The sequence below is a fragment of the Mya arenaria genome, chromosome 6, assembly GCF_026914265.1.
Source record: "Mya arenaria isolate MELC-2E11 chromosome 6, ASM2691426v1".
Taxonomy (NCBI): Eukaryota; Metazoa; Mollusca; class Bivalvia; order Myida; family Myidae; genus Mya; species Mya arenaria.
This window is the reverse complement of record NC_069127.1, coordinates 38,296,198-38,440,376: the sequence shown is the minus strand read 5'-3', so window position 1 is coordinate 38,440,376 and position 144,179 is coordinate 38,296,198. Positions and strand designations below refer to the sequence as shown.

At 34.1% G+C, this 144,179-nt stretch overlaps 2 protein-coding genes across 4 annotated transcripts; both read right to left on the bottom strand.

Moving 5' to 3' along the window:
- Positions 1–31,837: 31,837 nt before the first annotated feature.
- On the bottom strand, positions 31,838–36,102 carry LOC128239028 (receptor-type tyrosine-protein phosphatase C-like). The gene is made up of 6 exons (XM_052955455.1): positions 35,983–36,102; positions 35,590–35,712; positions 35,012–35,142; positions 34,763–34,907; positions 34,431–34,503; positions 31,838–34,299 (listed from the first exon to the last, which is right to left on the bottom strand). The coding sequence occupies exons 1-6, from the start codon at positions 36,034–36,036 to the stop codon at positions 34,256–34,258; spliced, it is 570 nt and encodes a 189-aa protein (XP_052811415.1). The 5' UTR covers positions 36,037–36,102; the 3' UTR covers positions 31,838–34,255.
- An 81-nt stretch (positions 36,103–36,183) lies between these two features.
- Positions 36,184–121,202, bottom strand: LOC128239033 (fibronectin-like). Of its 3 annotated transcripts, XM_052955459.1 has the most exons (37): positions 120,918–121,202; positions 115,135–115,294; positions 110,633–110,797; positions 101,326–101,493; positions 100,904–101,068; positions 100,472–100,636; positions 98,905–99,069; positions 98,473–98,637; positions 98,041–98,205; positions 97,609–97,773; positions 97,177–97,341; positions 88,583–88,747; positions 88,124–88,288; positions 87,660–87,824; positions 84,306–84,470; positions 74,965–75,123; positions 74,187–74,339; positions 72,821–72,958; positions 71,335–71,628; positions 70,832–71,122; positions 70,356–70,550; positions 67,556–67,648; positions 67,211–67,395; positions 66,682–66,883; positions 65,245–65,403; positions 48,791–48,928; positions 47,988–48,154; positions 47,669–47,770; positions 47,090–47,165; positions 45,779–45,958; positions 44,672–44,776; positions 43,173–43,290; positions 42,199–42,275; positions 41,290–41,404; positions 40,729–40,771; positions 40,292–40,343; positions 36,301–38,336 (listed from the first exon to the last, which is right to left on the bottom strand). In XM_052955459.1, exons 1-37 carry the CDS (start codon positions 120,951–120,953, stop codon positions 38,269–38,271), a joined length of 5,454 nt encoding a protein of 1,817 aa, XP_052811419.1. In that variant the 5' UTR covers positions 120,954–121,202; the 3' UTR covers positions 36,301–38,268. The 3 variants fall into 3 exon arrangements, 1 of the variants encoding a protein (XP_052811419.1); XR_008261807.1 differs by lacking the exon at positions 36,301–38,336 and adding an exon at positions 36,184–36,274 and having other exon boundaries at positions 40,292–40,771; XR_008261808.1 differs by lacking the exon at positions 36,301–38,336 and adding an exon at positions 36,230–36,274 and having other exon boundaries at positions 40,729–41,404.
- Positions 121,203–144,179: the final 22,977 nt, after the last annotated feature.

Genomic DNA, 144,179 nt, shown 5'->3' with positions numbered 1-144,179 from the left:
ATAAACTTAGTATCCTCGGTTGTAAACGATTGTATGCAAAACATTTACAATATCCATCTGCCGGCCAGTCCAGACTTCATGGGTAATTGAATAATACGTAGCACTTTATTAAAAATGAGTCCCAGAACATACAACTATGAGAAATGGGTCTTACTTGAAACCATCTATATAAAATATAATTACACGCAAAATAAAGATGTTTAAATTTTACATTCACAAGCGTTTATAACGTAACGGTCCAGAAGAAGATATTACCTTCTATTACATTTTCGTAGACATTTAACCTAGTTATATCTTCAGGTGAAACCTAAAAGAAAGATTAGTGATTCATGATATTTTTTTAAGTTTAAAGTGGTTGTCAAATATATGAATAATAAAGGTAAAACTACTTTAGAACGGGACCAAAACGTTTTCTCGATGGATCACAAGTACAGCCATCATCTATGAACTCTTATACATGTATGCTACTTTAACAATGGCACATTTGACCGCATGTATGTCCAACGAGGGCATATGAATGGTGTCCTATAATACTGGGTATTCGGTGGTCGGCGTGATTCCTCGACTGATTAAGTATTTGGTTTATGTACATGCAAGGAAACATTTTATCAAATTGTCTCGTTTATTTCAACCACTAAACAGACCCATATTTCATTGAAAACTAAAAACTCTTCCAATCACCGAGTCAGTATTACTCTGGACCCGAACACCGTGTTTTCTGTTTCTGAAACAATGAGATAAAGAAAAAAACACTTACATCATGTAATTTCGATATAAATCGAACACCAATGATTACACAATAAAGAAGAAATGGGGATGTGTCTTACTTGTTTTTTAATGGCATGAAGTCTGTGGAACTGTCCCTGTAATAAAAAAAACGTATATAAAATGCGTTATATATGCTATGTATTGGTAAAACATAACCATACAATATTAAAATCTGCCGTAAATGATGCGTTTGTATTTATCAATGATTTTAGTTAGTTTGAAGATACATCATACAGTGTACCACAAAGCAGTGTATTGACATTGTACGTGTCAATATTATTGCACTGTAGCCAATCAATCCTCATTGTCTTACTTTTGATATTTTCCCTTTTTTCTTCGAATACAGAATACAATGAATACACCAACTCCGGCAACCGCGAGCACAGCAACAATAATTCCAACTATCATACCGGTCCGACCCATCTTCGTGCTTGCCTCTATCACTAAGCATGATAATGATACCACTGAATTAGTTGATGAACAGTTTCACTCAATACTGGCATTGACAGATAGTGTCAAACAGATCGAATTAAGATTGTCTTCGATATCATCTTATGGACTTTCAAAACAGTCAATAGTTGCGGTTATTAAGTCAATAACGTTATTTATTCGCAGTATAAAGCTCCTCCTTTCTTGTCACCGTTCAAATATTGTAGTTAATGAATTGACGAAAACACAGAAACACTTTCCAATATGGGACAGGTATTTAAGCTAAAGCAATGGAGGTGAATCCCTGCAATAGATCCAGTTGTCAAGGGGGATGAGTTATATCATTTGCTTTGCTGAAGAATTGCATATTGTAATGGTATCCTTGACAAGTAAACAAAGTTTTCAATGAAACATCTTAAAAGCTTTGTTTGTTAATAGTGGCTGAGTGCACATCATTTATAGGAATGACCAAGCACCACAAGGAAAACACCTTTTTATGTAATAGTGCAACAAATTTCAAAGCCACCACTTAGCATAACATATTCTCCATAAGAAATAATGAATAATAACTACCAACAAATCATTTCCTATTCTCAGTTCTTTGAAAAAAGATGTTGTGTACATGAAACGTTTGAAAAATATAATTTTCCCAAAGCACCGTTTTGTCAGATTTCTTTCCTCCCTCAGTCGCATTAAGGACTTTTGTTAATTAGAAATCCATTATCAATGACCATAACCGTTGACCTACTGAACTCCATATTAATAAGATAATATTCTAGTCAAGAACAACTTAAGGATGGAGGTTCATAGTCAACCCGTTTAAGGTTATAATGCTGACAAAGTTGTTTAAACACCATTGGTTTTGACATCGACGTTTGATTTACTGACACTGATGAAATCATGAATCATATTCTACCTCTAAACGTTCATGGATTACTGGTAAAAGATACTCAAGTAATGATAACAATGTGTTTAAAGAACTTCCTGAGTTCAATGCTTAAACATAATTAATCTGCTTGTGGGCTCTGTGCAGGATTTGTATCATAATAGTTCCACACTTGCATGTGGTGCCTGAGCTGCAACTCCCAAGTAGTTACATATTGCAAAGTCTGTTACGCAGGTACTACAACACAATTTAGTTGATTAGAAAGTTGATGTTTGCTTAAAAGGTCTTTGGTTGTTAGAAAACTAGGGAAGTATTATATTGCCAAGGTAATGATTTGGAACGAAGACAATGTGCAGTTGCAAAAGAAGTTTTTGGTTGCTAAAATGTCCATACCTGCTAATTCTTGCGATGGTTCATAAGGAAGCAAACTTGGAAAAACGCAAGCACGGACGGACATACATACGCCGAACCGCCATTGTGGTGTCTATGTTGAACTCAAAGCATGCATTTTATGCTTAAACTCATAAAATACCATACAATGATGGGACATTGTGCGTATTCCTTTTCTAGTACATGCTTTATCAATAGAAAACTTAACGAAAATAGTCAGCCATGGTAATACAGTAATACACATATGAGGATCCAATTAATTAAAATGAAATGCTGTTACCCATTGTTTTGATTGTATTTTATTACTATTGGTATAAAACTGAAATTGTTTACAAAGCTTAAATAAATCCATGATAACATTTTTCTTCTTTGTGCACATAAAACTGAATTTGTTGTTCAATAACTAAAATGAAATACATATACATGTTCAGACATATTAGCACAAAATTTGATAACAGCATATTTTAGAAGCGTAGAACATATAAGTTATCTAAAATAAGGCATTCACATCTAATTATACATGATAAAATTATACACCAGACGTGCCCATTTTTGTCCTAGACCCTTAAATGGTTTTAATTCAACATCCTCTTATACAGACAATGTGTTAAATACCCAGTTTAAAAATTGTACCACATACATGACCTTGATCACTAATGATATCTAAACATTTTTACCTGGTATTTTGAAAATCCCTTATATAATGATATAGTAATGGACCGGTCAACATGTTTTATACCAATTGCTGACATTTGTCCTCTCAGTTGGACTTTAATATCCTTTGTCTTGACTTACAGATACGGTTCTTGTACTCGACACACTTTCTTCTCACGGTAACCACCTGAGCCCACCTAATTTAAAATCCCCTAATGCATGGCAGAGTTAACGCCCGGACAGTTTAGACTGAATATTGAACATTGACTTTTAAATGTGATATTGACCTTTGACCTATAGACACGATTCTTTGCGCTGTCTTCTCAAGGTTTAACCGTGTACAAATTTACTTTTTTTTCGAATACATGGTCAAGGTACTGCCCGAACAAGCTATATTCTGACGGACGTTCACACTCACTCAACTGAGCCGCCCTTTTGGTGTCTATGTCAAGCTCATCGCAAGCAGGCTCGACAAGAACATGTGTTTGATAATGAAGTTAACGATTGCTAAGGAGGTCCATGGTTGCTGAGAGAAATGATTGTAGCTAAGGCAATACGTTGTTGCTAATGAAGACTTACGTCGCTTTCGAACAATAGTTGCTAACACAATTAGTGTTTGCTTATGAGATCGTTGATTGCTTAGGAATGTGGTATGTGCTAGGGAAGTAAGGTTACATGTACAAAGTTTGTAAAGGACAACTTTACTAGATAATAAACTGACTGCCTCAGTTCCAGGTTTTAGCAGGTTTAGAAAAGACACCAGGGACAAGATTGATACAATTATACATACCAAACATCTTACTTATAGGCCTTGTTATTCTTGAAAATATAAATTTAAACGAGTTCCAAAATAATGCAATGCAATATCAGTGACTATCCGGGCGAGGCCAATCTTAATAGTGAACCATGTCTCATACCAACGATCTTACTCGTAGGCCTTGTCCTTTGGGAGAATACTATTTTCCTTTTGGTTGCTATGCTAATGGAAAATATTGATGTGGACACTTTCGAAAGAGTATCACCTAACGATAATGCCTTTTAAATTTGGTGAGATTTGACTATGTGCTATTGGAAGAAGATGTCATTTGAAGCAATTGTTGACCGATGGACGACTGTCGATGGACGCCGAATTTACAAACTTCCGCTATAGCTCACCATTCAAAGGAGTGAAGAAAAACGATGCAGCTACAGAATGACTAACACTAATAACTGACTTAACTTGACATTGACAATGGCTCATAATCTTAATAGGCCAACATTTTAAAAAAATCAATTAATTAAGACTGCTTTTGAGTTTGAGTTATCAAAGTGTTTATGTCGATTAGATGTCATGCTCTGTTCATTGGTTCATGCTAAAATTAAAATTACCAGAAAAAATAAGCTCAGTTTGTCAGTAATACGATGTGTGATGTCATCACAAAACATATGTTTAGCAACTTACTAGGTGAACAAATATTGTATCCAGACTTGTAGTAGCTACTGGCACACTTGCAAGTACCGTTTGTGCAGCCAGAAAAGCCTGTTGTACATTGGTTGTAAACATTTTGGTAGGCAGTGCATTCTTTGCCCAGATCCACCTCTGGAATCACATTGACAAAAGGCATGTCAAAAAGCATGACGTTTGAGGGAAAGTATGAACTCTCTCAGTCTTATTAATACAGTTCATATTTATATGTGTATGAATAAAACGTCTTGTTCTATGTATAGTTATTGACTGTTTATTGTAGTTATATTTCATATCATCCTGCTGAAGATTGGTTGATACCTTATTCCGAAGTACATACACTAGACATATTTACTTCGTACATTTTCTTAATATAGACTGGCTGTAGTGCCCATTACACAGTCTTAGTATGTGTCACTAAAGCCCAAACTTACTTTGTAAACATATATCAGCTGCAGATCGGTAGAATCCATCGCTACACTGGCAAGTGTTACTGATGCAGGCAGCACTGCCAGCTGTACACTGATTCGTGATATTTGAGTATAGAGAGCATCATTGTCCCAGGTTTACCTCTGAAATGTATGCTAAATAGAGAATACTAGGTTAGTGCCGTGGATGGAGGAAGTTTATCTGGCAAGGCGGAGGAATTTATCGGGTGAGCCGAAGGCGAACCCGATAAAATCCGCAGCCGAGCCAGATAAACTTTCTCCACCCACGGCACTAACCTAGTATTCTATTTATCCTGTTACTTTGTTTAATTAAACACTATAAAACCTTAAAATTAATAAGAATCTTTAAAAGTAAGGGGGACAACTGTTTTTCGCTGTTGACGTCATCACACTCGGTATCCATGTTTAAATCGCCCCCAAAATAGTTCGTAAAACTGATCAGCTTTTTAGTACGTTTATATTCAAAGTCATTGCATTTTAATACGTCAATATCAATTCAAAACATAAAAATACTTTTAAATGTGCATAAGCATGGATCAGTCTCTGAACATTATCTGATGATGTAACAATTATTCCGCAAGTCAGAGTACAGTACACAGGTCAAAATTCAAGATCACGAGTGTTTACAAACAATCGCAACATATTAAATGGATTTAAATGACGTTGATAGTGTTGAATGATCATAACTGCACCGGCAAAGAGATCATTCATTTCTGTTGTGTGATTTTGTCATTCACCACAGAAATGGAATAAACTATCGACGAGTATCGTTGAATGCTGTTTCACAGTTTCCAGCATTTGCGGGTGGGGTAAGATTTTCACATCTCATGAAGATTTCAGGTCGATTGTTTTGCCAGTGTCATTATTTTGCATAATGATGGGACTTTATGGGCGAGTGATTGCTGAGGTCGGCTGTTAGTGGTCCATTGATAAGATACTGAAACGACAGTTCTGCTTTTCTTCTGACATTGCAGAATATATAAAAGAAGTTCGTTTTCGCGGTCACATGACCACCTGACTGTAGATAAACATCACGTGGTCTACTATCCTAATAAACTAAAGTTTACACGGCACCTTGTTATTGGACCGATTTGTATGCAGGTGACAGGATAATATTTTATACCCCCCACCCCCTTTATACTAACAAGTTGTACTTGTAGTTGTAGTATTGTCGGCTGAACAATGGTTGGTGACTTCAGAATACATATGATATAGCATGTTTGTCTCAAATTTATATCTGTATAGGAAATAACAGTAGATAATGCAGTCAAATATTATATGTATATTAACCAATAGGTAATACTTATATGAATTAATTTAAAGTGATTGATCAGTACTAATATTTAAATGATAACATACATAATTTTTAAAATATATATATGTGAACTCATACAATATTCAAAATGGGAATTTAGATAAAATATCGGTTCTAAAGTGCAGAATTGAAGGCTAACTTCAGACTTTTGTAATAAAAAGTGCCTTTAAATAAATATGAATGACACTTTAAAAACAATTTTTACCCCAAATAAAAAGTACTGAAATATGCTTGTTATATGCTTGTTAAAGTAACTTTCCAATCACCATTTAGTAAAGTTTATATATCTTGTTTCATTGGAAATTGCTCTTTTCCTCATTTAAGGTCATTTTATTTGAAACTACGACTCTTCAAATTATTCGACAGACATCAATGTTGCGACGTATTTCATTTGTTTTGTGTTTCAGCTGCATAAGTATATATTCTCACCAACTCTTCGTTTACCGCAATAACATTTCTTCGTCAAGTGCGACTTGTGAAAACTTTTATCTTTAAATTTTGAAAACACCCTGTTCATTTAAGTTTATTTTGTTTCAAATCTAAATTTTACAACAAATCGTCTGATATTAAGAAAATTATTTCTTACCGACTTTGTTTTTGAGTAACACCAATTAGTCTAACCTCTGTTTCGTATTCATTACTAATTGAAGTAAACGTTTAACATGACGTTAATCGAAATATTGTTAAATAAATGGTCAGATTAGTAACTTAAGAGAGTATAGTTTGTAGCTGTGATAAATTTTAAGTTAAAGCTATTGTTTATTTCATTAAATAAATATTTCAACATTCTTTATTTCTGTTGACGTCCGAATAGTATACATGATCAATCAGAATTGCACTTATAAATGAACACATTGAATAGTTTTTATAATCTATTTTTGTTTAGGGCTGTTATAGCTCACACACACGCGCACACGCGCACACGCGTGTTTATATTAAATTTAGTAATACAAGGTGAAGTATTAATAAGGAACAATAAACAGAACGATTAAATGGCATATCCCATAAAATTACAATTTTAAGTTTTAAACAATGTCTTTGTTTGTGTACCGTACTGGTATGTGTTTTATGCATTAAAACTTTCTGTGGAAATGAATAAAGTGAGGTTTTGTTCAAATGGTAATAGAGTAATACTATGTCATGTGTTTCCCTTTCGGATAGAAAACTTTATTGAAATCTCATAATTGTGTTTAAATTAAGTGTATAATAAAAACAATAGAAAGTATAACGTCACAGCACGTGACTCATCTGGAATAGGATGGAGTTTTCTAGCACGGCTAGATTCACCGGAAATCCCTATCCGGTGTACTAGAATATTTCTTCCCTGGCCAACGCAGTTTTAAATTACAACTTAACAAGCTACTAAATAGGCGCAGTTTTAGTTTACACTTAAAAAAAGTGAAAAACTCAACAATATTTATCCTTTTAAAAAATAGCCAGTTAACTTTTTGTACTTTAAGTTTGTTGAATTAAGGGAAACAATTTTAAATGCTCTTTAATTGTAAAAAAGTGATGTAAAGTATTAAAAGAAACTTACCTCATTAATACATGTATGATGATCATTGACAGTTTGTTTTTAGAAATAACTCAAAAATGGAAAGAACAAAAGAAAAAAAAGGAAAACATCAACCAAGTTACACACAAATCAGCGTGCATGATGGTTGATATGAAAGTGAGAATGTTAAATATATTATTTAACACATACAAACTTGAAAATTGCGGAAAGAAATAGAATGAGACTTGAAAATAGAAGCAATATTGCCGTTTATAAAGGAACCAAATACAAATAGATTGGAGATACATCATTTGTGAGAAAACAACAACAAAAAAAAACAAAACAAAAAAACATGTAAAAGTCGGAAATATAAAGACATATACAGCTCGTCTTGGTTTTGGTGACAGTTCATGAATAAATTGTTAATTTAACAAGAAGTGATTTATTTTCAGTTTGCAGTAGAGAAATAAACTTAGCCATACTAGGATGTTCTGAATAGTATCTGAGTATACAATTTCTACGAACATCAGCATACACTGGACATTTTAAGACTAAATGGTACTCGTGTTACAGATCGTTTAAATTACAAAATGTACACTTTCTTTCATTTCTTACAATGTTATTATGTCTCCCAACTTCAATAATTAATCTATGGGACGATAGTCTTAATGTTGTCTAGTTTATAAATATAGCTGGAGACTTCGAATGTGTCTTTAAGGTCTTTGTATACAAAATAATGAGCTACAACTTTTCATACCCATTCTCTAGTCCGAAATATAAATATCTCGTAGCCCATTTCTAATCAAAGGTACAAAGGCAGTCATATTTACTGATTCTGGATAAAGCCACACGTCATGAAATCCCGAATGTTGTAAAGCATCTTGAGGCCCAATTTCTCACAACATGGTATGCATCTATCTCTCTTAATTCTCTACCGATAGTTGTCCTTAAAGTACAATGATCAGTTTTGCTAGTGAATACTTTTATAAATATTTAATGATCAGAGTATATCGTTCGATATAAAGCGGAAATCGACCGATTAAAATTAGATGGTCATAAAACATAGTGCCCCCAGCGCCCTGTTGTCAGGAATATTTGGACAATTAAACCAATTATGCATGGATTGAAATGCCAGCTGATTTGACACCTTACATTTGCTATATAAGAATAGTTGTCAGGATGCATTAAAAGATGCATTAAAAGATGTTGCTGTTGTTGTTGGTGGTAGTGTTGTTGTTGTTTGTGGTGCTGTTGGTGGTGGATGCCAATGAGTCAGTGTAAAGATTATGGTTACTGTTGATTCAAAGTTTAAGGATAGTAAATACATTTCTGATCGCGTTAAAATGATATCTTTTCAGATAAACATGTATCCTACTGACAGCAGGGAATAAGTACAAATGACGTAAATTTTTATGAGCAATTATAAAGATTATAAATTATAAAGATGTATTAGAACTAGCTGCTTGGGCCACTGAAACCAGGCAGATACTAATTTCTTTTCTGAATTACGTGTTTCCAAATGAACCCAAAACCATGCGTAAAATATCGTGATACGTAGAAACGAAAATTTAGGTCAGGCGTATCTTTCGAAACCAGACGTAAAGTTGGATTTAATTGAAATTTTAATATATTTCGGTTCCCGACTAGGCATAATATGAAAAAAACTGACAAGTGTCGTTATTTATCATTGATGATCATGTGGGTTTGTATGTATGGGCTTTATATTCTTATTTTAATACTTTAGATGACCAATGTTGTGTCTGTGACAAAGATGGGGATCCTGTTAACAAACAAGTCGCTATATATGATGTGAAAGTTTGAAAGCTTAAGAACATGAATGGCAGTCCCTGCTCAATCACATGGTTAGTCGCTGAATATATGATATATTCCTTATAATACTGCAATGGATGGCTTGCAACACATTATATTTCTTATATATATAAAACTATTGTCTTTTTGCTCAGTACCACAGGTAATCAATAATTCATAACAGTGAAATAAAAAATCTGAAAAGCTAAATGACCTGCAGGACAGAAACCAAGGATCAAGCTGGAAATCATCCCATGAGCATAACCATTAACTAAATGGATTCAATGTTTGTCGAAAAAGTGAAATATAAACATTCACCTGGTAACTGTAACAACATTATCATGTTTTTACTAGTAACAGGTCTTAATTTCAAGAATCATGACAGATGTATACCGACATTCGCACATATAACAGACATATGGACATAATACACAGGAAATTCAATAAACCTGTGAAATATTTATACAGAAAAGTATTTATTCAATCAAATTCATTGTTTTGTACCATTTTACATCGTTTTGTTGGATGCTGTATGTATCAGAAGACCTTTTATGGATAATATATGAGAACCGTCGGTACCATTGTATAAGCTAGCTAGTTTTTGTTTTTTTTTACGCCTGTTTTTTACGCCTAGAATGTTTGCACGTCTGGATTTATTTTGACGCTTGATTTCATGGATCAACGCCTGGTTTAAGAACCAGCTTACTTGCATAATTCGCCGCATTACATAGGGATTCCGCCTAGTTTTTTTTTATCCCAAACCAACTGTTTTTTAGTAAAAGATCAGCTGGTTTCCTGCTCTGATAACACCTGGTTTACGCCTGCTTTACGCTTTGTCTTAACCAGGTGTTTTTCGTGCAGGAATAGTCAACTTTTGCAGAAATATATGTTAATTAAAAATCACTTCATCTTAAAAACCACACTTTTATCGAAGATTGGCCAAACCTGGTAAGCCGAAACTGACGGACCAACATGTGCAAAGCCCTTTTAGCATTTTCTTGGAAGGGGTTCATAATACATTGAATAAAGCTTATTATTATAGAATATACATACTAGGACCAGGAACTTCGAATAAAACAGGAACAGTTTCGTTTTCGAAGTTAACGAAACATAAATCAATGTATATTATTTGATCTTTTTACATGATGAAAATATCCTTCATTCATCTTAAAAGGGAGACAACTTTAAACAGAAATATCTCAAAGTACCTTACGAACATTAAGGTGTGAAAAGTGTCAGAGTGATATACATTTTCCTGTAAGTTTATATTTCTTATCGAGTAAAACTAATCCTCTTTTATTATTAATTGAAACTTTCATATAAAAATAAATTATTTTATTCGAAATACGGATGCTATGTTCTCTAATGTTAAACTGTTAGAATTGACAAATTTATATCAATATGCATTTTGTTTTTGTTAGATATACATTAAATTTGATTATTGATCAATAAAATACATAGCTTTCATTTGGTTCTGAAATGGAATATTTTACGTCATAAGATAACACTTTAATTTAACTCTTTCAAGATCGATTTTATAGTGCTCTTTCTAAAACGTAAAGAAACTACAGCAACAAAAAAATAAACTTCTCAAAGATGAATACAACCATGGAACTGTAATGATGCAAATGTGGAAAAAATGTCCCCATCGTTAGAATCAAACCCACAGCTGCCAGAACACAGCAGGGTGCTCTTACCGACTGAGTTAAAAAGACATCTGGTCTTAAGCAGTAATCTTACTCATATACACAAACTTCACTCCTTTTCACCTCGTTTTTTAGGCTAATTCATGAATATATTCTCCTTCTGATACCAGTAAGTTAAATCTGCGAAAAAGGTACGCCCACCGCGGGGCTCGAACCAACGACCGCCGGAACATTAGCAGAGCGCTTACAATAACGTCTGAGCTAAGCAGACGGCTGGATTGTACCCACAAACACTACATTGTAGTTAATTTTTATCGTCACTAATTAAATGACATAAGGCAGTCTGATTATGTACAGGAAGTACATTATATAGCTGCGTTGCAATAATTAATAGTGATTATCTATTAAAAATAATTTTAAATCAATGTTGCACCCTTAACTTCAAAAAGAAGAATAAATATACCTACCCATGTAAAATAATATACATTCATCATAGCTCTAAATAGTTTACAAGGACTGTGAGCTGTCAGTATTGCAATATTTATTGTTTTAGTTTAGACCACACCATTACCAAAATTGGTATTACAAAATGTTTATTTTCACTGACAAGACGAATAATTTACACAAACTATTGTAATGTCAATATTCAAGATGGTAGCCAAAACAAGGAAGTGCATAACTGGATTGAAGTGTTTTGCAAGCTACCTGGTCATAGAGATAAGTTTCATCACGCTTCGATAATCTTGTCACGGTATTTTGGAGTAGTCGTTCATAAGTTAAAGGCTACTAAACACTATTACTCGACACTCTTTGGATTTGAACTAGTATTAATAAACCTTTTGAAACTTATAATTAATTTTGAGTACGAGTGATAAATATTCGATTAAAAAGTCAATTTTAAACAAACATTTAATGAGAAGTAAAAATATTTATAGACAAATGCATATATACATTTTATTCAGTATACCTGTGCATTTGCATGCAAAATACACATTTATCTAGCACTATACCCTGATGATTAGAAGTATCTTCCATGGCCGAAAGTGTAAGATAGGTTCATCCTAACCCGAGCGTAGGGTGTTCTGCGGAAACAAGGTTTACCGAATTTCCGTAGAACACCCTGCGCGGAGGTTGGGATGAATCTATTTTACACAAACGGCTATGGTAGATACTTCTCCTCCCTCCTCAGAAAAACAAAATAAAGTAAAACTGTTTTTTTTTCGTTGGAACTCTTTTGTGCGTTAAGTGAAAATAAATGCGTAGATATATGTGATAGTTCGTGGTTGTCATGGATATGTGTGAAGTAACTCAGATTATGTTATGTTTGACAATCGTTTTTGAAATAGTTCTGAGTAGGGTGCAGCATTATTTCGAGAAAACTTTTTGATGGTGCCTTTTGAAGCGAGAAATAAATCATTAGGATTCTAAATATTGCCACAAGACAAGGTCTCGATGATGCTATAGACGACGGTCTTCAACAAGGGAGGTAATGGTGTGATGACAATAAAAAAGGAGTTCCATACGGGTACTTGTTTTATCTTTGCCCGTAGGCAAGATAAGAATTTCTAGCATGGTCAAATTTTTGGATCTACTTATCTGAGGTGGGAGAAAAAAAAACCTACTCGTACATGTATTATTTATGCACCCATACTTATAAAGGTGTCTACTCATTCGCATATTTCTAGCGTCAAACGCTTGAGTGATCAAATTGGGGGGGGGGGGGTTGTAACTATACCATGCTATAATCCTTTTGAATATTTATAACAAAAAATATCGAATCACGTAAATTGGTGTATTATAGACTTACGTTTTTTAAAATGTTGAGATAATTGGCTTGTTTATATCCCCTTCCCATTCGATGCCTTGGCGCGCCGAATTTCCACCATCTTGGCGGTATTCCGGATACCGTGGCATATAAAATACGCATATGGTTATTAAGTTACAATGTCTTTTCTACAAAATGTAATAAAATCTGGCACCATTTCAGTATTATACTAGTCAATGGGAATTAAAGGTCAACTATATTAGTCATCGATATGCCGGGAAACATTCAAACACGCATTGCATGAATCTTAACATTCCAGGGGCATCTTGTCACGGACCACTTACATTTTACGAACGTAATTGAAAAACGCTTGAAATAAGAAAACAAAAACTAGAAAAGTATTTAAAATGATCCGTTGCACAGTATAAAGATGGGGAATTAGTACTGCAAATGTTTCATATTCTGTTCTGTAAAGACATAACATATATACCTCATATTTATACGAGAATGACAAAAACACTTTTTATTCCTGTTTATGTAATTTAAAACATAAGTGAAGTATATACAAGAAAAGGGAAATACTTTGATGTTATAAAAAGCTGCTAGACTGTCACGCATTTTTTTTCCGTATTGCAATATTTTATTAAAGTACTCAGAGTCTTCACATTTCACAACTATTAATACATGCAGCAAGATGGTAAAGTAAAACATTAAAGGGACTAGACACCAGATAGTTCAAAAAACGGCAAATACGGTATTTCGTAAAAACAGGCCTTGAATTGTCAATACAAGATAGTACGTATGAAGCCGATAATATATGATTTTACAGGATTAGGATACTATTTTAATTTGTCGCAGCTGTCTTAACTCAGTTTAACCATTTAAAAATAGCGCATAATGGTTTCCTAGCTTATAGTGTGTTTAATATGTGAAAGTCAGTAAAGTTACACGAAGATATACCGTCGCTATATTCAATTTTACTGGAATTTACGTAGTTGACAGACCCAGTTAATTTCAAATTGAAAAAGTTCGCGAACAATACGAAAGATGCACGTGTCGTAAGCGATGTGACCCGATATAGATGTATTAAATAGACATAAAATTTATTGAACATCTTTAAATAGATCCTCATGCAGTTAGGTAGTGGATATAAGTTTAATTTCATGATCTCATCGAAGCTATCGTAAATAGGGAACTATTCCATTAAACATTTAAACTATTTCAAAAAGATCTATACATCTTTGGTAAATGGTGATTATTCTATCATGACATGAACGCTTTAGAATTGTCAAAATTGCCAGATATATCATAGTCATGAAGTAGGATTGAAAACCTGTATCCGGGATAGTCCACAGCATTATATCGCGCAGCTAAGCGCAAATCAAAAATGACTGAAAATAATGCATTACTAGGGCTGCATTCGATTCTTGTTCATTCATGCGTTAAAAGTTCACTCTATAAACTCTATATATTATATTAAGTTATTCATTCAGCTATAACGTAAACCTTCTGTTCGAGAAGCTTTAAAGTAAAAAATAATAGGAGTGGCCACAGCTTGAGGACGCAACTTTGGAATTCATTTTAAAGCTGTGTAACAATATTTAACAATTATTATACATTTTAAATAATGTTAACTCAATGTTGCACCATTAACCTCAAAAAGAAGAATAAATATACCTACCAATGTTACACAATGTGCAGTCCTCATAGCTTTAAATAGCCAACAAGTTCTGAGAGCTGTCAGTATTGCAATTGTTATGTTTGTATTTTCGACCACATCACAATTGGTATTTAGAAATGTTTATATACACTGAAAAAGACGAATTATTAACAAAAACATTGTCATCTCAATATTCAAGATGGTAGTCGAAACTAGGAAGTTTTAAATGTCATTTCTTCAAGTGCGTAACTGGATTGACAGTTTGTTTACTTTCGCAAGCTACTTGATCATACAGAACATTTTTATCACGTTTCGATGAAATTGTTACGATAATCTGGAGTTGTCGTTCATAAGTTAACGGCTTACTCGACACTCTTTGCATTTGGACTTGTATCAAGTAACATTTTGAAATTAGTAATTAACTCTTATGACAGTTCGAATATAATAATCAAATTTAAGCACCGGGAAATAACTGTAGCAGCAGTGAAAATATACATTTTTTTAGTATACATATGCATGTGCATGCAATATTAACAATAAAATAAATGATAAACAATCCGTATATGCTAAAAAGTCAATAAAGAATAATGTCTGAATTCTTACTTGTTTGCAGCGTTTTAAAATATGCGCATCATTTTGTAACATTATTATTACATCATTACACTGTAAAATATTTTAAATTACATTACTTTCAACGAATTGCAGTTGTTACTGTTTCGAGAGCTCATAATTATAATCTGTAACGCATAAGGTTTTATCATTTATAGACTTATTTAGTGTCACCTTTTTAATAAAGAAGAAATATTTGTCAAACATTATGCATCCGGACCGCTGATTTGGGGCACTCTTGAAAGGTGGTTTCAGAAGAAATGCATTTATAATCGATGGTTGAACAGGGAGTTTAGGAAAGTGAAATGCTATTCTATTGTAAATCAAGTTTTATCTAAACATGCTCCTATTAAGCAAAAAGAGTAACACATGATTTTCAACCTAACTGGTTTACTGATGAAATAAAAAAAATGATATATGAAAGAGACGAGTACCATAGAAATGGTGAACACGACAAATATAAGATATTAAGAAATAAAATTACAGCCTTAATTAAAAAAAGTAAGAAGGCATTTTAATCAAGCGTTGAAGGTTAGAAAGGATCCAAGCTTTATCTGGAAGAATTTAAAGGATATTTGTCATTTGAAAAAATAGCAAGATAATTTTACCGGAGCAATTACAAATTGGTGATTCTGGAGGACTCAGTATTGTTAATAAACTTAACATTCACTTTACCAATATATCAAATATAATAGAAAAAAAACGCCCTTTAAACCCGAACGTTTTAGTAAACTGAAATATTACCTAAACGTTAAATTAGGGCACAAAACGTTCGAATTGAATTATATATCACCACTTGAGGTAAAACAGATCATTAATAAACTTGATATAAGTAAATCAACTGGGATAGATGAGATTGGCCCAAGAGTAATTAAACATTGTGGTGACTTCATCACTACATGCATTGCGTCTATTATAATAACAATATCATGAACGGAATATTTCCTGACTCATTGAAAACTGCACGTGTATTACCATTGTTTAAATTAGGATGTAAAGATGATCCAAGTAATTATCGTCCAATTTCGATATTGCCAACATTATCAAAAATATTTGAAAAGCACATTGCAAACCAAGTTCAAGATTACTTCCATTCTACAAACAGTATACACACTAAACAGTCTGGATTTATAACCTTAAATGGCGTCCGCAAATAGAAATTGTTTGCAAAACAATCAACTGTATAATCTCATTTTGGAAACGTCTATTGTTCTACCTCAATGATGAGATGAAACGTTTGTTTTACAATGCATATATCCTTCCAATTTTAGATTATTGTTGTCATATTTGGGGCAAAGGAAACTCAAGTTACTTAAATCCTTGCAAAATAGGGCTGCAAAAATCATTCTTAAAATTCTTTAACGATCATCTTCAAACGGATTGTTACATGAACTTCAGTGGCTAACGTTTACAGACAGGTGTTAATATCACTGTGCAACACTTGTCTATAATACCCTTAATGGAAAGGCTCCGAGGTATACGTCTGAATTGCTAATCTTTGCAAATAATGAACACTATTCTCTAAGATCAACTTCAAAACAAGATTTAGTTTTGATACAAACACCGCGAACTAACTATTGTATAGCTTCCTTTTCGTACTACAGTATGAAGGTTTGGAATACTATTCCGGATGAAATACGAAATGCAAAAAAGTTAAACACATTTAAGCATAATTATAAAGTGAACCTCTTGAAATGTGCATATCATTAGTTTCAAAAAGGTATATCATCTTTTCATTATCTTAAAGATTGAAAAAAAACTGTTGTTTTATAAATTGTTGTGTTTTATTGAGTGTCTGTCGGCGTGTACATGATGTGTATTGAAAAAATTGTTATGTTAATTAAACATGATTTGTATAGAATAATTATATTCAAAACATCAAAAGTTCTTGATAAGAATGTATAAGTGCGATGCAGATGTTTTATGATTTACCAAATGCATTTTGTTTTTGTTTGTTTGTTTTTCTTCATAGAAGGCCACATTGTAAATATGATGTTGTTATGGTTGAACCTGTAATTATGTCATAATGTGTTTATACCTTCTCTAAATAAAGATATTTTTATTATTATTATTATTATTATTATTATTATTATTATTATTATTATTATTATTATTATTATTATTTTTATTATTATTATTATTAACGCAAAAACTTTGCCTTTTGAACTGAGGACACTTTTTGAAACTATGTTGACCATGACCTTTAAGCTTTCTCTCTTGTTGCGCCATCAACTAATCAAAGACAACCTACAATTAATGATGCATGGTCATCATAAATAGTCAAACTGTTTTCACGTCCTTGAGGAACAAAGTTTTGTAAGATTAATGACCATGACCTTTACCCACTGACCTCGAATGTACAGGGTTATCTACTGGCCAAAGGCAATTGACCACTGAAATTTCATAGTTCTAGGTCAAACCGTTTTGAGAAATTGTGCGGACAAAGTCTGACAAACTGTTGACCTTGACATTGACATTTAAATTAATAAAATATACACAATACAGCTCATTTACTGGTCAAGTACAACCTATCACTTAATTTTCATCTATGTATGTCAAACCATTCTTGAGTGATTGTACTTACAAGGAATGGTCCTTCCACAGACAGACCATCCGACCGACTGACCTACATATTTGCAAACATATTGCTGTTAAGCGTCCTTTATTCAATTCTTTTCCTGGGCAAATTCGAGTTTAGTTTGTGATCACTTCGCCGGACAAGTGGGATTTTGCCTTACTCTTCACTCACAATTACAACCATGCTCTCGTGCACGTCGTTCCAGCGAGAGTGACTTAGCATAAGTCAATATAACGTTGTTCACAATCACTGAACTAAATCACGCATGCACACAAACCATTCTATAATTATCATATGTCGTTTCATATAGCAGACTGTAATGGAATGGAATTACGCCGCTCACGTTTGTCATGGATTTCACCACGTGTGCTTTTGCTTCAAATGTTTGGATTTAGCAAAATATATTAATGAATATTGATGTTGATTAACGATGTAACGCTATTAAAAAACAGTCATATGATATTTCGCATATCGTCTTCTGTAAATGGAAATGACCGATTTATCAGACCATTGTCCAATAACATTTTTTTTTTTTGTTCAAGATGTTCCAGTCGACGATAGTTATGTACAACAAAAGAAACTTTTTTGAAATAATGAAAAAAGGAAATTAGAACATTCTACATGGTAATTTTGATATATTTATGGAAATTTATAATACACGTTATCTAGAAATTATTGATTGAAATGTGATTGATCTCTATAATACAATTTGTCAAGCTCTCGACGATGGACTTGAATTAAAAGTTGTCATTTTCGATATAAGTAAAGCGTTTGAAAACGTTTGGCATCGTGGTTTATTGTACAAATTTGAACAAGTTGGACTGTGTGGTCGTCTATTGTCTTGGTTTTTGTTTCCAACTACTTAAAAATAGGTCACAGTGAGTTGTTATTCCAGGTGCTACTTCTTCATTATTTGAAATCAAAGCGTGAGTTCCACAGGGATCAATTCTAGGTCCTTTTTTGGTCCTAGTTTACATTAATGATATTGTTAATTAAGTTGATTCGAATATAAACATTTTTGTGGATAATACGAATCTATTTGTTGGTTCCGACTCCCCTCAGTCTACAACGTTAAAACTTCAGACTGATATTACAAAAATATCTCTCTGGCCGACCAATGGGTTGTTAAGTTCGATCCATCAAAATCTGAATCATGGCGAACAGTTATTTCAATTACTGTAAGTGGTCGGACGGGCGGACACACAACGGACGCAGTACTATTAATACGACTTGAGTGGCTATTCAAGCCAACTTATAAATGTAAGATTAATTGATAGGTCTTCAACATTGACCAATCCCATACACGTGTCGTCGGGTGTATGGGGCCAGCTGCAAATATTGTATTTTCTCTATTCCTAATAAAAGTTAAAAAAGATAGTAACTGTTATTACATAAGTTAAGTGAAATCAGATAAAGGCCCTATACCGTATATGTTTGTGAGTTTATGTTCTTCGAATTTAATCAAATGAAGTTAAAATATGATAATATTCAGCAAGAAAACCATCCCAATAATGTTTCTGTCAGATATTAAGCTTCTTTTTCTTATTATTCGACCAACGACTTCGTCCAAAGCGCGCATATTGTCTTGTTTATCATAGGTTGCCTCGCAAAATTGAGAAGTCAAAGATCAACATGTACTTTGTCATACTTTGGTCTGTGATCACTTTGTACTAACTTATTTTGGCGATGTTTCACGGCCAGGAAATACTGGAAATTTGGAATATAATTGCTCAATTTATATCTGCATATCAAAGGATTATTGATCTTATAAAGTACAAGTTAAAATTACGGATATGTTAAAAGAATGAACATGCAAATATTACCATGACCTTTGGATGACCTTTGGATTTTGCATGTTTTTGAACATAGTGCACTACTTTCTCAATAGTGGCATTACTTAATAGTAAAATTATGCCCACTTTTGATTGGTTTGTTGTTTCTAGTGATTCTGTTATTATTTATAGTAGTCCGGCAGCAGAAGTCGAGAACCCAGCTTGGCAGGATATACATTCGTTTGCCTATACTGGTAGCTTAAACCTTCTAAAATGTTCGGCACACCAATTCGTAAAACCGGAGAAATAAATGAATTACCATAATATAATTTCACTTTTTAGTAGGTTTCTCGTTTGAAAAGGGCAGTCGTGGATGTGTGTGTCTCACGTTAATAACATTGGTAATTGAGCTATTTACATAGATTACTACAACCGCCCAATCATCGGCTGAATGTTTATGTTTTATTTCGTTGCATTTATTGTATTACAGATTCAGCCATGTGTATCAAATTTTGTAGAGTTAACATTTGTCATTCTGTGAAAGACATAATGCCGAATTAAAGATTACGGTGCGGATAGGACCAATTGCAGTTCGTAGTTTCACGAAGTACATTTGTAAGATGGTAGTTTTAATTTGAAATTAAAATAACTCTGCCTTGAACATGCCTTAATCCACCTTAGTCTCTGGGATTTGGCTAAAGCAGAGCATATTAAAACTAATTCTGGACACTTCGGACTATGGATATTGAGAACCATATTTAAAAAAAACACAAAAAAACAACGAAAAATGTTCATTCTTACGAGGTGCAAAAGTTTAGATCACTATCTATTTAAGTCCTAAGTTCCAACCATATTCTTCAAAAGGTATTTGAGTCAGTGCCAGGACAAAGCTTACATTATAAAAAAAACATGAATAATGGGTGAATACTCTGTAAAATGTGCCCCAGAGTTATACTTTTCGTAGGGTGCCCAACTTCACATCACTATCAATACATGTTCACAGTTTCAATCAAATACTATCAAGTAGTTTTTTTAGTTATGTTCCGGACAAAATTTGGTTGAAGAATAAGCATAATAAAAAGAAGAATGTCCAATACATTGTGTCTCATTTTCAGACCAAGGGCAGGCATAACTAGACTTTAATTAAAATTATGAAGGTCTGCAACCATCCACTTTAAAAAAGCGAGAGTCTGATATGCGAAAGCAAAGTTCAAGCACACAAATGCATGATCTATCTAAATGACATCATCAAATTGTAAAACGCTCGATGTGATCGTATGCAGTGTAGATATGGTAGATAACATTGTGAATTTTATGCTGACAAATATCATATAAATAGGGTAAACTGAGGCATAGAAATAAAGATATCACGTTAATATTGACAAATGTGAAAGATATTTAGTACGATTACGCAGCAGAATTTGGAAATTAACATGTTTGGATTTGGCAACGAATATCCTCCTTACAATTTATGCTAATTATTGGAAATATACATACATTCCTTTTTTTCAAGGTCTCAGAATATATTATATTCATGTATCCGTTACTATCATTATTTAAGACCAGACTTATTGCGGTATCATTTAAAAGGATTGAATGAACACCATTGCATAAAAAGATTCCAAAATCTGTATTTATACAAAGTGCAATGATAAATATAAAAACACAAAACCTGTATACAATAAAATGAAAATAAAATGCAGTAGGAACTGACTATACATCCTGTTAAATGTGTAGACTTCAAAATGATTTTTTGGTTTGAGTATTGGTTTTCATACCTGTTTTCCTTAATGAGCTTAATCTTTTTAAAGGCACCTTCGATTGATTTAACATTCTTTGTAGCGAACGCCCAAAACAATACCTTTACACATATGATTACAAATTACATTGAAATGTTTCGAAGTAACAATTTTACTCTAAATATACCATAAACGTTTGATATAAATCGCATGGCTATTATTCCATATAATTCCTTTTTTATAATTAATAACAATACATAAGTTCACGTGAAACACTTTTCGTACTCCTGCATTTTTCAATAAACATGCCCTTCACAAGATTATATAAAATTAATAACAACAATAAGAATATAGGTTTTCTTTCATCGATGACATAGCCATGCACTGCAGTTGTCTCATCTACTGCGCATTTCATAGGATTACTTGCCCCAGCCCGTACGTTCAAATCAATCAAATACTCTGATTCCGTATTGACCCATGTTTGAAAACAATCAATGGTTTTATTCACTAGTGGCTTACGTACGGATTCAATTTTCTCTTTTAGCCCTGTTTAGAAATTATATTGAATTTTCAGAATTGTAATACAAAATGAGTCATTTTCATTTGGAATACCAATGCAATACCAAGAGAAAATGCCCGTTTCATGTTATACGAGTAATGCAAACTGTTTTTTCTAAATGTTACAAACTACATAAATAGACAAGTGTTCATGCACAAAAATCAACGACGTAATAGCCGTGGAACACACATTTATAATAGTATTATATATTTTCACACATTCAGTTTATAGTTGATAAGCCTTATATAAATAGGCATAACTGTGCTGTAAATCCTCCGATTATGGATAAATCCAGCAGATTTGCGTACATCAGTCATTCACTTTTAGAGTTTGGTAAACACTTTCAATTTCTTCTGAAACAAATGTGTACAGCATATGAATAGGTTTTTGTTATTATTATACTTTAAAGTTAAAATATACATATCGTAATAATTAACAGCTTAAGTGGGGGAAAATGTACAAAATAAAACAACTTTATATATAACAAATATACTCGTGTTACCTGAACTTCGAAGTAGTTCGTAGTCACAACTACCAAGATGTCTGACGCAGTCATGTGTTAGGATAAACAACTCCTGAAATGAATGATCAATTGCATAATATTGATAATACATTGCGGAATGTTTTTACAATGGCCGTAGCATCATAATACAAGTAATATTTTGTAGTTGAATTCGTATTCGACGTCTTGTAGTGCTATGTTTCAACTATTGGTTGTGCGTTTGGGATTGGTACCAGTCAGTTTAAACATGATTATTTGGAATAGTACTTGTACTGGTATTTTGCATCGTTTTATTAAAATGGGACAACTCCTGCATACGGTTCAGGAAGACAGAATAAACGTTTGCTACATTAATATGAGTTTCTTTTTTTGAAAACAACATACTTACCTAAATACGGTAATCGCTTTGGATTTGTAGTAAAAAAACTAGATCAATTTTGCGTGTATATGTTACTTTATGAGTGTACTTGGGGCTATTTACCATTTTACTTTTCGTGTTTGTTGTATGGGTTTTTTCCTCTTGCACCTGCTTATATTTATGTCATGTGTAAGAGGATGAACGTCATCATTTAGTTTTGTATGTTCTTATTACATATACTTCAGACTAATCTGTGAGGGCAAAAGGTCTTTGCGGGTCTTAACAATATTCACTAACATTTCATACACGTCAACTTTCTCTGTCAAAGAGCCATTTGTAAGCTGTTGCAAACACATATCCAAAACAACAAATGGAACGGCTGATCCGAGTCCTTCGCTATAAAATAAAGATGCATTTGTTGTTCAATATAAAACTTATCGAATATCTTATGGTTGATTATCTTCAGTATAAGAACCTTTAATGATAACGACGAACACATAAAATGAACATTCTATTAAAGTTTCACCTAGAGTGTATGAGAATACGTCCTGCATTTACGTTCGATCTCACAGATTTAACAAGGTCAACGAATCCATCTGAACTGAACGTGGAGACTGGCGCGCATTGAATGTGGTTAATATTCCTGGTCGTTTTCCTCTGAAAGTAACAATAAGTTAACTTCTTTAGAAAATCCATATTTTATCGTTATTTGATGTAGCGATGGTTACACTGCTGATAAACGTATTTTTTTAAATTCACATGTCGATGCTGTTCACGTACCACACACATAACTGCTGATAAATCATCGTTTTGAATCTCGTTTTTTGGTGTAAATACTAAATATGTCTATAGATAGAATGACAGATCAGAGGATGCTTTAGTATATATAAATGACAACTTAATAAACAGAAGACAAAATATCATGCTACTTTACTTACGTTTGAGATGCTCATTTTCATATGAGTATAAGCTGAGTGTGTGTTTAGATATGTGACTTCCACATCTACATGTCTGTAGTTCTTTGGCTCGTTAAAAATAATTGGCCAATACCGTAATTCTTTCTGAAATAATGAACAATACATTCATTCAACATTTATTGATGTGTTTCGGTTGGTTGTGTTCTTCATGTAATCGACACAATACTGTTCAGGAAAGGGATCATTGGGAGGAACATTACAGCCAAATCACTATTGTAAATCTAAATGACAACGCATTATGAAAATGGCCGTTTAGTTGTAATCTATTGCAGAACCCCCATTCAGTTATACATAAAAATCCAAAAGAATCTGAACGCATCATTGTGGACATTTTTTTCTATATTTGTCAAACAACAATTGACATTGTTGGTAATAACTTTCGAGTTTTACTCCCAGCAAAAATAACAATAGTGTCAACTTCCTCAGCAAAAACCATTGTCCAAAATTGGTTGACGTTTTCGGGCTTTGGATCAAAGCAAAGCTTATAATCCTGTTCAGACGTATAGCCCTGAAAAATAACTTGTTTCATTTACCTTTGAAGTCAAATGTAACTTTTAAATATAATGAGCTAAATTCGGAAACCGTTCAGTGTATGGTTAATGCTTATTGAAATGCACTTACAGAGATGTTCACTGTAGTGTACTTTTGACCAGGAGTTTTAAGCATACCTTTGTTTCCTGTTTTATAAGATAAGGAAAATTAATCAGCATGATATAAAATATCAAAATATGAATTTGAGAGCCCTGATGCGGTGTAGCATACGCCCGCAACATAAGGAATCAACGCGAGGGAATCAGATTTTACTCATACATTATATATGATACATATTTACATTGACATTAAATTATGTTAAGAATGTACACTTCTATAAACTGATTAAGCTTTTTCAAGTTCTCAACAACCGGATACAATTATATCATAGAAATGATCAAATCCAGCCGGAGTACCACAGCTAGCTCTCAAAAACAGCCATCTGACAAAGGTCGGCTTAGCAATGTTTAAAACTATTTCTGAATTAAGTTTTACAATGAAAGGGTTATAGTTATAAAATACTATTTAACGATAAAAATGTCTAAATGCTGTTGAACATCCTTCGATGTATAAGAAAGAAGCGAATCGAGATATTTGCCAAAGGTATTTTATGTATAAGATAGCATCGGCTTGTAGACTATGGCTATATAAATAATGTTCACCTCAGACGAAATTGTTGTGAAAACAATATTTTGACGTCTAAAAACAAAATTAAAGCAAAGGTCAAACAGTGATATTCGCATTTGCCATCTGACTGGTTACTTGTACCAGTTAAACATTTTAGTTATATATGGTGAAAATAGACGATTCCCGACCGCCATTCAGTCTACCCGCCATTTCAGATCTAATTAACCAGGTACGTTATTTGATTTGACTCTGAAAATAAATGAATATATTAATATTTTTTCTGTAAATAAACATTATGAGTCATAGGTAAAAGCAATTTGAAGATAAATGCATAAGTAATTCGGATGTGTTAAAAATTGTATACAAATGGTGTTACCTGATGTTACATTTTCGTAGACGTTTAAACGAATGCCATCTTCATTCGATACCTGAAAAAATAACTGGTGATTAGATGTTGTTTATTTTATTTTTAAATCGTTTAAGAATTGAAGAACAGTTTGTAAAGCAATACTTTGAAATACCTACACATTTATCGTTGAACATGGCAATACGTAAACTTTAAAACTAAAAAGAATTGATAGATGTATAAGAATATCGTGAAGAGTCATCAAAAAGTGATTATGAACGTTAATGTCGTTGCTTAATGCTAGAAAGTATGATATATATGTCTTATGAGGACATTGTGTCAATGTTTTGTTTCCTATGCTATGATAAACAACATGCTTTGACTGATACACTTCAATTTGAATGATGTGATCTTTGACCAATTAAGCATATTTTTTTCCAGGCAGATACCACCAAATTGTCTCTTAATTTAAAAATGAATGAACAATTTTCTTTATTCCCATCTATATGAATATTAATATAGTTTCTTTAATCACCGAGTCAGTATTATTCTCGATCCCAATACTGTGTTCTCTGTTCCTGAAACAAACAAGAAATAACGCAACTGTGATAGGAACTGCACAACTAAAAGTAACAAAACATGGAATATTTCCAACTGTTTTCTTTTGGCAGAAGGGCTGAAGATTTACCCATGCAATTAAATACGAGTGTGCGTACCGTGTACTGTTGGTTGAATCGACACATAATCAATTGAATCACCGCCATGCTTAATTTATAGATACACTTCGCAAAATTTGTTCAAATGTTAGGCTTTATTTCCAAAGCACATTGCAATCAAACTAGAGCTATCACAACATATGATAAGAACCCCGAATGATAGAATATTTGAACCGAGGGACCATTTTAAGACATGTGATAAGCCAACCAGGACAATTTTAAAATATGGGTCAGATAGTATTGTGATAAGTCAACCGGAATAATTATTCAAATATTGGTCATTGAATGTTATGTTGCTCTTAGATTATGCACATCTGCTTTGAGATACTTCATGTTGTATTAAATGTTCTTCAGCACTTTAAGGATCGAATATTTATTTGCAATACTTAAAAAAGATGCAAAAATATCATGTGATCAAGCAAATTTTGAATTGCTTGAAGCGGTCGGGGAAGGACCAGTAAAAGATGCCATTAGATGTTTGACTCGTTCAATAGTGGACTCGTCCTTCGTCAAACTCGGGCAATTATAGAAACATAACTGACATAACTTGAGTTTGATCAATTAAGCGCGTACCATTAGTATTGCAAGAATACAAATAAATTGCATATCTTTATCTGTTTGTAATTTATCAAGAAAAAAACGAATGGGAGGACGGACAGACGGACAGGACAGGGCTTATCCGTATTAATAGTCAGTGCATTAATGTTTTTAAGATTTTTTCAATATAAACAAAATACTTAGTTCAGTTCAGAATTTATAAAAAATGGAACTCATAAAGTAAGTAACATTTGAATTCAGAGAAGTTTTTCAAACAATAAGTTTATCACAAACTTAAGATCATTTTATTGGAACAACGGACATTTTAACACTATGGCAACAGAACCATTGACAACACTAAGGCTACCTCATTACTCTTATTATACTTCGGAGAATACAAAAGCACAGAACCTAAATAACAGTGGCAACTTACATAAGTGGAACCTTGCTCGTGTGTCTTCGGCAAAGGAAGATCACTACGATGACAACCACTACCAAGGCTGCAAACACCCTTACCACTATACCAACTATCAAGCCGATATTCACAGGAGCTGAAACAGACAAGGGGCTCAAAAGAGGCATATGACTAAACAAACTCGACTCCGAATGTTACCAAACATTTATCAATATTATAACCCATCATCAACGTAATTAAAACAAACCACCATCGACCATATCCTTGTTGGCTTTAGTTCATGTCCCGTTACACGCTTATTATCAGTTATTTTCTCAAATGCATACTTCATAACAATTTGCAATACGATTCACAATAATTTACACTATCCAAAATTGTAACTGTTATACACTTCATTACACGTAGTTTTAACCAACCATTCAACGTTTTAAAGCAGCGTGTAACAACGACCGAAACGAGACCTTTACATTTCGTGTATACAATTTTCATCTAATTTAGCTAGCATTTTCACTTGTACTAGCTTGATTATCCTAAATGTTGTTTGCATTCTATATATTGAATTGTCTGTTTTTATAATACTGTTTAAACCAAACATCGTTCTTTATTCCAATGGACTATCATATACTGAAAACCTGACATTCCTAATACTGATTAATAATACTGAAATTAGCGTTGATTTAGCAACACAACTACAGCCGTTTAATCAAACATATCTTGACTTTGTTTATGTGCATTTCTACAGGATAAGCACACCAAACATTAATTTGACGGACATATCCTACAATGGCCATCAATAAGGACAATACAATAACACCGGTGCCCAGACAACAGACTGCATATGCAAATATATTATCTCTTGTATTTCTTAAAACCACTAACCTGCCTTTGTGATGAAAGGCACATTATTTTTGCTGGGTGTTCTGGTACAGACGGAGGCAACTAATCTGCATGATAATACATGTTAATATAAATAGTTGATTGACCTTGACAGCACAAAACTGATGTCTATGTATGTTATGATGACGATGAAGATGACTTACGATTTACAAATCAATAATAAATCTTATAATTGGCTAATTCATAGGAATATGTGTATCACAATCCATTTGGATCCCTTTTGTAGTTATGGCCAACGTAGAAGTTTTGAAAACAAGAAAGTTAATGTTATCAATTAAAGCTATAACAAAACTCATTATAGCCTATATCTTTGAAAAACAGACCATCTATCAACCTTTTGAAGCACAATGTATCAAATAATACAATAAAATTTACAGAGACAAGCTGTTGAGCCCCCCCCCCCGCAAAAAAGCAAAACAAAATAGAAAAAATAAAATAAAAAAATAAGTGAATAAAAAATAAAATAAAAAATAAACATACAATGATTCTGTATAAAGGCCACAAAGACAGTGCACAACAACACACAACAAACAAAACAATACAGACATAACGCCAATGTATATACTGAAAACCATTAACTTGATAATGCAAAACTGATATTTGTGTTGATATAATTGAACGACGATGGTCGCTGATTGACAAAATAATGATTAATGTTATTAGTGACACATGCATCGACCTACATATATTCCGTCTCTGGGGTCCATTACAGTATGTGCCATCCGGGACGTCATCACAATTCTCTGTGCCCCCTGTGCACTAGACATTTGTGTACGTGCTTCGACACCTTCTCTATGGAAGTTTGAACTTTTGAATGCATATATGTTTACATACTTTTAAATATGAGATAAAGATTTCGGCTGTTTTATAATAATTGCAGAATGACAGACACCAATTTGAATGAGTACGGGCAGTTTATATAAAGTGGCACTTCTTATTAAACTGTCTCACTTTTGAGATAAACTTTAAAACGACATAGTTTAATTTAATGATATTCAAAGACAGAACGCAAGTATGCGCAAATAAACAAAGAAGAGTTAGGGATTTACTGGGCAGTAAAACATTTTTTTACGTACTTGTATGTCAGACATTTTACTCTAGTGACAGATTACCAGCCGCTCAGTTCGATTTTTAACCCTTGTAAAATATACCGGTTACCGCCGCGGCACGTGCTCAACGATATGCGTTGTACTTGTCAGGATATCATTACCATGTCGAGTACAAGAATACTAGGCGACATACGAACGTATATGGCTTGTCTAGATATATATGATGTTATGACTTCATATTTGAAAGGGGAGAACTGTTGTGTATTTAACTTTAGCCATTTCCGATACCTCTTGCTGATAAGCACAACGGTTATTATAACTAAAATGATCACACAGAAGTCCTTAAAAGATCACAGTCTGCTATGATTAATTTGTATATAAACATAATATACTTCTGAAGTCATAGAGGTAAGTTATATGTTTCAGTGTAAGATCACAATCTCTCTGTTTCTCTAGGTATGGTTTTCTTTGCACCGTATATCCCATATCGGGTCAACTTCTAGCACCTTAACTTATACTTAACTTATACTTTTGTTCTAATTCATAAAAGGAAAACGTTGACGAGGTTATTAATTTCAGGGAATTACATAGTAAACGTTTTGGGTAAATTTTTAACAGGTTTGAATAATGAGAGGCTTTCAGAATGGGCAGAATGATATCATTTAGAGATTGAATCCCAGGCTGGATTTTGGGCAAACATTGGAACCATTGATAATATTTTTGCATTATATTGGTTGATCAATAAGTCAAAACAAAAAGCTATATAACTGTATATACTTTTCCAAAACCTTTGATCATATTGTAAGAGAAAAAAACAAGTGTGAGGTTGATAATAAAGCTGTTTAGGCGTACGGCAAGGTGAATAAATCTCGCCGTATCTATTTACAATGAATATCAATGATTTAGAAGAGGTTTTACATTTACAAGGCGCTAAAGCCATTAACAAAACAAAAAGGTTTACTCTTCCGAAAAGGTGGCAGAATTCCAGTTTATTTACGTTTTAGTATGATAGCATTTGTTCAAATAGCCAGCAATTTTACACAGCGTATGTTTTACAACAGTTGTATGCAAGCAACAACATTTACAACACTTGCTGGACAAGCAAGAAAAGCAATATTCCGTTTGAAAATATATTTAAAAAAATTACAAATATTACAACCGGTCATAATTTAAAGCTCTTCGATAAACAAATTTAACCCTTTTTATTCATAACCTTGAAAGATGACTCTTCAAGGGCAATATTTTACAGTTCTTTAATTAATTCTTTTTCCAGTCTTATTTGAACTGCATTGATATTCCAAAATATAGAATTGCACCGCGTAAATTAAGAATGAGCGCAGAAAGATTGAACGCAGAAGTGGGTAGATGAAATAGAACTCCTTTTAAAACAAGATTGTGTCATATATGTAATGTACTTGAAGACGAGTTTCATTTTATTTTTAAATGCCAGATGTATGTTGAGATGAGAAAAAATTACATACATTATCGCCAACAACCCTCTATATTGACAGCTATAGAGCGTTTACAGTCAGAAAATAAACGTATACTACATAACGTATCCATCTTTGTGTACCGAGCTTTAAAATTAAGAAAAAAATGATCAACTGTTTAACTAATTATTGTTTTCTTACCGATCATATTTACATAATGCACATTTCATATTGAACATTTCATATTGTACAGTTTCACTGAATTGCATATTTAAATGTACTTAATTAGATTATAATCTGATATTGCTTGTGAATGAACTATCAATAATATATTTATTCTCACATTTGTGTTAATACCATTACGTACATATTCATACATAAGACATCTTATAGAAATATAGTTAAAACCATATTTATTTAATTTTAATGTCAACTGCTCAAATGCTTGACTATTGTTCAGAATTTCACGCATTTTATAACCAATCGCCATGCAATCAATTTATCAAAGATGAAGGGTCATCTTTGGCTTAAATCATTGTGAATATTGTGTGCACTGATTAATACGAAATAAACATTGTTCTGTTCTGTTCTACATTTATGTCAGTCATAATCATAATGTTTTAATGTCTTTTTTCAATCATTATTTATATTTGGATAAATCTAAAGCGAGAAATCTACATAAAAACACAGTTTAAACCTTAATCACAACGAAAACTTAATGCTAAAATCTACGGAAGGAAGGTTCCTCAAATAGTATCGTTTTGTTTCCGCTGTCTTCTCCTCCATCCTCTCTTTTCCCGTCGTGGCCAGCTGGCCGGTATAAAATAGCACGATAACGTTTTACTCCCGTCTGATAATAAACTTAAAGTATTGAAGCATTGAATGTTCGTGGCTTTATTTCAACCCCAATCCGCCTATTGAATTTCAAATCAAGGGCAACTTCTGTCGATGCACCCTTCATCAAAAAACCCGATTGCAACTTATAAATATTTGGCTTACATACTTTCACCCAGGATATAATTATTGTAGTGGTGGGCTCATATTCTTTGCGGGGCTCATATTCTTTACGGGGCTCATATTCCCGCAAAGCATCCATTCGTATAAATTTTTTCGTCTTACAGCTTTAATTGACTCTCGTAAGAATGGCACGGTGATCAAAACTCTTAGAAGTCCTGAAAATCGGCGAAAAAATACATTGCCATCACGATATTTTGACAGTTTTTTTTGCAAACGGTAGTATCACAAATGATTTACGTAAAGCGTCATCTCACCATAAGAATTATGATTTATGTGACTATGAGACTATGATTAATAATTTGATTTTCATAAAAATAGAAAAGTGAGGTTTGTCAGGAAATGTGTCGGACTCGATTATGTAATAATGTGGAGGCATGTATACCATATACCACAGATACGACATAGCAGCAGATTATAGTGTAAGTATTCAAACATTTGTAAATAGAAAAAAAAGATGTTGTTATCAGCATTTATTTGTTGAATGAAAGATAACATAATTGAATTGATGTAAAATATACAGTAACAGACAAACAAACGGCGCCTTTTCAGAGTGACTCATCAGGCATGCGGATTTAAAGTATTCAACACCGCAAAATTCATCAACTTGGTACAATAAACTCTTAGTTCAATGTATGCCACGAATTCAATAATACATGTTGCATCATGTTGGTACATATACTTGCAAAAGTGGAAATACTCTTTATATTCATACCGGCATCATGCGATAGCAAACTATTTGCGCGTGTGTGAGTACCAGTTCCGTTTGTCGTGTTCTTGGTGTTATCAATAGAAGGACATGTCTCTTATGTAAACATATTTACTGATATACATTTTGTTCGTTTCAAATGATAGATTTATGATCACCAATCGTTTTGCCGTCCTTCGGATGTGAAGAAAACTTGAGGTAATTAATAAAATTTATAGAAGCATTATGTATAAACTGTATACAGCATATTCATAAGCTAACTATTTGATATTGTGTAATAATGAAGGTCATTAAACATTATTTCTTTGTCTATGTTATTCTTGTAACCACTTTTTAACTCAACGAATTATTAATGTCCAGATGGATAGGCCCCAAGACAAAAGAATTCGTTCATTCATTTTGGAATTAAAACTACATGTATGCATTTCACTCAGTTATTTGTTGTATGTGATATAGCTTGAATACGTTTTGGGCTTGTTTTATCAATCAGTATTAGACCTTCTTTCCTAAATACATGAATTAAAATATATATGAGAAATGGGTATTTTTAACATCACTAGCTAGCTATTTTTTTATTTTGTTTTAGTATTGACTGCATATGCATGGTGTTAATGATGTTTCATATTTTTGAAAAACACAGTAACTTTCACCATACATCATATAGTATCATTTTGTCGAAGGTATATCGAACATAATGTCACCAATGGCTCTACCTGCACAATCGAAAGGCTCATAACATCATTAGTGTGCCGTTTATAGAATTGCTTCCGTTTTGGCGAATAATGTCCTTACAAACCTTTCAATATACTCTTCGTTAATGTATGAACAAATCACACATGTTGGCATAACTACTGGCCTAGGTGTATTCCCTTAAACAATGACCAATATGAATCATTTCTTAGAAAAAGAAACAAATAAACAAATGAAGTTTGAATGCGGGTGTTAACGCAGTACTGTCAAGAGGTATGTGCCTTATTTCATATCCTTATGTAGTACGTATTACAATATATAATAATTAAAACAGTTTTTATAACCCATTTAGATGGTTAAACAAATAAACCAGATAAAGGCGAAATGTTTTGTGCACCATTAGAACTCATACGCAAAATAACACGAGTGTCACAGAGACAGCGCGATTGACTAGTGGTTTATGCATGGATCACTGTAAAATTAGATTGATTGCAAACCCTTAACCAGGATATTTAATTAAATAAGTAAAGGGACAATTTCCTAAAAACATATGCAAGACAGAGTTATATAACTTTATTAACTAGGAAGTTTGAATTGTTGGCAAATTTACACTATTTTCTTTCAAACATGACATAACACTTCACTGCCCTCATTCTTATATCATCGAAGTAATTCATATTTTGCTTTGTTCTTTGGCCGAGGGTTGTTTGATTGGTTCGAATCCGTACCAATCAAACTGGTAATTCCTCGTATTAGCTCATGGGTCAGGAGCGATTTTGTACCCAGTTTTTATGTTATTTGGCCGAGGGTTGTTCAATTGGTTCGAACCCGTACCAATCAAATTGGTAATTACCCGTATTAGCTTATGTGTCAGGTGCGAAATTGTACCCACTAGATATATTCAACAATAACAATGCACTGATTAGATATTATGACCCGTAGGTATTTCACAATGGCTCTGCCTGTTCGTTCACAAATAGTGGTATTGATTGCACATTTCTGATACAGTCCTAGCCGATACAGAAACAGTGTTTCCATTATCATGTAGTTAATTAATAAAATTAAATGTAAAATATGTAGAACACATGCAATACATATTAATATAGGATAAGTGGTATCATTTGTTCATATCACCGGGAAATGCCCATAACATATATTTATACAAATTATTGTTAAACAACGAAAACGGAAATTTGTACATGTATCAGTATGAAACTTACGTAACAATGCTTACATTTCTTGATTACATTAAGCCAAAATCGTTTCACCAGGAAACGTATGCATCGATAAAACGTTAGTTTTTTTTTTTTTTGCAAATTCACGTATCCGAATAACTACTTTATATTATAAGTATGATTACAGCAGATATATAATGTGATATAATATATCACAACACTATTAATTCAAATATAAGCATTACTGTCCTATAAACATTTGGATACGATGGATCAGGTAAAGAATAAATTCAACAGCAGGCCTAGCTTCACACATCAGTCATCGACTTGCAGCGTTTGATAAACACTTTCAATTTGTGCTGAAATAAAGGTTAATCATTGCTTAGGTTTAAGTTAGTTTCAAATCTCTTTTTACTATTTTTTTATGAACAGCTATCATAAACAATTTGAACACAATGCATAAATGGACGAAAAAATAAAACAAACTTACTCGTGTTTTTGAGCGGTTCGTAGTCACTACTTCCGATACCTTGCACGCAGTCATGGGTAAAAATAAACAATTCCTGGAACAAACATTCATTGCACGTCCATAAAAAGACATTCATACCGTATTGTTATTTACGATTTACTATTATAATCGTACAAGAAAGGCAACAAAACACCTCCAATGGAACAAATGGGACAATATAAGTAGAAAAGCGCTTACCCATGCATTGTCGAAAGCACATTCATGGGAACAATATCTAGGTATTCATTGAAAAATTCTACATCTTGCATCTAGTAACAGAATACAGTTTTATTGTATTATTTCAATAAACTAACCAGTGGAGGCATAAGGTCTTTGCGGGTCTTCACCATATTCACCAACATTTTATAGACGTCTACTTTCTCTGCAAAGGGCCCACTAGAAAGTTGCTGTATACATGTATCCAATACCACGAACGGAACGGTAGATGCCAGGCCTTCGCTAAAATGTTACATGGTGTTTTACTTCTTAGCTATAATATCTAATGTAAGAAAACTAAATTACATTATGAACAACTATGAATTACATTTTGATAAATATTTCACCTTGAGTGCAAAAGGATACGCCCAGTCTTAACGTTTGATCTTACACACTTTACAAAATCAACGAATCCATCGGGACTGAACGTTGAGACTGGTGCACATTGGAAGTGGTTAATAGTCCTTGACGTTCCTCTCTGAAAGTAAAAAGTATGTTAACTTCTCTAAAACTTCACATAGATGAATCAATTGTTATACTGGTGGAAAATGTATACATTAAATTAAACCTGACCAAGGTGTACAATCAAGGAGGTGTTGTCATTCCGGGAATGACACAATGTATCTGCTCAGGGATCATTGTGTTGAACATGTTTTAAAGTGGAGATATTATACAGATATGCCTTTTTTAAAAACGACTTATCAGTGTCTTTATGATGTACAAATGACAGACAACGCTGACGCTTTTAGGAAAGCAGGGAATATATTGTAGAGTTAAAATTAAGCAATTTAATATATTGATTATGGATTTTATTTTATTTACAATATACACTACTTCTTATCGAACGTAGTTTGTCTATCCAGAGTCAATTGTATATGTTTAACTCAATGAACAGACGATAAAGCACCCATGCTACTTTACTTACGTTGCATATGTTCATTTTCATATGAGTATAAGCATCGTATGTATTCAGGTATTTTACTTCCAACTCTACATGTCCGTAGTTCGTTCGTTCATTGAAATCAGATGGCCAATACCTCGATTCTTTCTAAAACAATGAAAAATTATTTTCAACGTTTACTTAATCCTTTCGTTTGACATGAACCTGATATGGATCACTAGGAATCAGTGTATTGAACATAAACTTAGGTATTATTGAAACAGTTCTTGTCAGAATCAATACGTACACCAATGCAATCACACTCGCAGGTACCAGCTTAAGGGTACTCCAAGAACTACTTGCAAGAACTCCATTAAGGCAGACAATGGATACTTTATTTCGTATTTACCAAACGCCAACTGACATTGTCGGTCATACCTTCTGAGCTTCAGCAAACATAACAATGCTGTTAACTTCCTCCTCAAAAATCATTGTCCAAAATTGGTTGACTTTATCGATCGTTGGGGCAAAGCAAAGCTTATAATCCTTTTCAGACCAACAGCCCTGAAAATAAATTGTTTCGTTGATGTTCGTATTAAATCATCATATTTAAATAAACAGATACAGTTGAAAACCGTTCATTGTATGTTTATTTAGTAATGAAATGCACTTACAGGAATGTTCACGGTATTGTTATTTTGGCCAGCAGCTTTTAGCTCTCCCTGGTTTCCTGTTCCAATTAAAAAGAATTTCTTGTATCTTGTGCAATATTAAAAAAATGAATATGAGATCCCCATATGATGAAGCCTACGCCCCCGAAAAAGTAATCAGTTAACGTGAATCATATTATATCTACTAACATTGAAATCAAATTGAGTAAAGAATGCACATATATATATATATATATATATATATATAAGTTAGGCCACTCGTGGGCAATATGGTATCCCCATTTACATATGAAAGAAGCTTGGTAAAACATTCGATACCAATTGATCTCATGTCAGAGAACGTGCACAGTCAATTTGGTCCTATTTGGACAATTTTGTGAACCATAACTAATGAATGAGAAAACAAATCCAACAGGTCATGATACTCGTTGGGTTATGTTATGTTATACTTAATATAAATCATAAGAAGCTAGGGTGTGGTCAAGTTTGAAAGCTGAAACAATACTTACATCAAAAACTGACCATTAAAGAGCAAACAATGTGAATATACATGTTTAGTTACTTCAGTAATCCGGTTATTAACCGATCACGCGCATTCCAATTTACTTATAAGCATTGTGACTTAGGATGGTAAGGATTAAAAAAAGTGTACGGGTTAGAGAGTGGATAAGATCGATTTGATCAAATGTTGACATTTAACATTCATTCCACGTTAACTCAGTAACTTTTGAAAATCGGCTGTCCCATGCATATAATTTGACAATGAATAATGTTAAGGTGGGTCTGGGGGCACTTTTGTGTTGAACAATATCAATATTTTCTCAAACCAATTAGTTTTTTTGTATACAAACTGTCATATTGCTGTGGCTATATCAGATATTAGCTGTATTTGGTCATTTTGGGGTGTCACAAATGATAAACACCACATTGTATATGCGATAATATGCATACTGAAGTTAATTAAACATTTATTTTTCATTTTATCATAAGAAGGAAGGTTTGACTTATTGTTTTCAAGGATAAAATGCTGCTGTGTTTGGTATTTTTTGTTCCAAAAGTACGAATAAGATACGTTCCTTAGATTTACGGCCAAATTTATTTGGTTATAAATGGCAGCTTAATGTTTTAAAAGTGTTCAATCAAACAAAGAACATATATAGATAAACTTAATGAAAAGTACCCTACAGGTAAAATGGATAAAAAGTAAATTTAAGGGTTTGTTTCAATCACGACTGGGTTTGCACAAAAAAATCCATCAAATACGTTCCCAGTCGAACCTCCATATCTGAAGCAAAATGGTCATAATACGTCCTAATCCTATATATAATTACAGGCAGTCATGTGCTTTAAAAATAACCAAAATGCATATCTGTCCAATTAAAATTGACTAAGTAATTAAGCATTGAATTTAATGTGCATCAGATACGTTCGAATAAGATACGTTCTAGAAATAATTTAATTGATTAACACCCTGAAATAAATCGAGCTAAACGGCGTAGATGCAAATCATCAATATTTTAACATCCACCGGAACCATGATGTAGACGTTTTTGTTTATTACATTTCAAGTTTGAATGCCGCGAACGTTTGAAACGTCAAAAAACATGACGAAAACAAAGTGAGTAAAGTTTGCGACTGAATTTGTTATATCTCAATGATTTTAGGATAACTATTAATATATAAGATTTTAGAAATGGTAATTTCATACTTAAGGTAAATGAAACAATTCATGTAGTAGTTTAGGAAGAGTACCCGGATGACAATTGAATAACGTATCTTATGCATGTCAACGTATCTTATGAGGTATGAATATATGCAAAATATTTTAATAAAACCGTGAAAATCAAACCATTATTAGACTTATAATCCATCCTCACAATACTGTACATAACCGTTTATCACAGAAGTTGTCGAGCGGCACAATGAGCTTTTTTTTGGATGAGAGCACGTTGGAATTACTTTGAATCCAGACATGGTAAGGGGCCATGTGATGGCATCGGTGGCAAACTAAACGACAAGCATCTGAGGTCGTCAAACAATGCAAAACTAGTATTCAGGACGCTAGTGATTTCTTTGCATTGTGTGTTAAGAACCAAAAGTCTATCAACTGCAGATTCAACACTGAAAATGAATGTGAGAGTATGTTTCAGAAACAAAACTTAAACCAATTTACGGAACCATGAAACTACATGCTGTCTTGTGTCTTTCCAACAAGCAAAGGACTGTACACCTCAGTTGTCATGTGTCACTGTGACGGTTGCTTGATAGAGGGTGAGTTATGCAGCATTTGGACATTGCAGCAAAAGAAAGGCAACATCAAATCACAAGAAAAGCAACAAACGAAACCAGCGCAACTATCTGAAAAGTTGGTAGACGAAGTTAAAAGCACGAACACACATCCAGACACTCGAATAGTCTTTCAATCACAGATCTAAAGTCAGGAGAGTTTGTTGCTGCCATGTATGGAGAGAAATGGTATGTTGGCAAGGTTACTGCAATAGACATACAAAGTGAGACCATTGACTTAACATTCATGGAAGAAAGTGGAAGTTACGTCAAACCGTACATATGACCAAATGCTCCTGATGAGTTAGGACTTCATATGAAAGACGTGATTTGTCGTATTGAAGGTCAAACGCCAACAGGAAAGTAACGAGGACTGTTGCATGAATCTGACATAGGGATTATCATGCATACCAAACTAAGTCATAAGGCCTACAATAGATAATGTATGTATGTGTTTACTAAACCTGTGTTTTGATCTGAGTAGTAAACATTGCATTGTTATAATTATGATTTCTAGAATTGCATGTTAATATGCGAATTTATTTCATTATGGTGTTATATTTTTTTGCAAATGCTAAAAGTCGATTTAAAGAAAGTTATTTTAAATTATTTTATTGTGAAACCAGGCAAAACTATTCTCATTATTAAATGCTGTATATACAGAACTATATTTCTTTTAAATAGTAAGATACGTTCATCAGATACGTTAAGCAAATAATTATAAGCATTTTAATTAGTTTAAAGGCTAAATTAGATCAATATGTTACAAAATTGAAGCTAACTCTTTATGTACATGTTAACAGCTTTATATATTTGATATAACAGAATGATATGTGGTTGAAAAATAAATATAAATTTATTGACTAGTGTTTGTTCTAATGCAACTGTTTGAAAACAAATTATAACCTTTCTCGCATTGATATGGGTTGAAACTGATAAGTTTTTATGACGTTTTATGCTTGTTGGTAAATATTCGTGAAGACGTAAGATACGTTATTTTGGTATATAAGGATCATTTAGATTATTTATTTTTCATGATGAAATATGCATAAGTATAAACTATATTATTTAGCAAAGTAAAATGTTAAAGTTTTTTAACATAACTAAATATAATTTATTACCTCGCTTACTCTTGTTTGCCCCATTATTGAAAGCACTAAAAATAATGTCCAGTAGAATTCGACAAATAGAACACTTAACAATTAATATACAAACATATTTGATTGACCAACTATGGACTATTCATAGTTATCTATTTTAATATGGCTGGTGCTTGTTTTAAAACAGAAATATATTGTGTTTTGACTATGTTCATCATACTATAAATAGTATTTTAAATTTGATAACGTATCTTACTCTTTAGAGTTAATGGGTTCATAAGTTCATAAGATGATGTGTTGTTTGTTAATAAGGGCCTGTTTAGACCCACTGCGTTCAGTTATATAAAGTTGAATATTTCACTTAAAATAGTAAACATCAAAGAGCGGAGAAATAATTGATAGGTGAAAATCTATAATTATAAAGAATTAATGGTGCAATCAGGTCGGTTATCGAACGCGTTCGCGATAAGCATTTTTTGATGACATACATACACGATGGCCACATGCCCTTCAGTCAAACCCTAACCCAATTAATCATAATACTTTATTTCATGTGAATTTTAAAACAAACACTCGAGTAGATAGGTATAGAAGGAATTGAACTTAATCATGAGTTGAGGAAAGGTTAATGTAAAATATAGATGAATGCTTAGGTCATGCTTTTTGTAAAGGTGCTGAACGTGGTGTTACCTGATATAACATTTTCGTAGACGATTAAACGAATGCCATCTTTTGTTGAAACCTTAAATAATAAATAAGGATTTAATATTGCTAAAGGTTACCAGAGTAGTAAGTAAAGCATCGCAATAAAGCAACAAAATAAAGAAATGAGCATTGAGTATTTTAATACATTGTTATAAACTTAATGGACTTTTAAAGATATATCATTATTTTTAAACGTAAATATTTTTCTTAGACATTGACAAACTTCTAATGCGAACCCTTTTTTGATTATTTCCCTACGCTAAACACATTCTAAGAATGGAACACTTAAATTGGTTGATGGTATTAATATTCGGTCTTTTGATCAATTAGTATCATTTATGCCAAGAGAGGTATCTGCAAATCCTCTTAATTTTGTTAATCCAATATCAATGAAAACAAAAAGGGTTTATTTCTTAATTCACCGAGTCAGTATTATTATCGATTCCCACACTGTATTCTTCGTTTCTGAAATAATCAAAAAGGAAATGTATAATAAACCAGAACATACATTAACTTTTTAAGAAAACATGTAATTGTGATAAGAACCGCCCAAAAACCTCACCATAAAGTGGAATATGTTTTACTTCTTCTCTTATGGACTAAATAATGATTCATAATACGTAGCACATTGGTAAATCTGACACTGATTGATAAAAAATATGCTCAAATATTTAAAAACTTATCATTAAAAATACAATTTTTGCGGGGCCCTATTTAAAGTTAGTGCACCAAAGCTGATTATGATGCTAACATTTTTTAAATTACAGAACTCTTTTTTTACCTTCTACATATTTAGTACAACACCGAACTAATAAAAAAGAACGGAATTAATAAAGAACACACATGCGAATCCAAAGACATATTTCAAAAAAATGAATCGAACAAGTGGTAGTTTTGCTTTAAATCATTGAAAATACCAATAGACTGATAATTATTTTGAAGAAAAGAACACCCATACGAGCTTAAAAGCAGTGGTAACTTACATCGGTGGAGTCTTGTTCCTGCGTCTTCTTAGAATAAAGACCACCACAACGGCAACGGCAAGGATTGCAATTATCCCAACAACTATACCCACTATTATGCCTACAGGTTGAGGAACTACAACAGACGAGGGACCACATTCAATCATCTTTATCTACATTCCAAAAGAATAATATGTAACAGCGATAAAATTACAGCCGAAACATATTTGTGTTTTGCTTACGAGCGCTTCTATGATCATGCAGCATACACAAACAAAACATCAATACACTTAGGACTTATTCAACATAAACTTTATGCAGATATCATCTTTGATTCAAATATATGTTTAATCCCAGAGTGTTCTTTAACCGTAACAGTAATTGACCGATGCATATAACGGTAGCAAATTAAGAAATGGGCTAGTGAAACATTACGAGTATTTAATTGAATACAGACCAAGTATTGTAAATTTACTATCATGTCAAAATATACAAATCACTATGTGCATTCAAACTACATGCATATTCAAAATTATACTCGTCAAACACACTGACTTCTTAAATATATTCATTGCAGTCAATCAACGATTGCACATTTGAAACAGCCAACAATTTTACCCACAAAAAAGGGCAACATTTATATCTAAACATTTAATTAATTTGAGCTACGTTCGTTCTCGCCAACAAACATTCTGTGCAAAGTATATCTCCCAACATTTCACGTACAGTTCATGTTATATTGAAGTTCCCTAATGGTATAGGAAATAATTTTAACATATGAGGATTCGGTTTCGATCCGAACCTTTTACAATGGTCTCCCAAAACAGACAATATCACCGGTACCTACCGAAGTAACAGTGTCAAAGGTGAATAATCTGTCAAAGAGATCAGTATTTATAAACGATAAATGCATTCATCAATACCACTCACCTGCCTCCTCTGTAATGAAAGGTCCATACTTTTTGCTGACTGTACATCCCGTACTGGTACAAACAACAGCAACAAATCTGCAAGAAAGTACACGCAAACATTAGCATACAATCTTCTTCTTTGTATTCGGCTACCATTCGAACAAGGGGTATATCTTGATTCGTGTTAATGCCTTAGTAATGGGCGTTGCTGGTTAGGTGCATGAACGGTCTCTTCTGTAACACGTTTAGTCAAATACAAATACAGCAAGCCATGACCTGGATAGCACAATATTGTTTATAGTTTATGTATATAGTGATTAGGAGAAGATAATGGATTCACAAACAAGTGATCACTCATATTTACGGCTTCTAGGCAAAAATCAGACGAAATTCCATTTGAATACCTAGATTTATTTTTCAGCAATGGCCAAGTGGACGTTTTTCAAATCAAAAGTTCCGTTGCAACTAATGAAAACTCTCACAATAGCTCGTCTTACATCCAAATAAACAATGACAACTACGAAAACAATCTTTGTTATCAAAATACACTAAAAAAGAGACACATCACAACATAACACAGACAAACTACTCATGCTTATACTATAAACCATAATCTGGATATAGCAAACCTAGCCCTGATTTCTCGAAGTTTAACAGACTTAAGAAGCTTATTTTGATTTCTTATTTAAACTTGCTTTTAATGAATAAAAGTTAGTTTAGTGTGATTATCTGACAGATAATCCCCATAAAAAGTCTAAAAGCTTTTAAAGAGGTCAATATTACACAAATAATAGAGGAAAATAAAAAGTGAGCTAAGCTTAATCGTGTTATAACATACTTAAGTAGTTTCGAGAAATCCACCCCTGATGTTTAAGTATGCATTGAATGGATGACAAGCCAATGATCAATCGTAATTATGGTTGAACTTATATAGGCAAACCTTTTCAATTTTAATGAACTTATAAGACACCATAAACACATGCATCAACCTACATATATTCCGTCTCTGGCTCAAGGGGTCCATTACAGTATGTGCCTTCCGGGACACCATCACAATTCTCTGTGCCCACAGTGTACGGGACGTCTGTGTACGTGCTTCGACGCCTTCTCTCTAGATATAATAAATGGAAACAAATTTGATATATGAGATATATAAGTATGTTCCATGGCCGAGAGTGTAAAATAGGTTCATTCCGACCCGAGCGTAGGGTGTTTTGCGGAAACAAGATTTACTGGATCTACTTATCTGAGGTGGGAGAAAACAAAGTCTGCTGTATCAGGCATTTCATTTAAAGTGACACCTATTGTCAACCTGTCTCACTAATAAGCAAACGGTTATCGCGATGCAGTTTAAATCAATAATATATCTTTAAATGAAAACAAGTATTGGAATGAGACTATCAATGCGAAATTTAATACAATATTTGAAACAAACATAATGAAATAAGACATGCTAGGGGATCACAAGTTTTACCAACAGAAGTTTTACCAACAGAAGTCATGTTCTCGTCAGTATACGCCTGTAGAATGAGTAATGGTAGGTTCGATCACCACAATAGCTGTGGTTTCTAGTTTCCCAGGTAACAGACTAGAGTGCATTTTTATAAGCTAGTATATCATCATTTATCATAATTATTTAATATTAAGATCAGAATAAGATAAAGGGGTTATCTGCCTCTGTGATACCTCTCTCAATATTTTGAATTGTTGAATAATTGCTCACAAGTATTGAGTTATACTGAAGTTGTTTTATGCATAATAAATAAATGATCTAATTTGAGTATCATACATCACCTTTTCGCTAAAGAATATTGGTAACAAAACCTGTCTTAGGTCTGTTTGCTCAACTATACGCTGCTTTGCCTTAGAAATGAATGCATAAAAGATGTAAAACAATCAATCAGGGGCATTAATTTGTATTTTTGTTGATATAGAGTTATGTAACCTAATTGTATAAAGGCCCTGAACAACAACTTGAAGTATGACGTCCATTAAATAAACATACATTGTTCACGGTCATCACGCAATAAGTTTACTTAGCTGCTTATCATTCTAAATCCAAATTATTCACCCCAGTATGACTTAGGAACTTATGTTAAAAGCTTAAAGGCACACTGTGTCTGGTTCAAGTTTTACGTCAAATTTGGCTTTTCACTTGTAACTTCATTCAGTTGACTTCATGCCGCACAAAGTTGTTGACAGCCATCATAAAATAAGGTTACACAACTCCATATTAACCTATATACAAATTATGGCCATTGATGAACGTTAACATTCAATGGCAACTTGGGGTTTCAACTCCTATATCAAATAATTCAAACTTTACAATACTATAATACGTATATACAAAATTCCCTTACTGTTCTTTGTTAACCAGTTATCTGTAGAGGCAGTTTTAGGCAGCATTATGCCAGCTATCCAGTACAGATAACTGTAACAACATGTATATCATTGAAAGTCTACAATTTTTATTATATACAAAATTTCCTTACTGTTCTTTGTTAACCAGTCAGCTGAGGTGATCCTATACAGGCCATTTTGTGCAGCCTTTTGCCAGTTGGCCAGAGCATCAACCTTCTCTTGAGTGGCTGCATAGTCTGAAATTATCCACATACCAGTGTAAACAATGCTCATTCGGACCACATTTGATAATTACCAACTTTGTTTAACAAATTGATATATTGACTCCAAGTCCATGTGTAATAATGTTTGTCAAAGGTTATCATGTGATAAGTTAATATCCCTCATTGGTATAAAGGGGCACACTATAGATTGATGCAATCATATCCTTAATTAATGCATTATTAAATTTTACTCGTTTGATTTTAATGATCAAAAGAAAATAAAAGCATTGGATCTGTGTACAGGTAATATTAGAGATGTTTTGGGCTTTTTTAACTAAGGAACTTGTGACCACGTCGCTACTAATTAAAAAAATCTCAAAAGGCTATCATGTGTTTTTATCTGTACCTAAATCATACACCTTATTTTGGTTTGATCAAAAGGCTATAATATGTTTTTATCTGTACCTTAATCATACGCCTTATTTTGGTTTGATCATTCAAGTCAAATAAATAATAAACATAACAATGCATTAAAATTGAATTAATTTTATTTTGGCATCAAACCTTTTTGTGGCCCTTTGACAGACAAGAATAATTCTATCAAGGTTCACAAAAGCTCATCTAGGCCCCAATTTCTGGAAAGTTCTTAAGTCCCTAATAACAGGATTAAGCTAAGCACACCATTTTTTATTTATTTTCAATAATTCGTGTAATACTTACTTCCTTAAAAGTTTTTTTATTCTTTGTATAGGAATCATTTTTATATCTTTATGATAATCACAATAAACCGTTTACATTTATCAAAATTCAAGTTAAGCATGTATTTTGGCTTATTTAAATAAGAAACATAAGGCAGTTCAGCTTAAGAAGTTTCAGGAAATTGGGGCCTGTTTTTCATTTGTCGAACAAGGGGCATTACTTATTTAAGCCAGGGTTATAGTTCTTGCTTAAGATCCTGTCTAACTTAGTTATGTAAAGTGGAGATACTAAAATGTTTAAAAAACAACAACAAGAGTAACAAAACATAATTGATACCAAAAATGTTTTCCGGACATGCACTGCTTTTGCACCCAAGTAAGGCGGTCCTCTGTACTCTTCCATTGGATTCCTCAGTGAAAAAATCTCTCACGAGATTCAGACTTATGAAGGTTTGGTCTTTCGAGCCTTCTTTCACAACATTTAAGGTTGCGTCAGCTTCTTCAATACTGACAGGGACTGAAAAATTAATGTAGAAATGATATCAGGCAAAGGTCAGAACAATGCTACCCTAAAAATATACGCAACAAAATTACTAATTGAAATTGACTAAAACATTTTTTTTTATTTTTTTTCCACCAAAACATTCATACAAAACCACTAACTTTAAGTATACTTTTGAAATATAATGTCACTTTTTTAATCAATTTTAATGTAGCAACATTCCACTTATTGGCGTTTGTTATATAACTTTATTTACGCAAATGACCTCTATCCTTGTCTATTATTATACATGTTACAATCGATATTCCATTTAATCATGATCATCACAATTTTTATGACAGAATACAATATAAACTGACTACATTTAAAACTCAGTAGTTCATTTTCACTGAGACCTCTATTTTTATCTGCCCCATCAATCATATGGTCATGGGGCACTCCTCATGGGACCTTACAATTGTCACTGAAATTCGTGATGATTAGGTTTATGCTTCAATGGTGGCCACTCATTGGCTCCATATATACAAAAGAATATTTTAAATATGAGTATTGAGTATTTTGAAATGTTAACATTTTTGGACTACCATGAAGACACCAAGAATAAGAAAATATCAAAATACTCTGACTTCATATTTTTGCAAAAACAGATGATCTAGTCAAATCCTTATATAATAACACTAAAATACTATGTTACATAAAATACATTATATGGCTGTAATCATAAAGCTTACTGGTACATATTTTCTACTTCAGTTAGCGATATTTATTTTTTATTTTTTAACAACAAATAGTTGTTTTTGAGACCCTCTATTTGTTCATCATAATTATTACTATGCCTTCATTATGTGCACCTCTTTTGCGTTTCTTCTTATCTTTGATGTCAAAACATTGAGTGTTTTCATTAAATTCAGCTTACAAAAAACATTGTTTTACTAAGTTGAAAATATTCACTAAGATGCTTTATGAATACATCCTCAGATAATAAGAAAGTTATAAATAAATCATGAAATTCAACATTCATAAACCAAATTTTTACTTTTGTATTAATAACCAAAATGTACGTAAATGATTGAAAGAGAATAAGATTGAAATTGTGGAAGCAAAACATGAAAACAGAAACTATGCAATCACAAGTAAGCCACTCACATCCAGCTGGGGCTATTTCGCTGATCATCATTTTCTTCCCAATATTATCTGTACTCTCATTGTTAACAGCATAAACCTGTTTGTGTAATATATGTGACAATTTTTATTTTAACTAGAGCTCATAAGTGATAACTAAACCTGCAATCTGCCTTAACAAAGGATATTATAGATTGACTCGGGCAAATATTGAAATAAGAATCATTGTATATATATAAAGCTTATATCAAGGAAAGAATTTTTAATGACCACAAGGTCATTTAAAAAAAAAAAAGTTAAAATGATGTCCAAGGCACATAACTAAAAAAAAAAAGAGTTGGCCAGGGTTAATGAAAAGAAGATGACAATGAGCCATGAAAGATATTCCAGGTATTACAACCCAATGTGGTGGCAGTGTGTACATGTACCTTAGATAATCAGAGTGATATCTCTTAAACTTAGAGAGAAGTTCGCTCTACAAACTCCAATGTTACGAAAAGTGTAAGAAAAGGAATTATTGAAGAGAAAACAAAACGCTATGCACATTTATATAAGATGACAGTACTATGCAGACTGCCATTTTATTGAGCCCCTTAATCTCACCTCAAACCTGTACGTTGTTTCAGGTATCACATCAAACTCTTTACTGTAAAACTCATTACCAGCCTTAGACACAAAAGACAGGGACTGCAACTGTTCAGCAGCCTTAAACAAGAAAAACTCATATTTCATTATTAAAACCATTAATAAACATCAGGGCAAAACTGTATCCTGTATGTTTCAATTAATGATCTGACGACTTGTTCATATTATTATTTTAAGGTCTGTATACCATAGAACACTGCCTTAAAACAAAACAAGACATTATATCATAAGTAAGCATTATATCATTACATTATAAGTTTAAGTCATCCAAACTTACCCCCGAATTAGTTGTAATGTTTCCAACATTGTGTTTCAGCACATATTCCTTTATATTACTATTGCGCTCCAACAATGAAGGGGCTTTCCAACGGATTGTCATTTTGTGGAAATTGTCGGAGCGCTGCTTAGCCTTAACTGCTTCAAACTCAGTTACAGCTCCAGGTGCTGAAGTCATACTTTTGATTAAATAATTTTAACAATTCTAGCTGATAATGTTGCATGGGCCATACCTTAAATGAGCTCCCGAAAAATATAACACTTTTCTTCAGTAAAATGAACGGCAACACTTGACAATTATTTAAACCAGAGTTATTGGCCTTGCATGTGTTCATTTGAATATCGTGAACACTGTAGCGTTATAACAATAATTTTAATGCGTCAATGCAGCTGGTAACAATATCAAGGCTTATGTAGAACCTTCATGAAAAAGTGTTGAAGAACAGACAAGCTAAATATTTATTTTTTTGCAATAGCTCAATGCTAGATTTTTATCTGTGATTGTTTTTGCTTTATCTAGAGAAAATTGCAGACTAAACGCTGGAGTTTTCGTGGTTTCTGAATGAAGATTGGATACCAAAGAAAAATATAGGGGTATGAACTGTTTATTGTTAAAAAGGGAGCTAGTTTACAACCTTTCAAAATGATATTAATTTGATAAACTTCAATCAGCTTTCTAGTTTAACTAGATAAGGTGGAAGTCGATTAATGCTACATGTAAGGAACAATTGCATAGAAACATAGACAAGCAGGTGTATAAAAAAGGTTTTAAAAATATGAAAAAGGATATAACATTTCACTAACCTGAAGGCAGAGTCCTGTATTTTTGTGTGGTATCGGATGATTTAGCATCACCTACGTTAGTTCTTGCTGTGACACTCACAGTATAGTTCCAATACTCTTCTAGTCCATCAGCAATCAGAGTTTTGTGAGACTCATAACCTGTTTAATGTAGAGATTATTGGATAAAATTTAAAACTATGATAAGACATATCATAGAGCACTGATGAATGGCAACACAGAAAATTATAGAAATAAATTGTTTAGTTAGTTTTGTATATACAGTCAAAACATGATATCTTGAACTCTGTTATCTCGCTGTTCCGATATGTCAAATTTTTTTTCAAATATTTTGGGCTTAGTCTTGTTTTGATTTCAGTGATATTGAATGCCGTTATCGCGAAATATTTTTCGCGGTTACAATGACTTCGACATTTGACTAGTTTTGACTAGGTTTGTTCAAAACTAGACTTACTTAAGATGAGCATATGGTATGCTCCCGTATGTTTACATAAAGCTAGTTTTGTGCATGATATGATTAAAGGTGGTTCCTTAAAATGATCAAACACACATAGAAATCCTAAAAAACTCACAGTTTGCTATGATAAATCTGTATATTAACAGAAAATACTGCCAAAGTCATAGAGGATAATTGTTGTCTCAGTGTAAGATTACAATATCTTTCACGGTTAGAGTACAAAAAGCTATATTTCATTAGTGCTGTGCAACGAGTGAAATATTTACTTTTGAGGTTTTTATTTCATGCGTTTAATTCATTCAAAATTACAATTAATTGGTATTTGATTAGAAATTTGCACCAAACTTAACCAAATGAAACATTTCCGAAACGGAATTCCTTAAATGATGTTATTAACTTTTCTCTCAGCATTGTGTGTGTTTACCGGTACTTTGTTTATCAAAGAGAATAAGGCTCAAATACGAGAAACAGTAAAATTATATTCCATAAAACTCAACAATGAGTTAATGAGGATATAATCCACCATTATGTTTCAATAAATCACTGAAAAACATGAAAAGTCAGGGGTATAATCTCAAACTGGTGCCACAATAATATCCAAATATAAGGTGGACATTTCATGCATGTTAACAAGTAACAATGTTTGTCTTGTATACAGCAACAGTTCCTTCATTTTGGTTTCAACATCATAGTAGTTCAAAAAGGCAAACTAAGAAGATAAAAAGGTTTATAGATTTAAATTTACATTTTACTGACCGTTCCAAGGCGGTACCTAACAATTATTGATAAACATACCAATTATATATATATATATATATATATATATATATATATATATATATATATATATATATATATATATATATATATATATACTTAAACTCGCCAACTTATTGGGACTATAATCCTATCCATATTTATTGGGACCTACTAGATATAATAGTGATACAGGCGTCACTGTCCTATATACAGTATAGATTGACTGTTGGAATGCTATGTATATCAATATACATCAGAAAATCTTGAGACATAGGTATCTTTTTAGTGTCACCAACTTCTTGGGTCAGACCCATCATTTTACTGGGGCTTTAGACCCAATATGTTATATATAATATATAAAATGCATTAAGCTATTGGGTCGAATCGGTATGATTCCACGCTTATCTTTGACACTAGGGCTGAATGAATTTAAAATTTCAAAATGTATGGATTTAGATATAACATGTCTTACTTCTAGTAGACATGATGATCAGATCTGTTAACAAAATTGGATCAGGAACCAATTTCCAAATTGGCCCACCAAGAGGCTTAAGTCGTTTCCTGAAAGTGGGGACAGTTGGAGGCAATCAAAAACTGACAGCAAGACATTAGTTTTTTTTAACTGAATATTGTAAAAAGAACTTCTGGATATAAAGAAGTATGAACAATCAACCCTGTAACCAATTTGATATGTAAATAGTTTGGACCCCGTCGAGACAGCATCTGTAGTTGTTTCATCAGGATCCTATTTATTTGCTTTGAAGGTTTATATCACTTTGAAATATAAATAGGTAATTTTGCCTCCGACTTCTAGATAAAATAGAATGTTTGACAATATTGACAATATTGTCAGAAAAGAGCATCAAAATATTTTAGTGATAGTTCTATTATCAATTTTAATTATTACATAATGATTGTCCAATTTGTAGGGCTGTGGATCGCCGGTCAAGTGGCGATCCGATTCGATCCACGAGTCAGAGATGACGATTCACAGATCGAACCACGAATCATCAGCATTAATTAACGACCACATAAACACCTTACGAAAATCATTTTCTTTAAATTTGTGTTGTAAAATAATATCTATTTTGATATTTGTGTTATAGCTTTCATCATCTGTTCATCGAAATTCAGTTTGAAAACTAGATGGGTGTTGTTTTCGAGCATAGCGTCGAAAACAGATGTCTCCCCTAGCATATGTTTGACCTAAAGAATGGGAGACAACTTTGTCATGAAGTAAATTAGAGTAATGGTTCCTGTACAAAGCAATCCCTCTCATTGAACTTTATCATTCTATGAAGTTTTATCAAATTACATCCAATACTTTTCATGGTATGCTCCAAATAAGAAAAAGTAGCAAAGGGAAATAACTGTGTAATTAGGTAAAGTAGAGTTATGGCCCCTGCATAATGCATTTCCTCTCATTGAGCTTTACCATTCTATGAAGTTTTATAAAATTCCATCCAGTAATTGTCATAGTATGCTCTGGACAAAGTTTACACTATTTAACTATTGAACAAGGGGAGATAACTCTGCAACAAATTGGCTTAGAGTTATAACTCTTGCAGGATGCACAACTTTACATCGTCATCTATGTTGCAAGTTTCAATCAATTCCTTAAAGTAGTTTCTCAGTTATGCTCTGGACAAAGTACACTATAAAAATATTGAAAAAGGGGAGATAACTCTGCAACAAAATGGCCTAGAGTTATAACTCTTGCAAGGTGCACAACTTCACATCGCCATCTATCTATGTTCCAAGTTTCAATCAATTCCTTCAAGTAGTTTCCGAGTTCTGCTCCGGACAAAAAATTCCCAGAAGAATAAGAAGAAGAACTAGATAAGAAAAAGTAACAAAGGGACATAACTCTGTGATTATGTAATTAAGAGTTATGGCCCCTGAATAATGCATTTCCTCTCATTGAGCTTTACAATTGTATGAAGTTTTATAAAATTCCATCCAGTAGTTGTCATAGTATGCTCTGGACAAAGTTTACGCTATTTAACTATTGAACAAGGGGAGATAACTTTGCAACAAAGTGGCCTAGAGTTATAACTCTTGCAGGATGCACAACTGCAGATAGCCATCTATTTATATTCCAAGTTTCCATCAATTCCTTCAAGTAGCTTCTGAGTTCTGCTCTGGACAAAGTACACCATTTAAAAATTGAAAAAGGGGAGATAACTCTGCAAAAAAATGGTCTAGAGTTATAACTCTTGCAAGGGGCACAACTTCACATCGCCATCTAGCTATGTTCCAAGTTTCAATCAATTCCTTCAAGTAGTTTCCGAGTTCTGCCTCGGACAAAAAAATTCCCAGAAGACTAAGAATAATAAGAATAAGAATAAGAATAACTACAAATACAATATGTCTCCCCTTCTCTGAAAGGGGGAGACATAATAATAACAACACAGCAATGGAAAGATAGCAAATACTAGCAATACCCTTATGACTGTTCTTACTCAGTAGTTTCTTTCTCCTAGTGAATAGCTCACATACGAATCATTTAAGTCAAACGTTAATGCTGGCAAATTATTTATTTTACAAAGCGTGTGTGTATCAGTCCTGTCAACCAATAAGCCCGATTTATTTATTTATTATTTTATATCCATAAAATTATAATTAATTTCTTGTTCATTGTCATTCTGATTTAAGATTTAATTTCAAAACATGTTTTTGTGTTTTGAAAATTCATACAAGAATATCATCGAATCTTATATAATGACAAAGGTTCGTTGCTACCTATAGATTGATTCTTTACTTTCTGTTCAGAAATGAACAGTTTAAAATGGCAAGATAATGAACAAAAACGTTATACTTTGTATAACTTATATAATGTGCAAAAGATTGCGATCCACCGATCTCGGCAATGACGAATATCCGTACACGATTTTTAGGCCTGATTCACGGATATCCGAGTACTCGGATACTCGTAACAGCTCTACCAATTTGGATGATTGGGTTAATCAGTGCAGATAATTCGAATTATGTATACTTTTTATCATGTTTTATACGTTAATAATTGTTACTGTATTGGATAGGGTTAGTATTAATGAAGCTCGTTGTGTTAATAAATCGCTAAACAATAAACATAACTTTTTGTCATTATTATCAACACCTAACCTTAATACGTGTACCACAGTATTTAACCTTTTAATCAATGATGCCATTAAAAGCTTTAACAAACTAAGAAAATCCAGCGTTTTCAAACATTTTGTGGCCATTATACATGTATTTGAGCGTTGCAAATACCTACAGATGGAAACTTTGTGAGACACCGCCAGCTGTGAGAGTCCCAGCATCCAAACTATTTTGCATAAGAATTGACACATCCCATAATTCAATCAGTAATACCAAACCGGAACCGGAAGAGTTGTCAATTTAATCAAGTTCACTACTGTAACCATTATTTACCAGCAAACATTAACGAAACATTAACTCAATGTTAAGGAAATTTCGAAGTCCCTCTGTAACAGTCCCTAGGTCTTGAATGGACCGCTATTCTTGCACACAGTTTGGAGGTCTTAAGAACCTGTGTAAATTACATCGAATGATATCGAGGGATTACTGCCAGAAGGAGCTATGTGCTTCTGGCAGCAACCCCTCGATATACCGGTATAGTGGTATATCATAACAGCGGTAGTAACATTTGCTAGTATAATCGTGAACTTGCAGTTAGAATGAGGTAAAATATGAAAGAACCATTTTAAAAAAATAATTCGGTAATCACTTAACCTATTCATTAGTGATTGTAATCAGCCCCCAAAAAGTTCGTCGATTAATCAGTGGTCAAAGTTGACGATTAATCGACTAAAGTCAACTAAAAGGGACAGTATTAATGTTTGTGAGAAAAGTTGCAAAACTTCATTAGAACTAATGTTGTAAAGGTTAAATGACTACTATAATACTCTTTGATGCTTGATACAGTATTGTTATCCCCCGACACAAAAGTTGGGGGTATATAGGAGGATATAGAGAACTTATAGAAAAATACTTTCTTTCAATTAAAAACTAGTGATAAAAGTGCAGTATTTTTTCGAAGGCAAAGACGCATGCCTTCTACAGTACTAATGAAGCATTTTCGGGTTTGGGCAAATTTCGTCAACGAATATTTGCGGCCGTCATCGTCAAGTCAGAGGGCTACTCGTCAACGATTCGTTGACTTTCTGATTAATCAGTACATTACTACTATTCATGCCTGAATTAATAGTGGGATTTTACAATTTATTCCACGGAACAGTCTATTTTGATACAATAAGGACAAACTTTCCAAAGTGTTAAGATTTTTGATTTTTTTGGAAATTTCAGGTTGAGCAAACATAGTCCGCTTATCTGGGTCTACACCATTTGCCTATGTCTACTTTTGTCGACTTTAGGCATAAGTGCGTTAAAACAAAAGTGCAGATAGTTCCTTGAGCATTAGCCTTAAAATGGACTTTTCCATGCGATCTATAAAGACAAATTCAGTCTGAGATTTTGGGGGATTTTTTTGAGAAAAAAATATGAATAAATCTAATTTTTTTACAAAAAGTGAAACCCTGATCAGAGGGCTCCATCAGGAGCCCTCTGATCTGGTTTACACGTTTTTGCAAAGGACGCTGAAACTCGTCGCTAGGGCTGAATGGGCTAAGCGAGCACGTGTCACACTGACCGTCTACGCAGTTTCATTTTTTTTCAGGACACTAAACATTTTAATGGCTTAGCTCTACAATAAGCTGAAAAGCACAGGACTGCAGATCTAAAACGGCTGAAAAATGACGTTGTGTGGGAAAAGGACCTTATGGAGGGACACAATGTGCAAGATTTGACCAGACGCCTCGTTCTGCCCGGCGGCTGATCAAAGCCTGCACTTTTTGTCACATAGGACTGTATAGTCTAGTAGAAAAACATTTTATCACTCTGTGTGCAGTATAAACTATAAATATCAACATAAACGTGTGAAAGCAGCTGCTTTATGACGTACGTCATGGTTTGTTCCGCAATAAGGTCCTTTTCGCAGATGACGTCAAATGTTTTTGTCGCTATATTAAGAGGCTGCGGCCACACATAATTTTGCTTACGATAGTTTAACCCTGAACCCGCCGATAAAATTATCGTCTGCTTAATCCAAACTGCTTCAATCTAGGAAATTGTGGAAATATGTCTTGGTATCTGTGAAGTTGCATAGGGGCATTTTCAATGCATCTAAAAACAAGAAAAATGTGTTTGTGAAACACGAATGCCCCCCAGGCGGCACTTTTGTAAAAAAACTCAAAATTTCAAAGGAGCATAACTCCATCAAAATTGCAAACAGAGTTACAAACCTTGCACAGCTGGAAAGCTCGTCACAAGGAAGACACATGCCAAGTATTAAAGCTCTATGATCAATGGTTGAAAAGTTATAGCCAAGGTTAAGTTTTCGGTTAAAGGGGCATAACTCCTTAAATATTGCAGACAGAGTTACAAATCTTGCACAGCTGGAAAGCTCTTGTCACAAGGAAGACACATGCCAAGTATGAAAGCTCTATGACCAATGGTTGAAAAGTTATAGCCAAGGTTAAGTTTTCGTGACACAGACAGACAAACAGACAGACAGGGCAAAACCTATATGCCCCCGAATCACAGATTCTGGGGGCATAAAAAGAGGTGGCGCCCACGTTTACAGGCCGTGTGACTATGATTGGAATTTTTAAAGTCTTCTTACGTGAGCTAGCCCCTTGAAGTACGTAAGTTCGGCCACCTAAGCTATAGCTAGTTTGTTTATTTGCACATGCTCGTAAGCCATGTCACCCTGAAATAATTGACCTAAACATGGAACAAAATATCAATTATTTGTCTAAATAGATCTAATAGTGAAGAAAAAAAAGCTTCCGGTCGAGATATTATCAATAGAAAACATTATGAGCAAGTTTGGCGACACAAGGTTCTAAATTCTGGCCTATAAAGTGGTTATTAGGTTATTAGCAAATTGTTGACCACGCTCGTTCACAAAAGCTCACCCCGAGCTGTGCTCAGGTGAGCTAAAAAAATAAAATCGAGAAACGCATTATGGACGGATTTTCCGGGGCAAAAAGTAGGTCAAGGTCAATGTCACATGAAAGGGACTATCCAATGAAGCAACTGTCCAAATATGGAAGCAATCCATTGAAGGATAAAATAATTATAGCACTTTTACCAAAAGGTGGTCCTGTGCGGACGCCCGCCCGCCCGGACATCACTATTTTAATAGACGATTTTTTTCGTTGAAAAATCAGTCCAAAAATGTTTGCATGGGTCCTACTTTTTAAAGTCATCAGATGTGCGTTTCCTTCAGCTAGACTCTCAAAGTAAGAGGAAGTCAGAGGTAGATTTTAATCTTGCTTAAAAAGAAACGATCTAGCTTTTAGCAAAATGACCTTGCTTGCCTACGAAAGATTATTCCCCAACCTTTCCAAACCTAGGTGCTAGTTTTAAGCGGTCTGTAAACCTAGGTAGGGACTGGATTTCCTAGCCTCAAGAAACACACCTCCAAGTTAATAATACATAAAATTCAAATGATTTGGGAATAAATCAGACAAAGCTAAAATTTCATTTTAACTTTTATTCTTAAAGAACTCTTTTATGAACTAGAAAACGTGTCCATAGGACACAGATGCCCCCACTAGTGCTTTGTCAAAAATGCAGATTTTTCACTAAATCAAGGCCCATAACTCCGTAAAAATACATTTTAGCTGGCTAAAAATACTCAGGTGCACAAATTGACACCCTAAATAATACATCCATGCAGTTTTAAGTCACTACTACAAACGCTTTTAGAGTTATGGACGACACAAACTAAAAATGCCGCTTTTTCACTAAATCAAGGCCCATAACTCCGTAAATATAAATTTTGGCCGGATAAATACCCAGGTGCACAAGTTCATACCCTGAATAATACATCCATGAAATTTCAAGTCTGTACTACAAATACTTTTAGAGTTACGGATGACACAAACTAAAAATGCCGTTTTTTCACTAAATCAAGGCCCAAAACTCCGTAAATATAAATTTTGGCCGGATGAAAATACCCAGGTGCACAAGTTCACACCCTGAGTAATACATCCATGAAGTTCAAGTCTGCACTACAAAGGCTTTTAGAGTTACAGATGACACAAACTAAAAATGCCATTTTTTCACAAAATCAAGGCCCATAACTCCGTAAATATCAATTTTGGCCGGATGAAAATACCCAGGTGCGCAAGTTCCCACCCAGAGTATTACATCCATGAAGTTTCAAGTCTGAACTACTAACGGTTTTTGAGATACACGCGACACAAACTTTTCGGAACGTACAGACAGACGGAATGACAGACAGACAGACAGACAGACGGACGGACAAAGGCAAATCTATATGCCCCCCCCCCTTTTTTAAGAGAGGGGGCATAAAAATACATGTTGTACCATTTATACAACAAAAAGTAACAAAGAGCAAAGCTCGCCTAGAGCTAACTGTTTGAAATAAGTACATCCCCTCCATGTCTAGGTTTTTTGCCCTGGAGTTAGGCCGGACAAAGCTAATTTTGCCTACTTTAACACATCAAGGGGAGATAACTCTGGTCAGGGTCATGTGACCCGTACCAAATTCACAGAGGCGAAAGTTTACAACATGGCCATTAATTTCTGAAAGTTTGATAAAGATTTGTTGAATAATAACAAAGAAGAATCCCGGACAGGGCTTATTTTGCCTACTTTAACACATCAAGGGGAGATAACTATGGTCTGTAGTGGACATGGTGTTTATTATATTAACATATGATAATAAATATCATGTCCACTACACTGCTCTGTTTGCAACATAAAATATTGTAGTCTGGATATTGTTCTACAAATTACAAGTATAATTCACAAACTATGAAAATGATCTAATAATATATGCATAGTAGGCAGAGTTTTTTTTACATGAACATTAAACAGGTAAAGGGTTAAAATTTGGATAAAACATATTTTCATCATCTTTAATTATGAAGTATCTATATTCAGCCTTCCATTGCATCTCCATTTCAAATATAAGCTCCCTACAGCAAATATTTCAACTATCAATCAGATTTAAACTAAAAATGACTCAGTTCAAATCCTGTGAAATTTGACTAAAATTATCAATTGTTTGAAACAGTATCTATGCAGAATCTATGTTCAGCATACAGGGCACTTCCATTTCAAATATGTGACGTCGTCTGAGAAAATGGGACCAATTGCGGAAAACATGGTGACATTATATATCAGCTGTTTTCACACATGTGTCGTTATTTTTTAGTTTAATCTTCACACACAGAGAGAGATAATGTTTTCTCTACACGTCTATGGGTGACAAAAAGTGCAGACTTTGATCAGACGTCGCGCAGAATGAGCGGCGTCTGATCTAAGTTTGCATTTTTTGTCCCGCAATTGGTCCCATTTTTTCAAACGACGTCACATATAAGCTTCCTAGGGCAAATATTATTTCATGGAGCAACAGTGCATTACAACACTAACCCCAAAACCTTAACAGATTTCAGCCAAAAAGAATAAGTCCTATAGGTTATTACAGGTGTAATTATGAATAAAATTTAAAACTTAATTTCAATTAAGAAATGAACGCCTTCTCGCGTCTGTTCTCGGGTATATGAATACAACAGGTCGCGTGCAGAGTTCGTAAACCCCGAAGGGGTTTACATTAACTATGCATGCGACCTGTTGTATTCATATACCCGTTGAAATGTAGCGAGTAGGCGTTCATTTCTTATATTTATATTATCATTTATATTATTTCTAATTATATCAAAAGAATAATAGTCGATTTATTGGATGCCTCGAGCGATCACAGTAGCTCATCCTGAGCTTTGCTCAGGTGAGCTAAAACGCGTGACATGAAAAGTGTGACGGACAGACAGATGGACGGACAGACGGCTGGACAGACGGACTAAGACAGACGCCAGAGAAGTGATCGTTTAGTGTCACCTTCTGCCTACAGCAGGTGACACAAAAACCCTAGAACCATCAGTACTTCTGCCCCAGCTCCTGACACAACAAGGTTTTGTTATTATGGGCTATTACTCAATAATCGTCTTGAAGAGACAATTCAAAACTATAAGTCCCGTGCATGGAGGTCAACTCTCGTCTATTATTTCCCAAGACCATAAACATAATTCTGACAACAAAGCATCACAGAGTTATGGCTCTTGGTCAGATTAAAGCCCTTGTGATTGTAAACAGCTGTGTGAAGTTTCATTGCAGTAGCTTCAAGAACAAAGAAGTTATAGCCAAGGTTAAAGTTTTTCATGCCTACACCAACCATGACAATGACGACAACAACGACAATGCCAACTCCTATATACCCCTTCTCGAACTTGGTTTCTGGGGGTATAAAAATAAGCATCAACTACAGACCATGATCATCTATAACACCACATAAGGTAGTCCTTAGCTGAATGCGTTTCAATTAATGGTACTGACTAGATTAAAGATCACGGTGGCGATGACCTATTGATCGAGTTATTCAAGTTACGGTATTGAGCAGAAATGTTTGAGTGCACAGGCATTCTATATATCAGATAACTGTGACATTGACATTGATTTGGTCCCTAATTAAGTGTTGCCTTGGTGCCCGATAACATAACCTTCAAATTAAAGATAGCTACTGGTAGTATTTGAGATTGGTGACCCAACAATGTATTATACATTTTTTTATATATTCCATGAGAACTCTGAATAATTGTTGGGTCATAAAACAATTGACCCAACAATGTAATATATATATAACTTGCAAAACTCCAAGAATTGTTGGGTCATAATTTTTTAATCCATGGTTGCCCTAAGCTGAATAGTATTAAAGTTATTGAGCGGACAAGAATGGCTAACAGACAAAAAGACAATGTATTATACATTTTTTTATATATTCCATGAGAACTCTGAATAATTGTTGGGTCATAAAAAAATTAACCCAACAATGTAATATATATATAACTTGCAAAACCCTAAGAATTGTTGGGTCATAAATTTTTAATCCATGGTTGCCCTAAGCTGAATAGTATTAAAGTTATTGAGCGGACAAGAATGGCTGACAGACAAACAGACAGAGGGATGGACAAGCGGAAGATGCGCCATAACAAAATACAACCAAAGTTTCTTTGGGCATATAAAAAGAAATGATTAACAAGAGCTGTCACAGTCACATGACACATGCCCCAAAAGGACTGGGTCTAGCATGAAGGCACTTTTTCACAATTGTGCATGCAATAGGGGTTGGGAGTGCCCATTTACGCACTAATGTCAAAGGTGAAGGTTTGTGATTTTTTAAGATTTAACTTACTGACCTACTTTATGACCTGGCCCCACCCTTGATTGAACTTGATCAAGATATTATCAAGAAATAATCCTGAGCTAGTTTCAGGAAGATTGGGTAAAAAATGTGGCCCTTAAAGCCTAAATAGGATTTTTCAAAGATTTGACCTACTGACCTACTTTTTGACCTGGCCCAACCCATGGTCAAACTCGATTGAGATATCATCAAACAAATATTCTGACTGAATTTCAGGAAGATTGGGCAAAAAATGGGGCTCCTACAGGGTAAACAGGATTTTTCGAAGATTTGACCTACTGACCTATTTTTTGACCTTGCCCCATCTATGACTGAACTCGATCAAGACATCATCAAGAAAAACATCCTGAGCAAGTTTTTGGCCCGAGGTCTGACCAAAACTGTCACTTTTGTTTTGGCTTAAAGGGATTCAAAAGAGTTCCTATCCAATTTTGTCTACTATATATGATCATTTTCATCAGGTTTTGCAAAAAAATTAATGACCCAACAGTTCTTAGGGTTTTGTAAGTAGTATATATTACATTGTTGTGTCAATTCCATTTGGTTAGCACTTCCTGATACTTCACTAGTCTTGGTCTGAGATTAAACTGTCTCACTAGTCTTGGCCTGTGAGTAAACTGTCTCAATGGTCATGGTCTCTATGGGAACAGGACTTGTATGAAAACAATTTATGACCCAACAGGTATTCATGTATAATATGTTGTTGGATCACTGATCTCCATTACAGCTTGTAGCTTTCTTAGCTCTAAAGGTAACCTTAAGGGGCATCTAGGCAACATTGTTGGTTAATTTCACCAGGTTTTGCGAGAAAATTTATGACCCAACAATTCTAAGGGTTTTGCAAGTAATATATATAACATTGTTGGGTCAACTGTTTCCATCTGGTCAGCACTGCACTGCCTGCTGCCTCATTAGTCCAGGTCTAAGATTAAAATGTCCCACCAGTCCTGGTTTGAGAGTTAATTGTCTTACAAGCCTTGGTCTGAAGTTCAAACTACATTGTTTAGTGAACAGGGGTGCCAGGGGGCAAAGCCCCCGAAAGCTCCTGGGTTTAAATGGAAATCAAGACTCAAAATGCAATCTCCTGCTACCTTTTGAACTGTCAAGTGTTATGTATTCAGTTCACAGTTGGGACTTTTCAATCAAATGAATGAAATAACCATTTTGGTAGAAGCTGATAATGATTATCAGCTTCTGTTCGAACGTTTTCTCCATTCACACAAGACTATTCCAAAGTCTTAACACTTTACTCCTAGGCCTGCAACAATACAGGTACTTCTCGGTTCGGTTCAGTTTCGATTATTACCCTCTCGGTTATCGATTATTCGGTTCGGAAATAGGGAACACAAGATAATTATAGAAACACTTTAAAACAACTCATTTACTTGCCAATATTCATCTAATAAGACTAATATATACATCTGTCAACTGTATCAACTATCAAGTTATGCTGCAAGCCTTCTTGAAGAAGCCGAAATGCTTCCAAAGTGCCGATTTTAAAGCAGCCAGTGGATCGCACAATTCAGACATTTTTACCTAACAACGGTAGGCAGAATATTATCGGCAAGCTGATTGGTCCAAATAAGCGGTATAGTCTAATGGGCCGTCATGGCCGTAAATTGACGCACCGAACCGAAATTTTGCGGCGCCAAACCGAAAATCGAACCGAGAAAAAAGAATCGAAAATAACCGAACATCGGTGAACCGTTGCAGTCCTATTTACTTCATACATTAATTTTAGATCATCACTTCATTTTCTATAAATTTGTATTGTTTACAAATTTATAGAAAATGAAGTTAAAAAAAAGAGCACAAAATGAACTTGAAAAAAATGATGGTCTGAATACCTTTAAAAATATCATGGGAAATGGAGCATTTTGCTCTATAGGAGCACATACTCTAATTTCATTTAAATTTTCAACCACTTTAAGTTTCAAAGGTTTCAATAGGTGCACTGTGCTTGTGTGGAGGAAGGGTGAAGTCTGAGCATGCAAGAATAAGAGACCTGGTCCAAATTTCATAAACAATATCCGACTCAAGCTTATGTGAAAACTGTATTTGAGCTGAGAAAAAAACATAATTTGTTTTTGACACTTGCCCACTAATTCTTAATGTGTTTTAGAAACATATTGAGAATGAGTGGGCAAGTGTCCAAAACATTTTTTTTATTTTTTTTGGACACTTGCCCAAAATCCGGAATTCTGGAATTTTGTCACCCCTGAGTGAAACAAGCAGAGCAGACCCAGATCTTTAGGAGCTGCCTGATCTGGGTCTACTCTGTTTGCAAGGGCGTGAAAACACGTGATAAACAGGTAAATGGTTGAGACAGGTGCTAATGAAATTTTCACATGATGTCACATCGTCACCTTAAGTCCACAAAAATGTTACTCCTTCAAAAATGCGAGGGCGTTACATCTTTGTGGAATTATAAATGCGACAGCATGTTGTTATAAAATAGGCACAAGTGGCTAAAACTGCTTCTGGATAAGAGTGGGTGTATCCTTGAAATGTTCTCGAGATATTTTTATCCAGTTTTGAAATACTTTAAAATATGATTTAATAAAATGGAAAGCTTTCGTAACACTGACACGATACTACCAGGAAACACGCTGATTAAACCCGGAAGTGGTACTGTGGCCGTATCTGCGATGCCCATATATTAGACATTCCCCCTGTTCTAGGAATCCAAACATCCGGTTGCGATTCTAATAAGTGGTCAAACATAGGAATAGATTGAGAAATGGATATTTTAGAACATGCAATACACACCTTATCTTAAGCTCTGATTAATTATACACAATTGCTAGTCAGGACTCGTCAGGATTTGTCAGTGCTTTACAAACATCTTTCACAACCAGACAGCAGTGTTTGGAAAATTTAAACACATACACACTTGTTGACAGTTGTTAGATAATACTTAGTGACGACAAACTTGCTTTGCCTATGTGTTATTTTTGGTTGTCTTCGTCTGCTTTCGGATTATACACTGACGAGCAATGAAAACGCAACAAAGAATATATGCTTCAATATCTTTTGAATGCAAACATATACACATCTCTTAAGGTCGTCATTTCATCTAGCAAAGTGTTAAGATTTAATGCCTGCAGAAAAAGAAAATTTAAACAAGGCATTGCCTGAGAGACGGGTGTGCAAGATGTGGTACCCAGAGCAACACAGTTACCACGCCTGTGTCAAGCTGACTGTAACTTCAATACGATGGCTACGGCGCAACACGACAATTTGCAAAGCCGATGACAACTTCCACCGTAGTCCCTAAGTCTTCTTGACACAGTTTCCAATGTTTTGGTTTACCACCGTGTCCTGACCAAGTCTTCTGTCGTCGATTGGGCTGCAAGGAATCGATTACGTTAACGTTGGTAGACATTCTGTCTTGACGGCGTTGCACGCTGTGTACCTTGTCATGGACAGTCTGAAACGGAGCCCGTGACGTTATACCGTTCAATTTGAAGACTGACTTTTCGATTGTTTTATCGTGTCATTGCCTATTTCTTAGAGATTTGCTATTTCAGGTGATTTTCATAAAGTAAATCAACGCACACGTGCAATAAAAGTAAAAACGAATTTTAAAAACGTCGCTAAGAAAGCGTGCGCGTCGCGGACGTTGAATACGCCAGAAGTCCGGCCGTAGTCAGTCATGGTTGATTTCAGAAAACAAAACCCATTTCAGGGAGTAGCATAGGTAACTAATATGAAATATGTCTTGGTCTGTTGTCTACGAAAATGCACGTTTTGTAGTTACACTCAAAAATACTTGTTGCATTTTCATTGCTCGTCAGTGTACCCACTCCCCTATTGTATGTTGATTGTTAACTCATATCAGAATGTCAACCAGCTTGGATCCGAATGGGACGTCCAATTACTCGGCGTCTCATTTGGATTCAAGTTGTATGCTTATGAAGTGATACGATGATGTACAGGAAAGAAATAAAAAAATAAACCATTATTTAGCATTTAAGAAACAGATTTTTAGAGAAGGAGCATTAAACTTCATAGAAAGTAATATTTAGAAAGTTTTCTTGCACTAGAATGCCTGATTTTTTTTCCTGGGATCTATACTGGCTGACATAGGAGTTATTCTATGAATTAAATTATTATGAGTTACATGTTAATGTTCACATCTACCCAATAACTGATAGAGACACATTCTAACGCATCTAGAGAATGTAGAATGTGATATTTAAAAACACGATGAAACATGGAAACTTTGCTCCTAAGGAGCAAATTCTCCATTTTACATCATATTTTCAAAGCTATTCACAAGCAAAAAAAAAAATTGAATTATTTATAGAAAATGATGTCATCATCTATATAATAGTACATCAACTAAACGGTTAAGGTGTTATATTGCTACGTTAAGGTTTGTTGTTACTGTGTATGGAAAAAAATAAGTATAACATATACCAATAACGATAGCTTTTCCACTTTATTGTGATGTCCCAATATATTGCAATATTGGGTCAAAATATATAATATAATATACAAATATACACGAAACACGGTGCGTGTATATTTGGCGACCCAACAGTGAAATTGCGACCCAATAAATGTGTTTAGGAATACAGGTTGCAATCACGTATTTGACCCTGCAGATACATTTAAAACAAACAATTATGTTGGGTCCTTATATGTTGGGTCTTTGACCCAATATTGAGGTATGCCCCAATAAATACACCGTGGACCCAATAATTCGGGTGTAAATATAAACAGGGCCCCAATATTTTAGAGGTTTTAAAACTATATATATATATATATATATATAGTATTTATGCACTGTGCTGATTGTAGAGTTTTGTGCTGTTCTATGTTTCTTGTTTGTGATTTTGTGTTCTATGTCTTTGGCGTTTGCCCATTGCCACTAAACCGGGTCTAGTTTAAACTGAGAATGTTTCGGTAGCTTTTTGCATATATATTAAGTAAACCCTTTACCTTTAACAGTATATGTTTTGGACTCAGCTCCCGTGTCTGCAGTTAGGATCACCGTGTATGTGACCTGTCCCGGCCTTGGTCCAATCAAACTCCATGATACATTGAAAGACGTCTTCCCGATATCAGATACATTAACTACTTTTGGGGGCTCTTGAGGTTCTACCAATGAAACAACATGTCATTACAAAGGGTACTCAATAACATACAAGGTATGTCACTAATGGATGTCTGTAGAAACCATATTGCATAGGAGCCAGTGAATTTCAGTTAATTTGGGATAATTATCTATTACATCTGCAATTGTATTATTTAATCCCCTCAAAATATTGATAAATTATACACATACATAAATATATAGTTGCTATATTTCAATGCTATAACAAAAGCTGAAGAAATCAGGTGTTTCTATGCAAGTATTTCCAAAAAGTTTTTTCCGAACTGTGTAACAAACATAGTTCTACTGTTAAAACAGGTTTATGCTTGGTTAGATATTTTTAAAGGGGTACTCCATATAAGTAACAGCCCGGTCGGTCCTGTTATTGCAGCAACAAAGGGAACCATTGCTGCTGTTGGAGCTTAAACTGGTAGATAGACTGGCCAATATACTATTCCCCAGTCAATAGTTTAGGCATTTTAGAAGGAAACCGTCCATCATATTCCCACTGCATTTTTGAATTTAAAGAAGCTATGTCCTAGATAGACACCTACTTGTTTACACAAGACCAAAAAGCCAAGCCTCGCTTTTGCCAATACATTTTTGAGAAAACATATAAATTAAAGTCCTTTTTATATGGTTTTATATGCCAATTTCTTCAATTCTAGTGGCCCTCTTGTACAAACTCATTGTGAAAAGGGGAGAACCATCACAGGAAAGTTTTACGAAAATAAAGTAATTTCATATTTTAAAAAAAAATCCTATCAAAATAAACATCCCAGTACAGGTTAAAAGGGCATAATACTTATGACAATGATTCGGCAGACAAAAGTAAAATTGTTGAATGGTTCTTATAACAAAAAAGGCTAAATATGCTGAACATCCAGCTTATTCCCATAACCTAAGAACCTGTGTCATTTTCCTATTTCCCTCCCTATTCTTTGCTCGTATGTAGGTACTATGCTACTAGAAGTTCTCTTAGTTCTACAATCTTTCAGTGACTCAACAGTATACCAAAGGGAGACATGAAGCATTTAGGTCATTGATAACAAGACTTTTAAAAGTCTGTATCTGTGCAGCGGAAATTCTTTGGAGGGTTGACATGAACAAAGTTCTAATGCAATGAACATTTTTAACATTTGAAGACAAGTGACATATTGAATTGAATGCCTCCCATTTTTGAAGTCATAAAACAAGATGTCAATTTTTAGAATGAACGTTTCAGAATCATAAACATCAATATTTTTACTTTATAAAGTTGGATTAAAAACAACAACACAAACCTTCTTCTTTGGATCTAACCGACTGTTCTGCCTGATAACCCCATCCAATACCATTTACAGCAGCAACTAACACGGTGTAGTCAGTATCAGGTTTAAACGTATTATTACTAAACGTCAAGGTGGAGTTTTGAAGCTCTTCCTTTGATTTACTTTCATCATTCCTATCTCCTCCATTGCAAACTCTACTTGATGTTGGAGCACTCTTTAATGATAAACAATACAATTACTTGCACTGGTAGATTACAATTCAAATAATAATTGTAATTATAAATTATTCATTATATTCATCTCATCCACGAGTTCATTTGTTTCACAGATTCGTAAAGTAAAAGCTGTTGTTATAGAGAAAATGTATACCTTTTTATTAAAAAGCTTTAGGCTGTGCAAAATATAGACTTATTAAGACTTATTATCCAAACCCAATAAAAAATCATTTTGGACAAGCCAATATTAAATACACTTTATTTAATTAGATAATGCATTTAAATAACGCTACATTGTATGCTGTTTAAAAATGAAAACTGCTCACATCAAAGCTTCTCTTGCAATTTGAACACTTGTATTTTACTTCTTGCACACATGAATCCCCTTCCTTTATTTGCAAAACATAACCCAGGATTGCTTCACTGTATGTATTATTGGGTCTCTTCCAAGAGACTGTGAAAGCCCTGCTTGTAACTCCCGTAATTGTAATATCTTGTGGTGCATCAGACACTGAAAGGTGTACAACTTAGTTTTAACGATGTATTTTATTCAGCAGATTAAACTGAGCTCAAATACAGTCAGTATCATCACTTCATTGGGATGCAATGTATTATAAAATAAATTGAATTAAACCTTTCCAAAAAAAACATAAATAAACTAAAAGCCTTACTTTTTGGCTTTGTTTGACAGGAGGATGCTTCTCCATATAAAGAAGAGTTGTATTTCTCATTTTCTGTGTACACTCGGAAGTTGTAGTATGTCCCTAGAAACAAACAAGCAATATAGAAACTGAAGTCAATGTCACAAAGGAATTTTCTAAAGCCACATAATTGACAACATAAGCTCTATCATATTGTTTTAGTGTTATGAAGAAATTGAGTTTATAGAAGATATTTCTGTGACTACTTTAGTATGAAGTTCATTGAATGAAGGGAATAGGAACTTTCAGTGAAAATCCCAACTTGCCATAAAAAAATAACCAAACGTTCTAGGTCAATCAAAAGGAAATCATTTGTATTTGGGGGAATATGGATTGATGTAACCTAATTTTGTGATGGCCTTGGACAACTGTGTGAAGTATGAAGTCCATTCAGTGAATGGTAATGGAGTTTAAATGAAATGACCTTAACCTTTAACCAAAATTTCTTAGTTGATCAAAGGACATGATTTATTTTTAGAATAACATGGAGTTCTGTCACCTTATTGTTTGATGGCCGTCAACAATTGTATGAAATATGAAGTCCTCTGAATGAAGTGTATATGAAGTATTAGTGAAAATCACAACAAAGTTGTCCATGGGTAGGATAATATGGAGTTACTTAACCTAATTATGTGATGGCTTTGGAAAAGTGTGTGAAGTATGGAGTCCATTGAATGGAGGGTATAGGAGTTATACGTGAAAATAACAACTTGCCAAAAAACATGAACCAAACTTTCTAAGTGAACAAAGGGTATGATAATATTGAGTAACGTAACCTAATTATGTGGTGGCCTTGGACAACTGTGTGAAGTAGGAATGCCATTGAGTGAACTGTATAGGAGGTTGAAGTGAAAATGCCAAGTTGACCTAAACCAAATTTTCTAAGTTGATCAAGGGACATAATGTGCATTTAGAATAACTGCATGGAGTTATGTCACCTCATTTTATGATGGCTGTCAACAATTGAGTAAAGTCCATTGAATTAAGGGTATCTATAGAAGTTATTAGTGAAAATCCTAACTTGACTTAAACTTAAACCAAAATTTCTACGTCTTTCAAGGGTAGGATTATATGGAGTTATCTTACCTAATTGTGTGAAGTCCTAAGACAACTGAGTGAAGTAAGAAGTCAATTGAAAAAATGATTTGGAGTGAAAATGACAATCTGCCCTTAAACTTGAACCAAACTTTTTAAGTCAATCAAGGGCCATACTTTGTATTTCGGATACCATGGAATTAAGTAAACTTATTGTGTCATAGCTGTCAACAGTTTCAAGTGAACAATAGGTTGCTTTTCTGAAAAGTGCTTGTCTCCCTAATTGTGTGGTTGTAGCTGAGAAATAATCAATGATGGACATGACATTTTGTGCTATTGGACTGTGGACAAACTTACATTGACCTTAAAGTTCGGCTGATCTCAAAATCCGTAGGGGTCATCTACTATTCATGACTAACCATCCCAAGTTTGAAGTTGTTTTGTGCAAGCATTATTTAGTTATTGAGTGGTAACCAATTTTCAGCTCAAGGTTAGAGTAAACATTGTTTTTCACACAAAGCTCACCACAACCTTGAACTTTGACCAACTGATCTTAAAAAATAATAGGGGTCATCTACTGGTCACAGTTAACCTGCATACAAATTATGAAGTTCTCGGGTATAAGTGTTTTCAAGTTATTGAGACATAATTAAAGAGCAACAGCACTTAACAATTTGGCTAAAACTGACAAAATGCGTGAAGCTGTGAATGGTACACATAAAGATGATCATGTGTAAAATGTTTCAGAACAATCAGTCAAAACATTTGGAGAAATTTCACTCAAAAAAAACACAATGTACATATGCAGCTGATATTCAGTTAAATAGCCATAATTTTTAAACAATTTTATGATAATCACGTGTAGCACGCTCCTTTGTAGTCATTATTTTTAGTAAAAGTGGGTCATAATTTACTTTTTTAATCCAGACTTACTGGCCTTGCTACATGCTCATATTTTTATGAAAACGTGATATGTAAACCAACTTTTAATTTAAAATTTAACAAGAGATGTTTGTCAAACATTATGCCCCCCCTGAGCGCCATATGTCAAGATTATTTGGACAATTGAATGAAATATGCATGGACCAAAATGACAGCTGATTTGTAATCCACATTGGATGCATTTGAGTCAGTTTTAAGAGTATGACCATTATAAGTCTGAGGATAGTAGGTACCGCTTTTAATCATATTCAGATTGGGACTGATATTTGCAGATAAAAATGTAACCTCTTAGCAGCAGGGAATAAGTAAGTATGAACCCTTAAATCAAAAGGGGTCAACTACAGGTCAGGCCCAACATCAAAGTCAAGTTTTAGGGCCATGTGTGCAGGCATTGGTTAGTAATCACTCGAACAACATTTTCGCATTCAATGTCACAGTGACCTTGACCCTTGACCCTATGACCCCTTAAATCAAAAGGGGTCATCTATTGGTCAGGCCCAACCTTCATGTCAAGTTTGATGACCATAGGTGATGGAATTGTTCATTTTCACTATGACCTTGACCTTTGACATGATGTCCCATAAAATCAATAGGGGTCATCTACGGTCAGGCCCAGCCTCCAAGTCAAGTTTGACGGCCAAGGTTGCAGGCATTGTCAAGTTATCACCCGAACAGTATTCTATCAATAAAGGACACTTTTCTTCGAAAGGGGGCATAATTGTCTAAAATATCTTATTATTTTGTAAAACAGAAAAACCTATAACAAAGACATAAATATAATATCAACACCTACCAGGTTTTAAACTTAGGACCTTTAATTCATTTACAACAGTGTCAGTACCGACAATTTTCACCAGACCAGTTGAATTATATACATGAACAAAGTATTGTCGGAGATCTCCATTTGACACTGCAGGAGCATTCCAGTCGACTGTAATGAATTCATCAGCAACCTCCTTACAATTTGCTCCAGTGGGAGCACCCGGTGCTGTAAAGAAACAATGAATGCTAATATCAATATGTTAAAAGGAACAAAATAAGCTTAAGCCTTATCACGAACAAGATGTACACATACAAATAAATACGTGATGCCATATACTGTTATTATTACAAGACATAATAATGATGACGACAGATTGAATAGTTTTTTATGTAAACTAAAATGATGGTTATAAATAAAAAACATTCTAGAAGACAAACTTAAGTATATCTCTACCATTATTCTATAATGATATAAAATAACCAAACATATCAGTACTTTTAACTTACCTATAACTTCAGTCTTTATTACATAGGTAAGAGGATCACTTTCAACAGTGTTGCTTTCGCTCTTGCTAATAATCTGTACAGTGTAATTGTATCCGTTTTTGATATTAGGTGAAGTTAGCCTTGTAAAATGTGACTGCAATACCCCTGTTGTGACAACCGTTGTGGATCCGTCAATCAAACTGACTTGATAACCATAGACACTTCCAGATGGAGCATTCCATAAAACTGTTATTGTGTTGTCAATGTCAGGATTTATATCGGTGGCTGCATCCCATGTTGGTGGATTTGGTTCTGTTAAGAAGAATCATACAATGAAACAGGGTTGCAATTTTGTGAGCTAAAAATACTCATAAAGACTTAGTGTTAAATATTACAAAAGTGATGTCTTAAAGATGTCATTGCTCATCCATTTCTTACGCAGTTTTATATTGGTATTGCTAGTACCTCAACACATATTTCAAATGTATCCAAAGTTATAAGACTTTGTTTTTTTAAGAACTTACTTGCGTCCTGATCAGTGGAAGAAAAAACTGATCTGTTCACTCCCAGTTGAGAATTTATAGAAGTTATTTTCACAGTGTAGCTTTTTCCTGCACTTATTCCACTATCAAGCAGTGCTGTAGTAAATGAGCCAGATAGTGTCTTAGTTCCACCTCCAATAGTATTGTCCTTTGGCATCCACTCCACAACAAACGTCTGAATATATTGTGCTTTCCCATCTGGTATGTCCCAGCTGACAGAAAACTGTGAGGTACTGATACCTTGGAAGTTTATGTTGGTCACACGCAATTCAGCAACTGAAATATGGAATAAAGTCTACTTGTGAGCCAGCGTTAGGTATGAATACAGAGACAAGTGCATTGTGAAGCTTACAAATAGTTTCATTTCAATTTTCTAAGTTCACATTTCCTCCGTATTTTACATATATGTATATATATAGGTAGTAGGTACATATTTTCTAAAGACTGAGACAGGGTCCAATATGTAAGTATGATGAAATTGAACTTAATGGTAGAGTCTGCCATTATTGCACAACCTTATGTTTTAAAAACAATTCCATTTATAACTTGAATAAGAAGACAGGTTTCATTTTCTTTTTACATGACTCTGTATTTATTTGGTTTACTAGATTTGCTTAATGGCTTAGTTTAACCAACCAGAAGTGCCAAAATGAGGCGAAACCAGGTTTTTAATATAATCAAATGAAATTATAGCCAATTAGCTTCTTGTATTAGTTAGGAAAAAGGAACGGCTTTATCAAAAGGGACGTAACTGAAAATGACTCTAGTTAAGTATCTTATGTTTTTAGTTTCCATCAATTTTAGCAAAAGGTTATTTGGTGGAAATCATTATTCTATTTTGAGTTACAGTGACATTGACCTGGACCCATTCCTCTCAAAAGCAATCCCAAGCTAGCTTTTCACGAAAGTTACCTACACACCAACTTTTATTACTATCCATAAATTGTTCTATGTTTTAGAAAATAAAAATATGTTACACCATTGGGTGCCAACAACATGTTTTCAATTACATAAATCGTTGACATAATAATTCTCTGACTTATGTTATATTTACTATAAGACTTCTGCTAGTCTTGCATATATGGTCGATATCTCTTTAAAGCTGCACTCTCACAGATTGAATGTTTTAACAACTTTTTTTAATTGTTGTCTTGGAACGAGTTAGTATAATTATGCGAAAATGCATGTAAACCAGACTGTTGACAAAACATAAGATTGCAGATTTTTAATTTTAAGTTAAAAAATGTTTTATGCATTATTCTTAAACCATTTAAATAGTACCGGTTTTAGCCATAAAACATTCATTTTGGAATGGAAATATGAAAATCTGCGATTTGATCTTTTGTCAGCAGTCTTTCATCACTGGTTTCCAGATATTTAAGCTCATTCCAAAATGAAAAATAAAAAAGTTGTAAAAGCGGTAAATCTGTGAGAGTGCAAATTATTAAAATCACATAAAAAAGTGTACCTGATTTGCAAGTTCCATCCATGTCAATCCCATTTGTGTCATAAAATCCATCAACGCACCTACATTTGGAGCTCGAACACTCTGCATTGGGGTCTGTACAATCAGTATTGTACTGACAGACTACACCCAATGGTTGTCCTATTCAACAACAAGACAACAATTCAATATATTTGTAGATTTTTTTAATGATAGGCTTAATATCAATTGTGTAACACTGATTCAGAAGATCCATTCAAACAAACCTGAAATAGAGTTAATGCAAGGGAGATTTGGGCCAAGTTAAAAAAAATGCCTAGCAGATCCAGATGAAAAATTGTTAACAGAGAACAGATGACACGAAACAGACATAAGCCTGTCACTATGTACAATAGTTTTACATGAGCACTTCGCTGTTGGCTAAATACAAAAGCATCAAAAATGGGAGCGCAAATGTTTGCATGTTCTCATTTGGTTAAGGGGCCTAACACATGAAGTAACCAACACCAGAGCTATGTTAAGTTACAATGACGAGATTTATATTGAAAAAGGACAATACAAAATACTGTGTTTAGTGCAGCATTTAATCTCAAATTCAATAGGGGTAATCTGCTGGTCAATGGCAACCTACCACTTAAGTTTTTATGGTCCTGGGTAAAACGGATTTGAGTAATTGTGTAAGAAGTTGATTGTTGTATATAACCTTGATCTTTAACCTACTGACATCAAATCAATAATCTACCACTGTTTTTTGTGGTACCAGGTCAAACTATTCTAGTGATATTGTGCAGACAATAAAAAGACTGTTGAATCTGACCTTAACCTTTGACCTATTGACCTTAAAAACAATATAGGTCATCTTCTGTTCAAAGGCAACCTACCTCTAAATTTCATGGTTCTATGTCAACCTGTTCTTGAGCAATTGTGGAAACAAGAATTGGTCTAGTGAAGGCCTGACGACCAGACTGACAGATTTTTGCTAACCTTATTTTCAAAAGGGGGCATCATAAATACCTCCAATTACAGACAAATCTCAATAATTTCATATTATTTTTGCTTTAAAAACATTAAAGCACCCAGTCTTGACATTATGTACACACATTACGCACAACTTACTAGTGGAGGTCAAAGGTCACAACTCATTGAAATTTTCTTGGTCGCTTATACTAATACATTGGTTGATTTAACACTTTTCCCCAAAAAGAGTAAAACATGATATAAATAATATTAGTACAAGGATACTGACAAGTGCAGACAACCTTCAAAAAATACATTCTTGGCCTAGGTGAATATGAGTTTCTAAAAGTAACTTCTTGCTAGAGAAAAATATATATAATTAGTGTTATGTAATATTTTGTTTTAAAACAAACACTGTAAGTGTGAAACTTACTTGCTTGACATATTGCTGGATTGCTGGGATCAACATAATAGCCATATCTGCATTTGCAAGCATAACTATATCTGGAGTCACATATAGCATTGTCAGCAGCACACTGGTCCAAATTGCTATGAGAAGTGTCACACCGACTATCCAATGTTATTTCTGAAAGAAAAGTATCAAATATATTGATTAAGGGGCATTTCTTTTATTGTACATTTATACATAAAATAAAATTACAAATTGGGAAGCTATATGAATTACACATCAGTAGTTCGCAATCAGGTTGTTAACATTGACTATTGCAAATTGAATCCGTTTATTAGATAACACCAATGTCACCATACAACAGAATGTCAAACCAACGCTCCTCTGGTTTTTTGTTTTTAACTTGTTATGCCATAGTTCTGAGCCTTTGCTACACATGTGCAGTATTTTTTCTGGCAAAATGTGTAGCAAGTTTCAGTTTAATATCTTTACTGATTTTTGAGTTATGGTCACGGTCAGAGTTTTTGAAGGCCGATGATGACAAGAAAACCAAAGCTTACACAAATACTGTAACCTTTTTTTCTCGTTTAATGTTTGAGCTGAAAGCAATAAGATGGTGAGACAGATTCAGCGGTGAAGGTGTCTGTATTAGACCCAAGTGGAGGTCGAGTCCAATCAGGGGCATGTTATTTTGGTCTAATACTAGTTCATCTGAAGGAAATGATACCAGAGTGATTCATATTTCACATTATAGCTGTCTTCATAATAATCAAGCTAATATAAATTATTATATTTTTCATACTTCTGATACACAATCCCTGAATATTGTCCACGGTGTTTGTGTCAAAATAGTCGCTTGTACACTGACAAGTTGATCCACTACCAGACGGATGTCCAAGGCAGTCAGAGTTTTCATTTAAACATGCTGATTTCATGGTGCACTGGGAACCGAGGCCCACCTCTTAAAGAAGAAATTAGCATACATTTATGCACCAGTCAATTGTAACCACGGCCCCCCCAGGTCCGGGGAATAGCGGGGACTTTTGACTTTCAGTTCAGCCAACTCCGGCTAAAATCCCCGCCTTGCGGAGACGAACAGATGGTAAAATCACTGCAAAATGCCCCCGCACCCCAGGAACCCTAGGTAAGTCCCATTCCCGGCTATATTTAAAGCGAAGACAGGCACTGTGGAGCCACCTAAAAGGTAAAAACACGGTCCATTTCCCCGGCTATCCTGGGTATACCCCTGGACCTGGGGGAGCCATGGTTACAATTGACTAGTGCATTAGATCATAACAAAAATACTTTATTTATATTTATTCATAAGGCCACTGGTCAAAGATTTTTCTGTTAATGACCCCAATAAATAAAAGTTTAAAGATAAAGTCACCCAAAATAGTCCATCAAACAACTTATCTATCATTTGTGCAAGCTATATAGCTATTTTGAGCATGAAGCCTTTTTAAAATATGTGTAATTTAACCTCTGGTTCAATCGCTGCAAAATTGAGTGCATAACTATAAATATATCATTTTGGTTTATCATTTTTCAGCGATTTACCATTAACACACAATCAGGGCTTCTAAAAACCGGCAATTTGCCGGTCTGGACCGATTTTGACCAAGCCAGACCGATTTTAGTTTCAAAAAGTGTAAAAAAAATCGGTCCAAAATTTTCTAATTTTTTTTGTTATTTCGGTCCAAAACGACTAAGTCAGTAAGAGATGTAGAAATTGTAATACACAAACATTCATGGGTCATTCACACATTCAAAACTACATCCAATAGGTCATTAGAGTGTCTTGGTTACCATGATACCGATGCGACCAGCTGCTTTTTCTGCTACGCTGATCACTCTATAGCCTATCTGTTAATTAGCAGACGCTTGCAATCGGTCCAATCAGGTGTTTTGGTATAAGCAGAAGACACAATTAAACAAACTATGTGTTAATTATCTTATTGCAGCTTTCCTGATTAAGTGTTAAAATTGGTCCATATTTTCACATGGCAATATGCTATATCGTCGTCGATCATTACATGATTTCCGTTTGTTGATTACAAAACAGTTAAATTTAAATTGTTATAAAGAACCATTGCTGGTTAAGAACAGCTTTAAAGATAAATGCATGTCATGTAGGATACCAACAGTGATACGCTTGATTAACTACAGCTGACAGCTGAGTCCGCCGCTTACATCATATTTATTCGCAGTAATAAAAAAATCGTTGTCGATATCACACTTTAAGCTTGTTGCCCCGATTATAAATCTAGATATATACCATTATTCAAGATTATCAGTTGAAAGTTGACCAACTAAAGAAGCATTAAGCAAATAAATCATAATACTGTTTCACTTTTTGTCTTCTGACCGCCCTCCGACAGCCACAGTTAATTACGATCGCAGTCTTTCTTGTTAGAAACGCTGCAGAACTTGATGAGAATCTCATTTGAATTAAACTTGTATCAATGACTATTCGAATCGGCTATGCTGGCTCTAGAGCCCTCTTACGAATTGCCACATCGCAAAAAATATTGACAGAAGAGACGTCGGGAAAATGTATGACATTTCTATAAAATCAGACTATTGAACAGGTCTTTCTTTTTTTGAGGTGGGGGGGGGGGGATTTTTTTTTTGAGGGGGGGGGGGGGAATCGTCGTTTCATAATGGACAAATATTGTAATGAAGTAATAAGTTTAAATGCGAACAAGTCAATCATCCAATAGTAAAATAAAGCTACGAAACATAATATTAATCTTATACAATAAGATGCACATATTTCACAATTGTATGTTTTATAACAGCAAGCAGCTTTAAGGTCAAAAAGATTTTATCAGAACCAGAAGTTGGTTAAATTGGGAGGGAATTGTGCTAGTGTTTTTCAGTGGTGGAGCTGTTAATAGGCTTGTTTTAATGTTCCAGCAATGTTATACAAAAAACTGAATGCATAGGACAGTAGAAACTCACTAAACCGGAACTCCACAAAACCGGATCCTCGAGATACCGGACTTTTTTCAGAGTCCCAGTTTTCCCCTTCTATTTTCAATGTAAAAAAATCCCTACAAAACCAGAACCCCAGAATTCCGGATACCGGACAAAAAATCGAGAAAATTTGTTAGTTGTCAACGTAATGATACCTCACGAAACCGGACATATATTTGTTCCAACATGTCAAAATGATTTTGTGTATGATAGGAATCCGCGAATCGCGTGTCACTTTGTTTTGACAGCTGGTGCGTTGTTAAATATTGCACCTGTGATGTTGTGTTAACTCGATAATCGATAATGATGATTTCGCAGACTTGACTGCCGCACGATTCAGTCTTGTGAAAAGAAAATTGATTGAAACATTAATTTGTTTGTTGCAGAAAATAAAGAACTAGAAACGGTTATTAAGTGATCATTTTGGAGGGTTGTTTTATCTTAAGACTTCTATGATTGAATCAAATTAGAGCGGTGTGTTAATTAAACTATCAAACATACTTAACAAGCATTAAATTTCAGATAATCAGATAATCTGTTTGTTTGTTACTCAAATCAAGAACTTTGATTGGTGATAGGTTGTCATTTTTGCGAGTTGTTTTATTTCAAGACTTGGAAAAAAAGATGATTATAAAAACGCAGAAATGTTTAATTATGTTTATCACTTTTGCATGTGCTTTAATCATGTCTCAACCTCCATCTAAACGTTGAAGAATTGAACTGTCCCTAGAGAGCAAAATGAATCTCATTAGAGATTCTAAGAAAATTCCTAAGCCTACAATCAAGGTATGTTTACTGTATGAAATCTTTGAATTTGCTGTTTATTTTCAATTTTCTGAATGATATTCTTAAAACTGTTTTTGTGTTTTAATTTCGCTATTACATTGCATTAAAAATGTTTCATTCAGTTTATTTCAGATTCTGTTGATGTAAAATAAATGTTATCTTTATGTGTTTTCATTTTATTCCTATTTTCAACTTCCCTTTAAAGGTTAACTCAATAAATATTTTGAGTAAACTTACTCCGTACATCAAATCCTCACTAAACCGGAATCCTCACTAAACCGGAAATTTTGCCAAGTCCGGACCTTGTCCGGTTTAGTGAGTTTCTACTGTACTTATAATGGACTTTGATTTATTATTATTGAGGTTAAATTATAAACAATATAAACAATATCAACAGTAAAGTAAACAATAATCTAGGTCTTACAAGTTGTATACCGCAACTGTGCATATTCTGTGATTACATAAAAAAGTTATATACCCTTTAACATAGACAGTATGATTTCAGGATTAAAGGTCAAATTACCATTGGGATCTTACATTCGTGTATTTGTAACATAGTATTGTAAAGCTCCAAATTGTTTAGAAGTATTTTAAACAATTTATGAAGAATTTTTGATTTATTAAATGTTATTTTAGGCTTTACATAATTAATAAGAATTGCTGTTTCCATGAAGAATTAAATAAATATTTCTATGATTGAGCAAGTGCAAATTATTTCTTTGTTGTTATATTAATTTCTTGAATGCAGATGTTTCTTTGTTTTATTATTCACACCTTATGATAAGCATCTATTGTTACAAATATTTTCTTCCTTATTGACCATAAGCTGCTTGATTGTTTAAATTCTTATTCTGATTGTTTCTCTACAAGAAACCAACACACATATTGGCTTGAAGTATTTCCTGTCAGACTTTCTTGATTAGTGCCAAAAAGAGTAGAAACTCCATTATGTCGCTCAAATTGTTAAATATGCAAATAAGTTAAAAGAATGACTTTTATTGGTTAATTAGGAAGTTCAGCTTTTTATATAAATTCTTCTGTTTAGACTTTAGAAGGGAGAACTTAGGGAACTGAGAGAACTTAGGGAACTGAGAGAACTTAAGGACAAGCGGAGAACTTAGGGAACTTTAGGAAACTTATGATAAGGTCTTCAAGTTAGGTTTAAAGAAATAACATCTCCAACTACTTTTACTAAGAGAAATGATGAATTATTTGGTGTTAGCTTATATTATTTTGTCACAAGAAAACCGTTGATTTTACATGGACAATTAGAAATGAATAAGAACCTAATCTGGACGTTATACTTATGCTGTTACTGTTATTATGAAGAATATTCCATCACAAGAATAAAACTGGAAAAAAACTTGGAACTTCTTATGAGTTTGTAACCACGGACGACCTAATGCGAACCGTGCATTCCCACCGACCAGGGTCATAGCGGCCCCGCCGAGCTGCATTCCCCCGGAACCAATCCGACACAAGACGGCGCCCTATGAACCCTCGGTTACAGCTTATTCAACCCGCAAAATCCATGTAAATTAATGTCCCCCAAATATTATTTATTTTACAGTATTCATATTGAGGATATCTTACAAATATTCATTCTTGAAAGGTATTTTACATATTTTTGGTGTTTTTTTTCTTCAAATATTCATTAAAGCAACTGTTCACCAGATGATCAATTTGCAAGAAAAAAAGAAAATTGTCGAAAACTGACATAACCTTGGTATTAATGTGTACAATGCATTGAAACTTACTAACTGAATTACCACATAGTTTACAATTTAGTTAAGTTTAGAAGTTATTTCGTATTTTTCCATTAAAAAAGATTACTGGGTATGTCTCAACTAGAAGATTTCATTCCTTATGCGTGATTGGCTTAAGTCGATGTTATCATGTGATATTACTGAATCAGGTCTATCGCTTAATTATGTCACAAGATTAGAGTAAGCCGTCCTAGCTCAGTGGGTATGACGCTGGACTGCAATTTCAGCGACACGGGTTCGAACCCGGTCTTCGACACATTTTTTTTTACATTTCGGTACTTTTTTTACAATTATGATATCAAAGCGTAACACATTCTATTAAATAATTGTCCTGAGATTCGTTACAGAAAAAAACTTTTTTTGGTCCCTTTAAGGGTATTTATTTAAGATATTTTGCATATTTTCATTAAGGATATTTAACAAATCTTCATTCAAGGTATTTCACAAATCTTCATTCAGGATATTTTACAAATCATCCTTCAAGGTATTTTACAAATCTTCATTCAAGGTTTGTTTACAACTCATCTTTCAGAGTGTTTTACAAATCTTCCTTCAGAGTATTGTTAAGGCTATTTTACAAATCTTCCTTCAGGGTATTTTACAAATCTTTCTTCAGGGTATTTTACAAATCTTCCATAAGGGTTTTTACAAATCTTCCTTCAGGGTATTTTTGAAATCTTCCTTCAGGGTATTTTTCCAATATTCATTCCAGGTATTTTACCAATATTCATTCAGGGTAATTTACAAATCTTCCTTCAGGGTATTTTACAAATTTTCCTTCAGTGTATTTTACAAATCTTTTAAGATTTTATATAAATGTCCTTTTAATAAGGTAATTTTTAAATCTTTCTTCAGAGTATTTTACAAATCTTCCTTCAGGAAATTTTATAAATCTTCCTTCAGGTCATTTTACAAATCTTTCTTCAGGGGTTTTTACCAATATTCATTCAAGGTATTTTACCTAAATTCATTCATGGTATATTACAAATCTTCTTTCAGGTATTTTACAAATCTTCCTTCAGGGTATTTAACAAATCTTCCATCAGGGTATTTTACAACTCTTCATGCAGATTATTTTACAAATCTTCCTTCAGGGTATTTAAACAATATTAATTCAAAATATTTTACCAATATTCTTTCAAGGTATTTTACCAATATTCATTCAGGGTATTTTACAAATCTTCCTTCAGGAAATTTTAAAAATCATCCTTCAGGATATTTTATAAATCTTCCTTCTGGGTATTTTACCAATATTCATTCAGGGTATTTTACAAATCTTCCTTTAGGGTATTTTACAAATCTTCATTCAGGGTATTTTACAAATCTTCTTTCAGGGTTTTGTAAAGGCTATTTTACAAATCTTCCTTCAGGGTATTTTACAAATCTTCCTACAGGGTATTTTACAAATCTTCCTTCAGGGTATTATACAAATCTTCCTTCAGGGTGTTTTACGAATCTTCCTTGTAGGTATTTTACAACTCATACTTTAGGGTATTTAACAAATCTTCCTTCAAGGTATTTTACAAATCTTATTTTAGGGTACTTTACAAATTTTCCTTCAGGGTATTTAACAAATCTTCATTCCGGGTATTTTACAAATCATCTTCCAGTGTATTTTACAAATCTTCTTTTAAGATTTAATATAAATCTCCTTTTAATAGGGTAATTTTCAAATCTTCCTTCAGGGTATTTTTTCAAATCTTCCTTCAGGAAATTTTACAAATCTTCCTTCAGAGTTTTTACAAATCTTCCTTCAGGAAATTTTACATATCTTTTACCAATCTCATTTCAGGGTATTTTACTTTCTTCATACAGGGTAGTTAACAAAGCTTCCTTCAGGGTATTTTACAAATCTTCCTTCAGGGTATTTTACAAAACTTCCTTCTGGGTATTTTACGAATCTTCCCTCAGGGTATTTTGCAAATCTTACTTTAGGGTATTTTACAAATCTTCCTTCAGGGTATTTTACAAATCTTATTTTAGGGTACTTTACAAATCTTCCTTCAGTGTATTTTACAAATCTTCCTTCAGGGTATTTTACAAATCTTCCTTCAGGGTATTGTACAAATCATCTTCCAGTGTATTTTACAAATCTTCTTTTAAGATTTAATATGAATTGTTTTTTTAATAGGGTAATTTTCAAATCTTCCTTCAGGAAATTTTACAAATCTTCCTTCAGGTCATTTTACAAATCTTCCTTCAGGGTATTTTACAAATCTTCTTTCAGGGTATTTTACAAATCTCCCCCTTCAAGGTATTTTACAAATCTTCATTCAGGGTATTTTACAAATCTTCCTTTAGGGTATTTTACAAATCTTCCATCAGGGTATCTTGCAAATCTTCCTTCAGGAAATTTTACAAATATTCTTTCAGGTCATTTTACAAATCTTCCTTCAAGAAAATTTTACAAATCTTCCATCAGGGTTTGTAATTTTACAAATCTTTCTTCAGGAAATTTAACAAATCTTCTTCAGGGTATTTTACAAATCTTCCTTCAGGGTATTTTGCAAATCTTCCTTCAGGGTATTTTACAAATCTTCCTTCAGGAAATTTTACAAATCTTCCATCAGGGTATTTTACAAATCTTTCTTCAGGGTTTTTACAAATCTTCTTCAGGAAATTTAACAAATCTTCTTTCGGGGTATTTCACAAATCTTCCTTCAGGGTATTTTACAAATCTTCCTTCAATTTTTTTTTTACAAATCTTTCTTCAAGGTATTTTACAAATCTTCCTACAGGGTATTTTACAAATCTTCCTTCAGGGTATTTTACAAATCTTCTTTTAGGATATTTAACAAATCTTCCATCAAGGTATTTTGCAATCTTCCTTCAGTGTATTTTACAAATCTTCCTTCAGGGTTTTTACAAATCTTCCTTCAGGAAATTTTACAAATTTTCCATCAGGGTATTTTACAAATCTTTCTTCAGGGTTTTTACAAATCTTCCTTCAGGAAATTTAACAAATCTTCCTTCAGGGTATTTAACAAATCTTCCTTCTGGGTATTTTTCAAATCTTCCTTCAGAAAATTTTACAAATCTTCTTTCAGGGTATTTTACAAATCTTCTTTCAGGAAACTTTACAAATCTTCCTTCAGGGTACTTTACAAATCTTCCTTCAGGGTATTTTACAAATCTTCCTTCAGGAAATTTTACAAATCTTCCTTCAGGGTATTTTACAAATATTCATTCAAAGTATTTAAGTATTTTACCAATATTCATTCAAGGTATTTAATAAATCTTCTTTCAGGTATTTTTACAAATCTTTCTTCAGGAATTTTTAAAAAAACTTACTTTAGGATATTTTATAAATCTTCCTTCTTGGTATTTTACCAATATTCATTCAGGGTATTTTACTAATCTTCCTTCAGGGTATTTTGCAAATCTTCCTTCAGGGTATTTTACAAATCTTCCTTCAGGATATTTAACAAATCTTCCATCAGGGTATTTTACAAATCTTTCTTCAGGGTTTTTACAAATCTTCCTTCAGGAAATTTAACAAATCTTCTTTCGGGGTATTTTACAAATCTTATTTTAGGGTATTTTACAAATCGTCTTTCAGGGTATTTTACAAATGTTCTTTTAAGATTTTTTATAAATGTTCTTTTAATGGGCTGTTTTGCAAATCTTCATTAAGGGTTATTTACATATTCTCAGTCAGGGTATTTTACTTATTTTCATTCACAGTATTTTTCAGTTAGGATATTTAACATATAATCAGTTGAACACTTCACAATTGGAATATTTAACTTTGAATTCTCATTAGAAACTAGTATTTTACAAATTCTCAATTTTGATAGTTTACCACTTCACATAGATATTGTATCAATTCTCAATTAGGACATTTTATCAATGTTCATTTCAAGTAATTAATCAATCACCATTAGAATTGTTTGGGAAATTTTACTTTTGCTTATTTAGAATTAAGATTGTTCTATTAACAGGATGAGGAATCATGTGACATAAAAAGGTTCTCACAATTGGTCACAATCGATGTCAACAAACAAGTGACACTAATTTCTTAATAACATGTTTGACAGAGAAGATATGAAATATTTCTTAGCCTATAAAAGAGTATGCATTTCCTGCTTCTACTCTTCGAGATTTTTTAGATTTGCTTGTTTTTCAATCTTTGGCCAAAATTTCAACATGACAAATTTTGTAGTAAGATGCCATGCTTTCCTTCATAGGCTAATAAAAATTTTCATATCTTTTCTGCCAAAAAAGTTTTTTGGAAATTAAGATCCCTTACTTGTTTGTTTACATCAGTTGTATTGTAACCTGTGGTGACCCATGTGTGAACTTCTAAGTCATGAGATTCCTCACCCTGATTAAAGGATATTGTCCAACCCTTTTTTCATAATTTTTTAATTCTGAATCAAAACTGTGAAATTTATAATACCATAGGTGGTTGTATCAGTCAGATGGTAAATGTATTTTAATAATCAATGAAAGGAATCCATTGCCTTTTTCACCTCCTGCCCAATAAACATGAATCTGTGAAGCAATACAACAGAGGTAATGAACACAAACCTATATTCTCCTTTAAGAATATTAATGGTAAAAGGTAACACTAACATAAATAGAATATCAATCTGTTATTTAAACTGCTTACGTGGACTGCACACATTTGTGACAGACTGGTAATATTGATACACACAAGAACACGTTCCAGCACCCTCGCCACTGGACCCTGTACATTGTGAGTTTGTTGCACTACAGGGGTTGCCACTTGAGCCACTGCTAGGTTTTGTACATGAGGCCCCTATGGAGGTGCCAACTGAAAAGATTATGAACAGAACAGTAGTATTACAAAGGATTTTTAAACAAAAAAGTTGCCATTAAATACAAATATTTATAAAACAAAGTTAAAATATGAGCTTTTGAGAAGTTTTATAACTTAACTGTTGCATGTTGTGTATTAAATGGCAATGATTGTAAGATATATAAACCTAATATGAAATTCATTTCACAAATTATCATCTAAGAATAGAGAAATGGCTTCTGTACGTTATTTTACTTGTATACAACCTTTCAATTAATCGAAAAATATTGGCGCAGAAGATTTGCAACACTTACTGGAAATGACGTGGGCGGAGGATAAAACGTTTCCGATTTTTGCTTTTTAATTATTGCTGAACATTACAGAAAATCAATCATATGCGCTTTATTTCTGGTCAAATTTGGTAAGTATTATGCTTTTATTTTGCTATTATATTTTCTGATAATAAACCATGTCCTCAAATAAAATGAATACTGTATTTTATCAGAAATCCTGTAATCGTTGTGGGGTTTGTATTTTCTCGACTATTTCTTTTCGGTTGGATTTTATCGAGATAAACTGAATAATTTCAAGTAAGGCAGTGTTTTTATCCATTTGATAAATATAATTACACATTTGTTATATCTGTCATACAGTGCTTCATTCACTTACGTAATCCTTTTATATGTTTACAGCCATTCTACTAGCCTGTACTACCGCCAGTACAACGCATAACCACAGCGCTGCAGGATGGAATGTGGCAAATTTTTTTGTCACACTAAATACATTAAATAACGCACCGGTTATGTTACCAAGATTTTGCATTAAATTGAGAACCATGACAGATGCATGAATATTAGAAAGGGCACTTTTTCAATTCAGTTATTCCGGCAAATAAGTTATTTAAATAAAAAAAATATTGAATAGCTAATTAAAACTTCTGGTGTTCTTGTTTAAGAATGTTTGATCTGTGTGTGCTGTATGAAATTCACTGAAATTTAATGTACTTGAATCGTTTTACGGGAATCCTTATGTGTGGTTATTGTTTTACTGAATTATATGTTCTTTATCTGTTTCATAGAAATTTGTTTTGTACTAATTTCTCTGAAATCTGTATGTTTGATTATTATTTTTCTGTCAGTGCTCATAACTGCTCATTTACTTTTCTTCTTTTCAAGTTATAAATCTACGATACTGGTTTTGGAATATATTAAATTATGTATTTGTATCACGCTCTGGTTTTTGGTAATTATTTAATCATTTTCCCCTTATTCCTAATCATATTGTTTTTCATTTTCTATTTTCTTTCAACTTGTGATAACATACATGTACATGCACATGAACTGTTAATCACTATATGCAATGAATTTGTTTGCTATTTCCTGCTGTGCAATAAACTCATTTTCTTTCCTTTTTTACCTTTTGTTTTAGTTCTTGCTAAATATCAACCGAATTATCATTTAAAAAAATCCATACAGTACTGCTGAAGTTCTTTAATTTTAATTAAGTATACCGGTTCCACATAATATATATGACCAATAAAGTGCGTAACTCTAGCATAAAAAATAGCAAAAAATTCCCCTCTTGAGCTAGTCTCTTATTGAAGAACATCAAACTAATGAGGTACTGATTACACACTCAAACACAGGTCAAGACTTCCATATGAAACTTTGAACAAATGTTGCCAGAAACATATGATGATGTCATACATGTGAGTATAATTCTAGCTTTATTTTTTCAAAATTATTACCTTTTTAATTTGAAATGTGTAAAAACACTTTACATCGCATATTAAATTGAAGTCTAAAATGTATTGACTTCAAATTTCTTAGACATATACCGTAATTCACCTAAGAGTTAGGACACCTTAAATTAATTATTTTTTTCGCTGTCCGAATTCATAGAAAATTACCATTTTTACATTTTATTTACATGTTTGTTTAACCTGCCTTTTTTCTTCAAGTTTGCATTTTACCACTTATTAATTTATCCGTAGTAATCAATGGTCATAAACTTATTTATTACGCCTATAAGTGTAAATCCTTCATCAAGTTAATTAAAACACCATTTTATACATGCATTGAACTAAATAAACACATTGCTTCTGATCAAAGAGTCACACTGTGTGACGTCACATAACTTAAAGTTATACCCACGAGGATCTCGTGGAGAGCATGGACATTGCTATGCAGTATTAATGTATAACTGTACGATTATTGTTTCATGCAGTCTGTAAGTGTGGTAAAAGTTTGAAAGTTTATTGGCAGATCGTTTTACAAACATGTCATGTTTATGTTACCTTAATCCCTTGATTGCCCTTGTTGTTTCTTTAATCCTCCAATAAATATATCACACTTCCTTTTCAACAGGCAATAAATCGTTTAGGATGGGTAGTAACTAATTAACTTGTCACAGTGGTGTATACATACCATTTGGTAATCTAGCCAGGCATTGTAAAGATAAAAATCAATAATCTTCGTCTGTGAAACTTGGTAACTGTGAAAGTTATGATTGATGTCCTTTGGGTGTCCGAAAATTAGGTACGCAAAATAAATTATTTTGGAAAATAATTATGGGTGTCCGAATATTTAGAGTGTCCAAACTCTTAGGTGAATTATGGTAGATCCTATTGTGAGAGAAGTGAAGTCTGTCTCATAATGGCCTACTTGTATAAAAAATCGCAAAAAATATGACGTGACAAACCGCTTATTTGCTTTAAAGCGCGGCTATTTTGGTTAATTAATACCAAAAAAGTTGTCTTTATGAAAAAAAAAAATTATTCTAAAAGACATCAAATCTGTTGAGTACCTTATATCACATTCCACTGTTAAAAATTTGACATAAATGATGCATGTAATTTGACCAGAGCAGGGGATTAAATCAAACAGATTTGTCTTTATATAAAAAGAGGAAAACTCAGTAACATTAAAAACAAAACTGACACATTGAGAAAATTGAGATTCAATAAATTAAAAGCCAATTTTGAACTAACTTCATCTTTTATTCTTAGGTCTTAAATGAATATATGGGCCCAGGAGGTTAAGGCTAAGATGATAGGCAAAGTTACTGAATGATTTCAAATTTGAAGAATGAAAATGATCTTAGTACAAATGTCAGAAATATCTTATTGTAAAACAAAATTTATATATTCATCAAATTAACATTAAATTTGAATTGTAGATCATATTTGATAAGTAAAGTCCATACTTGTACTGCACACGTTTGTAGCCGACGGGTAATATCCACTCAAGCAAGAACACGTTCCAGCACCCTCGCCACTGGTCCCTGTACATTGTGAGGCAGGGGCACTACAGGGGGAGCCAACTGAGCCACTGCTAGGTTTTGTACATGAGACCCCTATGGAGGTACCAACTGAAAGGATGAAAAACAAAATCCACTGTAAGCATAATATAAATGGTCTTGGAGAGGTTAGAATCCACAACAAACAAATAAGCAGTTTTACTCTGAACCAATGGAAACCTCTCTCAAGATTGGAATATCTCTGAACCAATGAAGGTGTTTTTGTTCAATGGGAATGGTCAGTCTTGAGAGATGGCAGTTAAGGTGCTTTTTTTAATAATAAGCGAATTTGAAGAAAATCAATGCGAAAAAGGTAACAAAAAATGTTTATACTTAAAATTGTAGATCACATTGTTAAGTAAACCTCATACTTTTACTGCACATGATTGTGGCCGACTGGTAATATCCACTGAAGCAAGAACATGTTCCAAGACCCCCGGCACTAGCCCCTGTACATTGTGAGTTTGGGGCATTACAGGGTGAGCCACTTGAGCCGGTGCCAGGTACTGTACATGATCCTCCTATGGTGGTGCCAACTGAAAATATGATTAACAGAATCAGCAGTATTCTTAACTGAAAACATAAATGGACTTGTTGAGGTAAGAATCCACACAAAAAATAGCAGTTTTGCTCTGAACCAATTGAAACCACTATCAAGATTGGAATAGCTCTGAACCAATGAAGGTGTTTTTGTTCATTGGGAATGGTCAATCTTGAGAGATGGCAGTTTCAGTGCTTCTTTTCAACAATATTTTTTTTTCAAGAAAATCAGTGCAAAAAAGTAACATTTAATATAAATTGTTGATTCAATTTATAAGAAAGGTTCATACTTTGACTGCACACATTTGTGGCCGACGGGTAATATCCACTCAAACAAGAACACGCTCCAAGACCCTCGCCACTCGACCCTGTACATTGGGAGTTTTGGGCACTACATGGGTTGCCACTTGAGCCGCTCCTAGGCACAGTACATGATCCCCATATGGAGGTACCAACTGAAAAGATTATGAACAGAGACAATGGTATGAAAAAACAATGTATACTTCCCTGTGATGGATGCTGAAATGTGGACAGAATAAATGAAGCTTGGCATAGAGTGGACATTGTCATAAAATTGTGCATAAAAAAACTCTGACTTCACCCTATGGCCATTATACAGTAAAAAAGCGAAATTCGCTCGAGGACACAAGGGTCTGAGCTAAAACCTCGAAGGAACCAATGTTTCGAATGACCCAAGTTTTAATTTCCCAGTCTGTTATGATTTGTCTTTCAGTGTACTTTTAGTTTGAAGTCGTCAAACCGAATGTTTACTTCGACACCGATTATGTATTGCGTTGTGGATTTGGCTCATATGTACAAAAGCTGTCGTATATTAAGGGTAAAAATTAAAAGAACAAGACCCATCGTAAGACAGCCCGCTCGACTGCGCCGCTTTGACTTAGAAGTGAATACAATAACGATGTAATATTACCAAGTTTGGTCTCTTTATGTCAAACCTAACTTAAATTATTCGATACATAAGGTGACTTTGATGTGCCCTCCCACCAGCCCGCCCAAACAATGACGCAAGTCATTCAAATAACTTGATTTCCCATTATGAAAATGTTGTTAAGAATATACATATATGCCTTTCAAAAGAAATTAGAAAAAAAAAATCAAGGGCCATAATTTGTATTTAGGGTTAAAATGGAGTTATGTTTCTTGTTGTAAGATGGTCGTAAATAATTTTAAATTTTATTAAGTGCATTGAATGAATGGTATAGAAGTTATTTTATTAAAATCCCAACTTGCCCTTAAGTTTTACTTGCCTAAAACTTTAACCTAAGTCAATCAGGGGCCATAACTTGTATTAAGGATATGGAGTTAAGTAACCTCATTGGGTGATGGTCCTGAACAATTGTGTTAAGTATTAAGTCAATTGAATGAAGGGTATAGAAGTTATTAATAAATATCCCAACCTGCCCTAAAACTTTAACCTAAGTTCCACAGTCAATCAGGGGCCATAATTTGTATAAAAGATAATATGGAGTTATCTAACCTCATTATGTGGTGGCTTTGAACAACTGTGTGAAGTATGAAGCCAATTGAATGAATGGTATTGGACAGAGTGAAAATCCCAACTTGCCCTAAAACTTTAACCGGACGCCGAAGCCCACACTGGGGTGAGTAGTATAGCCCACCTTTTCTTCAAATAGTCAAGCTAAAAACCAATAAGACCACACCAAATTAATGTTTCGTTCCTCGGATTTTTGTCAAAAAAAATTGGAGCGAGCAAGCGGAAAAAAAAAATATATAATTTTGTCAGTTTTCATTTAACCTGGTTCGAGCAAAGAGTAAAATATATTTTTTTCCTTATGAATATAAATAAGAACAAGAGCGGTCACAGACAGCTATATCCCCCACCTCATGGGGACATTTTATGTAACGAAAGCCAATCAATGATAAGGGTAGTTTCTCAGGAACATAAAAAATGCGTAAAATTAAGAAAGGGCAATAACTCTTTCAAAAAAGGTCAAATTGCAAAAGCCTGACAATATGCGCTGTGTCAGTATATAGTCATAAATGTAAGGAGTTGCAAAAAAATCAAATTTAAATGTAAAATAAAGAAAGGGCAATAACTCTTTCAAAAATGGTTGAATCGCGAAAGCCCGATAATATGCGCTGTGTCACTATATAGTCATCAATCTGTGAGAGTTTGGTAGAAATTGCATGAAAAATGTAAGAGGAGTTGTGAAGATGACAATTTCAAAAGTAAAAAAGGGCAATAACTCTTTCAAAAATTATCAAATCGCAAAAGCCAGACAATATATATTGCGTGCTTCACTTTATGATCATCTATCTGTGAAAGTTTGGTAGAAATTGCATGGAAAAACGTAAGAGGAGTTGCGAAGAAACCAATTTTAAATGTAAAATAGGCAAAAGGCAATAACTCCTTCAAAAATGGTCAAGTCAGGAAATACCGATAATATGCGCTGCTTCACTTTATGATCATCAATCTGTGACAGCTTGGTAGAAATCATATGAAAACCGTAAGAGGAGTTGCGAAGAAACCAATTTTAAATGTAAGATAAGCAAAGGGCAATAACTCTTTCAAAAATGGTCGAATCCGGAAAGCCCGACAATATGCGCTGCTTCACTTTATGATCATCAATCTGTGATAGTTTGGTAGAAATCGAATGAAAAACGTCAGAGGAGTTGCCAAGAAACCAATTTTAAATGTAAAATAAGCAAAGGGCAATAACTCTTTCAAAAATGGTCGAATCCTAAAAGCCCGACAATATGCGCTGCTTCACTTTATGATCATCAATCTGTGATAGTTTGGTAGAAATCGCATGAAAAACATAAGAGGAGTTGCCAAGAAACCAATTTTAAATGAAAAATAAACAAAGGGCTATAACTCTTTCAAAAATGGTTGAATCCTAAAAGCCCGACAATATACGCTGCTTCACATTATGATCATCAATCTGTGAAAGTTTGGTAGAAATCGCATGAGAAATGTAAGAGGAGATGCAAAGAAATGAATGTCGGATGGACGGACGCACGCACGCACACACACACGCACGGAATCGTGCCTACCATTACTATATCCCCTCGCCTTTTCAAGGTGGGGGGGTAAAAATTTTTCAATATGATTGCCCTTAAAGCCATTTAAATGCAATCTTGGACTGAACCTCTAATGGACATTTGGAAAATGTCGGAATACATACTATTAATTTTATCAGCCGTGTTTAGTACAATCATTATATGGATAAATCAAATCGTTAATATAATTAAAACCTATTTTAATATAAACAATAACCCTGCTTTTAGTAAAAAGTTTGAAAGGACTATAAATCTACCTTAATCCCTTTAACACCTTTTGCAACTGTATATAGGCAATTACTTTGATTTTGGATTTGTAAAAAATGATTTTTGTACATAGGCATCATCAAACATTAGATTCCATTTACATTTAAATTTCTAAACAAAAGTTTTGTTTTAATCACAGGAAATGCAATGGCATGTGCTTATCAAAACAAAAAGAACAAGGGTATGTTCAGAGTACTTTTATGGTCATTTAGATAATTTTAAGCACTAGCAACATATATTTTTATACTATAATCATTTTTTTTTTAAGATATTTCAATAAATTACAAATCTGTACAACCATGTTGTGTTTGTTTTTGCAATTATATTTTAAGATAGACACATAAACATTCTTCAAAAATGATAAATATGCCATTCAAGTTTGCACAGCAAACAAAGAGTTCATGGCATTAATTATATGCTGATTCTCATCAAAATGTATAATATAAGTACAGTTGCATCATTAAATTGTATTTCACATCAATTTCTGATGCATCATTAGGTTTCATGAGATCTCTTTGCCACCTTGAAGTCAAGGAACTTTCAAACTCCCTTGAAGAAAGAGCTTTTGCCAATTTCTGAGAAAAAGTCTGTTTAATTGATTTCCATGTATATTCAGCAACAAGATAAGATCGCGCGCCCGCCCGCCCGCCCGAACAACGGCATTCGCCATTCTAATAACCACTACGTAAAAACCTGGTTAATAAACAGTTTCACATGTCATTGTGTTGTTAAGCTTTATAACCCTCCCCACCCAGGAACATTTTCCTCTGTTTTGCATTCCTCCAATGCACCAAGGCCTCATTGAAATTGAATTTGTTTATATCTCCCCCCTCTAATTTGATGACAAGCAGGTCATCCACAACCTCTGGTGATAGCCTTTTCCTCTGTGAGTCTTATTTGCTTTGTGTTCCTTCGCTTCAGGAACCGTGAAGAAATCAAACATAGATCGAGTTGTTTTCTTTTTCTACTAGTCATGAAAACTGTTTCTTTACCTCAAGGTCATGGTGACATTGACCTTTGACCTACTGATCTCAAAATCTATAGGAGTCATCTACTACAGTACACTCAATGAGTTAGACCCACTTTCCGTTTCCCTCCGCGGATTTTTGCTATCGCGGACAACAAAATGATTTTATCGACTGTCCGCATTCCTTGGAGTTTGAATTTAAGGCCCTCGGAGGGTGATCAGTTGACCGAAGAATAACGAACTCGGCGTTCCTCGGAGGGGTTAACTCCGCGAAACTCTGCGGACACTAGATAAAAATCTACGCTAAAGTTATATTTATTTTATTAAAATTTTCAACCGATTACGACGGCTCCAGTAAATTGCTATTATTCTTTTTCCTCTGCCCGTTTTGCATTAAGTTAGCTTATAAACGTGTTTTTTCTTATGACTGATAAACATATTTCTTCCGAGAAATTCTAGGTTACACATTTTTGGAAAATCAGGAGGTCAAACACGCGTTCCAAGTTCACAGCGCATGGTTTTGAAGGCCTTCTTGCCTCGTTTTCTGTGGAAAATTCCATGAAATGTCATAGCTATTTTTAACCACCAATAATAAATAGTATATTCTACATTGTATTGATCACGCGCTTGACGTCAGAGGTCATGGTTCAGAATCGTGTAAATAGTCGGCTGCTTTATGATGCAATAACTTAGTGGATATACTTTAATGATTCAATGTTTATAATTCAAGACAATATTCAATTGGCGTTTACGGACACAAATACAAATTAATCGTTGGTACATGTAAGAATCTTTTAGGCTTAACAATGTGCATAAGCATAAAAATAAATAACTTCTAAACAAGAATGATTTCTTGCTTATCTGATTAGACTCGGAGTTCCGCCGCGGGATCATAAAATCGGACGATTCTCAGCGCTATCATTCATATTAAACTCGGCGGTAAGACAGCCACTCGGAGGAACTCGGGGGAATTTTAGCGAGGGCAACAGTTTTACCCTCGGAGGAAACCCGTGATCACCGACTTTATCCCTCGGAGTGAGCGAGGAAAGTGGGTCTAACTCGTTGAGTGTACTGTAGTCATGACCAACTAGCATACCAAGCATGAAGTTCCTGGGTACAAGCGTTCTTTAGTTATTGAGTAGAAACCATTTTTAAGCTTAAGGTCACCGCCAACATAACCTTTTTTACCTGAAGGTAACCTTGACCTTTAACATTTTGATCTCAAAATTTATTTATTGAGCGGAAACGAAGTGTGACCTACAGACTGACTGACAGACTGATCACAAAATCAATAGGGGTCATCTGCTAGTCATGACCAACTTGCATACCAAGTATGAAGTTCCTGGGTGGAAGCGTTCTTTAGTTACTGAGCAGTAACTCTTTTTTCACCTCAAGGTCAAGGCGACCTTGACCTTTGACCTACTGATCCTAAAATCGATAGGGTTCATCTACTGGTCATGACCAACTAGCATACCAAGTATGAAGTTCCTGGGTGCAAGCATTCTTTAGGTATTAAGCGGAAACAAAGTGTGACGTACGGACAGACTGATGGACAGGGCAAAAACAACTAATTAGTCTCTAGGAAACTTGTGACCCCTGGGGCAGGACCAGTTTTGACCCCAGGGGCATAATTTGAACAACCATGGTAGTAGACCACTAAATTATGCCTTATTCAAAATAGCAAGGGTCTACATAGCTGTTTCAGACAAAAATATTTTAAAACATTTCCCAATTTAAGTATACCAAACCTGTGATTCCAGGGACGTGGCCAGTTATGACCCCAGGGGCATAATTTGAACAAACATTCACAAGCAATTGTGTTTAGATAGCTGCACAAACACACAAAAAGATTTTCAAACATTTCCCAATTTAAATATATCAAACCTGTGAACCAGGGGACGTGGCCAGTAATGACACCTGGGGCATAATTTGAACAAACATTCACAAGCAATTGTAATTAGATGGATGCGCGAACGACAGACACTTCTGGTCTTTGGCCAATAAAGCTAACAAGAAATGTCGCAATGCGAAAAAACCAGGTTTTTAATGATTGACAGAAGAACTTCAGCCTGTGTCTATTTTTTCTATTCCTTTATACCAAGTTGTGTCAAGATATGTCAACCCTAAGTTAAGTTGTTCAGTTTCAACCATTTTTCTATTTTTAGTAACAGTGACCTTGACCTTGAATATAGGGACCCCAAACGCAATCCCATGAAAGGTATCCATAAACTCTTCCTTTATACCTGGTTTGGGAAAGATATGTAGACCCTGACTAAAATTATTCAGTTTCAACTGTTTTTTTCTATTTTTAGTAACAGTGACCTTGACCTTGAATCTACGTACCCCAAAACGCAATCCCATGAAAGTTCTCCCTAAACTCTTCTTAAAGACCAAGTTTGGTCAAGATATGTCAACCCTAACTAAAGTAATTCAGTTTCAACCGTTTTTCTATTTTAAGTAACAGTGACCTTGACCTTGACCCTAGGGACCCCAAACGCAATACCATGAAAGGTTTCTATAAACTCTTCCTGTACATCAAGTTTAGTCAAGATATGTCATCCCGAACTAAAGTTATTTAGGTTCAACCGTTTTTCTATTTTAAGTAACAGTGACCTTGACCTTGAACCTAGGGACCCCAATCGCAATCCCATGAAAGGTACCCATAAACTCTTTCTATAGACCAAGTTTGGTCAAGATATGTCAACCCTTACTAAAGTAAACGCAATCCCATGAAAGGTCTCCATAAACTCTTCATATTGACCAAGTTAAGTCAAGATATATCATCCCTAACTAAAGTTATTCAGTTTCAACCGTTTTTCTATTTTTAGTAACAGTGACCTTGACCTTAACCCTAGGGACCCCAAACGCAATCCCATGAAAGGTATCCATAAACTGTTTCTATAGACCAAGTTTGGTCAAGATATGTCAACCCTAACTAAAGTTATTCAGTTTCAACTGTTTTTCTATTTTTAGTAAAAGTGACCTTGACCTTGAACCTAGGGACCCTTAACACAATCCCATGAAAGGTCTCCATAAACTCTTCCTATTGACCAAGTTTAGTCAAGATATGTCATCCTTAATAACTAAAGTTATACAGTTTCAACCATTTTTCTATTTTTAGTAGCAATGACCTTGACCCTAGGGACCCCAAACGCAATCCCATGAAAGGTCTCCATAAACTCTTCCTAGAGACCAAGTTAAGTCAAGATATGCCATCCCTAACTAAAGTTATTCAGTTTCAACCGTTTTTCTATTTTTAGTATCAGTCACCTTGACCTTAACCCTAGGGACCCCAAACGCAATCCCATGAAAGGTATCCATAAACTGTTTCTATAGACCAAGTTTGGTCAAGATATGTCAACTCTTACTAAAGTTATTCAGTTTTATAGGTGAATTTGAAGCCGCCCGGCTGCCCGCCCAACCGGCCGAACAACGACGTTCGCCATTCTAATAACCATTCCATTAAAAATGGCCTTTGGCCAATAGAGCTTAAAATTAACGAACCCCTTTAAACTGTAAACGAACCCCTTTAAACTGTAATTTTGATATCTTTCAACAAGTGCAAGGGACAGTACGACACAAAACCAAGTGCACAACCAAAAAAAAGTTGCCTCCCTTTAATCCTAGACTTTACATGTAAACTTGGCTAAAAGGCTAAAAATAGCAATATTTTATACTTTCAAGGGCCATAATCTAGGCATGCACAGGCAGATGGCTGGTTTTCGAAAGGAACAGAGCTCTGGTGGATATCTAAATACTGTACAAGTTTCATCAAGATACAATCAAAACTGAAGACTGTATCGTGTTCACAAGCAATTGTTTAAAGATGCACCGACGCACGCACTGATGAACAGACCCACATACCACATACACATTACCATCGCATAAGCTCTTCTGGCCTTTGGCCAGTAGAGCTAAAAATGAACAAGTGTTGTCCAATTGTCAAAATCAACCAAAATCTATCAACATTCATGTTTTTACCCCAAAAAACAGGTGAGACTCAGCATCTTCCAGGTACAATGTGAAGAAGGCTATTATATGAACACATTCTCCAAGTTACAAACTGATTGCTTTGATAGTTTCCATGTAAATAACCTAAACGCAAAACTAAACCAAGGCCTCCGACGACAATCAATTGACGACGATTTTTCAAAAAATGGTCAATCAAGGGCCAAATTTGTCTTAAGAGTTAATATGGACTTATGTAACCTAATTTTGTGCGTTGGCTATTGTTTAAAGTATGAAAGCCATTGAATGAGTAATATTTAAGTTCTGAGTTTCAACCCAAAAATACCCAAAAACTATAACCTAACTTTTTAAGTTGAATAAAGGCCATAATTAGTATGAAATTTAGGATTATATGGAGTTTTGTTACCTATTTGTGCATTGGCCATAAACAACTGTGTGAAGTATTAAGTCAATTGAATCAAGGGTATAAAAGAAATTAGTGGAAATCTCAACTTGCCAAAAAACTAAAACCAAACACAATGAGCCCTTAAACTTTATCCTAAAGTTCCTAAGTCAATGAGGGGTCATAACTTGTCAGTCAGTGCCAAAATGTATTATTAATTGGAAATTGTAGATCATTTTGGGAAGTAAAGTTCATACTTGGACTGCACATGTTTGTGGCAGACTGGTAATTTTGATCCGAGCAAGAACACTTTCCAAGACCCTCGCCACTGGACCCTGTACATTGTGAGTTTTGGACACTACAGGCGGAGCCAATTGAGCCGGTGCCAGGTTTTGTACAGGACCCTCCTATGGTGGTGCCAACTGAAAAGATGATAAACAGAATCAACAGAGAGGCTAAAGTATGTGGTGATAACAAGGTCTGAAACCATGACAAAGAAATAAGCAGTTTTGCTCATTTGGATTACTCTGAACCAGTAGGGATTTTAGTTTATTGGGACTGGTACATTTTGAGATTTGCAATTTAAATGCTTATTTTCAATCGTAAACAAGTTTAAACAAAATCAGTGCGAAAATGAATTAATACATGTAAATTGTATATCAGTTAAATAATGTGTCATAAGTTAATACTTAGACTGCACATGTTTGTGGCAGACTGGTAATTTTGATCCGAGCAAGAACACGTTCCAAGACCCCCGGCACTAGCCCCTGTACATTGTGAGTTTTGGACACTACAGGCGGAGCCAATTGAGCCGGTGCCAGGTTTTGTACAGGACCCTCCTATGGTGGTGCCAACTGAAAAGATGATACACAGAATCAACAGAGAGGCTAAAGTATGTGGTGATAACAAGGTCTGAAACCATGACAAAGAAATAAGCAGTTTTGCTCATTTGGATTACTCTGAACCAGTAGGGATTTTAGTTCATTGGGACTGGTACATTTTGAGATTTGCAATTTAAATGCTTATTTTCAATCGTAAACAAGTTTAAACAAAATCAGTGCGAAAATGAATTAATACATGTAAATTGTTTATCAGTTAAATAATGTGTCATAAGTTAATACTTAGACTGCACATGTTTGTGGCAGACTGGTAATTTTGATCCGAGCAAGAACACGTTCCAAGACCCCCGGCACTAGCCCCTGTACATTGTGAGTTTTGGACACTACAGGCAGAGCCAATTGAGCCGGTGCCAGGTTTTGTACAGGACCCTCCTATGGTGGTGCCAACTGAAAAGATGATACACAGAATCAACAGAGAGGCTAAAGTATGTGGTGATAACAAGGTCTGAAACCATGACAAAGAAATAAGCAGTTTTGCTCATTTGGATTACTCTAAACCAGTAGGGATTTTAGTTCATTGGGACTGGTACATTTTGAGATTTGCAATTTAAATGCTTATTTTCAATCGTAAACAAGTTTAAACAAAATCAGTGCGAAAATGAATTAATACATGTAAATTGTATATCAGTTAAATAATGTGTCATAAGTTAATACTTAGACTGCACATGTTTGTGGCAGACTGGTAATTTTGATCCGAGCAAGAACACGTTCCAAGACCCTCGCCACTGGACCCTGTACATTGTGAGTTTTGGACACTACAGGCGGAGCCAATTGAGCCGGTGCCAGGTTTTGTACAGGACCCTCCTATGGTGGTGCCAACTGAAAAGATGATAAACAGAATCAACAGAGAGGCTAAAGTATGTGGTGATAACAAGGTCTGAAACCATGACAAAGAAATAAGCAGTTTTGCTCATTTGGATTACTCTGAACCAGTAGGGATTTTAGTTCATTGGGACTGGTACATTTTGAGATTTGCAATTTAAATGCTAATTTTCAATCGTAAACAAGTTTAAACAAAATCAGTGCGAAAATGAATTAATACATGTAAATTGTATATCAGTTAAATAATGTGTCATAAGTTAATACTTAGACTGCACATGTTTGTGGCAGACTGGTAATTTTGATCCGAGCAAGAACACGTTCCAAGACCCTCGGCACTAGCCCCTGTACATTGTGAGTTTTGGACACTACAGGCGGAGCCAATTGAGCCGGTGCCAGGTTTTGTACAGGACCCTCCTATGGTGGTGCCAACTGAAAAGATGATAAACAGAATCAACAGAGAGGCTAAAGTATGTGGTGATAACAAGGTCTGAAACCATGACAAAGAAATAAGCAGTTTTGCTCATTTGGATTACTCTAAACCAGTAGGGATTTTAGTTCATTGGGACTGGTACATTTTGAGATTTGCAATTTAAATGCTTATTTTCAATCGTAAACAAGTTTAAACAAAATCAGTGCGAAAATGAATTAACCCTTTAGCACATAGACAAGTGGCCAGATTACACCTCCCAGTCAATAGCCAACTTACTGATAAGCAGTCCTTATCTGCATAGGTACTTTTCAGGATATTTGAAAATGAGAAAATGAACACAGCAGTATGACCTTAAAATCAATATAACTCCAAACAATTGTTTCCAAATCTTTTTTATGTGAATACATTTTTATAGATAATTAAATTATCTAATAAATGGTGTCAATAATGAAATATAAAATTATTTTATTTCATCTGTGAATGCATTTCCAAGAAGGAATTGTAACATTTCTTTGAAATGTCATAATTGCATTAAATCAAAGGGTAATAAAATGCTGGGATCGATCTAAATTTTATTACCCCTATCATAAAAATGACCCATATGGATTAAAAAGCCGACAATTGATGTTCTTGTGTATTAATACACAGAAATGTGGCAGGAATATCTGGTGTCATCCAGCTGAGAGATCCAGTCCAAAGTGTCTGTTTAACTTTATTACCCCCTCATTATATTCTCTACAAAAAGAAAGCCGAGAAATGTTTTCAAAGTAATGAATAAAAAGATCTAGATCATGAAACGCTTGCACAAATGTGTTTACTTGACCTATTTTACGACCGGAACCATGCTGGCCATCGATTAGCTCAGCAGAAAATTTACTCATCATTTTCTCGGCTACTTATTGTTTCTATTGTTTGTAACACAAAATATTATCTTCAAATAATTATAATCTTTATTGATTTTAATGGTTAATTCAACTGACATAATATATTCAATGATTTAGGCATCAATGTTTTTGGGGAAATTCCATACTGTACAGTACTGCTATTCCTCGAGGTTTTATTACGTCACAGTGGGATCTCACACCTGTGATTGGCAATATAAATAATAACCTTCAAGTTTTAGCAGACAACATTTTCGAGGGAAAATCAATACACAAAAGGTTAAGCTTCAGCTTTATAAACATCCGGGATATTGTTTACAAAAGAAAGATGCAAAATTGAAGTATTGAAATGACCCTATTGATATATGCGGGAGATGCGTTTACATCCAGTAGTGTATAGGGTCGGCCAGATGCGTTTACATCTGCTAATGAGCTATGTCGGCCTATCTCGTATACATGCGCTAAAGGGTTAATACATGTAAATTGTATATCAGTTAAATAATGTGTCATAAGTTAATACTTGGACTGCACATGTTTGTGGCAGACTGGTAATTTTGATCCGAGCAAGAACACTTTCCAAGACCCTTGCCACTGGACCCTGTACATTGTGAGTTTTGGACACTACAGGCGGAGCCAATTGAGCCGGTGCCAGGTTTTGTACAGGACCCTCCTATGGTGGTGCCAACTGAAAAGATGATAAACAGAATCAACAGAGAGGCTAAAGTATGTGGTGATAACAAGGTCTGAAACCATGACAAAGAAATAAGCAGTTTTGCTCATTTGGATTTCTCTGAACCAGTAGGGATTTTAGTTCATTGGGACTGGTACATTTTGAGATTTGCAATTTAAATGCTTATTTTCAATCGTAAACAAGTTTAAACAAAATCAGTGCGAAAATGAATTAATACATGTAAATTGTATATCAGTTAAATAATGTGTCATAAGTTCATACTTGGACTGCACATGTTTGTGGCAGACTGGTAATTTTGATCCGAGCAAGAACACTTTCCAAGACCCTCGCCACTGGACCCTGTACATTGTGAGTTTTGGACACTACAGGCGGAGCCAATTGAGCCGGTGCCAGGTTTTGTACAGGACCCTCCTATGGTGGTGCCAACTGAAAAGATGATACACAGAATCAACAGAGAGGCTAAAGTATGTGGTGATAACAAGGTCTGAAACCATGACAAAGAAATAAGCAGTTTTGCTCATTTGGATTACTCTAAACCAGTAGGGATTTTAGTTCATTGGGACTGGTACATTTTGTTGCAATTCTTCTTTCATTATAACCAAGTTTGAAAAAAATCAGTGCGAAAATGAATTATTAAATGTAAATTGTAAATCATAGTAAATAGTGTTACATAGAGTTAATACTTTGACTGCACATGTTTGTGGCAGACTGGTAATTTTGATCCAAGCAAGAACACTTTCCAAAGCTGTCGCTATTGGACCCTGTACATTGTGAGTTTGAGGCACTACAGGGGGAGCCACTTGAACCGGTGCTGGCAGGCACTGTACAAGATCCTCCTATGGAGGTGCCGACTGAAAAGATCATAGAATCAAAAGTAAGCTGAAAGAATGTAGTATTGGCTTGGTTGGAATTCGAGACAGAGAAAAGCAGTTTTTCCAAGATATGGTTAGCTTTGAACAACAAAAAGTTTTTTTAGGTCATTAGGAAAGGTTCATCTGAAAAGATGGCTAAAGCAACATTGTTCATCAAGTCATTTATACCTACTAGCAATATAATAGTCTTCTTTGTTGCCATGAAAACATTAATTCCAAAAATCCAACTTATATCCCTATTGGCCCCAAACCACGCACAATTGTACACACAAATAAATATAACTTACTTTAAAACTTACTGACTATTTGCATGATCTTTTTTTTCTGATGGATGGAAAAGACATTCAATATTTCTGTTGTCATAGCAACCACATGTTGTGCCCAACAACAAACAAACATGACACACAAACTTTTTTACAGGCTTTATCTCACTAAACAACAAGTTTCATGAATGTAGCTTTATACCTAGATAAATAAAGTCAGTGGTATTTTCACTTACATTTTGCCATAATTATAGGAACAACATTTTTATCTAACAAATAATACTAGAAGCGCCGCAATGCAACGAAACCAGGTTTTTGTTATGGGCAATCAGAAATTATAGCCATTTAATTTGTTGTATGACTTTATCTTTACTTTTATCAAAAAGAGACGTAACTGAAAATTACTGTTGGCGGAAACCATTTTTCTATTTTTAGTAATAGTGACCTTGACCTTAGCCCCTCCCCACTCAAAAGCAATTCCAAGGTAGCTCCTCACATAAGCTACCTACACACTAAGTTTCATCAATATCTATCAATGCTAACTTATGTTATTGGGCAGAAACCATTTTTCAATTTTTAGTAACAGGCGACCTTGACCTAAGCCCCACTACCCTCATAAGCAATCCCAAGTTAGTTCTGTACATAAGCTACCTACGCACCAAGTTTCATCAATATCGGTCATTGCTAACTAAAGTTATTGGGCAGAAACCATTTTTCTATTATAAGTAACAGTGACCTTGACCATTTTTTCTATTTTAGGTAATTGTGACCTTGACCTTAGCCCCTCCCCACTCAAAAGCAATCCCAAGCTAGCTCTTCACATAAGCAACTTACACACCAAGTTTCATCAATATCGGTCAATGCTAACTAAAGTTATTGGGCAGAAACCATTTTTCTATTTTAAGTAACAGTAACCTTGACCTTAGCCCCTCCCCCCTCAATAGCAATCCCAAGCTAGCGCTTCACATAAGCTACCTACATACCAATTTTCGTCAATATCTATCAATCCTAACTAAAGTTATTGGGCAGAAACCATTTTTCTATTTTTAGTAACAGGCGACCTTGACCTAAGCCCCACCCCCCTCATAAGCAATCCCAAGTTAGTTCTGTACATAAGCTACCTACACACCAAGTTTCATCAGTATCAGTCATTGCTAACTAAAGTTATTGGGCAGAAACCATTTTTCTATTATAAGTAACAGTGACCTTGACCATTTTTCTATTTTAAGTAACAGTAACCTTGACCTTAGCCCCTCCCCCCTCAATAGCAATCCCAAGCTAGCTCTTCACATAAGCTACCTACATACCAATTTTCGTCAATATCTATCAACCCTAACTAAAGTTATTGGGCAGAAACTATTTTTCTATTTTTAGTAACAGGCGACCTTGACCTTAGCCCCCCCATCAAAAGCAATCCCAAGCTAGCTCTTCACATAAGCTACCTACACACCAAGTTTCATCAATATCTGTCAATGGTAACTAAAGTTATTGGGCAGAAACCATTTTTCTATTGTAAGTAACAGTGACCTTGACCATTTTTCTATTTTAAGTAATAGTGAACTTGACCTTAGCCCCTCCCCACTCAAAAGCAATCCCAAGCTAGCTCTTCACATAAGCAACTTACACACCAAATTTCGTCAATATCTATCAATGCTAACTAAAGTTAGTGGACAGAAACCATTTTTCTATTTTTAGTTACAGTGACCTTGACCTTAGCCCCACCCCCCTCAAAAGCAATCCCAAGCTAGCTCTTCCCATAACCTACCTACACACCAAGTTTCATCAATATCTATCAATGCTAACTAAAGTTATTGAACAGAAACCAATGTTTGACGCCCGCCCGTCCGTCCTCCCGCCCGCCCGTATTTAATAAAATTTCAATTTTTTAATCATTTGCTGGCAATTAAATGTACATCTAGTCTACAGGAAATTAAGTCTGATTACAGTTTCATCAGTATCGGTCATTGCTAACTAAAGTTATTGGGCAGAAACCATTTTTCTATTATAAGTAACAGTGACCTTGACCATTTTTCTATTTTAAGTAATAGTGACCTTGACCTTAGCCCCTCCCCACTCAAAAGCAATCCCAAGCTAGCTCTTCACATAAGCAACTTACACACCAAGTTTCATCAATATCGGTCAATGCTAACTAAAGTTATTGGGCAGAAACCATTTTTCTATTTTAAGTAACAGTAACCTTGACCTTAGCCCCTCCCCCCTCAATAGCAATCCCAAGCTAGCTCTTCACATAAGCTACCTACATACCAATTTTCGTCAATATCTATCAATCCTAACTAAAGTTATTGGGCAGAAACCATTTTTCTATTTTTAGTAACAGGCGACCTTGACCTTAGCCCCCCCATCAAAAGCAATCCCAAGCTAGCTCTTCACATAAGCTACCTACACACCAAGTTTCATCAATATCTGTCAATGGTAACTAAAGTTATTGGGCAGAAACCATTTTTCTATTGTAAGTAACAGTGACCTTGACCATTTTTCTATTTTAAGTAATAGTGAACTTGACCTTAGCCCCTCCCCACTCAAAAGCAATCCCAAGCTAGCTCTTCACATAAGCAACTTACACACCAAATTTCGTCAATATCTATCAATGCTAACTAAAGTTAGTGGACAGAAACCATTTTTCTATTTTTAGTTACAGTGACCTTGACCTTAGCCCCACCCCCCTCAAAAGCAATCCCAAGCTAGCTCTTCCCATAACCTACCTACACACCAAGTTTCATCAATATCTATCAATGCTAACTAAAGTTATTGAACAGAAACCAATGTTTGACGCCCGCCCGTCCGTCCTCCCGCCCGCCCGTATTTAATAAAATTTCAATTTTTTAATCATTTGCTGGCAATTAAATGTACATCTAGTCTACAGGAAATTAAGTCTGATTACAATCAAAGTGAACCGATTAATTTGCATAAATAGGAGGTTAAGGAGAAAGCTGTTAAGATATAATGCACAGAAATTTTCTTTCATTTATCTCTAAGCATAGAGAGAATCTTTGCTCAGAGATGGATGAAAGAAAATTTCTGTGGTCATGACCTTGAATTTTTCATTGGGAAGAAATTTCTTCATCAGTATAAATGGCCATCACAAATTAGCTACTAATAGTCCAAGGGTAACTTAACGGCCAATCAAGTTGAAGTTTGGTGGAAATGGCATATAATTTGATAGAACTCTAAGTTTTATTTCATTAGCTGACATTTAAATTGGGCAAGGACTAAAGTGAAATGGGCATTAAAAAGCGAATACGCCCATCACACTAGATGAAAACCATGAAGACTGCACTATGTCCTGGCAATGTCGATGATCGCTGAATCTTAACTACCATCAGGATGATTGCACTATGCGCTAACTAAGTGCTTATCACGTCCTCATTACTTTCTTATGACTTGGAATTTATTTGCAAATGTGATAGTGATTGAATTACAGTGTTTGATGTATAACTGGCCAATTTTTCATTCATATCTAGCAGAATCGCGAAAAACGTCGGTCCAATGGTCCTGACTGGTAAATTTTAACTCGGTCCGACTAAATTTCTGACCGACAGTTTTCACGACCAGATGTAAAAAATAATAAAGATTTAATCAATTATCAAACACCACTTAAAAGGAAGAATAATTTATTTTGTTTAACAAAAAATCGTGTTTTTATCAATGATATTGTCAAATAACCATTTTGTTTACAAATCCCATGTCGTTTTCCATTCGTGTAGATTACTGAGTCAAACACCATGCAGCATTTGCCTCTTTTTGGAATACATTACCATATAATGTTTACTATTGTGTATATATCGAGCGATCTATTGAAACTCAAAATGATAAAAAAATTGTCATGAACATTGGAATATTTTAAATGATAGAGTACTAAACAATAATCTTATCCTTTGGAATATGTTATTTGATTACGAAAACGGTACTGGTACTGGTACGGTCCGAATAATACAAATTGCCAACCAATCAGAATTTTCATTACGATTGAGTGCGAGAGTCAATTTTTTTTATTCCAGGGCAAAACCTGGCAAACAGAAAGAATAAATCTCTGTGAACTATTATTTGTGTTCAAGTTTAACTGGTAAATATCCTTATACGTTTTTAATTCTTGTAAACGTAAAATAAGCAACACACTGGCTTTGAAAAAGCAAATTTTCAAACAAATATTGTCGGACCGGCAAATTTTCTTTATATATCAGAGGCTGTCGGTCCAAATGAACGCGACTTTTTCTGAAGTTTCACAATGTCTGATCTAGTTTTGGTACTGTAAACGAATGCACTTTTTTCCATGAGATTTTGATGTAAAAAACATGCCTGCGTCTTATGAAGTTACAAGCTTTTGACATTTTTTCTGAGGTTGATTTCAGGCCGAAATTGGCTCTTCAGAGAAATAAATTGTGAAAAAAAGAGTTTGTTTAGATTTATGTTGAAAGGGATGTCACTCACATCATCTGGATTGAGTTTATACGGGTTAAAATGCAGTTGAAGATCGGGATACGTACGGTATATCCTAAAACATTATTATTTTAAACTTTTCATTATTGTATGATTAAAATTATTCAGTATTTTGTATAAAAACAATAATTAAACATGTATGTTAAGAAGCATAGTTGTGCACTGTCGAAATATTTTGGTCGGTGGTATTATGATAAGGTGTGAAAAGCTCATACTGCCTTTTAGCAGTTTAACATACCAACAGTACAAACTGTTGCGATAATAGTCTTGTTTTATCCGCACTTTGCCACGTTCTTTATACTTTCAAGTAGGTGTTGACATTTTGAGAAGAAACACATACAATAAAAGGTTTTTGCTTTACAAAACTTTTTATTCTTGACAGGTTATCATTTACGATACACCGTCAGAAAGAATTTTGCTTTGTATTTGTAAAGCATGGCTTAAAATAACTATCGTAATTATTCGTCACTGTCAACAAACATGGTGGCCAATGGTGGCGGACAATTTTAATATTTTTTCAATGTGTCCTATAACCCATAACATGGATTAAAAAAAAATTCTCAAGTTTTCCACATATTTTTTGCCTGCATCTTATAATTGCTATCGTCTTATAACCAGTCATTTACAGTTTAAAATAAAGTAATAGGGGTGTTGAACCCAGTATTTATATTGATCACTGTTCAGAACCTGACAGTGCATGGTAAGAACCTGGTACACACATGTCTAAGTCATGTTAAGCACCGAAAAAACGTGTTAACAACTGAACAAGGTCTTCTATAACGTGGCAAACATGTACTTTAGTCATAGCAAAAGCATGGAGAGGAACTCCATTAACGTATCAAGAACATGTAATGACAACCTAGAGACAACACAATGAGAACGCTATTCAATTATACTTCCCATGTTTGCACTGGGTCAATCAAGTTCCAACTAGGTTTTAGTAACGCCGCCCCTACGTCAATGCCATTGTTAATATGTTCTTATTACATTCTGATTTGACCACGTCCTCACTACGTTATTTTTTTAAACCTGTTCAAGGTTTTCACATCCATCATAAATGACCATCCATAAAGTAAGAATATTTTATTTTCTTTAAGAGAAAATCGTGTATTTATAAATGATATAATAACCATTTTGTTTACGAGTTCGATGTCGTTTTATATTAGTGTAGGTGTTGAAATGTGTACCACACTTAGTCAAACACCATGCAGCATTTGCCTCCCTTTGCAATACATTACCAAATGATGTTTAAAAACTCAAAATGATAAACTTCTGTCATGAACATTGAAATGTTTTAAATGACATCCTCACTACGTTATTTTTTTAACTTGTTCAAAGTTCTTCACATCCATAATGACCATACCACTTCCTTATCAGTATCTACTGCGTTCCTTCTATGTTGACCATGTTCTGACCATGTTCTGACTGCTTCCTGCCAGATTTTTGAGGAGGTAGTGGGACTGTGGCCTAGTATGATGGGGGCATAAGTGAGTTGATAATTTGACCAAAAAATAAGCTCATTTTCTTAAACGTAAATATGAGCTTTATGCTACCTGTTCTTCAAAACCATATTTATCTTTTCAAAACAAAAATGACCTTAATATGGTCAAAACAAGGTATTCATTGTGCAGAATAGTGAAAATTAAATAAAAGGTTTTAGTCTAATGCAAGTAAAATAATATCCTTTCTGTGAAATTTGTATGAAATTCATCAAAAGAAAAAAAACAAGAGCTGTCACAGAGACAGCGCGCTCAACTATTCCGCAGCTTTTCAGTGAAAAGTTGAAAAGTTTTGGCGAAACATGCATGGATCACTGTATTAAGACTCAATTCAATAAAAAAGTAGTTGGTGAGATATTAACCTATATGTGCTTTAACATGCAAAACCTTAACCAGAATTTCTACGTCGAATAATAAAGGGGCAAAATATATATTATATGCAAGATAGAGTTATCTAACTTGATTAATTAAGAAGGTTGGATGGTTGAGTACCATTGTATAAAGTCTCAATGCAATACCTCAAGTAGTTGCTGAGATGTTAACCTATGTGTGCTAACATGCATTACCTTAACCAGAATTTCTAAGTTGAATAATAAAGGGGCAAAAATTATATAACATCGTATAAGAAAAAGAACTAGTGGCACTGTAGTGACAGGATCATTATTCACACTTGCATGGTACTCAACACCTTCATTACTAAAATCCAATTTAGTTCTCAACAATTGAACACAAAAAGAGTAATAATGGTAACAAACAAACAAGTGGTGTCACATCTTAAATGTGTGGATATCAACAGGCAATTCATGAATATTAGTTTAACGGTAAATTAATAAACGAAATAGATATAGATGCACTGTTTTATTGAATATATACTCCTTTCTTTCTTTACGAGGAAAAGCTAACAAATGTGAAAATGATTGATTTTTATAAACGAAATAACTGCAAATGTAATAATTTATTTTCTATTGTAGCAAGATAGTAGCAAAGAAAACAACTCGGAGTTCCGCTTTGAGGCCAATAAAACAACGCGATCACCGGCGATACCGGCAATAAAACACTCGGATGAAAGCGGTTACGTACTCGGGGGATGTACGCGATAAATTAAAAAAACCTCGGAGTGACCGAGGAAAGTGGAAGTTCCGTGTGGAGTGAACTGAATTTGCTGAGATATAGACTTATATGTGGTACATGCAAAACATTAACGAGAATTTCTAAGTCGAATAATAAAGAGCAATTATTTTGCATTAAATGCAAACTAGAGTTATCTAACTTGGTGAATTAAGTAGGTTTGATGGTTGAGTACCATTGCATAAAGTCTCAATGCAATACATCAAGTAGTTGCTGAGATGTGTATTTACATGCAAAACCTTAACCAGAAAGTCAAATAATAAAGGCCAATTATATGCATTTTATTCAAATAGGTGTTATCTAACTTCATTAATTTAGTAGGTTAGATAGTTGGGAATACATATCCAAAGTTTCAATGCAATAAATGATGTATTTACTGCGATAATGACTTAAAGGTAGTTACATGCAAAACCTTAACCAAGGTGTAACACCGACGCCACTGCCGCTGACGCCAGGGTGAGTAGTATAGCTCTCCTTATTCTTCGAAGAGTCGAGCTAAAAATTACAGTTTTCTTATACCACTGTCATTTTGTACATTTTAATTAGTGTATTTTTCCTGTGATGTATCACCTTAAAATAATTATTATAATGCAAAAAACATTTTACAACCTGAATATGGTACCAAACTTTGATATGTATCTTCTTTAAAAATAAGTGTTATTGCCTGTCAAAGAGGGAAACCCTGCATAAGGGTAGCTATTGACCTAGCTTGTATTAATATAGAAGCTTCTAGATTGATTGCAGGATCAAGTTAAAACAACAACAGTGGTATATTCACTGTTTTTGTTGCCATAGCAACCATAATAACTAACAACAAGAGGGCCATGATGGCCCTGGATCACTCACCTGTAAAAAGGTCTAAACTGTTGTGTTAACAAGGTTTTTCAATAATTGGGCTGTGACCTATTTTTTGACCCCAGATGACCCTTATTCGGAATTTACTTAAAAATTATCAAAACAACCTTTCTTACAAATTTCCAGGATATTTGGGCTAAAAATGTTAGCTCTAGAGTGTTAACAAGGATTCTCTATATTTCAGCTCTATGACATAGTTTTTGACCCCAGATGATCCATATTCGAACTTGAGCTAGAAATCAACAAAACAACATTTCGGACAAATGATTAGGATATTTGGACTCAAAAAGTAGCCTCTAGAGTGAGGTGAGCTAAAAAAACACTATCCACATTACCATGTGCTAAGCTGAGCTAAAAACACTATCCACATTACCATGTAACCTATAGATTGCATATATCTAAGTTATTACAGTATTATCCAGCTTTTTCCTGACGGGCAGACAGACAAGACAGACAGACAGACAGACAGACTGATTGTTGTAAGCCTATAGTTCCCTCCTGTGAAACCAGAAGGGGACTAATTACTAGAATGTTAAATATTGTTAAAAATACCATGAGCTCTTGTGGAGGGTAAAAGTAAATTTATACAAAAGCTGTGTCAAAGCATTACCAGTCCTCACCTCACTTTTTTAACCAAACCTCATTTTAAACGTTTTAACATGTCTGATTCTATATTTTATAATATACCAACCTTCATTTGTATATTTTACCAACATAAAGCTTAAAATTAGAGGTCAAGTGCCATACAAGTTGTGCTTACTTTTGAACAATAAGGTTTATCATATATAGAATGGAAAACATTTTAAGACAAGGCAATCATAAAGAAATTGGAATACAAACAACCGTGAACAATGTCAGAGTCAAATTTAATATAAAATGTAATCTTTATATTATAAGGTTAAGTAAACTTCATACTTGGACTGCAAACGTTTGTGGCGGACTGGTAATTTCCACTCAAGCAAGAACAAGTTCCTTGACCCTCACCACTGGACCCTGTACATTGTGAATTTGAGGCACTACAGGCGGAGCCAACTGAACCGATACCAGGCACTGTACATGCTCCACCTATGGAGGTGCCCTCTGAAAAGATTATAAACAGAGACTGATGTACTTTCTAATATCAAATTTTAAAACAGACAAAGCATAATCTTCAAGTCAGGCTTCTGTATACTGTTTAATGGCAGATTGTAAGTTAGAGCTGGGTTGAAAGAATAAGGGCTAGTGATGAAACAATTATCGAGTACAATCGTTAAATCGTCGCTGACAATGCTACGTCGGCGACAATAGATAGTGGTTGTTCGAAATTGATGTCGCTAATGTTACTTCCGGTGACTACGTATTTTTTGTTTGGTAAAAGTCGAGTAAATGTCATTTTTTCTTTCCGGTAAATTCTCGTTGAGTTCAACTAAACAAGGGAGGTCACTCTCTTACAACATGCCGTGAATGTAAACACTTTTGTTTAAAAACTTACAAACTCTCCCAAAATTACATTTTTTTAATTGTTTATGTATTTCATGAAACCTTCTTCAACAAGCTTATTCGTTGAATTGATATCCCCCGCCTGATTGGACTTAATCAAGGAATGAAGGAATTGTTGGTGAAATATATATGAGATTGAGTTTGATTGCAACTGTTTGAAATAAAAAAAAAATATTGTATATAATCAGGGCATCTAAAAGTTTGGAACCTTAATCGGTCCGGACCCAGCGACAACACACCTACATCCACAAAAAAAAGATCCCCCCCCAAAAAAAGACAGGTTTCAAAGTCCGATTATATAGAAATGTCCGAAGAATTATGTATTATATTTTCGCGATGTGTATGTTGTTAATATTTTTCGCGATGTGTCAATTCGTAAGCGGGCTTAAAAACCATCAAAGCCAATTTGTAATTGATACAAACTTTCAAATGAGATTCTCATCGAATTTTGCGGTGTTTCTAACAAGAAAAATTGCGACCATAATTAATTGCCGCAGGCGGGAAGCTGCCAGATGACAAAAACTGAAACAGTATTGGGATTTATTTGCTTAATGCTTCTACAGTGGATCAACATTCAACTGATAATCTTTAATAAACAGATATATCTATATTAATAATCGGGGCTTCTAGTTATAAGCTTGATATCGACAAGGAATTTTTCTGATTACATTTTATTAAAATGACGTAAGTGGCCCACTCAGCTTTCAGACTCTGTAGTTATTCAAGCACGTCGCTGTTGATATCCTATAGAAAAAGGGCAGGACTAGGTTAATTTATTCAGACATAAGATGTTTGCTATGTGAAAATATATATTTTAACACTTTAATGGATAGCTGCAAGCACATAATTAACAAATAATTTGCTTAACTGTGTCTTCTGCGATCTACCACTACACGTGATTGAACCGATTGCAAGCGTCTGCCCAATTAACAAATATCGAGTGTTCAGCATAGTGGAGAAAGCAGCTGGTCGCATTGGTCTGATGGTAACTAGGAAACTTTTACTGGGGATAATTTGAATGTGTGAATGACCGAAGAAGGATTGTATATTTCAATTTCTACAAATTTTACTGACTTGAGTCTTTTTGGACCGAAAATATAAAAAATGGAGTAAAATCCGGACCAATTTATTTGACTGTTTTTGACACTGAAATAGGTCTGGCTGGTTTTAGAAGCCCTGTATATAATGTAGAATTGAGAATTGACCAAGAAACCTAGTTTATGACTCCATGTTACCAAGTTCCAAACTAATCTAAGATTTCATAAAGGCAAACATTCTGATCAAGTTTAGAGTGTCCACAAGGTTTTTCTAAGATTTGCCCAGTGACCTCATTTTGACACCACATGACCTACAAGTTTCAAACTATTCCAAGAGTTCATCGAGGCAAACATTCTGATTAAGTTTCATGGAAATTAGAGCAGATGTATTGCCTCTAGAGTGTTCCAAAGATTTCTGTAAGATATGACCTAGTGACCTAGTTTTTGACCCCATGTGACCAATTTTAAAACTCTTGAAATATTTCAGTAAGGCAAACATTCTGACCAAATTTGAACATAACTAACTATTCAATACCAATGTTTGGTTAGGGACACAATTTTTCAAATATTTCACCTACTGACCTGGTTTCTGACCCCATGTGACCCTGTTTCGAACTATTCAACAACAATCAATAAAAACAGTCAGATTAAGTTTCATGAATATTCGATTGCCTCTAGTGTGTTCCCAATATTTTTTCAAAGATTTGACCTTTTGACCTTGTTTTTGACCAATATGACCTTCTTTTAAAACGCAGTCGAAATTTAACCCAAGAAAACATACTGAACATGTTTCAACATAATCCGACCAATCACCACCATAAAATAGTTTCGGACAAGATTTTTGAAAGATTTGACCTAGTGACCTATTTTTTTATCACATGTGACCCAGTTTAAAACATGTCCAAGAGTTCATCAAGGAAAACATTCTGATCAAGTTTCATGTAATTAGACCATACACATAATGCCTTTAATGTGTTTCAAAGATTTTTCTAAGATTTGACCCAGTGACCTAGTTTTTGACCCCATGTGCCCCACTTTTAAAAGCAGTCCATATTTATCAAGGGGTACATCATGACCAAGTTTGAACATAATCCGACCAATCATTTCCATTCCGGACGAAAAAATCTAAGATTTGACCAAGTGACCTAAATTTTCGATCATATGTGACCCAGTTTTAAATAAGTCCAATATTTCATCAAGGAAAACATTCTGATTAAGTTTTATGAATATTCGACCAGGTTTAATGCCTTTATTATGCTTCAAATATTTTTCTAAGATTTGACCTTATGACCTAGTTTTTGACCCATGTGACCCACTTTTATAAGTGGTCAATATTTCATCAAGGGCTACATCATGACCAATTTTGAACATATCTTGACCAATCATTATAATGATATGGTTCCGGACAAGATTTTTCTAAGATTTGACCTACTGACCTACTGACCTAAATTTCGATAATATGTGACCCAGTTTTATTTACGACCAAGAGTTAATTAAGGAAAACATTCTGATTAAGTTTCATAAATATTTGACTATGTATAATGCCTCTAGTATGTTCAAAAGATTTTTCTAAATTTGACCTAGTGACCTATTTTTTGACCCCATGTGACCTACTTTTACAAGTGGTCAAGATTTGATCAAGAGGAACATTCTGACTAAGTTTAAACATTTTTTGATCAATACCTACCAAGATATGGTACATGACGGACGGACGGACGGACGGACAGACAACGCCAAAACAATATCCCACTCCCGAAACCTTCGATTCGGCGGGGGATAATAACCTGGCTCTATGGTGTAGTGGGTCCGGTCTTATAACTGTCAATAAGCATTTTAGCGACTCGCTGTCATTTTCAGCAGAGCTAACATTTTCAAGGATTCAGCACCGATGTTGATTTATAGGGCTATGTGTCTACCTTGTTTCGTAACAGTTTTCCACTTCCTTGCAATGTCCGTTCTTCCGTGAAGCAATGCAGTGGGTATATATAGCATGTGAAAGTCGCGTGATGAGTACAGACAAATAAACCATCCTATTTTTAATTTTACCAGAGACAACCCCAATAATTCTTATTTGAAAAATGTACAAAACTGCAAAAGATGCCAGTATAGTATCAGTATAGCGTCAGTATATATCAGTAAGTAAGATGCCTTGTATGCTATGATACGTTTTTGACAATTTTCTTTTTTTCTTGCACTTATATCATCTGGTGTCTAATCCCTTTGACAGTGTTTTGCATCTTAAGTAATACTCCAGACACATTACATTCAATTGGTAAATTTTAAGTATTAAAGGATCCAAAACTCAGCCAAAAAAAAGTGGTATTTATGCCATGGTGTTTAACGTGTGTACCCAAATTATTTTAATGGTAATAATAAGGGTTACTATCATCTCAGTCCTGTCACACCCCCACATCAGTAAAGTTTCCTTGGCATGCAATCAAGTCCTGGGATATAGTTCAAAATGAATGTTGGACCTTGTGGTCTAGTATGTAGACACCATGGTGATTTACTTCAATTAGCTTCGAAAGTAGAGTACTGCTGTTTCAAGGATCTAACTACAAACTGGTGCATTTCTTTCGGTGATGCTTTGGTAAGTTTAAGTCAGGGACTGGTTGACAGATTTCACATACATTATTCTACCTCAAGACTATGCCAATTTCTGCCGATCTCCTAAATTATTACCGTTTATAAAAACAAAAGTTCTATTGTTTGTATTCATTTCTTACAGTGAAACACTGGCTATAATGTTAGAAACAGTGAACTTATATTTTATTAAGTTCACTGTCATAAACAGTGAATTTCTCAGGATCTTATCGATTGGAAGTTTTGAATTAACCGCAAAAACGTGAAATAAAAACCTATATATTAATAAATACATATGTATAATGATATCATTCATACTCGCTGAACATTGTGTTCCTCCTTGAGCTTGGTAGTGGGTGCTGGAGTCACATGCACAGTTGTCCTCAACACAAATCTCACCAGGACCAGAACAGTCCCCCAAAGTGCAATTTTCTCCAATTCCATAACACGTCCTTACAAGTGACACAAAAATCACCAACTGAAAACAATGATGTTTTAATTAAATAAATCTCAATTTAAATAACATTTATTAATAAAACATAATTGAAGCGTTATTTGAAACATATCAGCGCAATCATTCTATGAGGCTTTGGTTTCAACTCATCATCCTTAGGTCAAGATGTATCTAAGTTTGACCTTGAAGATAGATTAAAAAAAATAACCTTACGCATGGACAATCCCACCATTGCAGACAAATCCACCTTTGCTCATGCACCCATATACAAACACTCCTCTGCTTACACACACTTGGGCAAAACCACTTTTGCAATCCATTAAGTTAGAAAATAACATTATTAAAAAAGTCCAATTATGTTTTAGTGATGCAAGCTTATTTGTTTTTTATGTATATCTAAATGACTTCTCTTAAGCCTTTTTACATTTTTTACCTACAAAAATGCATTTTTCGCAATGACAAATGCAACAAAACCGAGAGTTACTTTTTGTTTAACCTACATATAGAGTACATAAAGTCATTACGAATTTTGCATAGTATGTGATTTCTTAATTATACCTCAAATTCTATGTTGCTCTATATACAAATTGTTTCTCCGTTTATGCAGCTGAAAACACTTATCATTATTTTACTCTATGATATTGAAATAAGAGAAAATACAGTTAAAAAATAAACGAGAGTGCCATGATGGCCCTAGATGGCTCACCTGTAAAACGGTCTATGGCACAGACCGTTTTAGATCTGTAGGGCCATTTCAACCCTCATCTGGCACAGATCCAACAGAATCTGCACAAATGCAGTACGTGCAAACAACCGCTAAAAGGATTATATCAACATGACCTTCAGATGAGGAATCAGATGCTTTATCCCTACATAACAGTACTATCCTTGACGTTCAAGAAATTAATACTAAATAGTGAGAACTGAGATCTGTGACCTAGCTTTTGACCCCAAATGACCCATATTTGAACTTGACCTAAAAACTACCAAAACAACCTTTACGACAAATTTCCAGGATATTTGGGCTGAAAATGTAGCCTCTAAATAGTTTACAAGGTCTTTAATACTCGGACCCAATGACCTAGTTTTTGACCCCAAATGACCCATAATCAAACCTGACATAGAAATCATTAAAACAACCTTTCTAACAGATTTCCAGAATAATTGGCCTGAAAATGTTACCTCTAGAGAGTCAACAAGGTTTGTTCAATAGTTGGGCTCTGTTACCTAGGTCTTGACCCCAGATGACCCATATTCGAACTTGAAAATAATCAAAACAACCCCTCTGACAAAATTTCCAGGATACTTGGACTAAAAATGTTATCTCTAGAGTGTTAAAAAGGTTTTTCCGTATTTGGGCTCTGTGACCTAGTTTTTGACCCCAGATGACACATATTCGAACTTGTTTTAAAATCTATTAAAACAACCTTTCTGACAAATTTCCAGGATACTTGGGCTGAAAATGTGACCTCTAGAGTGCTAAAAAGGTTTTTCTATATCTGAGCTCTGTGACCTAGTTTTTGACCCCAGATGACCCATATTAAAACTTGAGCTAGAAATCAACGGAACAACCTTTCTGAAAAATTTCCAGGACATTTGTCCTCAAAAGTAGCCTCTAGAGTGTTAAAAAAATGTGACCACTAGAGTGTTAACAACTTAAGTGTAGACGGACGACGAATGACAGACGACGGACATTCATCGATCCTAATAGCTCACCCTCAGCCTACAGCTAAGGTGAGCTAAAAAGTATGTTTTTTTTATGAGGTGCGAACTTACGTTGGTAAAGTCAAGAAAAAATAACCCTTGATAATCAACGCCTGAACCACTAGACCATGTTAATTTCCTTACGAAAGATAGATGTATTGACTTGTTTAAACCATACATTGATAAAATCACATGATAATTTCAATCAACCTACTGTGCAAAAAAAACAACTGTTTACGCTTATCCAAATATATGAAAATTGTAGTTTTCAAAACGGTATTTGAGTGATTATCAACAGTTGCTGAAGGGTTCCAGCTTTTGGATTCTTTAAGTTTTTACACTCCTAATGCTTCATCACACTTTTTTCGTCAAACACAAAAAATGCATAATCATTGTACAAAAACATGAGTGAGTACAAATCTCCAATTTTTCACAAAACAACATGTGAATTTTCATTTGAAAATGTTTAGCATTTCTCTAGTTATTTCTCTAGCTATTCCAGGAACTGCTCAGGTACTGTCTGCAAAGCACTATTCCCTGCCCACTTATCTACCTCTGATTGGCATATAGTAAGTCAGTGATCCAGTTTGGATTTTGTTTGGTATTTCCCAAACATTTCTTTTAACTAAAGCATCGTGTAGACCTCGGGAATTTATCTGATATTAATAATATAAAACTCTATCAAAAAATCGGACGGACGGACGGACGGACGGAGGGCATTCCTACAATCCCCTTCCCACACCGTGGTGGGAATTAAACATAGACAAAATAAAAAATCAACAAGAAATGCGTCAATTCAACGAAACCAGGGTTCAAAAGAACTTCAGACTTCATTGTGTGATTCAGTTTTAAATGTTTTTTACTATTTTCATCACCAAGGACCTTGACCTTCAACCTAGGGGCCCCAAATGCAACCCCATAAAATATTTAAATTGAGCCTCAATAAACACTTCCTATATACCAAGTTTGGCCACAATATACATGCATGCCAACCCTTACTAAAGTTATTCAGTACCGAGCGTTAATCTATTTTAAGTGACAGTGACCTTCACCCTCGGGGCTATTAAATGCAATTCCTTGAAAGGTCTCTATAAACTCTCCCTTTATACCAAGTTTGGTCACAATATTTCAACCTGAACAAAAATTATTCAGCACCAAACATTTTATCTATTTTTAGTAACAGTGACCTTGACCCTCGGGGCCCATTCGCAGTCTCAGTGTAAAAGTTATTAGCAAAATTCCCAACTTGCCCTTATATTTTAACTTGACACAATGTGGCCTAAAACTTTGACCTATAAGTTCCTCAGTCAATCAGGGGCAATAATTTGTATTTAGGATAATATGGAGTTATGACACCTCATTGTGTGATAGTCCTGAACAACTGTTTTACAAGTACAGTGTGCAAAATTAACCATTGTTAACTTTTAGCCAATGAGGCTACAGACTCTGAGATTTCTGTAGCCGAGCCAGATCTCAATACCCCACCTGTTATTTATATGGTTAAAAACAAGAAATGATATGTCACAACTGTACAATTTCTTATATTAGGCCGGTGGTGGTTCAATTGGGGAGGGGACTGCTTCTGTCAAGGCACTAGGATTGTTGATGAAATGGAGAATGGAAGTTCCTGTCAACATATGCTGCTTGTGGCATAAGTGACAGAATTTTACTAACAAACATCTGTTTAGTATTTTTTGCTAACTGAATAATATCACAGGCGGAAGTTGCGTTGACATGACCCACTCTATGGCCATATACCCTTTCAAAATTATTTGGAACATGATCATTTATCATAAAACTCTATATACACATGTATCAACCAAATATTGTAAAGATTTTTTTCCCTAAAAAAATACTATTATTATAATTAGAATATAAGTATTTTTTGAGATTTGTTTTCCTTTGAATTTTGGTTGATATGCCGACTGTGAATAATCCAAGTTTATTTGGAAACAACAACAACATCCAAACTTCAATATCTCACTATATCATAAAAGTATTGACAGTCTGAAATTTGATTTTTTAACCAACAAGCTCATGATTTCATCACCAGTCGGCAATCTAAAAGAACTTTTTGGTAGCCGGGTCATTTTTTTGTCGCACTGGCTATCATGTCGCACACTACACATATTCAGTAAATTGAATAACGAGTATTGGTTTTATAACTGAAAATGCCAAGTTGCCTAACAACTTTTACCTGAAGCAGACGAATAGTTGAGCTAAACAGGATTGGGTAGTAGAAACTTGAAATACTCATTGATAATGTGAGTTTCCCAATTTAATAATAAAGTGTGGAGTGATACTCAATTGCAAAGGTCAAGGGTAAGAGTGGTCTACTGGTATATGTGTCCACCTCTCACCATGTTTTGGGTTCAATCCCCACCAGGGGGGCTTTCTCACACCCTCTCAAAATGGACACCTGTCCTAGGAAACAGAATCGAGTCTGATTCTATAAGCCATCAGCTATCAAACCATCACAATCAAGCTAAAAGAAAAAGTATAAACTAAACTAATGGATATCTTATCTGTATCTCTGTGAAAATATGTTCGTCACTAATAACAAATAAAATCTTTTAGCTGAAATGTAAATTACTGGCTTGATTAGTGATTTGATTTTTATCTTTTTTCATTCATCACACAGGCAGAAGTAAAGTTGACATGCCCACTCTATGGCCAAACCAACCTCCTTAAAAAAGAAGTTATTTTTTTTAAAGAACAAATTTAATTGAAACTTGATCATCTATCACAAAACCTATATATACTGATTTTTTTAAGGAGGGGGGGTGTGTGATCATACGGTTGGTCACGTTAACACAACTGCCGCCTGTGGTCATCCCCACCTTCCTACAATGTACATCCACCAGCTCCGGCCCTTTACATACTCTACATGTATTGTATACAGTTTATAAATCCGTATACAAAACCAAGTTAACCTTTTATGCTAAAATCAGGGCCGCCATATCACTGTACTGTACACTTGCTCATTTGACATTTTAACTGTTTTATGTATATTTTTGTATAATAGTATTGTGTGAACATAATCATTTTTTTTGATATTTCATGTTTTTTTTTAATATATACTTTTTAAATAAATTTTTAAAAGTGTTCAAAGAGCACTTAAAGCCAATTATTTGCTGCACTACAGCTGCTGTACAGTCTATGCCGTACATGAAATGTGTCAAACAGATTCAACATCAATACAATGCATTAAATGTTTGCATTTGTTAATTAATGTCTTTTCATAATTTTATTGTGTTTTTATTGAAAACATGCAATTTATTGCAGAAGGATAATAATACAAGAAGGCAATTTTGGTCAATATGTGTGACTGCAGCCCTGGTTTCAGTAAACAACTGTAATGCACCAGTCAATTGTAACCACGGCCCCTCCGGGTCCAGGAAATAGTGGGGACTTTCGGTCCAGCCAACCCCTAGTAAAATCCCCAGCCTTAGGGGACAAATTGCTGGTAAAATCCCTGACAAATACTCTCGCATCGCATTGGTATCCTAGGTAAGGACCATTCCCCGCTATTTTCGGCGCGAAAACAAAACAACCACATTCACTCTGGGCCACCAGTCAATTGTAATCACGCCCCCCCCCCCCCGATCCGGGGAATAGCAGGGACTTTCGGTCCAGCCAACCCCGGGTAAAATCCCCGCCCTGCGGCACGAACTCTTGGTAAAATCCCCGCCAAATGCCCCCGCACCCCAGGGACCTTAGGTAAGGCCCACTCGCCGCTATATTTTGCGGGAAGACAAAACCACCGCATTCACCCGGCACGGCGGGGACACCTGAAAGGTTAAAACACGGCACATTTTCCCGGTTATCCCCGGTTTACCCTCAGACCTGGGAGGCCGTGGTTACAATTGACTAGTGCATAACAGCATATTTGATCATTTGAAAATTTCATTTTTTTCCCAAAAACAATGATAAATGAACATACCAAGGCAAAATAATGTGCACTTCTCATAGCTGTCATCCGAGTGTCGAAAACTGCCAGAATGGCAATGTTTATATTTGTTATTTCGACCACACCTCTGGTGTCAATATCCAGGTGAAACAATTTCACTTCTGTACAAATTGTTATAACAAAATGTTTATTTCCTCTGACACCCCGAATAGTTCACACGAAATAGTCTCATATTCAATATTCAAGATGGTCGCCGAAACAAGGAAGTTTTAAATAACATTTCTTCAAGTGCATAACTGGATTGAAAAGTTTATAAACTTTTGCAAGCTTCCTGGTCACAGATAATAGTTTTAACACGCTTCAATAATCTTGTCACGATAGTTTGGAGTTGTCGTTCTTAATTGAGCGGCTACACAACACTATAAGTTGATACACTAACAATTTACACAAGTACATAGAATATAGAGTATATAGAATGCAGATCAAATTACATTCACAGATATAGGCATATGCTAGGACAGCTAACATGGAATCCATAATAGATAAACATGCCAAGACTACCTGTCAAATTCTCCACTTTTCATTTCTACACGAGAGTCAATTTCAGCTGCACATGAATGCTATCGTGCTGTGGTTTGGGTCAAGATTTGGAAGAATGTATTAATTTTTGCCAAGAATGACGTGAAGAAGTATTAAGTGGTATACACAATTATTGCCAAGAAAAACTTAATATAAACTTATATATTAAATATGTTTATTTTAATAAGTAACATTTCAATGTTAAAAATATAGACATATGATAACAGATGTTGTTGAAATCGTATGCTTAAACAACCGTTCTATGTTGAATGTAAATGTTACCTATATTCAGTGCATAAATATATGAATCTGGCCGTTTCATAGGTCGAATTATATTTAGGGGTATGTTTTACTAAGCGTATAGATATTGATTTTACAATGTCAGATTTATTGATTTCGCATTTAATAATAAAAAAAAACACACACTCATTAAATATGATTAATTTAAAAGCGTTGTGTTTCACTGTAAAAATATGGAATTCGCAAGAATGCGTACACGTATACACCATGGAAAATTAAAAATACAAACAAAACTTGAAAATACATCGTATTGGTAAAACTTATTCACCGAATGTTAAATTTACTTCAGTTGGGTTCACATCATCATGAACGCATTCTGGGGCATTTTAAATGCATTTTCGTATGACAGATAACGATTTAATTTGGTTTTGCTTTTGTGTTGATCTTGAGCCAGTAACAGTTTGCTGTAGGTTGCGGATGTGCGTTCAGTTATAGAAGTACGATCATAGTCCGTATGTTAACTTGTTTGGTAATATGCAAATTCGCAAAGTCCGGGTTCTGTGTGGATTGAGAATTTACTGTATATAAAGACCAGTGGACCCCTTCATGGCTTCCTAGTCAAATAGCCCTCAAGTCAAAAAGACCCCAAGTCAAATAGCCCCCACTCACATTTTAAAATTGGTCAAATAGCCCCCCAGAAAACGCCCCACTTTTTTATTTTTGTATATGTATGTACGTATACTTATGTTATTCCAAAACATTTTTAAACCTTTACTTTTACAAAATGAAGTGCAATCAACATTATTTGTTTATCGATAAATCTGAAAATTTAACCAAGTAAGAATAACAAACGTTATATAATATATCAAATCTATATTTTAAATATTTCTAAGCCATTAGTTTTTAGTGTTTTTCATTCTTTAAATATTGATTACGCATCAAAATTAAAGCAACAAAAAGAAGATATAATTTATTTATTTTTTAGTTTTGAAATAATTTGCACAATGTATATTATGTATCAATAAATAATAATAATTTGACAATTCAAGTCATTTGGATTATTTCATTAGGTTATTTGTTTATTATTAGTATTTATTATCAAGTTTCAATTTTATTAAATAAATCTCATGTCACACTTCATGAAAAGAAGAGTTCTGATATAATATATGTTACAAAATATTTAGAATGACAAGAACAATCATCTTCCTGATGTGTTTTTTATATAAAGTGAAGTATATACAAGTAATAGTAAATACAGGAAAGTTAAAAAAGGCGTTATTCTTTCACATATTCTATTCTTCCGCATTGCAATGTTAATCAAAGGATCGAACAAACTATTCAGAAATTAGGGGAGATGGTCAAAGCCTCAGTTCCACGGGAATAAATAATTAAAGAAAAAATAAAAGTGAGTATATAACTATGATTGAGTCTCAAATAATGTCTGATAAACCCCCGGGGTCCACACGATGCTAAAAAAGAAATGTATGGGATTTACAACGGAATTCCAAACTGGTCCACGGACTTATTTTTATGCTAATGAGGCAGATAAGAGCGCGGATCATAGCCTCAATGTTGTATAGTAAAAAATCGCTCATGTTTTGTAAACTGCCGCAACAAAGTGTGGTAAATACTTAGGTGTGTTAAAACTAAGACACTTAAAGCTGGAACCCGTCTATTTGCTCAAACATCGTCTTTGAAGAACAAAATTTCCATTTGTTGTTGTTGCTTGATTGGTTGATTGACATTAACACATAGTGTTATAAATGTATGCTCAAGATGTTAAAATATCACCAACATGTATCGAAGTCCTCGTTATCTAAAGGATCAGGTGTTGGAAAATATTTTTTCTTCATGACTTTACCGGCGTAAAGTTCTACAAACTAAATATTTCTTATACTGTAACTGTATCTTTTTCTGCAATTTCGATAACATGGAGTAAAATAAAGATCACATTAGTGTTATTACTATATATTACCGGGAATACTGTTTCGACCAAAATAAATCTTTAAAAATGCATATCATCAGTATTCAAAGCTACATAGAATTTTAGGCATTTCGAAAGTCACGTGCGTGATATGCAAATTTCGTAATGACGTTGTGCGAGCTAAATTTTGATTATACTTGGATAATACTTTCGGTTTTGTTGCATTTTGTAATTTCATTTTTTATCATTCTGGGGGTTTAAAATGTCATAAAAGTGAAGAGACGTAATTTGGTATATAAATACGAAAAATAAGTTTACATCACTAAAATATAACATAAACGATTAAGATCCGATATAGTAGTCTTAGCGCAGAGCTATAAAATATAGCACATTCGTATATTAATCTCCATGCAGTTAGATATTCGAGATATTTCTTATTTTGATATGATCAAAGCTATCGAAAATTAGTGGACTATTCCTTTTAATCTTTTAACTTCTTCAAAAAGAAGTTCTTTGTTGAACTATACATATTCAAAATTGCCACGTAAATACAGGCCACCTAAATGATTATGTATTGCATATTAAAAAGGTGTATCTGAAAAACCTGAACTATCATTTTTATATCAGTGTATAACTAGTAGCTAAAAATTCTTCATAATTGTTTAGATGTCACATAGTAACACAATTATACTATATAACACTATGTATATAAACATTCCCATTTTAAAATATTGGCTTACTGCAAATACATTTAATGTATTTTTAAGTATAAATGTTTTTTTTTCATCTGCATTAAAATCAGAAATAGACAAATACGACCAGGAAATACTTTGTAAAAACCCTTTATTAAATAGCCCAGTAAAATGGCTTAACATAAAAAAGTCATCAATAAATGGTTAACTGTATTATCTCAAGTGAACCAATGAACTGGGATAGGAAATGTTCTTATCAGTGATATTAAATCAATGCAGTAAGGCCAATCTGAGTGGACCAGATTTTTTTTTATAGAAAACCTGCAATCAGAGTCGCAATATATCTCGCAACAAAGCGCATGCTTAAAATGAATGAACATAATTTATTACCAGGGCTGCATTCGAATCTTCGAATCGCAGCAGTTAATTCGGATGATGTGTTTATATTTCAATATGATAAAATTAGAGAAATATATATTCATATTTTGAAGTTTTAAGTCAGAAACAGTGATTGCATCAGGGACGGACTTAAGCTTGGCATTACTAATGCAGGTACTCTATCAGGTCCGAGAAATATGTGATTTATATGAAGTAAGTTTATATTTCATATGGTGCATTTTAGTGTACTTTATTGGTTTTATTTCTCCGACATTAAAAAAAAACGCACTAATACAATAGAAGGGTTCAGCCAGTACCTAAATAGAAACAAAAACACTCCAGGTACACCACCAACCCCTTAATACGCTAACTTACAGTGTCATTTCAATATTCAACAAACCCAGAAACAGACGCAAAATATCTTAAGCGTTAAACCAGTGTATGATTCACCTTTATTTAGCAAATTTACTTCCTTACACTTGAGTTTAAAACAAAATCTTAATTCGTTTTAAGCATTTGTTAATCATTTCCTTAAGAAGTAAAAACACCGTTTGAATGCGACATTTCTTCACAATTAAAAACAAAACAAACAACAACACACACACAGCAGCAGCTACACTAATAACAAAAATAACAGTGATTTAGCTTGATTTACATATAAAAGAGCTCATAATGATATATATCTATCATTATGAACCATATATATGTGTGTGCGTGTGCGTGTGTGTGTGGGGGGGGGGATCCGACGATGTAGAAAACATAGTGTATGCATATATTCATATATTCATATATTCGTCGGATACCCTCTATTCACACTACGCTATGCTTCGTTTCGTTGTGTACCGTGGGCAATTTGACTCGTTAAGGCGCGCGCAAAGTATTGAATGAAAAATGTAAGATTCTCAGCGGCATATGACGATTTATCTAGGCGTTTCCATTTGTATCCGGACCTCGTCACACATCTCATTATGATCGATGGCGGAGCAAAGTGCGAATAGAGGAAAGGTGACTGCAGGCATTTTAGACATGATATGTACGTCTCTAAATGTTTATGATACAATAATCTGGCAGGTCAGAGTAATACCTGTAACACATTTGTATATTGTTTGAGAGCCAACAGAATATTATTTCCCATGCATTCAGATATATTTATGTTAGCAAATATTATAGTGCCTTTAGGTTCTTTTTCATTTTTTATTTGGGCACATTTAAAGGGAGACATACACATGAAGACATAATCGAAACCGTAGATAAAAACAAAAACTTATTGCTTAAAACAATGAAAGCAATGCGCCTCATTCAGTATTTGTTTCGCTACCGTTGTATTCTCCTCTAAAAATACATGGTTTATGCTGGGGTTACGTTTATAGCCCATTCTCAAATTCTATGCATGTTTGGCATTCCATTATCAGAACGAGGTTTAGATGGGTCAGATGTAAACAAAGATTCCAGCCATACTGGCCATGGCTGCCACAGGTGATAGCAGTGATCTGAATTTAGGAAAAGGCAATAACATATCAAATTATTTTTGTTGGGTGCTTTTTTGTTACTCTAATGGAAGTTATGACTTAAATGTGAACTTTCATAAAATGCCAATAGTAGAGGAAAAGCGTAAAAAATGGATTGCCAAAATCAGGAGAGACGAAGGGCCTATGTTCAAGACATGTTTATAACACATAGTATCATATATTTCATCAAATGAACAGTAACATGTATGATGTTATTTTAACTGATTAAAATTACTTTTTGCTTTGATATTAAAAAGTTTCATTTCTAAAATGCTTTTAAGATATAGTGTGTTTTAATCGAAAAAAAGGTGGAATACAGTACCGTATATGTTCCTATAACAACACTTAATTAAAGTAATATCTATGGTATATTGTAGATTTCTAAAACAAGAGTGGTTTGCTCAAAACACATTACCAAAGATGATTATACTGTTTGGACTCCAAATAGAAGATGTTTAAATCCAGATGCTGTTCCCAGTGTTTTTGACTGGCAGAAGGAGACGCCAAAGAGGAGAGAGCTTAAGAGGAAGATACTAGCACCACACCAGAGTCCATCAAACAGTAAGAACTTCACCAATGTATTCTAAAAATATTTATAATAGTTTTCATGAAGACAACCTTAAATTGAAAGTTTGAAGTTAAAAAAGTACATTATTAAACATATAACTTTTCCATTTGCAGGAAAAAGAGCAGCAGCTATGGTGTATTTGAAGAACAACCCTCAACCAGTGAAATGCTAACAGCTGTTCCATTGCATGTCGCCTACGAAGAGGAAATTTGAAATTTGAAAGAACAATTACAAAAATGAAGAGTGTGACAATTTAAAAATTCAAATCAATTCTGAACGATATCGATTTCTTGTATCCAGGTTTAGTAAAGATGACAGCTTGATTAAATTCGACACAGGTTTTGTAACCTATAGTTTATTCCTGTCTTTTTTTCAAATATATTGAGCCTTCCGCGAGCAACATGTTAAGTAAATACCATGAGGGATCTGAAAAAAATAAATCCTTTTGGTAGAAAAAGAAGTATGCTACTTATTGATGAATTATTCTTGTTTCTCTGTAGGTTAAGGGTAGGTTTGCTAGAGCAAGAATTGGCAGTACGGTTCAATTGCTCAATAGCCACAGTCAGCAAAAAAAATGTCACATGGTCAAATATATATTTAACATTAGGTAGAATTCCAATCTGGCTGCCCCAAAAAATAATACAAGAAACTATGCCCGACTGTTTCAAAGATCTGTTTCCTAAAACAAGAGTTATCATTGACTGCACTGAAATAAAAACACAACTTCACTTATACTAAATTCACAGGTTTATTCAAATTATAAAAGTTACTGTACATTTAAATGTCTCATAGGTATTGCACAAAACGGGATAACGACATGTATTTCACCTTTGTATACAGGCTGTATGTCAGATGTAGAAATTACAAAGATATCAGGACTCTTGGACCTTTTAGGGCCAGGCGATGATGTTATGGCGGACAAAGGTTTTACAATAAAGACAATATTAAGTGAGAAACAAGTTACCCTAAATATACCACCATTTTTAAGTTGCAAACAAAATTTTACCAAATCGGAACTTAAGAAGACGAAACAAATCGCAAAGTTGCCGATTCATATTGAAAGAGTCAACAGAAAGATAAAAGAATTCCATCTATTTGATATTCCATTGCCGTTGTCTTTAGCAGGCTCAGCAAACCAGCTGTGGGCCGTTGCATGTCTCATGTCAAACTTCAGAGGGCCTATTGTCCATTCATGGAAAAAGAGTAATGGGTAGTTGTTTTTGAAAATAATAAAACCAACAAATATTGCTGTAAAACTTTGTATGTATAGATAATATATCATATCATGCAAATACATACAATGTGTAATCTTAATGTACACATGTTTTTAAATAAAAGAGGTGAAAACGAATGTGTCCACTTTGTCTTTCACGTTATCCCAAACATTTCGGTTAAAGTATATGATTTCTTTATGATTGTCATTCTCACACCATACAAAAAAGTAACCAATCAAGTCCAGTCACTGCCAACTGAGAAAGGACTTGATAGTAGTAATCATGGTTTTTCTTCAGTTTTAAACTTCCTGTGGCATCTTTTTTGAGGCAAGATGCCTCAAGTACACTATTCACTTGAGGACATTTTATTTCTAGCAGACCAAAAGGAGGATATCTTGTCGGATTATATACCTTTCGATCTGGACTTGCAGCTAGCCATGGTGCCCATGGGTTGACAACAACACCACAAGGGTAGAGATTTACTTGATCGCCCATTGCCTTTGAATAGGCTATGGCTGCTGTTGGTTCATTGACAATACCTCTTTTCATGGCTTCAGTGACAACTCGTCGTTTTGACTTCAGCTGTTTTACTAAGCTTTCATTTTCTTTTCGTCGCTTAAAAATTCTGCCTATTTTTGAGGCAGTGATTCTATGTTCTCGTATACGGTGCCAAAGACGACTTTGACTTGTTTTCTCTTCAAATTTGCTTATTTCATTAAGGGATAAATGAAGACCTTCTAATTTGACAATTTCAGCTGAAGTCAAAACGCTAATTTAATTTTCAGCTATCACATTTGAAATCGGAAGGTTTGGAAAACCAACACCGTCAATTATGTTCATAATATGTTAATCAGTTAGCTTTTGATGGTAGCTCAGAACACTTCCGTGTGGAACTAAGCCAAACTTGGACGGAACCATGGCTGTTGATGTGTACATCTGAAGAGCTGGCAGTACAAGAAGGTTTGGTTCAGCCTCCGTCATCATCTTCAGATTTATGCTGTCTGACCAGTTGCCAGGTGGTCCTCTGACAGCATTGTAAAGGGTAGACTGTATTTTTGTTGGTCTAGGCTGTAAAAACCCGGTATCTGGCTCTCGAACTTGTGAGTAACCACAAACCTCAATATCCTGGACAGCTTTCCCAGAGATTTTCTTTCCTCTGGGAACATGCCATGTTTGTGGCATTGATGTTTTGGCAACATTCTCGAGTACAGCCTTTAGTCCAAGTATTTTGTAATTTGCCACTTGGTATAAAAGTCCTGTAACATGTCCGTAGCATTCATTCAATGCTATTGCACATCCACATGGGGTGCAATTGATGAAGCGATCGGAACGAGTTTTGTTGTCGAAATCTACCTACAAAAGCAACAGAAAGTAACTTGTAAAATATAATGGATTGGAGATTATATACACTTAATATATATATATATAATAAGGCTATTAAATACTTGATTAAATGTTATTTTTTAAAGATTTTTTTTCAAAATCATAACAAATCTGAAAAGAACAATGTATACGTACCTGGACCGTGTATGGGTCTTTATTCTTTCGTTGAGACTTGTGACATTTTGCTGACACTCTGCAACCAGACTGTGTTGGGTGTACTGTAAGGGGTGTTTTAATTAGATATAGTATAGTAATATACTTCTTTAGAACTATGTGAGAATCTGAGAGAAGCTCAGAAATCTTTACAACAGGTCAGTTTGACTCATAGTGACCAACTATATATAAATGTTTGTTTCCGAGACATGCTCTAGCTTGATATTGTGTAATACAAAAGGCTGAGACCTTACTATAGACAGTAAACCTAAATAAATGTAAGAATCATTAGCTAAATGAGCTGGCCTATCAATTAAGAACTGTGGGGGAAAACTATAAATCCATTTGATATGTTTTTTTCCCTGATAGTATCAATTTAGGTTAATGTACATGTACTTTAATCATATGAATAAAACGTATTGCCTTACCTTTCAACTCATGAATATATCCTTCACTGTAGAACTTGTAGCCGTTGTTTATGGATTTATCACCAGATGAAAACTTTACTTTTATATTACTCTCAACAAAAGAGAAATCAATTTGTAAAATGAGACTAACATCTCTATCACTATAGCTGGCCATGTTGCCTTATCAGCTGTGTTTACATCTGACCCATCTAAACCTCGTTCTGGGTTAGCTCATACATTATTCATGAGAGCTTATTAAGAAGGGTCTATTAGGCCCTTCATAATATTGCCTAATGAATATTCATGTTTATCTCAGAGTGAGGCTTACTAAGCAAGCTATCTAGCTGCTTCCCTAGAAACATGTTTAGTTGACCATGGCGGAAACATTAGCAACAGCATCCTACGTGGTAAATGTGAAACTTTGGAATTCCAATACCGTTTATATTGTAATGCAAGATTCACTGGCCCAATATACAGTTCGATGTATTTCTAAATCATTCCCCCTAACTCCGATAGTATTCTTTAATGTGGTTGGGGTAGGATTTCCATTGGTACATGATGGTGGTATGTAATTATCATACTTCAGAATAGTGCCTATAAAATTAACTTTTTATCATGCTTTTCGATGAAATATGGAGTTTAATCAGTGATATTACAACAGTGAAAATATCAGTTGATATTTCCACTGCAAAATTAGAAGTGAAAATATCAACTTTCAGAACTACCACTTAAAATCCATTGTAGTTACATCCCCTTGATCAAAACAGTACCCTACACTTTGAACCAGAAAATGTTGTCAAAAGAAATATTTAAAATTTGCATACATGTTACAATGTAACATACATTTAAATAGAGATATATTTGGAAAATAACAACTTATGGTTATCCCGTTTTTAAACGTTTTCTTGATATTGAATGTTCGAACGTTTGCTTTCATTTTAAACAAATCGCACACGAAAACAACTGTTCTAACATAAATAGAAATTGTTAGATTATCGTTCAAATGTAGTTTGAACTGTTTGTCGTTTAAATACGTAATACGAAGTTCCCGGAAAATTCACATAGCAATCTACAGATTAACTGATATTTCTACCCCACCAACGCCTCAAATTTGTGAACAAACTAGCGTGGTCCTCATCATTTCCTGTCTTCAAGTGAAACAAACTGGTTTCTGACAGAAAGATGACTGAATATCCATGTATCATGAAACACACTCTAAAACTAAAAGGCATGTTTTATATCCAATATTTATCTGTAATTGTTTTGCTTACCCATTCGACCTTTCAAATGTTCATTCAGTAAATGGCGGCTTAGTAGTTTGGTTATGTTTTCATGCCCTGCTTAAAATAAAAGTGTTTTCGTTATATTTTGGAACATATATGCACTTCATTGATAACTGTTATTAAAATCTTTGCACTAAAAACGAGCGAATAATAAACTATAAAAAAGAATATTATAATAACCTTTTCTCAACAAACAGGAAATAGGAAATCTACAGCTACGTCACCAGCTATGATTTTGCCTGAGATGCGTCCCAAGGGTAAAGGCGTAAATAAAACCCTTTTCAAAAAGGGGGTAATTCAGAAAAAAAACCTCTATAACTCTAAACATAAGCATAAAAGAAACCGAAAATGAGTTTATATCAGTGTAAGATCGTATTTTATTTCACTCGTGATCATAAGATAAATATATTTTCGCTCATGGCTTCGCCACTCTTACACTGAAATAAACAAATATCATCTATATCATAGGTACAAAATTTCATATGGCACACCATCACTTAATAACCTCTATTAAAAGTAGAGACAATGGTGCATTTTAAGTGTAAAGGTTTTGGCAACCCGAACAACATTTTGATGAGCGACATACTGTGGACTAAGTGTAGAACTGTTTTAATGTTTGTTCGAAAATTAATAACGTCATAGTTGTTTGTAACCACATTTTAATCGATTCATACAAAATGGCGTCTGACGCTAAGAACCTAATCATTTGGAACTCCTCGGCCATTTACAGCGAAAACAACATCGAAAGTATTTGGACGGTTTACATACGCTGAGAGAAGATCGCGTAGTAATTATTTTAGCAGTTAAAACTTAATGACTTAACTCTTGGGAATCTTTATTATGTTTGCAATAATACACTTCACCGGCAATCAATTTAAATCAAGATCAATAAATACAAGCTAAAACACTACATTTAATTAATGATATAATTACAAAAATTAGGAACTACTTCAACTGATGTACCGACATACATCCCAGGTTGTTTTCGATAAAAATGGCCGAGGAGTTCCGAATGGAACCTTATTTCAAGAAATTAAAATTAAAGAAATTAAAAGAAATTAAAATGGAATTTGTGTTATTGGTTGATATGGTGATAATTGTTATTGGTTGAGTAATTTGTGATATGATTTATTGCATAATAATACATTAAATGATGCACAGAAGTGTAAGCGTGAAACTTGAAAATTCCGTAATGAATTGATAAATATTTTTTTATAAAGATTTAGTTGCCCCATTGAGAAAGCCGGGATATTTTCCCGCTAAAATTGTTTGTTAGAATATCAAATTAGAAAAAGCCCATTACCAATGTTTTCATTTTGAAGATTCATATTTGAGTTTTCCAATTTCCTAATTCTTCCCATGTTGAATGGTGGGAAAACTCCAATTGGGAAAATTAGTCAATGGAAGTTATTTCTTCATATACTGATAAATAATTCTCCGAACGCAATGCGTCAAGTTAAATCTATTACAATTGATGATAAAATTATGATATTTAATTAATTTATTTTTTCAAAATGTGGAAGAACTTTCCAACAATAATTGTGGGGCTGAATTTCCAAGTGGAAATTCCAATGGGAAGACCATTTTCCAATTGGATTCCCAGTGAAAAAGTTTACTTTATATACAAAACTATCATGTTTCTGAATAATTATGTTTGATTTGTATTACAGAACCTGTCTCAATAATACAAACATATAAAACAAAAACATGGCTAGAAAACCAAAATAATAAGTTTGCAAAAAATCCGGATTTGCAAACTTAATCCGGATGCTGTTTTTTATTATTCATTTGAACGATTCCTAAGTATGAAATGCTTCAATGATTTTAGGCTAACAAATGATTGTGTACACTGCCAACTTTTGAGCATAAACATATTTAACACCCTGTATATAAATTATTATGCTGAATTAAACCTTGCTGACAGTTATCAATGGTAACAATGATATAATAACCCAAATAGTGGGGCCCACAAAAAATGTGCTGACAGCTTCAAGTTAACATACCAAACTGTCTGATCATTTTTGGAGCTCTATTAAAAACTCTAAACTTGTAAAAATTAAAGGAAAGATATATCCCAGGAGGGCAAACAGGATCAGACATGATCACCCCCCACCCCCACCTCAGAGCACCCTCTTTATATTTATTCTAAAGATATGATTACATTTTGATCGAGAAATATAAAATATATTATTTTAAATAATGATCCATGGCTTCCTTTTAAAAGTTTTTTTTATAAAAATAAATATAGTCGGTTATCTTGCAGTCAATCATGAATTTAGCAAATGACCTGAAGACATCCCTTCTGGGGGCCTTGCTAGGGTTTAGAATATAAGTGAAGTTGAAATCTAAACGAGAGGTCAGTAGAGCCTCCAATGGCCCTGCCCTCTTTCCCCTTAAAGTATCACAGTATAGCAAAATGTTTCACAGATCACTCAACACCAAGCACAGCTGGGATCAATTTTCAAATATATCTTTCAGTTGTCCCCGGAAGAAGTGATGTGCCCAATCTTAGCCCTGTTTTACATTTGTCTATTCTTAAGGACTCAGAGCATCTTATTGTAGGATGAAGATTCACAGAGGCCCTATCAAATGTTTTTTATACGTGGAAGGTGCCTTCGCCGATCGCCATTCATTTAGGACCTGTCGACGGGCTAGTGAATTGACCTCTGTGGGTGCAAGAGGGACCGGATCATTCACCTCCATATTCCTGCGAATCTGAGATGATAGTAGTATGTATGGGCTTGCTACTGATAACCCAGTCTAATACATATTTGATGGCCTAAAGTTCTGCTGAAAAGATAAAGAGGTGATTGCTAAGTATTTTAGTGTTTCTGATGTTATTGGATGGAATAAAAAACAACAACATGCAACTACACCTGATTCCGGGTTTTAAGACCCGTCAGTGTATACGTTTTAGATGCTCAGCATAATTGTGATCAATATAGGAAAGAGTTGTCGACTAAAGGATCTTGATTGGTCCAGGGAGAAACCATAGAAGGCCTCAGTTCTGCTACATTTTTACATCTTCGAGCCCGACCACCTCAACAATGCTATGTATGAATGCAAAGGTCAGAGCTCTGTGCTAACCCTCATCGTATTTTGCCTTGATGAAGTAGCCGGTCCCAAAGAGTTCACTTACAGGGTTGCCTATTTTTCGGGACTGTTCCAAAGCCCAGTAATTTATAATTTGATTCCTATTTCGCAGGGAAAAGTGTCACTGTCCAAGACCTTGAGCTCTATAGTCTATTTTTGAACGTATAATGGACTTATAAATGACGAGTAGATTGTGTTTGTCTGTCACAAGATCAGTACCAAATAACATTATCATTAGGTTCAAGTCATTTTTACATCTTTCTTTTATGATGTCTTTTAATGTTGTACGAATGAGAGACTGAGACTCACGAATGAGTGAAGGTAAATGCCTAAAAAGCGTACACCAATTTTAAAAATGATCTTACTATCTCCTAAAAGTACGTCCACAGTTTGCCTAGGACTATTGCGAAACAACATTCCTACAGTCTTTGTTTGACCATTTAAAGCCCCCAATTCATGGACCAATTACAAATGGAGTCCAGACATTTTTGAGCTCTTTCTTTTTAAGATGCACTCTTACTCTCAAAGAAGATTTACCACAATTAAAACAATTGTTTTAATTTACCAAAAAAGATGAATAAATGTCGAAAACAATGGTTCTTAAGAAGGATGCCGAGTTTAATTTGAAAGAAAGGTACAGAAAAAAACGGGTTTTCTACCTTATGACACAATACAACAGTAACTCTTTTAGCATTCACCAATCATTTAATATTTTTGCGTTTTCAGCTCTTAAATACGCGGTTCCAATCTTGTTATCAGTAATTAATATTTTCCATAAATATACTATTTAGTAAGTAGTTAAAGGTTTATCACTCCAAATTTATGTTTGCTATACATGTGCATTTACTGATTTTGAATAAGAGTGTCACTTTGAGGTATTTCAAGTTGGACCCTATTCTCCATGTGCCCAAGTCATGGGCAAACTGGCTAATAACCAGTTTTTCTATTTTTTAAGGGAGTTCATTGATAACGATTGCGTAAAGCAACATTGATTTAGACTTCTTTAATACCGTTTGCAATAACTAACCTTTTTACTCGCGATTGTTATGTATGAATTTTCAAATGACGCCGTCCATTTTGTGTGAAATCTTAACCGTAATTATACATGTACATATGCAGCTGTTCTTTATAGGGTAATGTTTTTGAATTTACTCAACACGTGTCACAATGACGGAAATATATTAATTGATGAGAAACTGGTTTTAATGTTTAAAGATAAAACAGCAAAGTATTGGAGGTTAAAGGCAACTAACTGTGACTTAAGGACATATGATATTATCACACGCCGCTACTGTGTGGTGGTGTCGTAAATCTGGTGATGGCGGATAGTTGGTTATATTTTATACTTGATTTTGTGTATTTGATAAGACTTGCTTTATATTTTCTTTAACCAAGCAAATGCAATTGAACAAGAATTCTCCCCTCTTTAATTAACTTTCAATGCTTGAAAAAGATAAGCTATAGGTCTAAGCTAGTTTATAAAAAATCGGTTTGGAAATTTTGTTTTTAATGACACCTTCGACCGTTTCAAACATGTCTCGAACATTTTCCTAAATCTTTTTTGTAGTGTTAGGTTATTTATATAACAATGATATGAAAACAAGCAATTTGTTAGTATAAAAGGCTGTTTCGGTAACGATATTGTGTATTTTGGTGATTGTCTTTGTATTTCGGTAATTTAGTGTTTCTCGGTAAGTCCAGTATCCGACTTCCAACACTGAACATCTGCTTTTACAGTTGCTGTTAACCAAGCACAGACACAACCAATACACAAACACTAAGGCCAACCTTCAAGTTTCTTTGTAAAACCTCAATATATATATATATATATATATATATATATATATATATATATATATATATATATATATATATATATATATATATATATATATATTTGTAATTAGACTTGTGGTTACAACTACAAGCATACATGTAACTGAATGTGTGCATTTGAATCGACATTCTGTACTACTCATTATACAAAAAAGGAAACTGAATAACTTAACATGCAATTTATAGTTATTTGGAATGCAATATTCATTTTACACAATTGTACATATGAATCGTCAAAAAGTATTCAATTTGCTGCTGAACATTAATATAAAGGTAAAGGCAATTGTTGTGGAGTTATGCCCTCTGATCATTTGCAAAACTGTAACTTTCACCATAACTAATTTGGTACCATTTTAAAGGTCCAAGGCATATGAAACAAAACATAGTTATTTTACCAGTGACAAGACTACATGATTGCAAGGCACATAACACCAAATAGTGAGTTTGAGTTGTGACCATTGGTCGCGTTCTAGTGAATACTGTCGTCATAAAACTTTCAACATATAAACATGTTTATAGTACGAAACAACCCCAAAATGCTGGTTTACCTGCTGGCGTGCACATTCTTCTTTAAACAATAGACAATAATGGATTATTACTGTCTAGCGGGAGCCCGTTTGAGTTAGTGCCCTATTTCATATGATCGTATCCATCAGTAGAAGGCACGACAATTTATAATAATTTCAGCATTTTTTAAACTCATTTCGATGCCTAATTTAACAATTAAACAAGATTAGTTTATATTGTTTTGAGCACCATAAGAAGAGAAACGCAAAATGAAAACAACTTAATTGTGAGTGGAAACTTCAAAACCTTGCTCTTAACATTTGTCAAAACCTATAATTAAAAGGATACGGTTTTGGTCTAACAGAAAAACATATTTGAAAAAGTTATACTTTCCAATATTCAGATTCAGATACGATTCTTCTTGGCTATATGTATCTATGTTTGACTTTTCAGGAGCATTGTTAAAGCAATGGGAGCTTGGATAAATGTGCCTCACTAGGTGACATATTTAATGTGTATACCTACAACTGAGTTTAAAATCTGAATAAAGTTACATAAAAAGACAGGAACTGCAACATCATTCCAGACGAATACATTTACCAACTTAAACAAATAGTTTAGTTTTTAACTATCCTTCATTACTAATAATGAAACCATTACATATGAAACAAGCCTGATACTTGAGTAAGTTTAGTGATACAATGCTCGTTGAATGGCCATTGTAAGAATGTTAAGGACACAGATGATATTAACATAGACCAGACACGAATGAACACTATTTTCTATCAAACATGACATAAAAAACCACTGCACTGATCACATTCCAATATCATAATAGCTTGACGTACGATGTCATTCAGATTGGCTTTGTTATTTGGTCGTGGGTTGTATAATTGGTCGATCTCGTACAAATCAAAAAGGCTATTTCCTGCAAGGTCTTATAGGGCCTACTCATCAACTATATAAATATTTTCAACAGAAACATTGCATTGATAAAATATCATGACCCGCAGTTTTTCACATTTGTAGACAACTATTGATTTTTCATTTCTGATATAGCCTAGACGATACCATAACAAATTGTCCGATATGAAATAATTTATTGATACGATTAAATTCAACACATGAGATACACAATTGCAATTTAGTATACACTGAGTGGTGAGTATTTGTCTATATAACGGGGACAAGCCTATAACAAATGTTTATACAGCTTATTGTAAAAGTCCTTACATATCCGAAAACAAGATTTTGCATTCGCAGAAATAGATAAACTAACGAAATAGTTTCATCATATACAGTCAAAAATGTATAAACATGTAACGTAATTATTATTATTATTATTATTATTATTATTATTATTATTATTATTATTATTATATGAAATTTAACCTTATAAATATGCCACAACAGCACCAGTTCATATATATGCATAATTGTTTTATAAACAATTTGGTGGATCTGGTAACGGATAAATCCAGCAGAAGATCTAGCTTCGCACATCAGTCTTCAACGTGTAGTGTTTATCATTTTGTGCTGAAAAGACAGTTAAATATCATTAGTTATTCTCAACATGAGTCAAAGTTTTCAGTTAGTTTAAATACTGTTTATCAGAAGTTAATTGAGTAGTATTAAGGAATGTAACGAATGAAGTTTATAGTTACCGCTTTGTAACGGCTCGTAGTCACAACTTCCAAGAAGCTGCACACAGATGGGTAAAAATAAACAATTCATGAAAGGTGGATACATTGCATGTTCATATATTGTCAATTACGAATGATTGTATAACAAATGTTAAATATCGCATTTTGAATTAATATTTGCTATCATAACCATTTATAGACAGTAACAAAAATGATCATTTCAGACAAATATGACTTGTTTCATGACAAGATATCATGATACTGATTTAATTAAAACACACATGGTTCATGCTTTGCATGACAGAATGTAGTGCTCGTACTATTAAAAACAACAACCATACCTGTGAAAGTGAGAGTTCTTTGTGGGTTTTCACAATGTTCATCAGCATCTTAATATAATCTATTTTTTCTGTCCTGGAATCATCAGAAAGTTGCTGCATACATGCACCCAAGACCACAAACGGAACGGTAGATCCAAGCCCTTCGCTGAAATATAATATTTTTTATTGTAATCTTGAAAATAATTAATCGTCATCAAAGATGTCAAAAGTGACCCTTTTCGAAATGGGTATTAGTTAGAGTGTGACGAAGTTTTCACCTTGAGTGCAGAATAATACGTCCTTTCTTCGATCTCACAAATGTAACCAAGTCAACGAACCCATCTGGATTAAAGTAGAGATTGGCGAGCATTGAAAGTGGGTAATAGTCCTTACAGTTCCTTGCTGAAAAAAACCCCCAGTTAATATTTAATGATTTGAACAATTCCTTTTCTTAACCTATGGTATAGTTTAAAGACGAATCCGTTAGTTAGATTCTTTGAATCGATATTTATACAAAAAACTCCTTACGTTTATAGGCGGAACACGACACACATTATTGCGTTTAAATTTTTCTATTTAGAGCAAGATTAGAATCATGATATTTTATATTATTGGGATTAGAATGCTTTCATGAGGTATTTTGAATTATCTTTATCAAACAATGATAACAGGTAGTTAATTTAATACCGAAAAGGCAAACTGTTCATAGTAATGTATTAATAAACTAAATTTATCGGACACTTTATCGTCTGTTATTTTTTAGAACGGCCAGCAAAAACGTAAACTTTGGGAATACATATACAAGGGCATGGAATTAAATAATTACCAACTAATAATCAGTATCAAACATGGAAATCAAAGGATCAAACTGCTTTTTTAGAGTAGCAACACTAAAAGTAGAAGATAAACAACGACCTGATGAATTTTAAGTATTGCTACGCTGTATTCACACTTTTGGACTGGACGGTTGAATTTATTCTCATATAAGCTTGGTTTGCTCCATTAAACCGCTAGTTCTCCGTTTGGTTTTCGTATTTGAGGTTATTCAGGTTCAATGAAATAAAATGTCAATTAAATACTGTTACTTACGGAAGAGATGTTCATCTTCATATCGGTTTGTGCTTCATAAGTATTTACGTCAGTCACTTCTACAGTTACTCGTCCGTAGTTTTTTGGTTCATTAAACTCAGAAGGCCAATATGTCAATTCTTTCTGAAGAAAGGTAAGCTACAATTCTAAATTGTGTCTTTTCGTTGATTAATTCCAGCCGTTTAAACGTAAAATTTCATAAGTGTAATGTTGTCAAAAAAGACTTTCATACCTTTGCAGATTTATTCTCCGCAAACAACACAATGATGTCAACTTCCTCCGTTTAAACCATTGTCCAAAAGTCATTGAGGTTATTGTGCCTTGGAGCAAAGCAAAGGAAATAATCCTTTTCAGATCTACAGCCCTGAAAAATAGTTCGATGAGTTACGTTTTTGATCATAGTTTTAATGTATTCAATTATTACGCAGATGAACTGGACAGCCGTATTATGAAAACAATATTACCGAAACTCACTTACAGAAATATAGACGGCATTGTACTTCTGGCTATGAGTCATCATATCCCTTTGTTTTCCTGTTTAAGTAAAAAGTTAAACATGAATATCACGTGCAATTGTAGTATATAAACCAAGATATATACAGGGGCGGAGCAGAACCCGCACGCCAAAGGAGCCAGTAGTACAGCAATCTCATTTAAATCAGAATCCCACTATTCGCTCCACGATGTTACGCTATTTACACAACGTAATGACATGAATTGAACATCACGACATGATATTAATGAGATAGGCAGTATAGGGATATCAATTCAATACAGTAATATAAAACTGCTAATATTAATTAAACACAATATGATCAAATTCTGTAAATAAATGCGTGCAAGAACAGTATGTCGATACACATTTTAAAGAAGATCGGTTAGGGTTAAACAAAACACAGTAAAGTACGAGAACAGACGGAGCCAACTACACAATTAAAACGAATGGTCCAGAATTCATGAATGAAAACAGCAATATAGCTGGTTATTGTTCTTGCTGAATGCACTATTTATATACAACTTGTGATTAAGTCTAGTATTTATTGGAAGAAAACTGTTAAAGGTAAATGATAAAATAATTAAATTTGTCAATATTTCATAATGTAAGAACCATATATTTTGCTCTACTAAAGCCACTAGGTTTTTCATTACAGTTTTGACTAGCAATGGTAACGAATAGAAAAGCTGCAGACACTACTTCAAAAAAGTAAAGGTCCATCTCTTGGGTGTTAAAAGGTTGGCCAGGGTGCCGATCGAAATCGTACGGAATATATGCACATAAACTTAGTATCCTGGGTTGAAAACGATTGTATGCAAAACATTTACAATATCCATCTGCCGGCCAGTCCAGACTTCATTGGTAATTGAATAATACGTAGCACTTTATTAAAAATGAGTCCCAGAACATACAACTATGAGAAATGGGTCTTACTTGAAACCATCTATATAAAATATAATTACACGCAAAATAAAGATGTTTAAATTTTACATTAACATGTGTTTATAACGTAACGGTCCAGAAGAAGATGTTACCTTCTATTACATTTTCGTAGACATTTAACCTAGTTATATCTTCAGGTGAAACCTAAAAAAAAGATTAGTGATTCATGATATTTTTTTTAAGTTTAAAGTGGTTGTCAAATATATGAATAATAAAGGTAAAACTACTTTAGAACGGGACCAAAACGTTTTCTCGATGGATCACAAGTACAGCCATCATCTATGAACTCTTATACATGTATGCTACTTTAACAATGGCACATTTGACCGCATGTATGTCCAACGAGGGCATATGAATGGTGTCCTATAATACTGGGTATTCGGTGGTCGGCTTGATTCCTCGACTGATTAAGTATTTGATTTATGTACATGCAAGGAAACATTTTATCAAATTGTCTCGTTTATTTCAACCACTAAACAGACCCATATTTCAATGAAAACTAAAAACTCTTCCAATCACCGAGTCAGTATTATTCTGGACCCGAACACCGTGTTTTCTGTTTCTGAAACAATGAGATAAAAAACAACAACACTTACATCATGTAATTTTGATATAAATCGAACACCAATGATTACACAATAAAGAAGAAATGGGGATGTGTCTTACTTGTTTTCTAATGGCATGAAGTCTGTGGAACTGTCCCTGTAATAAAAAAGCGTATATAAAATGCGTTATATATGCTATGTATTGGTAAAACATAACCATACAATATTAAAATCTGCCGTGAATGATGCGTTTGTATTTATCAATAATTTTAGTTAGTTTGAAGATACATCATACAGTGTACCAGAAAGCAGTGTATTGACATTGTACGTGTCAATATAATTGCACTGTAACCAATCAATCCTCATTGTCTTACTCTTGATATTTTCGCTTTCTTCTTCGAATACAGAATACAATGAATACACCAACTCCGGCAACCGCGAGCACAGCAACAATAATTCCAACTATCATACCGGTCCGACCCATCTTCGTGCTTGCCTCTGTCACTAAGCATGATAATGATACCACTGAATTAGTTGATGAACAGTTTCACTCAATACTGGCATTGACAGATAGTGTCAAACAGATCGAATTAAGATGGTCTTCGATATCATCTTATGGACTTTCAAAACAGTCAATAGTTGCGGTTATTAAGTCAATAACGTTATTTATTCGCAGTATAAAGCTCCTCCTTTCTTGTCACCGTTCCAATATTGTAGTTAATGAATTGACAAAAACACAGAAACACTTTCCAATATGGGACAGGTATTTAAGCTAAAGCAATGGAGGTGAATCCCTGCAATAGATCCAGTTGTCAAGGGGGATGAGTTATATCATTTGCTTTGCTGAAGAATTGCACATCATTTATAGGAATGACCAAGCACCACAAGGAAAACACCTTTTTTTGTAATACTGCAACAAATTTCAAAGCCACCACTTAGCATAACATATTCTCCATAAGAAATAATGAATAATAACTACCAACAACTCATTTCCTATTCTCAGTTCTTTGAAAAAAGATGTTGTGTACATGAAACGTTTGAAAAATATAATTTTCCCAAAGCACCGTTTTGTCAGATTTCTTTCCTCCCTCAGTCGCATTAAGGACTTTTGCTAATTAGAAACTATTATCAATGACCATAACCGTTGACCTACTGAACTTCAAATTAATAAGATAATATTCTAGTCAAGAACAACTTAAGGATGGAGGTTCATAGTCAACCCGTTTAAGGTTATAATGCTGACAAAGTTGTTTAAACACCATTGGTTTTGACATCGACGTTTGATTTACTGAAACTGATGAAATCATGAATCATATTCTACCTCTAAACGTTCATGGATTACTGGTAAAAGATACTCAAGTAATGATAACAATGTGTTTAAAGAACTTCCTGAGTTCAATGCTTAAACATAATTAATCTGCTTGTGGGCTCTGTGCAGGATTTGTATCATAATAGTTCCACACTTGCATGTGGTGCCTGAGCTGCAACTCCCAAGTAGTTACATATTGCATAGTCTGTTACGCTGGTACTACAACACAATTTAGTTGATTAGAAAGTTGATGTTTGCTTAAAAGTTCTTTGGTTGTTAGAAAACTAGGGAAGTATTATATTGCCAAGGTAATGATTTGGAACGAAGACAAAGTGCAGTTGCAAAAGAAGTTTTTGGTTGCTAAAATGTCCATGGCTGCTAATTCTTGCGATGGTTCATAAGGAAGCAAACTTGGAAAAACGCAAGCACGGACGGACATACATACGCCGAACCGCCATTGTGGTGTCTATGTTGAACTCAAAGCATGCATTTTTATGCTTATACTCATAAAATACCATACAATGATGGGACATTGTGCGTATTCCTTTTCTAGTACATGCTTTATCAATAGAAAACTTAACGAAAATAGTCAGCCATGGTAATACAGTAATACACATATGAGGATCCAATTAATTAAAATGAAATGCTGTTACCCATTGTTTTGATTGTATTTTATTACTATTGGTATAAAACTGAAATTGTTTACAAAGCTTAAATAAATCCATGATAACATTTTTCTTCTTTGTGCACATAAAACTGAATTTGTTGTTCAATAACTAAAATGAAATCCATATACATGTTCAGACATATTAGCACAAAATTTGATAACAGCATATTTTAGAAGCGTAGAACATATAAGTTATCTAAAATAAGGCATTCACATCTAATTATACATGATAAAATTATACACCAGACGTGCCCATTTTTGTCCTAGACCCTTAAATGGTTTTAATTCAACATCCTCTTATACAGACAATGTGTTAAATACCCAGTTTAAAAATTGTACCACATACATGACCTTGATCACTAATGATATCTAAACATTTTTACCTGGTATTTTGAAAATCCCTTATATAATGATATAGTAATGGACCGGTCAACATGTTTTATACCAATTGCTGACATTTGTCCTCTCAGTTGGACTTTAATATCCTTTGTCTTGACTTACAGATACGGTTCTTGTACT

What these genes read in the sequence shown, in the direction of transcription:
- LOC128239033 (XM_052955459.1), bottom strand. Translation starts at nt 120,953, where the DNA reads ATGACAGCTATGAGAAGTGCACATTATTTTGCCTTG. An exon ending in CTGTCAAACAAAGCCAAAAA is followed by an intron (nt 67,396 to 67,555) that starts GTAAGGCTTTTA and finishes TACACCTTTCAG; the next exon opens with TGTCTGATGCACCACAAGAT. An exon ending in GAGCCAGAGACGGAATATAT is followed by an intron (nt 42,276 to 43,172) that starts GTAGGTTGATGC and finishes ACTTTCTTGCAG; the next exon opens with ATTTGTTGCTGTTGTTTGTA.
- LOC128239028 (XM_052955455.1), bottom strand. Translation starts at nt 36,036, where the DNA reads ATGATTTTTGAGGAGGAAGTTAACAGCATTGTTATGTTTGCTGAAGCT. An exon ending in TGTTTGCTGAAGCTCAGAAG is followed by an intron (nt 35,713 to 35,982) that starts GTATGACCGACA and finishes TCATTGTTTTAG; the next exon opens with AAAGAATCGAGGTATTGGCC. An exon ending in TGAAAATGAACATATGCAAC is followed by an intron (nt 35,143 to 35,589) that starts GTAAGTAAAGTA and finishes TTTTACTTTCAG; the next exon opens with AGAGGAACGTCAAGGACTAT.